The 101,497-nt window shown below is 35.1% G+C and overlaps 1 protein-coding gene across 6 annotated transcripts; it reads left to right on the top strand.

Moving 5' to 3' along the window:
- The first annotated feature begins 7,006 nt into the window (after window positions 1-7,006).
- Window positions 7,007-94,010, top strand: LOC128982909 (pleckstrin homology domain-containing family A member 3-like). Of its 6 annotated transcripts, none has more exons than XM_054401970.1 (7): window positions 7,007-7,242; window positions 16,145-16,261; window positions 21,395-21,547; window positions 46,312-46,439; window positions 56,095-56,235; window positions 87,103-87,196; window positions 92,346-94,010. In XM_054401970.1, exons 1-6 carry the CDS (start codon window positions 7,203-7,205, stop codon window positions 87,175-87,177), a joined length of 654 nt encoding a protein of 217 aa, XP_054257945.1. In that variant the 5' UTR covers window positions 7,007-7,202; the 3' UTR covers window positions 87,178-87,196; window positions 92,346-94,010. The 6 variants fall into 6 exon arrangements, with proteins under 6 accessions (XP_054257945.1, XP_054257949.1, XP_054257948.1 ...); XM_054401974.1 differs by lacking the exon at window positions 87,103-87,196 and adding an exon at window positions 73,211-73,260; XM_054401973.1 differs by lacking the exon at window positions 92,346-94,010 and adding an exon at window positions 73,211-73,260 and having other exon boundaries at window positions 87,103-88,302.
- Window positions 94,011-101,497: the final 7,487 nt, after the last annotated feature.

Below are 101,497 nucleotides of genomic sequence, written 5' to 3'. Positions count from 1 at the left end.
ATAAAATACAAAATTTATAAATTTTTCTCTAGACCTTTTTCCAAAGTGTTTTTGTATGGTTATTGGTCAAGGAGAAAATTAAAAAATAGTTCATTTAAAGTCCCCATGTTATTCTTATGGAGAATATTGTAAAATGTTGTAGTTGGCTTGTTTTTGGATATATTTTGATCAAGCTTGGCAAATTTGTTTATTAAATACTAAGCTATAAATATTTTAATAAAACACACTTGATTAGTTTCACTGTAGCAACAAACCTAGGTACTCGTTAAACATAAAATGTCAATTTAATATATTAATTGAAAATCTATCCAGGCAAATGGAAAATGTAGTCGGCAGGTTTACTGCAGCGGGTGTATTAACTCATTATTCTACATTGTCGTAGTCATCACTGTCGTCTTGAGTTTGTCTTTTTACATTAAAACAGGTCTTATATCCACAATGGCAAAATACTGTGCAAGGTAAGCCTGAGCTCACGCAACTACATCTTTTCAATTCTGTTCACTGGTGTATATCAAACGCTACAATGAAAAAACTTGATAGGAATAAACTAGATTAGGTTCATATCTGAGTTTACCAATAGTTTACTGAGGTTTTCTTCACCAAAATGAATATCACAGCTCATTTAGAGCTTGAGTTATGGATCTTTAATCAAAGACAGTCCTTAAAAATTGAAAACCTAATGCTAGTTAGAGGTCTACAACTCACCTTAGACTCAATATATTTAAATGAAAATTGTCTCAAATGAAAGTTCTAAGTTGACTTAATGTTTTTAGACCAGAACGAAAAACATAGTACACATAGCAGCTGAGAAATATGTCTTTAAATACAGAAGAAAGTTAAGAAAAAACCACTTTTATTCTACGTTTAAGCTCCAAAAACGTCAGATTTCAATAAATAATGGCTCAAAAGTACCGCATTCATTTACTGATCATTCTCATACCAAAACATACAATATCACGTAAAAATAGCTCAAGACACAATCCTTAACTAAAGATAAATTGTAAAAATAATCTAATATTTCGTTGTTTGGGGGTCCACAACTCACATTCAACTCAACCGATTTTAATAGTCAATAATGATCAATAGAGATAATGTCTTTAATTAAAGGCAAATCTTGGAAAAACTCAAAAGTTAGTTGGTTAAAGTTCTATAAATTCCCTCAAACCCGATATATTTGAATGACTAATGCCTCAAAGGAAAGCCAGTAGTTTGCTGAGTATATTATTATCAAAAAAGATAACATCCCACAATCAGTACTTGAAGTAACAATCTTTTATTCAAAGACAATTATACAAACATTGAAATCTTTGTTGGTTGAAGTCTTGTAATTCACCTCCAACTCGTTCAGTTTTAGTGATCTTCATGTCAAATGGAAGCCAGTTGTTTAATGGGTGTTTTTATTGCAATACATACAACATCTAATAATAATAACTCAATGTGTTGATCAAAATTTGTACTTTCCTTTTTTTTAATATTGTTTCTTTGCAGTGAAGATGAATAGATCGGCCTTATAAAGTCCTTAAAAATAAATAGGTAATAGTTCAAAAGAAATTTGGTAATTTTACAAACATTTTAATACCAAAAACGGCCAGTGAGAAGTACCGGGATGGTCTCAGGAAAGATGTTACAATTTTATTGAACATATAAAATATCCTTATTTTCATTGAAAATCAATAAATAATTCATTTTTTAACGCTTTGTTCTGACGTTACCCTTGATCCAACAAAGCATCCAATAAATGTATTCGATGCCAAATTAAAAGGTCTACAATCTTTATAATGTATATTATAGTCATATTTTGAGTAATTAAGGCGCAAAATTGAAATAAAAAGAAATAAGTCATTATGTTTTTATAAATTATAAACTTTGAAAAGTAATACTGACCTTGAAACAAATTATATATATTTAATATATGGTATTTCTGAGTACCGAATTTAACCATAAAGATTTTAAAATAGCTTGCATTGCTCTAGCTTAAATAGTTTTTTAATTACATTGGTTTAAGTAAAAGCTTACACTGTAATTTACGTTTCTCGCCATTTTCCAAGATGGCGGCTATTGCCCAAGGGTACCAAAAAAGTACCCGGTGGTTTTAGGGTCTACTAACCCTAGATATCACATATCAACAATAAAAAAAAAACTTAATAGGACAAAACCAGGTTCAGGTCAATTCTGCCGGACTACGATGCTTGTTCTAGCTTACGAATGAGACAACTGTTGGTAACCTGGTATTCTATAACCTTTTGCTTACAAGAACTTATTTCACTATCACATGGGGGTTCATTTAAATTGACTACCAAGTTATTCCTGAAAGAAATGTTTTCTTTGTTCAGTTTAGCAAGTTGAGATTCTAGGTTGACAATTTTGTGTTTTGCTAGTTCTAACTCTTTGTACAAAGTTTCATTTTTTTCTACTATACAATCTTGAACTTTAAAAGATTCATTAAGTTCAACAGTTTTTTCTTTTTTTAAATTCTCAATATAAGTTTCAAGTCCTATATTTGTACAGTACAGTTCATCATTTTTTAAGACAAGACTACTATTTTTGTTAATGACTTCACTCAAGGTTTTTAGAATTTCTGATATTACCTCAATCAAACAAGTGAAATCAAGGTCAGGGTGGTTGACTGTAAGGGAATTGAGTATGGCTGAGAGATCTAGCACATTCTTTTCCGTTTTACAATCAATATTTACACTTTCGAAGAGTTGAAAATCCATCATACTAAAAGAAAAGTAAATTACAAAATATTAATAAATTTTTATTTTTACATATATATACAGATCATATAGTCAAAGGAATAAAACTAAATGTAGTCCAGCACTGTAGGCATTGTCCAAGGGGCAGCAGCGGTGTAAATTTGGCTAGACAGAATCACGACGCCTTCGGACTGTCGATGGCCAGCTAGTAGAGTTGATCGGCTATGCGGGTTGCGGCTACAGCCGGTAAGGCGCGGGTAGAGTTGTTCTCTTCTGGCGAAGAGCCGACGTGGTTCAGTACTTTGCCAGCAGAGGTCAGGGGCAGTACAGTAGATCGTCGGCGATGACCAGCCGTGATGAGATCTGTCCGTAGGGAAATCGGGGTTTGTCAGGTTGGTACAGTTCTGACTCCGTCAAACGTGCGCTGGATGCGCAAAACACCTGATTATTCTATACATTGTATATTACCAATACCAGTATGATAGCTCAAAGTTGATGTGATGAGCTCAGGAAAAAGTTTTTGTACTTTTTCCTGACGCAAGTACCGATCAGCCGGCTATATTTAGCCATATTTTTTTTAATTTGCAGAACCACTCCAATCATACTCATCAATACAGTATTATTTTTTAAATTGTATATTATCATTAGAATAGGTAGCTCAAAGGTTTTGTGATAGGCATAGGAAAAAGATAGTGCACTTTATCATGTTATGAGTTTTAATTGAGCGTGTATATTTAGCCATAGCCATGCATAATTTCCAAGACTGCCTTAAATATATACCTACCATAATACATCAATTAATTAGTTCAGCTCGTGTATTAACGTTTTATCAAAGTACTAGCAACAGTGCCCGTTGTGGTTAAATACAACGGTCTGTAGTAAAATAATGGTTACGAAATCCATACCGTACACCACTTTCCTCATTAATATTAATGGCACAGTTTAAGCACACAACATTAAAATCACACACTTAACATAAGGAACACACTTTAAACACAAATGCAAATCGTTAACAACAACATTTAATCAAAGACAATTAATTAGATAACAATATAACAATAAGCCGTTGAATTATTAACACGTGTTTCGTATGATTAGATTATGCATACTGGTAAAACAATATTATTGCCATCTATAAAAAAAATTGCTTTTTCTTTTCCGAGTCGGGTTAGCTCTTCTACCCGACCGATTTTCATAATTTTGGCCTTAAACTAAAGGTATGGACGTACCGCAGTTATGCCATCAAGTATCGGCATTCATTTTGACGTATATTTCGAGTTATGCACAAACTGGCTCCCTGTACATTACTTATGGGAGTTGAATTTGGTTTTTTTCGAGTTCAATGTTTCGCAGGCGGGCGATGGTTTACAGGAGGGCTCTTCTACCCGCCCGATGTTCATAAGTTTAGTTTGGTCTTAAAATAAAGCTATGCAAGCACATGTTCTTCAGCTCGGACTTAAACGCTGTACCGTCAAGGTTCCTTAGGTGGTTTGGAAGGGAGTTGTAGATTTTGATAGCCGATCGGGGGTATCTCCTTAAGGTATGGCTCAAGCGGCAGCGAGGCATATCCAGGTCATGGGCCCTCTTCTTATTCCATACTCATGCCTATCACCTCGGGTCACAAAATCACTTAGGTTTTCCTTTAGCAAGACCAGACTGTTAAGTACGTACTGGCTCACCACTACGAGGATTCCCAATTCTCTGAAGATGGGTCGGCAATGTTCTCTTGGGCCTTTAGATGTTATCACCCTCACAGCTTTTTTTTTGTAGCAGAAGTATTTCATGGCGTGCAGGGGAGTGTCCCCAGAGCACTATTCCGTACATCAAATGGCTATGAAATAAGGCATGGTATATGGTTACCAGATAGGTCTTAGTGATTTCATCTCGGAGTTTCCTTAGCAGATAGAGAACTCTGGATAACCTAACGCATACCTTATCAATGTGGTTAGACCAGTTTAGCCTAGAGTCCAGCCAAAACCCAAGCAACTTCACAGCTTCCTCATGATCAGTCCTCGACTTGAGGGTGCACATCAATGATTGAGTCTTTTCTTCATTTATTTTGAAGCGATTAGCAACAAACCATGACTTAGCCTCAACAAACAACTCGTCCGCTGTATCCCTCAACAGGTTAATATCTTTCCCTTTAGTCACCAGGGTGGTGTCGTCTGCAAAGAGGAGGGTGCAGCCGTTTAACCAAAGGTCGTTTATCATGATGCTAAACAGTAGAGGGCCTAACACCGAACCTTGAGGAACGCCATGGGGAACAACCTGGACATTTGAGGACACTCCGTTCACTGATACACATTGCCTAATTAATTCTAAATAATTCTGCAGAGAGCACAACACTGTACCACCAATACCATATTTTTTCAGTTTCCCTAGAAGGATGTTGTGGGAAACAACATCAAACGCCTTACTCAGATCGCATAACCTCAGCATGACTGAGTCATTGCACTCGAAGGCATCTGAGATGAGGTCAGTCAGATTCATTAGGGCTGAAGTAGTTGAGCGCCCACTTCGGAAGCCGTGCTGGGCATCCGAAAGCAAGTTCACCTTCAAAATATTTAATTAGCTGCCTCTTCATCACAGTCTCAAGTACCTTAGAGAACACCGGCAAGAGCATAGTCTTGACGAGTTGTCAAATGATCCTTTGATGCCAGGTTGAGAAACAGACACGCTTACCACAGCCTAAGTTTCAAGATTTAAGTTTTTAAGTTTTATGATACTTTGTAAGACAAGTTTTGTATATAATAATTTTGTAAATATTAGTATAACGACGCAATCTATCCGATATACTTCGGTCAAAGATTAAGACAACAAGTATCAAGTATCAAACATATTTGTCATCAAGCGTCATCATTAAAATTTATCTGTATTACACTTGACAAAACAATTTTTTTGTCACTTCAATTAAACATGTATTGAAGCAGTTCTATTTGAAGGAGTTTTACATACATTATACATTTTGGTCTTAAAACCTTAAAAGTGAAATACCAGCTTTCATTTGAGCTATTGATTATTAAGATCGGACTACCTAAAGCACACTGCTGAATCACGAATCAACAATAGTTACAATCGTTTTAGTACCTATCTGCAATCAATGATACGTAACTCTATTTTTATTTAAGTTATTTTATTTGTCTTGGTCTTAAAATGCTTCAAAGGCTTTCACTTGAGATATTGATAGTTTTAATCAGTTAAGTTCAAGATACTGTATCGCTCAATCAGAAAACATAAATTTGATTATATCTTGGATATGGAATTTAGTTTTAAATATATTTACTCAATTCTAATTACGTTATTCTATTTGTTTTGACCTGAGAACCTTCATTGAAATGCCAGCTTCCATTTCATTAAAGCACACAGCTAAATCACGACCAACACAAATTGTTCAAAAAATGGAGTTATTTATCATCGATTTATAGCCAAACGATTTGCTTGCAACCTCAACAGTACTTTCATAATTATTTGTAAATCTTCACAAATTAGACTATCCAATGACCTATTAATTAATAGAATCGGTTCAGTAGAACTATAGACTTAATTGTACAAAGTTAAACAACAAAAACATCTTTAATTCAGTATTTTCTCACTACTATAAATTTGGAGGTCGATTAACGTTTTTGCAAATAACTTTGAAATGGCGAGGAAATCGACTGAAGTGGAAGGTGATATTCTGAAAGAGAATAAAATTTCCTACAAATTACTATGTATTTCTTGAAAATACTCAATAAAGGCTGTCTAAATTTGGCTACAAATATAAAATTGGAAATATAAACTGAGAAAAAAGGAGTTTTAAATGTATTATTTTTATTTTTAGTTTTTTCACCTCAAATATCTAATAAAATCAAACTTTCATAATTATTTGCAAATCTACACCAATTAGGCTTTCCAACGACCCATTAAGTAACAAAATCGGTTCAGTAGAAGTCTAGATTTAGTTGTACAAAGTTTAACAAAAATATCCCAAACTCAATTTTTTCTCACTACTATAAATTCGGAGGTTGCTTAGCTTTTTTGCAAATAACTTTTAAACGGTGAGGAAATCGACCAAAGTGGAAGGAGATGTTCTGAAAGAGAATAAAATTTCCTACAAATTGATACCATGCACTTCTTGTAAATATTAAAAAATGGCAGTAAAAAGTCAATATAAAGTCAACGGTATTACAATCCGAGAAAGCGCCGAAGAAAATGAGCCGCTAACTTGAACTTGACGACCAACGGTTGAATAATCGATTGACAACAACAACAACCGCCTTGCCTTGTCACTTGTCAGAAGCAGAAGCAGAAGAAGTCAGAGTAGAGTCAGCTGTGAGGTGGTATGCATGCGTGTAATTTGAGCTTGAGTTATGAGTTGAGTTGTCAATGTTGACTCCACTCGTCCTCATATGTAAACTGTAAAGGCCTACCTAAGCTTAGATGATTCCACTTTATGAAATGTATGATTAAAAATGGAATTAAGTTCAAATAGTTGAAGTGGTATAATCTTACTTGTGTGCAATAGAAATGGAAGGAGTGCTTTGGAAATGGACTAATTACTGGAACGGTAAGCAACCCATATACCGTACCTTAGTAAACATTAGGCCTACCATAATTTAGGCTATTGTAATTCGTTAATAAAACATAGGCCTAACTTATACTAAGCAACACTAAGGGGCGGTTTGGGAGCTCGGTATTAGCGCTAGTCCGCGACTAAATCCGGATATTTCCGGTATTTTAGGCTGCCGCCTCGAAAACGGGTTTGTGAGCTCGGGATCAGTAAGGCGCGCGCCTAACTTGTGCAGGGATAATCTCGCGCCTAAATATTGTTGGTTTGGGAGTCAAGTAGACTTAGGCGCCAGCCTAAGAGATAGTTTCGGTGGGTTTGGGAGACCAATTTCGGGACTAAGAGATATGTTTTCGTCATAAAAATCAGTGAGTTTAGTCCCCAACTTTAGTCCTGCCAGGGGGCAGGTCTAAGTCGACATCATGCCGGTATTAGCTCATTAGCAAGTTAATTGTTTACATATTAAACAAAAGAATGTTATATTGGAATTCGTTATTAAATTCCGAACATTTTCATTACTCTCAAAGTATATTTGATAAAACTTTTTTTTAGTTCTCTTTTGTTCAAAATAAAACGAAAATCTTGCAGAAAGCTAAATTTAACGATAGATTATTTGGTTTTTCGTTTTTACTGTTAACTGCAATACAAATATGGACCCTAAATAGAATTTCTTTCAACTGAGAGTTTGGCTATAAGCACCCATACCTTAATTATAAATATTTTATTAGTAAGGAAATAATTAGCAACCACATGCATACCCCCCACTCACCCCCCTACGAAAGAGTGAAGAGATAGTAAACAAAACATAAAAAACTGCAAATAGCTCACAGTCATAGTCGTTATCTTTTAATTGTGTTGTGATAGAGCTCAGTTCAGTGTCATTGACCAAGTGCTAGTTACATCAAAATGGAGTACCTAGATTATTTGGAGTATAAGAAAATATATACAGTATATCAATAAGCAATATTTTGCAATAAGCAAAATAATTATAACAAGCACCTGAAACTACCTACGGTGTAGGTATGCTGCTACTGGGAGGGTGATAAAGTGTGTTTTTTAACAAAATATTAACAGCTTTATAAAAAATAAATAAATTTGCCAAGTTTCATAAAAATATATCCATAAACGACCACACTAGAACAGTTAACTTATTCTCCATAAGAATCACATGGGAATTTAAAATTTACAATTTTACCAATAGTCTCTGTAGCCAATAACCGTACAAAACATTTTAAGAAATTAATTTGTTTTTTATGCTCTTTAAAATATTTTAAAGACAAAGATTTATGTTATAGGGGTTAAAATTGAGAAAAAAACTATTTTTATCCAATACAACTCCGGGTTCCCTTGGTCTGATCATGCTGTTTCGCGAACTCATTAAGGAGAATCACGCCTAACACTTTCATGCCAAATTTTATCAAAATCAGACAAAAATTACTCAAGTTATCACGTTTATGGACGTATATATAATACATTATATATAGGCTATACATATATAAAATTTTGAACGAACAGTGTTTTTAGCCTCTAGGGACATCAAAATGGAAAAGTTTATCGGTCCCGGAACTAAGTGCTACCTACGGTAATAGATACTTCCCTAGGAAAATTAGATAAAAGAGTGTCATGTAAAAAAAGATTTTAAATTGACAACAATTTTTTCTAAGTACTGTATTAAAAGATATTTGTTTACATTTACCTTGGCTTCACACAATCATAACCTCCGCAATTACTTTTTATTTTTTTTTGTCAATACCCCTATATTATACTGGGAAATTACTGTTTAATTTTAAAGATTTTTATTGCATGAAACCGAGTTTCCGATGTTAATCCTATGTTGCTCTGTATGTATTTATAAGGTATGGTACTTAAAAGACAACTAGTAGTACTTAAAGACAACTGATTAAATAATTATAAATCGTAAAGTGAAAATAAAGTTAGATCTTAAAAGAATTTAATATAAACAATTACGGTTCTTCAGTCATTGGGATGTAAAACAACGATCTTACAAAACTACATTTTTGCAATGGTACAATGCAGAAACATACACCATAGTCTACTAATTAGCCACCATTGATATACCAAGATAAAATTGTATCCATCTTCAATAAGTGTTCATCTTTTGTTGTTGTCAACGGTAACGGGTTCTGCAATGGCCGTTGCCAACGTCAAAACCTGAATACCCCGCGATTCCCTGTCCATCTAGCGGCGCTGCAACTTAGGCGCGACTATACTTGATCTACGACCATTTCAACTTAGGCGCGAGCTCCCAAGCCTGGTTTCTGGTCCGGGGACTAAAGTTAGGCGCGTCTAACACTAGGCGCGTACTAGCTGGGCTCGAGCTCCCAAACCGCCTCTAAGGGATTATGTTTTATCCATGATAATAACAGCACATATTTGATTTAATTAAATCTAAATTGGGGTACAGTTTCTTAACTGAGCTATGCTAATTTGAAACTATGGATTCCATTAGTAAATCTTCATGAGATTTTTTCACCATCAGCAAGTTTGGTTGGTTAGGTTAGGTTATGATAGTTTAATTGGTAAATCTATCGATCACGGACGTGTCGCTAAAATTTTTTTTCACTATTTTTATGCTAAATTACGTCCTGAATTCAAAAATGATTGTCATTTTCCGCGGAAAATCACCGTTTTCCCGGAAAAACGGAAATTTTTTTGCGGAAATGGATCATGTGTATACTCAAATTAACCGGGAAAGCGAGCTGAACAAGAATATGCAAAAAAATTCAAGATCCGATTAATATTAACGGAGATACGGCCGAAAAAGCGCGGTTTCCCCGGAAAAACGAAAAAATCAATTTTTTGGAAATGAGTCATGTGTATACTCAAATTTACCGGTAGAGTGAACTGAACAAGAATATGCAAGATTTTTCAAGATCCGATTACTATTAACGTCTATAACTATAACTATAAACCTACGGCAGGAAAAGTGTCTGTAAATCGAGTTAGCGTCAAAATGGCAAAAAAAAGGTTAGGTTAGGTTGGGTTAGGTTAGGTTAGGTTAGGTTAAGTTAAGTTAGGTTAGGTTAGGTTAGGTTGGGTTAGGAAAAGTTAGGTTAGGTTAAGTTAGGTTAGACAACCTAATCTAACCTAACTTAACCTAAACTAACCTAACCTAACCTAACCCAACCTAACCTAATATAATCAAGGGTATAAAGAATATATATTCACCAAATAACCTCTAAATCGCTCCCACAGACAGCAGCACCTACGGATCCTCCTGATGCTGTTGTTCCTGTGACTAATGGACTTTTCCGAACGCGCTTTTTCGGCCATATCTCCGTTAATATTCGGATCTTGAATTTTTTTGCATATTCTTGTTCAGCTCGCTTTACCGGTTAATTTGAGTATACACATGACCCATTTCCGCAAAAAAGATTTTTTTCCCGTTTTTCCGCTTTTCCGGGAAAACGGTGCCTTTCCACGGAAAATGACCATCATTTTTGAATTCAGGACGTAATTTAGCATAAAAATAGTAAAAAAAAATTTTTGCGACGTGTCCGTGGTCGATAGATTTACCGTTTAGCCTAATTTTAATTTTATAATAGGGTATTTAAAAATATCGATTATTTTCAATATTTTCAATTTGATAGTTTCAATCGAGGCAAATATTTACTGTATTTACACTGGGATATGATGTAATTTTTATATGTCTACTTACAGTATTTTTAACGCTGAATCCAAAAATGCAATCAGTTTTGGTCGGAGAGATTCCTAAGTGGCCGTAAAACAAAGGTTAGGATTACGAATCTACAGTAATGATAATTGAGCGGTACTGAAGGTCAAGGTAATGGTAATATGGCGTGGTTTGGACGGGTCCGTACTGAGTGAGGAGTGAGGACTGAGTGAGGAGTGAGGACTGAGTGAGGAGTGAGGACTGAGTGAGAAGAGCAAACAACTGTTTATACTTGATCTAATGCGGAATGAAATCAAATCAATTCGTTTTGAAACCAAATAATCAGTTCTTATTTAGGCATGTGAGGAAGGTAGGTCGGGTTTTATGCGGATTCGTGACTGTATTAAGTGTTTTGAAGTGAGGTTAGATTAGGAAGGTAAAGGTTAGGTTATAATGAACCGACTCATTAATTTATGCAACTTCCAGACTGTTTTTGCACAATTAAATAGTGAGTGAAACACAATGAAATAACGATATCAAAAATGCGCAAGCGCGCAAATGTCGCGCGCTGTGCGTAATGTGGTAAATACGGTAAATAATTACCTCAATCGATATTAGCAAAGCCCAGTGTTCTTTTATCTATATTAATTAAATTATTTTAATTAAATAATCATTTCTAAACAAGATACTTTTTATTATCCAAATTCATAACATAACATAAAAATCAACAACTAGAGATCAGCTGGTTATAGCAATACCAACATCTCCCTCTTCAACTTTTAAATGGACGAATGAATCTTCTATTGCCTCTAAATAGTCTTCCTTCAATTGCTACAATGTAAGTTCTCAACCCATCCACAGTTACTATTACGCCAGGCGTCCACGGTTCTGCTTTCATGTCTGGTCTCTTCTGTATTAATACCTTTTGCCCAACTTTAAGTGGGTCCAATGCATGAGTGCCTTTATCATAGTGCTTCTTGTATTTTTCTTGTTTTTCCTTCAACTTGTCTGTGACTCCTATGTGTATCTTTGGATTTAGTTTCATCTCTGTTACTGGCAAACGAGTCTTTGTTGATCTTGACATTAATAACTGCACAGGACTTGCACCCAAGTCAGCCAGTGGTGTATTTCTCCACTCTAATAGAGCTGCTTGAAAGTCTTCTTTACTTTCTTTTACTTTCTTTAACATTCTCTTAGCAATTTTAACCGCTGATTTTGCCTTACCATTGGATTGGTGATTATGCGGTGAAGAAACAACAATTTTGAACATCCAAGTCTGGGCAAAAAGCTTGAAGTCTGGGCCAACAAGTTGGGTACCACTGTCAGAAACAACAACGTCTGGTATTCCGTAGCGAGCAAATTGTTCTTTACAAAACTGAATCAGGCCTTCTGTTTTCAGTGAATTCACTTTCTTTAGTTCAAAAAATGATGAAAAATAATCCGTCATTATAAGAAAGTGGTCACTGCCCAGCTGGAAGAAGTCAATTCCAACTCTTTGCCATGCTCTAGTTGGAGTATTATGAGGCTGTAAGGGTTCGGATTTCTGAGCTGGAGCATACTTTTGGCAAGGCCAACATGTTTCAACAGTTCTTTGAACATCTCCAGCCATTCCCGGCCAAAATAACACCTCTCTTGCTCTTCTTAAACAAGACTCAACTCCTTGGTGAGAAGAATGTAAAATTTTAAGCATGGCAGGTCTCAAAGAACGTGGAACTACTAAACGGTCTCCTTTTATTACGATTCCATCTATCGCTGATAGTTCATCTCTAACACTCCAGTATTCCTGTAGGTCTTGAGGAACATGAGTACGTTTATCAGGCCACCCTTTTTTAATTGTGTCCACAAGATTATTCATAACAGGGCATTTGCTTGACTCTTCTTTTATCTCCTTGATCCTCTCATCGGTAATATTAATGTTGTCTAAATCGTTAATGTTCTCTAACTCTGCTTGGCAGATTAGGTCGTCAACTGTTTCTCTGCCGGTTACTTTAAGAGGCGATCTGGACAGAAAATCTGCGACATGCATTGATGTGCCTTGCTTGTATTGTACACAAAAGCTGTATTTTTGAAGTCGTAAAAGCATCCTTTGCAGTCTCTTAGGAGCTGAAATCAAGGGCTTCTTGAATATTGTCTCCAAGGGCTTGTGATCAGATTCAACTATAACATCTCTATGTCCCATCAAATACTGTTCAAAGCGTTCAAGTCCAAACACAATAGCTAGACACTCTTTTTCAATTTGTGCGTAGGCAACTTCAGTCTTAGTTAATGTTCTTGAAGCATAGGCAACGGGCTTACCTTGCTGCATGAGACAAGCCCCTAGGCCATATTGACTCGCGTCACATTGCACAACACAACTCTGTGTCTGGTAAAAGTACTTTAATGTTGGAGCTTCTTGAACCATCTTGAGCAACTTTTGGAAAGCATCTTTCTGTGGGCTGTCCCATACCCACTCACTATCATCTTTCAGCAAATTTCTAATCGGTGTTGCTACTTCTGATAGTCTTGGTAGAAACTTTGATAGGTACACAACGTATCCTAAGAATCTATTGACTTCTTCTTTTGAAGTAGGAGCTGAAAGTTTGCTTATAGCTTCTACTTTGCTAGGATCAGGACACAACCCATCTGCTGTAATAAGATGTCCCATGTATGGAATTTTTTCTACACCTATTTTACACTTATTCTTGTTGAACTTTAACCCTTTAAGCTGAGCTTGTTGCAGAAGGGCATTCAGCTTCTTGTCATGGTCAATCTTAGCTTCTTGAACGGTGTTTCCTTTTCCAAATACCATAACATCATCAGCTATTGCCACAACCCCTTCAAGACCTTCAAGGTGTTCGTGAACTCTTCGTTGAAACTCTTCAGGAGCATTAGCAACACCAAAAGGTAGTCTAGTCCAACGAAATCTGCCTTTGGGGGTCCAAAACGTGGTTAGCCTGCTAGATTCCTCATTTAGCTTTACATGCCAAAACCCATCCTTAAGGTTCAGAACACTAAAGAACTTTGCTCCATGTAGCTGTGGAGCTATTTCCTCAATAGTTGGTGCTTGATAATGAGACCTTTTAATGGCTTTATTAAGGTGAAAAGGGTCTATACAAAGCCGTATCTTGTTAGGTTTCTTCACTACTACTAAACTACTGACCCAATCAGTAGGCTCTGTTACCTTGACGATGACTCCGAGTTGTTCAAGTCTATCTAATTCAGCACATATTTCTTTTTTAAATGCTAGAGGTTGTCGCCTGGGTGCTGCTATTGAAGGTGGTACCGACGGGTCAGTTCTTATGCTGCAAAGACCTTCAAAACTACCTAATCCTTCAAATACAGTAGGAAATTTATCAAATATCGTATATTGATGTGTGGCCGTTTGGTTAGATGCTGTGAGAGCCTGGAAACCCTCGTCATCTGTTGAAATCAAGCCTAGTCGAAGACAATCTGCTGCTCCTATAAGAGGATTTCTCTCAGAATTCAGAATTTCAAATTTTAAATCAAAAATATTATTTTTGAAATTTGTTTTAAGCACAATGCTGCCTAGTGAGTTTTGCGATGACCCGCCATAGAAACACAAAGTAGTGGAGCTACTGTTAAGTTTAGGATTTTCATTGTCCAGAATAGTTTTTAGATCTCATAGCCCCATAACGTTACCAGTTGCACCTGAGTCAAGCTGGAACTTTCTGAGCTTTTTGTTGACCATCATTTTTACAAAAAGTCGTTTTTTGTACTGGATATCGTTAAGTTCCATTACTTCCTCTTCACTTTGGCTATCTTGATTAGCTTCACTGTTATTATCTTGGACCAAATTAACTTTACCGGAACTTCGGCACACGCTGCTGAAATGGTTCTTCCTTCTACAATTGCTGCAAACTTTACCAAACGCAGGGCAGTTTTTTGCTCCCTTGATATGGTTTTTACCACAAAAACGACAGGTCCATTTGTTATTTAAGTGAGGATTTAAATAACAACTACTCTTTGCTTGAAATGCCGCCTCTTCTGATTTCACTGTCATTTTTGTATCAAACCTGAAAAGTTGTTTCATGATGCATACATATTTCTATAGCTTCATCAAGTTTTAGGTCTTTTCTACGCAAAAGCGTCCTTTTTAATTCAGTATTGGTTATGCCTACAACAAGTTGGTCACAAATTAGAGTATCTTCAAGGCCTATCTTGCCCAGATTTGCTAAAGAATCAATATCACACAATCGTATTTGCTCTTTTAAACGACCTATAAAGTCTTTAATTGTTTCATCAGTCTTTTGAACGATGCCATTAAAAATGAATCTCTCATACAAAGGATTGTTTGTCCCTAAAAAATACTTATCTAAAGCTTCAATTACCTGATCCAGGGTTGATTCATTGGAGCCAAGTATTTTTTCAATCAAACATAGTCCATCGCGGCCAATTACAGTTGAAAACATGGCCATCTTCAGTTTAGGTGTACTTAACCTTGTACCACCTAATGCTCCTGCTTCAACTAAGATCAAATAGTTCTTCCATTGTTTCTTGAACACTTCCCAGTTTTCTCTTACTCGCGTTGGGTCACTGAAGTCCAGTGGATTCGGTACTACTGACACCATGTTCTTTTATCTATATTAATTAAACTATTTTAATTAAATAATCATTTCTAAACAAGATACTGTTTATTATCCAAATTCATAACATAACATAAATATCAACAACTAGAGATCAGCTGGTTATAGCAATACCAACACCCAGTTAAGAAACTGTATCCCTAAATTGATTACCCAGTCGGTTAAAAAGAACTAACTTAGAACAGTGTCAAAATTACTGCATGTTCATAAATAAGTAGGCTATTAGGGCCTATACCTATATCACCCAATCCTCATAGATAATAAATGTTTTTGAATTTTAATTCTTAAAATTACCTACCCTAGTTATGTAGGCTCTACCAATTCGCTTCCTTAAATTATGGTAAAGCACTGTCAACGTGTTGTACAAATTATCTCATTTCTTGAGTGTGCTTAAATTTCAACAAGCAATGCAGCCTACTAAAAGTGTCTTAGCCTGCTTTACAGATAATGGCTTCTCTGGAGTTAACCTCCATTAGGCCTATGGTTAGATTAAGACATAAGACATTTATTCGTCACTTTTACATGTTTAATGCATAGACAAGTCAATTGTTAGTAAATACATCTCGTATTCAGTCTTAGGTATATATATATAACAAGGAATTAAGTTAATAAGGCCTACAGGACAGGCAATATAAAAATTACAATTGAGTGGCGAGCAAATAACTTAAATAGGTACTGTTTGTAGGCTGGCAAACAAGGTGGTTCATACTAGAGGATGGAATTTTGTCATACTACTTGTCCCAAGAAGAGGTCAGCCAAGGTTGCAAAGGGTCTATGAAAGTGTCAGCATTAGAAATAATGGGTACAGTAGGCCTACCTAAGTTAAATTAACAAACAGTTAATTTTAATTATTTGAATCCTTATAAATAAATTAAAAGATAGTAAAAAAACACAGATGTAAAAAAGCACAGAATAAAAAAGTGTGTTTAACTGTTTATTCATGTAGTAAAGTAGGTAACATTGCATCTAATCAAATTTGATTTAAAATTTTTAAGTGCCTAACAGATTTAAAAAAATCAAAAACAAAGCTTACGGTAAGGAAATTGACAGGAAAGTAGGCTTACCTTTAAATAAGTCCATAGAGAAACATAAAATATATAAGGGTGATTCTACAAAAAGTGAATCTTTTTACTTTCCATATTTAAAATGAAAAAAATTATTAAAATAATTTTTTTTTCTTAATTTTATAATTGAATAGGTTATAAATGAGATAATAATCAGTCTAATCATACAGTTTCAAGCATTTTACCAATTTTAACACAATTTTTAAAAATCGTTCCTCCAGGGGACTGACGCATATACCAAGGGACTGACGCGTTTTAAGGCAAACAAAATTTTCTTTAAAGTTTAACATAACATTTCATTTAATATTAAAGTTTACATTATATATTGTATGTTAGTCAATACATAAGAAGTATAATATAGTACAAAGGGAAAAACTGTTCACTGTTTAAATCAAGTCCTTAAAAATAAACTGATTAGCCCTGCTTCCACTGGGCACTGGAGGATCAATTCTTCTCACAAGATCTTGCTTTGGGTAGGTGTGAACATCTGGTTTTGGTGGCCATTTCCAACCACCTGGCCCACTTGGGTGCATGGCATTTATGGTCATGTCTTCTTCTTGCACACTAACTATTTCGCCAGGATAATTTGTCGAGTCATATGTGACGACTACCCAATCGCCAACATCTAAGGCTAGAAAAGAAAAAAAGTTAATTGACAATATGTTAATCGAGTCTTGATTTTAATTGTTGTCATTGAAGAAAGCAAATGTTGTGAAACCAAAATTGTTTTAAATGTAGGCCTATGGTCCTTATTTTCAAAATTTAGTAAAAAAAAACATGAAAAACGTTTTAATTTTAAGTTCATTTATAATATTTAAGAAGTTATTAGACAGAGAGGTAATGATAGTATTTAAATTTAAATAATTTACCTTTTTCTATCGGTTTATTCTGTTGTTCACATTGTTGTTCATTTTTCTTTATGTCCAGACTGTAATGCTCACATCGTACTCCAGGCTCGCACTTCCAACAGGTCATAGTGCGATAGTCCACCTTTTCTTTGCTGCATGATACCTGGTGTATCAAAAATGTACCAGGAACAGTAGAAAGAACTCCTGCTTCTTCAATCATTTGCTCTATAGAAGTGATCTCTTCCTGGTTTATCCTCCAAACAACAACATTACGACACTTTTCTTTGAGCATAGCCAGTAGGGCAGTTATGTTCATAATATCTGACCCCTGTGCTATGCACTTGTCGGCAGTTCGTTTTATGAACCCTCCAACACCGTCCGGAGCACCCTTGCCGTGCCCGGCCTCAGAAAAATTCCATGAAGAGCTTTGTAATCCCACAAATATCTTTGGCAAAAAGGTTTTTGTTAAATAAAACATGGTTTTGTTTCGGTATTGCCCTGATGGGCTGTCGCTCAAAAAATGTATTTTGTTTACATCAGGATACTGGGCTTTAACATAATGGAGCACAGGTTTTAAATGAGCCCATATGGCTGCCGAACCATGTTCCTTGCTTTCTGAAACTGTGCAAAAAGATATTGGTTTATGTTGTTTTAACATAAAGCGCGCCTGTATGTAACGTTATTTGGCTTCTAGACCCTCCAAAGTGAATACTTTGGATCTCCTCTGCAAATTTGCCACTGAAGTTTTCGCTAAAGTCAATGTGAATGATTATTTCATCATTATTTAGATTTTCTTTTTTGTCCGACATTGCCTTGTACTGTCCTTTGATGCGCCCACAGTGTGACATATACGCTTTTATGTTTTTCTCTAACTCTTCAACTAACTCTTCAATTGTGCAATTGAATGTTTTTTTGGTCGCCTTTTTTACCTCTTTCTTGTTTCCTCTAATGACAACTTCCACCTTTTCATCGATCCACTTATTAAAACTTGTTGTATCATTGGCAGAGAAATTATTGTATAGTATAATTTTGTGTTGACACTCCTCACATTCTCGAAACAAACATTCTACCGTCTTTTCAGGACAGCATAAGCTGTTAACAAGCTTTTCAGGGCATTCTTCATCTATCACTTTGATAGCACTAAGCTTTGAAACCAGCATTGACATGTTGCTGCACCTTTTGCAAAGGCAAGTATCTCTATTCTCAACTTTAGGGTCCAAAATCCAAAATGGTCTCAATCGACAAAAAAGAGAGTATGATAATTTGACGTTTGATTGTTTCAAAAATTCTTCATGAATTTCCTTTAAAGATTTGTTTAGAAATCGCTTCTGTCTCTTGTCTTTTTTCCATGTAATAGTATCCTTTTTTCCTGGACATAAACGACTAAACTCATCTCTTTCAAGAAAACTTTTGACATCAGTTGCAATTTGTTGTTGTAGTGTTTTATAGGTTTTGTTGTATTTTGCTTTATTAATACCAACTAATCTTTCAACAGATTTTTTCACTTTATATTTACATAAAGTTTCAGGATTAAATATGTTTCTGATCACATTTTTGTCTCTTATATTAGCGGTGTTCCTATAAGTTTTGGACACTTCTTGTTCAAGTAGTTCCCCAAAGACTAATTTTTTCCTAATAACTTCAGAAACAGTTTGCCCTCTAAGCAATCGTTTAACTTTTGTTCTTGGTGTTGAAACAGTATTTTTTTCCTTGTCTTTAGATTTCAAAAGTCGCAGATAACGCTTTTTGTATCTTTCTGCCTTTTTTGTAGACTTTTTATACTTTAGTTTTAACTCTTGCAGTTCCCTATAGCATTTTGTCTTGTTTCTTTTGATCCTTTTTCTTCCTGAGTTTATTCTTCCGTCAGGTCTAGGTGGTTCAGCAGGCCCAGGTGAACCATGTTCACTTGGTGGTGGAGAATTTTCATTCAAAATCCGCTCTTCTTCTTCAATCTGCTTTTTCTTTTGTCTACTTTTGTTTGTAGCATCCCTCCATTTTTTCTTAGTTTGTCGTTTTTCACGATCACTTTGATCAGCAATTAATTTTCTTTGACCCTTTTGCAACTTTTTAAGGTATTTTTCATGTTCTTTAATTTGTTGTTGTCTTAATCTTTCTGGGTCCTGTTTGATTTTTTCTTGCCTTTTTTTCTCTGCCTCTCTCTTTTTTTTCAACCGTTCACTATCTGGCTGTTTTTTTCTTGGCGCCATGTTTTTGATGGGCCTAAAATTAACAATATCTTATTAGTAGCATACAAACAATACACAAGTAGGCCTACTGGTAATCCTGGGTAGAAAACCTCACACTCACAAGCAAATTTAGACTTACACTAGTGTAAGTAGAACAAACAATTTTTGAATTGTGTAACTAGACCTAGTTTTGAAAACTATGTGAAATTTAGAGTAGACCTTCCAGAAGCACAAGTAGTAAAAAATTAGTGATGGTAAATGGTAAATATCTCAAAATATTAACATAATGTAGGTAATTCGTAATCCTAAAAATTTTACCTTCACACATCTCTATCTGTATGGCGATAACTATGTAGGTCAATCACTCCAAACCAGTTAAACTATGACAGTATCATAGGCTAAATCATAAATTGTTACAATACATAAACATCCTACATTAATACACTTTGCATCACCAGAACCTGGCCTAAAACCAGCTTAAACTATTTTAATTTCCCATTTTTGTCAGTCCCCTGGCATATTGTCAGTCCCCTGGCAAAGTTGGGCCAGGGGACTGACAACCAGGGGACTGACAATTCTGGCTGAATCCCAGTCTAGCATGGATTGTGTAAATTATTTTGAGGTTAGGTTGGACCATGTGACTAACAGGCACTTACTGCTACTTAATGGTATTTACATTTTATTTTTACTGACTACCATACCTAAGTTAAGTTAGCCAGGGGATTGACAATCAAAAAGGGTACTTACCTGTTTTCTAATGTTCTTGTGGTTTTCTCAACACTTGAGAGGAGTTTTGAGACACTACAACACTGAATACAATCCCAGAGTGAAGTAAGGAAGCTGGTTACCACCATAGCAACTGAAAAATCCCACAACTTTTCCCTCTAAGGGAAGAATTCCCTCCTACCAGGGGACTGACACAAAACCCCAGGGACACACAATTAAATAATAGTAAATCCATAAAAGCAAATTTATATTATAATATACATGTATTATATCTCAATATGTGTATTTTTGGCTAATGTTAAAAATTAAAATAGCTTCTTAAATGCACTTGTAAAGCATAGGTCACTTAAATAGTTATCAAAACTCAGCCAGGGACAACCCAGGGGACTGACATTTTACCTATTTATATAATTTTTTAAAAACCTTTGGCATATAAAAAATTAGTTTTTTACTTGGAAAACGTCAACTAAACACTTTACACACTAAATACAATTTTCATAAATACATATATTTATAGGGATGTATACACAAAGCTCGAAAGACAAGAAAGCGTCACTTTCTGTAGAATCACCCATAACAAAAAAGTAGAAATGTTTGTGGTCAACCACTGGAGAAAAAAAGACTTGTTTTTTTCTCAACTACCACTGGTTTTCTCTCTCCAGCGATTGAAAAAGTGGCCAGTGACCACGAAAATTTATACTTTTGTGTTGTATATTTATGTGTCTCTATGGAATTATTTAGAGGTAAGCCTGCCTTCTTGTCATTTTTCTTAATAACCCCTGGCAAATGCCCTATCTCTTAATCAGGAAAGAGTACAGTAAGTTTACTATATAATTATTATTGTATGTAGAGTATACAATGATAATCTATACCAAATTATAGTTAAATCATCAATGATTTACTTAATATTCTTGCTTAAAACTATTTAACCAAACTTATCAAGATGTTTCTGACAACGACCTAGCAATTATTTACAACTAATTCAAACCTGTTCACAGTAGGATACTATCTTTTGTTTCATACAACTTATAACATGGTAACTTGATAATATAACTGTAGACCTAAGTATTTAATACAAGTAATAAGTTTTTAAAATACTTTTTCAATGCAGTGAACAGTGTTGATCAGACTAGAATGGACTTGGTGGTTCCTGGGGAGAAACACATATATCTGCGAGCTGCTTCATCTCAAGAGCGGCAACAGTGGCTGATAGCTCTGGGCAGCTCCAAGGCCTGCCTTACCACCAAGCATCGCAAAGAGTCAGGTAAAGGCCTATGTTGTAACTCAGGCATATATTGATGTCAATACTCTGCTCACCAATACTTGTACCGTACTTAACTCTGACTTACGTCTAGTTAAATTTTGTTGTAGAGGATTATACTTTTGGCTTTACATTTAGTCTGACAATAGTTATCTGGATACTGTAGCCAAGTGGTTATAGTTCCTGCTTTCTAGGTAGGCCTATCTGTTTATTCCAAATGAGATCAGGGCCGAACTTACCTAGGGGCGGACGGGGCGAGCGCCCGGGGAGGGGCCCCTTGCACAGTAGTTTTTATTAATATCTTCGAAAACTAATCAGACACTTACCGAATGATCTTCTTTTTTAACAGCTTTATTGTCGTTATCCTATATTTAAGGTTATTGTTAGATGAACTTTAAGGTATTACTAGGACCAAAATTCTTGACTCTAAGGGACTTTTCCTCAGGGTTGCACTGGGCCCCACGCTTAGACCTAGTTTACACGAGCATAGCTGCTAGGCTGTGACGGACCAGTTTGAGTTTCAATGAAGCCGTTCACACAAACCTACGGCCGCGGTGATCAAGTTGAAGGGGGCCCCTTCGCTTGGGGCAAAAAATACAATAAATAATATGAAAACTCTTGTCCTAACGTAGAACGTAACTTGTACAATTGTGTTGGGGTTAAATGGAGATTCAATTGAGATCTAATATGTTTGAAAAATAAAAACATTGTTTGAAAAATATGTTTTATTAGATGTTATTCTTTTACCTCTAAGTATATGCCATTCACGATTTTAAGGGGCAGAAGTATTATATTACCCATTCAATTAAAAGGTTTTATAAAATAGTAATTAAGTTATACGTCGAAATTCGGATCTTCAATTTAGTCGATAGAGTCAAAATCATACAGCGCCAGTAGGATAAAAAATCTTTATAGACATTTTATGACAACTAGGGTCGTCTGATGTTAACAAAAATTACATTATTTGGGAGCGGGCGAGCGTTGTCGACTGAAATCGTAAAAAAGCGCTCAACAAGCAGCTGCAACAATAAATGATAATGAGCTGATAAGGGATCCTGTCTAGTCTTGTCTGTCTCACGCACGCGCATACACATACATACAATGCCTTATCGCCAATCCAAAACAATTTAAATCACTTTACTCCCAGTGTGTTTTTGGTTGACATTATCGTAGGCCTACTTTTGTGTTGTATTTTATTATTAATTCTGCAAACACTACAAAGAACAAATTAATGTTGTATTGAATGTTATGTTTGTGTTGTATTAATTTATATTGAATACATTTAATTATCTTTCAGTTTACTCATATAAATGGTTAGCTTGTGATTGGTTATTAGACTTGTATTGTAACATTTTACTCGTCAAGAAAAAACTCAAACTCGTTAAAGTTCTTAATGGTACTTTTCATGCTAGGACTTTTAACATATTATACAAACGAGAATTCCATGCCAAAACCACTATGAAAATAAACATAAGTCATAGTTTATGATTTTATAGTTTTAGTGCAGCCAAGAAATGTAGGAAAAGCAGGAGGTTTTAATTGCCATGCCAACGTGACCAACGTATCAGAGTAGGAAGTGACATTTATTTATAGGGAAAATAACTATGTTCTAAACATTATAATGATTAATCTATAAAAAGTAAACTTTAAAATTGTTTTGACTTGTATCTTATAAACTTAGTACAGTAAAAGGTTTGTTAGTAAAATTATAGTAAGTTATAAAATATATTAAAGCTTTAAAAGTTTATGCATTATCTCTGACTTACATCACGTGTTTAAATATAACTTATTCCATTAATTAATGTTAGTTATTTTTCATTTGAGTTTTCATTCAAGCACCAAATAGAATGTGTATTACAGTAAAACAATTAAATTAAACCTTTTACAAGTACGTGTTATTTTATTTTTATTTTATCTATAGTTTTCATTATTTGTTGCAAAGGATATTACATTTTAATGTATTGCAAAAAATGTGTAAGGTACCTGCTAGGTATATTAAAATTTTATAATAGTATATTACGTTACTAGTCCTGAAAATAAGTGTTTACCGGACGAGTGTGGTCGTTCCCGTGCGAGACGAAGTCGAGTACGGGATTACCATACGAGTCCGGTACACACATTTTGGACGAGATACGTACGATAGTTTACGCCATACTACTAAATCCGTACAAATCCTTATAAATTTCCACCAACTAAAGGACTAAAAATCACTAGTCATAACCTCTAAGAGAGGTTATGTTTTTGTTTATAACCACTCACTGCCACCTAAATACAGTATAATCAGCTGATTGGTGTCCGGCAAAACTCATTGCAGCACAGTAGTACGCAATGAAACCCCATTTGAATAAGCTGGCGGCAAACAGCTGTTTTCTGGACTAAATCCTTGCGTGGGAAGTTCGTCAAAATAATTTAGTGTGGCGTAAATACAATTACAACAAGAACAAATCATAAAATAACACCGTACATTGTAGCTATTTTCAGACTTAAAATATTACATACAATTAGTTTATGCAAAATACAGCATTCTAACAGGTTTACATATTAATTCACCTTGAAATTAGCTATTTAAAATTAGTGTGCATGTAAATGCGTTACATTGTGTACCGTATATGTTCTCGTATAATCATACTGGGGGCCCCATCGGGAAATTCGCCCGGTGCCTCTGAAGTCCTAAGTCCGGCCCTGAATGAGATCAGTTCTGAATTCAGATACTTTTTAATACTTATTGATGAAATGGCGACCATACAAAGTAGGTATTTTAAGCCAAGTATGAATGGAGATGAGTGTAGGATGAGTGGTGTGATCTTGTAGTCTTTTTAGTGACTAAGGCCGACATATTCCTTAGACACAGCTGTTAATTAATAGCCCATACAGCTAATGGCCCAAATAAGATGCCATTTGTCCTTGAGTTATCAGTATATCAACACATTTGTCACACAACACATTTGTCACACAAATGACAAATGTGTTGAATTATCTGGCTACCACATTTTTAGAAATGACCGTCTCCATAAGGGTAGTGGAGGAGTTGCTGTTTATGTTAAGTCTCACTTTCCTTTCTTTGTACTTTTAAAGTCTAACTCAGAAGCAGTGGGTAGACCTAAATATTTGTTTTTGGATGTTTGTGTTAACACAACACATTTTTAGCGAATTTCCCCTATAGGGAATAAGCTATTACCGTAGTACTCATGGTAAGACCTGGACCCGGGACCGATTTACTTTTTCGATTTGAGGTCCCTAAAGACCAAAAACACCATCCGTTCAAATCGAATTCATCTATATATATATATATATATATATATATATATATATGTATATATATATATATATAACCTATTTATATATATATAGCCTATTTATATATATATATAGCCTATTTATATCTATTATATTATTAAAGTGATACAATCAAATTTTATGTAAACGGTTAAGGCCATTTATCAAGTGAAAATATAGGCATATGGCATATCAAAATGAAGCTCAGAGTGTGTAGATTTGCCGAAAAGTATTGATATGGACGAACTCCCTAAGGGCTCTGCCCCACAGGCTGATTTCCAAAGGGCTACGCCTTGCATGTTTTGGAAGTTAAAGTTATTCGATTAATTTAGTGAACAACAGCTGGCCAATGCAATTTACAATATAGTTTGTTTGTTTACATTTTTGTTTACTTATTTTATTATTTAGTTTTGTGTTCTTAAAAGAGGTTCGGTAAGTGGACAGTGAAGCTATTTGTAGCTGTTTGATACAAGTGAGTGACTAAAGGTGATCGAAACACGATGAATGAATATGAGAGTAACAAACCATGTGTGTTGTTCGTTCCAAGAGGTTGTCACCGATCTTTAACAGGTTGCCATTTCATTGAAAAGTATTAAAGTATTACAGACGTCGTGGAGGAGAGCGGCGAGTTCAGGTACAACCGTACCTCCCTCGGCCACCTCAGGACGTACGGTATGAAGGTTACACTGCTTTTAACATCCTTTCAGAGGACAATTTCTCGAACTTGGGCCCTTTAAATGAAATATAAAGTCAAAGTTGATTAAATTAATTTAATGGTGGCTTCTGTACACCCGTGAATTCGCGGGTAGAGCCTCTTGTATATATATACTAGCAGAGTACTGTCCTTCGTACGGAGTTGGAATATAAGTATAAAATGCTTATTGCAGTTATACTCAAGCTTTGCGTTTGCAATAAGACCCTGTACACATGGGAGCGTTGCAACGCGCGTTACGTGTCGCACAGCAATCAAATGAGTGCGTACACATGCAGCGCCAGTGCTTCGGCCAACGCGCGTTGCAACGCGCGCCTCAGAGGTTCATCGTGTAACTCACGCTAGCAGCGCGCCTCGAGTTACGAAGGTTCTAATGGGACCGTACACATGTGAGCGTTGTAACGCGCGTTTTGGAGTAGAGGGGAGTAGGTTTTATGTATGTTTACTGAGTACTTCCATATAGTGTGGATTTCAACAGGAGAGAATATCGTAATTACCTCAAGGAATTGTACATATGTTCTCTTCTGTTGAAATCCAATCCCTAACAATGCTCTCACAAGGTGATAGACAGACTTTAACTTTCGTTAAATGAAGCAATTAGCATGCTTTAGTATTTCAAAACTGACATTCATATCCGTGATTAGGTTACAAAGTAAAAAAGAAAAAATCATACGAGTTAAACTTTCTTGTAAAAAGTGTCCTTAGTGAATTTTCCCCGACACAATTACCCGACCCCGCTTTACTTTTTTCATTTTGATGTCCACAAAGGCAAAAAACATCATTAATTTAATATTTTATAATTACAATATTAAATTAAGCTGCAACGAGGGTATTTTGATTTCGTTTTTTTCCTTATATCTATAGTACAACTCCCTTAAGAAAAAGTTAGTAAAAACTACCTTTTCCACTTTTATGGCTATGCCGAGACATACCATGAGACAAAATTGCTCAAACGCGCGTTGCAACGCTGTCATGTGTACGCAAAGGCTTATCTGAAGCGCGTTCCCATGTGTACGTAGCCTAAGGGACGACACAGTTTGATAAAATTTGCTTTTTTAAATTTACAGTATTCTATAGTATTACACATCTACCATAGCCATAATGTTCTACCACTTCACCTAAACAATAGAGAAAAATAAATTATCAACAATTCGCAAAATATCACAAATTATTCATGAAATGAAAAATATAAACATAACTGTAAACAATCCTACTTTGACAGTTCTCATTGCAAATCACAGTTTTTTGTTGCTGCTTAGTTCAAATTAGCTGTTTTCATAAATGCAAAAAAAATATAGTGCTGCACCCTGTTGGTAAATCTTTTAACTTTTTAATGCTTTTGCATATCATAGAACCAACTTTTTTAGTTGAACATCTGACTAAATTCTTTAATATTCCCTTTAAATATGAATACTCATAAGGTTAACATGGGGAATTACAGAGCCACTGGGGCGGAGCCCGAAAGGATTTTTGAGATAAGAATATGCCTATATGTTAATCGGGAATATAAGCTATCATCATGCCAAATTTCAGGACAATCCGTCCAGTGGTTTATGCGTGATTGAACTTCAAACACACAAAATTTTACATTTATAATATTAGTAAGATATATATATATATATATATATATATAATAATTATGGTTGTGATTAGGGCTACTATTATATTAATAATATATATATATATATTTATATATGTGTCCGTTAGCGCGATAACTCGAGCAAAAATCATCCGATTTTGATGAAATTTGGTACAAACGTGTAAAACTACGTTTATTCGAACGAGTTCGCGAACCAGCACGATCGGACTATGGGAACAGAGGTTTATGGGGGGTTTTATGGGGTAAAAATTGGTTTTTCCCATTTTTTATCCTAAAAACTTAAAATTTAGCAATTTCTTTCAAAACCATTTTGTAGAGCTTAAAAAACAAATAATTTAGTATATTGAAGCGTTAATAGCGCCTAATGGTTACGGGAAAAATTCAAAAAATCAGTAAATTTAAAATTCCCGTGTTATTCTTATGGAGAATAAGTAAACTGTTGTAGTTTGCTTGTTTATGAACATATTTTGATCAAATTTGGAAAATGCATTAATTTCATACTAAAATATTACATTTTACAAAAAAACACCATTTTACCCTCCCTGTTGCAGCAAACCTAAGTACTCTTTAAACTAATGTTATTTAAATAGGGAATAAAAGTGATATTTTTAAGGAGACGTTTTAGTGTAAATCCAATCAGCAAATGGCGCAACAAAGTACTTCTGAAGAAGCCTCTGAAAGAGGCGAAATATCAAGTATTATTATGTGTGTGTTTTATGTGTTCTTTGACTCGTCTGCAACCTTTCATCAGGTAAGTTAGCTGTGTCCTCTCCATCCTATATATTTATTTAATCCAAGCTAAATGCATTTTCCTAAAAATATTATACCTTTTTTTGTAGTATTTGGAGCTGGCTAACTGACGGAGTACTTGCTAATAAGTAGATTAAAATAACATTAAAGATAGGTTTTGTGTATCGGTATTACTTTTAAAACTCTTATTTTTTTATAACCTAAATGAAATATTTTTTCTCTGAATATATTTACAAAATCTACAAAAGTTATTTATCTGAATCAACAAATCACTGAAACAGATTTACGTGGACAAAACATAACCTAAAATTTGATGTTTGACTTTCCCGTCTAAGTTTAATTTTTTTCTAAATTCTAGTTTGATGAAGATGAAGGTTATCATTTTTATTGTAGGGCTATGTATAACCAAGTTGAACGTTTTAGCGAATTTCCCATATAGGGAATAAGCTATTACCGTAGTACTCATGGTAAGACCTGGACGCGGGACCGTTTTTTTTTTTCGTTTTGAGGTCCCTAGAGGCCAAAAACACCATCCGTTCAAATTCATATATCTAATATATAAAATTCTCGTGTCACAGTGTTTGTCTGCAAACTCCTCCGGAACGACTTCACCGATTCTGTAGGTATGCGAATCGGACGTAAATTATTTCCCGTTTCGAAATTCTTAAAAGGGCTCCGCCCCAGTGGCTCTGGAGTTTCCCATGTTAACCTTATGAGAAATGGAATTAATGAATCTTAACAGCTGTTTCAATTAAACAAGTTGGTTCTGTTCTATGATGTTCAATAGCATTAAAGTTACAAGGATTACCAACAGGGTGCAGCACTATTATTTCTTTTACATTTATGACCACAGCTAATTTGCAACCAAAAGGTGAGTGAGCGTAGCGAACGAACTTCAACCTGAAGGCAAGTGAGCGCAGCGAACGAGCTCCAACCTAAAGGTGAGTGAGCATAGCGAACGAGCTCCAACTCAAAGGTGAGTGAGCGTAGCGAACGAACTTCAACCAGGACGTGATTGAGCGATGCGAACGAGATCATCTTGAAAATTAAACGTAACGGTACTTTCTTTCCATCGGTCTGTCTTAGGGGAAACCTATAACTTAGGCGATACGAAGTTCGCCGGGTCAGCTAGTATATATATATATTTATATATTTGTGTGTGTCCGTCAGCACGATAACTCAAGCAAAAATGATCCGATTTTGATGAAATTTGGTACAAACGTGTAAACGTACGTTTCGAACAAGTTCGCGATCCAGCATGATCGGACCATGGGAACTGGGGTTTACGGGGGGTTTTATGGGGTAAAAATAGGTTTTTCCCATTTTTGACCCAAAAAACATAAAATTTTGCAATTTCTTTCCAAACCATTTTGTAGAGCTTAAAAAACAAATAATTTGGTATATTGAAGTGTTATTATGCGCCTAATAGTTACGGAGAAAATTCCAAAAAATTGTAAATTTAAAATTCCCATGTTATTCTTATGGAGAAATAGTAAACTGTTGTAGTTTGCTTGTTTGTGAACATATTTTGATCAAATTTGGAAAATGTTTTTATTTCTTACTAACTATTCACATTTTACAAAAAAAAAAAAAAAAACTGTTTTATCCTCGCTGATTCAGCAAACCTAAGTACTTGTTAAACTAATTTTATTTAAATCAAGAATAAATGTTATATTTTTAAGTAGACATTTCAGTGTAAATCCAATCAGTCAAATGGAAATTCGCTTAGTATGCAGGTTTGCTGCGGCGGGGGTATTTATTTTATACGAGTCTTATTTTAGGTTTATTGTTTTTATAGACTAACATAATATTATTCACAACACTGATATTAATATTTCATCATTACAAACTTATTTAGGTCTAGTTGTAAGTTTTATGAAAGTTAAAATGTTGATCTTAATATCAACTTTTAATTTCATTATTTTGTAAAAAAATATTTTTTTCTATACTAATTTATACTAGGCTTATTTTATATCCCTAATATTGTACACTGCTACGTCTGCTACCACAATGGTTTGTAAAGTTTTTTTTTAATTTGAAACAATACTTATTCAAGTTTTTTTAAGTCATAAAATTTCATTATAAATTGGTAGAAGTTTTAGATGTTTTTTTAATTGAGTAATTTTGTATATATGTAAAACTAGCTATGTTTTGTTAATGCAAGTTAATAAATACTGAATTGAGTGTGACTGCAGTGCAGTATAATAATTTGTAGATTTTAAAAATAGTACAGAAATTGATTTATAAAAAAAAATAGTTGGGAAATCTATGTTAAGAAGTTGGGAAATTTGAGGCTTCTCCTCCCCCCCCCCTTCCCCTGGAATTTAACCAAGCAAACTCCCACTTCAATGTAGACAAGATGGATATTGCTGTACGACTCATCAACATTGACATTGAATCGATAACTCACTGGGCCACAAACAACGGACTTAAACTCAACATTGACAAAACACAAGCAATGATTGTTGGCTACCCCAGACTAATGACTAAAATCAACTTACTCATTGCACCACGACTAACTTTGACGGAAAGGATCTCACATACTGCAACAAAGTTAAAAACTTAGGACTCATAATGAACAAACATTTGAATTGGTCTGACCAAGCGAATTCCACTTGCAACAGGGTCTTTGGAGCTATTCACACCATCAAACATTATGCAGAATACCTTCCACTGAACTTGAAAATCATGTTAGTAAAAACTCTCATCTTGACTCATTTCAACTACTGTGATGTGGTGATCAATGTCATGACTAATGAAGTTTCTAGTAGACTTCAGCGAGCGCATAATTCCTGTATCAGATTCAGGTTTGGCCTTAGGCGATATGACCATGTAACTCCCTATTTCAACCTGCTGTCATTGATGAAGTTAAATGAACTTCGGGAATTTCACACCCTCCGTATTCTACAATCCATTATCAATAGTAAAATTCCCAATAATTATTCATCAGACAACTTCCATTTTATTTCTGACATCAGCACCCGTGCAACTCGTAGAGGCTCTCACCTTTTATCTACACCAATTCACCGGTCAACAGTTTTTTAAAAATCCTTCTTGGTATCTGCAATTTGAATGTGGAATTCTCTTCGTTATCATATAATCCAGTAACCTAACGCATTTTACCTTGCATGAAATGGGGTAGTAGGTTTATTTTTTTTATGTTGTTTGTATTAGTACCGAGATGCTAAATCCAAATTTTCGACCTCGGCGACCTTCCGGATCACCTCCAAAAAGCTGAAAAATTGGTGGAATTTTGCACTATTTTTACGTTTGTCCGATTTTGACCCTGAAGCATAAGTTTTTCATAAAGAACAACCATAACCATTTTTAAAGTACAAATTACCTATCATTTAAGACCAAAATGGTTATTACAGGACTAATAGTTTTCAAGATAAGACTCCACAAACAACAACAAAATTACAAAATTTTGAATTTTTTTTCAAGTTTGGCAAACGTTAACCGTTGCGTTAACCCTAAAGCATAACTTTCTAATAATTTTTCATTAAAACAACCATAAATACTTTAAAACTAAATTAAATTACTCACAATGTAAGACCAAAATGGTGATTATAGGCCTAACACATTGAGAGATATGCCTCTTCAAGGTTCATAAAATCTTCCATAAATGCTTGTGTTTTAAGTTTCAACTTTCAAGCTATTCAATTTGGTCAAGTTTTATAAAAGAAACATAATGAGAAATAAACAAATTTATTTCATTTCAAGAACAGATTGTGTTATAACAATTTATTTTTAAATGGAAATAAATCTATTGTATCTATCTACATAAACACACACTTACATTGTTAAAATAAATGGTTCTCGGGGATAGTGATAATGATTGTTGTTTTGTTACAATAGATTTTAGTTTGATGACAAATCACCTGTCAATCATTGATGTAATGTGATGATAATAAATAAATAAAAAATAAATAGAACACAGGCCTGTGACGAACGGTATTTATTTAAATCGTCGTGGGAGCCGGTTGGAGAACACTGAGGGCGACTGTGTCTGTGATTAGATGATCCTTGTACCTTTGGACATGGACTCGTCCTATAGGGGTATCAGTTGAAGATTGACTTGTATGACTAACTTGAGACGTTTGGATGTGTGAACTATAAATTAGTTTTTCATTAAGGGTAATGGTGAAAATCCATGTGTGAAGAAGTGCTTTAATTCTTCATCCGACTGCTTCAGATCGCTGATTTTTTTGTTGCTGATTTTTTTACTGCTTCAGAACGCATAGCCTGTGAAACATTGTGCCAACAGTCACAGTATTAACTTCAGAAGAAAGAGATACTACTTTATTCTTCCTTTTGTATCTGGCTTATTCATATTTTCCTCATAAAACTCTCAACATCGCTTCATTGCCAATATCTCTAGCAATATGACAGTTGACAGTTTCCTTCCAACAATTCCACTGCTTAAGAACAGTACCTGGGGACCGAGCTTTGCTCGGGGAAAATCATTAGTTCAATCTGAAAGCACCTTAGTATTGGAGATACATAAATCCATTCCCAAACTCCACACGGCTCGTCTTTACCACCATTTCCTACGTCATGGACCTGTTTCCCTCCCTTCCCATTGCATTTAAAGATTGCAGATACCTTAATCTAATCGTCATAAACAGTTCCCACACTCCGGAATACTCGCCTTGACTACTTCCTTCACCACTTCCTACGTCGCGGACCTGTTTCCTTCCCTTCCCATAGCATTTTAGGATTGCAAATACCTTAATCTAATCGTCATAAACAGTTCCCACACTCCGGATAGCTCACCTAGACTACTTCCTTCACCACTTCCTAAGTCGCGGACCTGTTTTCCTCCCTTTCCATAGCATTTTAGGATTGCAAATACCTTAATCTAATCGCCATAAACAGTTCCCTCACTCCGGACAGCTCGCCTTGACTACTTCCCTCACCACTTCCTACGTCGCGGACCTGTTTCCCTCCCTTCCCATAGCATTTTAGGATTGCAAATACCTTAATCTAATCGTCATAAACAGTTCCCACACTCCGGATAGCTCACCTAGACTACTTCCTTCACCACTTCCTAAGTCGCGGACCTGTTTTCCTCCCTTTCCATAGCATTTTAGGATTGCAAATACCTTAATCTAATCGCCATAAACAGTTCCCTCACTCCAGTAAATAAAGCAAATCAGACAAAATTTTTAGGACTTTTCATTGATCGACTTCTATCTTGGAATGATCATGTTGATAATGTAGTGAAAAAGATGTCATCAGGAATATATGCACTGTGGCAAATGTCAAAAATATCTGACCTTACAGTGCTGAAAACAATATATTATTCTTTAATACACTCTCATCTGGCATACGGAATTTGTATATATGAAGCTACCTCAATATATAATTTGGACAAAATTCTGATAAAACAAAAAAAAGCAATACGAATCATGTTAGGTTTAAAAAGCACAGAGAGTGTCGAAAACTTATTTAAAGATCTTAAAATTTTGACAGTTTACAGTCTTTATGTCTTAGAAACAATAAAGTATGTCAAAGAACATGAAAGTGATATATTTTTTGAATCCAAGCATCATTATGATACCCGAAATAAAATTATTTTTGATAAACATAATCTGCATTTTTATAAAAACAAAACTAAATATATGGGCACTAAATTTTTTACTCAGTTGCCAAATTTAATTAGAAATGAGCAAAATTACAATAAATTTAAAAAATTGCTGAAAGAATATCTTGTTAATAAAGCTCTCTATTCTTTTTCGGAGTTTCCTTAAGTGAGGGCTCCACTACTGGTTGCCTGGGTTTTATATATAGTTTTAAATATGTTGTATTTTAGCTATATAGCATGAAAGTATGGGATTTTTAGTTATATGTGACTCTATTCTGATGCTGCAATGTATTCATACGAATAAAGTTTATTTTGACTTTGACTTTGACTCCAGACAGCTCGCCTTGACTACTTCCTTCACCACTTCCTACGTCGCGGACCTGTTTCCTTCCCTTTCCATAGCATTTTAGGATTGCAGATACCTTAATCTAATCGTCATAAACAGATCCCAGACTTCGCACTGCTGCCCTTTACTACAATGTATCGAGTAATCTTTAGTATAATCTTTGCTAAATATTAACAAGTGATGTTTTTCCTTTTGTACTGTATTTGTAATTTGCTAGTATACTGTGGGTAGTTGGCTTATTACGAACACATGCTTCAACTTCAAGTCTTTTGTTTACTTTATCCTTGTTATTTAATTCATCCAACATGGTTACCTAGCAACCCATAAGACTAATGTTAAAAAAATGTGTTTTTCAGTTTCATTTTTCTACGTAATTAGATTTTTGTTGGCAGTTCTAACTGCAGTAAACTCGTTTTCATGCCAGAAATAAACTATTTACAACATTTGAAGAAAATCGTCGAAGCCGTTTTCGAGATCTTTTTTGCAAGCAAGAAAGCATACAAGCAAACATTGCTCGTATTAGAGTATAGGATTATAACATCAGTATTAGGAAATGGAGGGTGACGAAGTAACCAGTCACACAGCTTCTCTGCATTCGCTTCAACTCGAGTGACTCGTGAGGGTCTCATTTCTACATGCTACTCAGTTGTATGTGCCTTAACATTGCAGTAGGCCTACTCCTCAACCTCAGCACTTATATTCTACAGATAAATCATATCATTCCAAATGTCCATTGGGTGAGCACGGTGTCAGTTATATACCTCGGTCCCGAGTCAAACATACATAGCTTTTCATTAAGCAAATAAGCACCTGCTCTATAGTCATGTCCATCCAAACACCCGTCTAGAACTTTTCAGAACCCACAATGGTGAAGAACCCGCTGGTGGTAAATAACTAGTGTTTATTGAAATCCATCTTGTTTCCTAATTTCAACATATCCTGCAGTTACGTACAGTATTAGTGCGGAGTCCCGTACAGATGCGAACACTTGGCATAAAAGAAGTAATATATTGCATGGCAGAACGACAGCAAAGTTGAAACCTGTTTTCACTGTTGCCTCTTCATTCTTTATATCAAGTACCTGGGGACCAAGCTTTGCTCGGGGAAAATCATTAGTTTACTCTGAAAGCAGTTTAGTATGCCGATATATATTAATCTATCCCCAAACTCCACACTACTCGCCTTTACTACTTCCTTCACCGCTTCCTATGTCGCGGACACGTTTCCCACCCTTCCCATCCCACGGCAATTTACGATTATAGATACCCTAATCTAATCGTCATTAACAGTTCCCACACTCCGGACTGCTCGCCTTTACTACTTTCTGTACCACTTCCTATGTCGCGGACCTGTTTCCCTCCCTTCCCATGGCATTTTAGCATTGCAGATACCTTAATCTAATCGTCATTAACAGTTCCCACACTCTGGACTACTCGCCTTGACTACTTCCTTCACCACTTTCTACGTCGCGGACCTATTTCCCTCCCTTCCTATATCATTTTAGGATTGCAGATACCCTAATCTTATCGTCATAAACAGTTCCCACACTCCGGACGGCTTGCCTTTACTACTTCCTTCATCACTTCCTACGTCACGGACCTGTTTCCCTCACTTCCCATTGCATTTAAAGATTGCAGATACCTTAATCTAATCGTCATAAACAGTTCCCATACTCCGGACTACTCGCCTTTACTACTTCCTTCACCACTTCCTACGTCGCAGACCTGTTTCCTTCCCTTCCCATAGCATTTTAGGATTCCAGATACCTTAAGCTAATCGTCAAAAACTGTTCTTACACTCCGAACAGCTCGCATTGACTACTTCCTTCACCACTTCCTACGTCGCGGACCTGTTTCGCTCCCTTCCCATTCCATTTTAGGATTGCAGATACCTTATGTTGAAATTACTTATAGTACTTTGTGTAATGGCAAAATGTTCTGCCTCCTAGACACTGTCAAATAGTTAATAGCTTAATATCATATGTTTTTGGTTTTGTGTTATGTAAATAAGATCAATAATGAAGAATGGTTTGAATAAAAATAAAGTTTGTTACAAGTCCATCTATGTCCTTATTTAAATGTTAAAAGCTATAATTAAAAGTAATAAAAGTAAAAGTAAAACTGCAAAAATAACAGAAGGTTATGGGCCCAGTCCCAGTAAAAGCTTGTAACAATAACTAAAAATATTTATGTGAAAATAAAACAGTAATAAGGGTAAGATGACGTCAGTAAATAGTGATGAAATAGTGTGCATGCAAAAACTGAAAGACTCTAGCACATTTCCTATGTGGCATTTTGAGGTAAAAATATTATTCACTGCGAAGAAATTAACCCTCCGAGTGTTATTTGTCGATGCTTCGACACATAACACACTTTGTGTAGTGTTTTGTGTCGATGCATCGACTCACAAACACTGTTTACGGCAAAGGCTCTATGACTGACAAAATCGGATTGAACTGGATCGAGTTAGGTATCGTTTTATTTGACAGATTCAGAGCTTTCTCCGGAGGTCTGTCTCTAAGCGCTTTTAATTTTAGTTCCGAAAATATTGTAGCAGACAGCTGACGTGCGTATTTGGAAACAGCTTGGTTAACCTCGCACCGATGACTGATGTGTTTTATTACGTTTATCATTGTTTTAGTGTTAAAAATCAAAAGTAGTGATATACGTGGTGCATTATAAGAAGATTTAAGTGATTTTGAAGGGCTGGTTGATGATCCTGAAGAAGTAGGTAGTGATATTGATGTAAATTATCAGCCAGATTCCTAGCTATGGTTAGGCTACGCATTCTTAGCTAAACGCTATGTACTGAAATCTGTTTTTTGCCCATAACTTATTTATTTGCAAATCTACTTCCTTATATTATTATACTAGCTGTACCCGCGGGCTTTGCCCCGTTTAACTTCATATGTGAGCTCGTTCGCATGGCTCAATCACGTCCTGGTTGAAGTTCGTTCGCTACGCTCACTCACCTTTACGGTTGGAGCTCGTTCGCTGCGCTCACTTGCCTTCAGGTTAGCTCGTTCGCTACGCTACCTCGCCTCCGGGTTGAAGTTCGTTCGCTACGCTCACTCACCTTCTGGTTTCAAATTAGCTGTTGTCAAATATAAAAAAAAAAAATAATAGTGCTGCACTCTGTTTGTAATCCTTGTAACTTTAATGCTATTGAACATCATAGAACAGAACCAACTTGTTTAATTGAAACAGCTGTTATGATTCATTAATTCCATTTAAATATGGGTATTCATTAGGTTTACATGGGAAACTCCAGAGCCACTGGGGCGGAGCCCGAGAGTCCGATTAGAATAAAAACCACTTAGTTTTCCTATTTAATGCCTAAAGAATCAGTGTACCAAATTTCAGCCTCCTAGGTAAGTGGGAAGTGGGAGAATTACTGATGAGTGAGTGAGTCAGTCAGTCAGTCAGTCAGTGAGGGCTTTGCCTTTTATATATATAGATATTTGTAATCCTCATAAAATTTAGAACAAAGTGGCTATTTTCAAATATTTATAGGCCTAGAATTTATACAATTTCATTAAGGACGAACTTATTTTTTTTTTTGAAAATTTTCCAAAATATTCTTTTTTTACCTAAAAGTTTTTTTTAAAACAAATTTTTCTTATGTTTTATGTATAATATTGAAGCCCATGATTTTCCAAACAAAATGGTATATAGAATAGTATAATTAACATTGTTTTCAAGCTTCTCAGATCCGTTTTAATAAAACCTTGCAAATGAGCAAAAAATAGGCAGACATTAAGGCCAAAACAAGGGACACTCGGAGGGTTAATGGACATAGTGGATGGAACAGAACTTTTGGCTGAATGTGGACGTGATACAGACAAAATTGAGAAATGGAAGACAAAAGATGCAACTGCTAAACATGTAATATTGAGAACAGTTGATAACAAAGTGAAAGTCCATCTCATGCCATGTGAAACAGCAAAAGAAATATATGATACACTATTGAGAATATACAGAAAAGACACTGGTCAACAAAAATGTTTACTACTTCAAGATTTTTACAATTTCAAGTTTGATCAATCCAAAGATGTAAATACTAATATTAGTGAAGTTCAAAACATTGTTTGTAAATTAAAATGTCAAAATGAGGAAATCACAGAACAAATGATGATTTCAAAGATAATGACTATGACTATGAATATAATGACTAGGCCTACATATTGATGGTGCTCAATATGTAAGAAAAACAATCATGATGAAAACAACTGTATATTTAAAGTCTGTCGAATTTGTAAAAAGACAAATCATAGAGAGGAGGACTGTTTTTTTTTTAATAAAGGTAAGCCTGAACAAAATAAATTTAATAGAAGTCACAAAAACGCCAAAATAGCTTTTTTTGAGTAAAAGTGAAAAATGTCTAGTTAATAATAACGAATTGTACCAATTCATTGTAGACAGTGGAGCAAGTTCTCATATGATAAGTCAAAGTGAGTATTTTAAAGAAATTGGACAATGTTCTGAGAAAATAAATACAGCTAAAAATGGTCAAAGTATGTCTGTAACAGGGGTTGGTTCAATTGAATATGATGAATGCTTAGTAAAAGATGTGTATTGTGTTCCTGAATTATCTAAGAATCTTATGTCTGTAAACAAAATCACAGAAAACAACGGTTCAGTATATTTTGACGATAAAAAGGTATACATTTTAAATGAAAAGATTGAGTTTCCAGAAAACTGTGTTGTGATTGAGGGTGATAAAGCTAAAAACGGAATGTATATAGTAAATCTAGTACAAAATGAGTCTGTTATGATGTCAGAACAAGATGGTAATAATTTAGAAACTTGGCATAAAAAATTGGGCCATCTAAATCATAAGCAACTGCAAGAACTTCCTAAAATGTGTGAAGGTATAGATTTTGGAAAACCGGAGAATAAAACTATTTTGGACTGTTCAGTGTGTGCTAAGGCTAAACAGGTAAGATTACCTTTCAAAACTGTGGGACAAAGAGCTGAAAGACCACTACAAATAATACATAGTGATCTTTGTGGTCCCATTGATCCTCCTACATACGATATTAAGAATTATTTTTTGACAATGCTTGATGATTATACACATTTTTTGTAACGTGTATCTGTTGAGTACAAAATCAGCAGGTGAAGTGTCAATGTATATTAAACAGTATATCACTGAAGCTGAGGCTCATTTCAATCTGAAAGTCACTAAACTAAGATGTGACCATGGCAGGGAATACAATACCCCTGCCGCAGCAAACCTGCCGACTAAGCGAATTTCCATTTGTCTTGATTGATTTTCAATCAAATATATTTTAATAACATTAGGTTTAACGAGTACCTAGGTTTGCTGCTACAAGGAAACTAATAAAGTGTGTTTTTTTGTAAAATATTGATAGCTTAGTACAAAATAAATAAATTTGATCAAAATACAAAATATATCCATAAACAGGCAAACTACAACATTTTACAATATTCTCCATAAGAATAACATGGGAATTTTAAATTTACAATTTTTTAATTTTCTCCGTTACTATTAACCGAACAAAAATACTTTTATATACTAAATTAATTGTTTTTTTTAAGCTCTTTAAAAAGGTCTAAAGAGAAATTGGGAAATTTTGTGTTTTGAGGGTCAAAAGTGAGAAAAACCAATTTTTACCCCATAAAACCCCCCGTAAAGCCCCGTTCCCATGGTCCGATCATGCTGGTTCGCGAACTCATTCAAGTTTATCCCGCTTTACACCTTTAAACCAAATTTCATCAAAATCGGACAAAAATTACTCAAGTTATCGCGTTCACGGACGTATATATATATATAAGTCTATATATATATATATATAAGTCTATATATATATATATATATATACATATATAAAAATTTGAACGAATGGTGTTTTTGGCCTCTGGGGACATCAAAATGAAAAAGTAAATCGGTCCCGGGTCTAGGTCTTACCGTGCCACCTACGGTAATAGCTACTTCCCTATAGGGAAATTCGCTAAATAGCTACTTCCCTATAGGGAAATTCGCTAATAATGTAGAATTCATTGATTGGTGTAAAAAGAAAGGTATCCAAATTGATTTTACAATTCCATATACACCACAACTGAATGGGAAATCTGAAAGACTAAATCTTACTTTAATGAACAAAGCCAGATCTATATTATTTGAAGCCCACTGTGACAAAGAGATGTGGGGAGAAGCTGTGTTAACAGCCGCTTATCTTGCTAATAGAAGTCCTACAACTGGATCAAGTAATACTCCCGCTGAAAAGTTGTATGGAAAGAAGCCAAATTTAAGTAATCTTCAGATTTTTGGCAAGAAAGTATATGCCAAAGTTATAAAGCCTTTAAAAAAACTTGACTCAAGGAGTAAAGAAGCCATGTTTGTTGGATACGCCACGAATGGATACAGGCTATGGGATCCAGAAAGAAGAGAGACATTTTTTTTTTTTTTTCTCATATGTACGCCAGTGGCATTTTTGTAATGAAGTCAAACACTTTTAAGGGAAAGCGGTCCAAACCCATTAAAGAGTAGTGGATGTGCCGGGGATTGAACCCGTCCCTCCCGCACCGAAGTCCGAGACGCTAACCACTAGGCTAGCAACACAACCAAGTATTTGTAAGTAGAGATGTGATCTTCACATCTAAATTTTTCTGTGAAAACAAAGAAAATAAATCTCAAAATGAACAAATATTTGAACAATTTGAAGAAGCAAATGAAGAACACAATAATTGGGAAGGTGAAGTAGAAGAACCTCAAGAAATAAATGAAAGGGAAAATTAAATAATAGAACACCAAGAAGTACATGAAGAAAGAGTAATAAATGAAGATATACCAAGAGAACACCAAAGAGTAATACATGAAGATAGACCCAGAGAAAACCAAGAAGTACATGATGAAAGTCAAAGCGGAGTTATAAATGAAGATAGAAACCTGGATCAAAATATGGAAGAAGAAGGATACAACCTTCGGCCAAGAGGAGTGATAAAAAAGCCCAAAATATATGAAGACTACTGTTTTGAGGAAGACCAAGTGCTAATGACATATAGTGAAACGATGAAAAGTTCAGATCGAGATAAGTGGATGCAAGCAATAGAAGAGAAAAAACAATCTCTTAAAATAAACAACACTTGGGAATTGGTTGATGAAAAAGAAGCTGAGAGAGAAAAATTACTTACAGCTAAATGGATTTTTAAAATTAAGGAAGATGGTCGGTATAAAGCACGTCTTGTGGTCAGAGAATGCCACCAAAACCGAGATGATAACGTCTTAACATATGGCGTAACATCAAGTGCATTTTTAGCTCAAAGAGTTTTGCTACAGCTAGTACAAGACGAAGGCCAGAAGTATCCCCTAGCATCTAAAGCCATTACAAACCAAACTTTTGTAGATGACATCTGCGTCAGTGTTGACACTATTGACGAAGCTCTAACCTTGCGACAAGAACTTATAGACCTACTGAACCTAGGAGGATTTTCGTTGCGCAAATGGGCTAGCAACTGTAAGGACGTACTAGCCACCGTACCTTTAGATCATCGAGAACAGCCTCTAAGCATCAGTTCAGAAAATGAAAATTATATGAAAGTTTTAGGTTTGCAGTATAACCCGGATGACGATACATTCTCGTACATAATTCATCTCAACCCCCTAGTGTACACAAAACGCTCAATGCTAAGTGAGATGTCCAAAATCTACGACATTTTAGGTTGGATTACTCCTTGCACATTCTATGTGAAAAATCTTATGCAAAGCATTTGGTTGCTAGGATTAGGATGGGATGACGAACTTCCTACTGAGATCTGTAATAAATGGGAAACATTCATCTCTACTCTTCCAGAACTGGCTCACCTAAAGATTCCGAGACACATACCCATTGTTAATGCCCACTAACATTCAGATCATAGGATTCTGCGATGCATCAGCGAAGGGATATGCCGCCAATTTGTATTTACGTACAGAACATACAGATGGAGTTAATATACATCTCCTAAAAGCAAAGAGCAAAGTCGCCCCTTTAAAGATCATTAGCATTCCACGCCTCGAACTCTGTGCAGCACAACTTCTCGCTCACTTGTTAATATCAGTCAAGTCGTTGGTGGAAACCATTCATCCTCAAGATACGCTGCTGTTTACCGACTCCTCTGTAGTACTTTCTTGGTTAAAAATACCACCTTATAAGCTCAAAACCTTTGTTGCAAACAGAGTAGTAGAAATACTTGACGAAACGAATCCAAGTCAATGGTATCATGTTATCTCCAAAGAAAACCCCTGTGACATTGCAAGCAGAGGCTCTCTGCCTAAAGATTTAGTAAACTACGATCTATGGTGGAAAGGCCCTCAGTTTCTATATGGACCTATATCCAATCTCAAAGCAAATACTAATCCAGATATCAGCAATGATTTGCCCGAAATAAAACTCGAGAGCCTTATGATAACTCAACAATCTCCTAACATAGTATTGGACATATTAGAGAAATCGTCTAGTTTGTCTAAAGCTAAATTGGTTTTAAGTATTTTACTCCGCTTCATTCAAAACTTGAAGAACAGGATAACACAGCAACCACCATTAAAAGGTCCTATAACACCAGAAGAACAAAATAATGCTCTCATACGATTTGTAAGATCTACCCAAGAATGTCACTTGTCAAAGGAAATAATAAATCTCCAAACTGGAAAACACGTGTCTCCCAAGTATCGAACTCTAGCCTTGTTTCTAGACGATGACGGGCTTGTTAGGGTGGGGGGACGCTTAAAAGATTCGCTTCTCCCTTATTCTGCAAAACATCCAGTTATTATTCCCCAGTCTTCACGTCTCACAACTCTTATATGTGATCACTATCACATCCTCTCTTTACATGGAGGTCCACGGCTCACTCAGTCTTTGATTCAAAGGCAATTTTGGATAATAGGTATTCGTCAACTCCTGAGAGAGAGAATATTTAGATGCAACAAGTGCTACTTATTTCAGGCGAAACCATTCACGCCAAAAATGGCAAACCTTCCTCCAATAAGGTTCGAAAATGTGCGTGCATTCTTGAATGTTGGTGTTGATTATGCCGGACCCTTTGATTTTAAAGAAGGTTCAAGAAGAAAGGCTCCCATATCAAAAGGATACATTGTCATAATCGTTTGCTTAGCCACAAAAGCAGTTCATTTAGAGTTCGCTACTAGCCTATCAACTGCCTCATTTGTCGCTGCATTTGACCGATTTGTAGCGCGCAGAGGACTGTGCAAAACAATATACAGCGACTGTGGAACCAACTTCCAAGGTGCTTCGAACCACTACTTACGTGTTCAACAATTCCTCAAAGAAAATAATGAACATTTCACTCATCAGCTCAGCAAAAAGGAAATTAAGTGGATTTTCATCCCCCCTGCTGCACCCCACTTTGGAGGAATTTGGGAGGCTGCAGTTAAGTCAACCAAACGTCATCTCTCCAGAATCTTAGTAAATCTGAGTCTAACGTACGAAGAAATGTCTACACTTCTCTACCGCATCGAAGCCGTTCTCAACAGCCGTCCTCTTGGATCAATGACGACCGACCCCAACGATGGAGATTACCTCAGCCCAGGACACTTCTTAGTAGGTGCCCCACTCATCTCACCTCCAGAACATGACTACACCGATACGCCAATGAATAGGCTTACAAGATATGAGCTTCTTCAACAGGCCACACAAGCTTTCTGGAAGGCCTGGTCCAGAGATTACCTCCATACCCTGATCCAGCTGAACAAATGGACAACCACTCAACCCAATATCAACATTGGTGATATAGTTTATCTTCAGTTGAAGAACACTAGTCCATTAGAATGGCCCATCGGTAGAGTTGAAGTTACTTACCCAGGAAAAGATGGAGTAGTGAGAGCAGCTAAATTAAAAACTGCTCAAGGCACATTCACAAGGCCAGTACACAAGCTGATATCCCTCCTGCCTCCTGACCATAACCTTTAAATTGATTAAAAAAAAACAACGGTGTATTTCGTTTTGCGTGTGTTGAAATAGAAAATTTTTGTGTTTGTGTGTATCTTTTTTTCGTTTCAAAACTATTGTTTTGGGTGAGGGGAATGTTAGGGCCTAAACCTAAAAATATATTATTTCAGCTATTGAATTTCCTTTTCATCCGTCCCAAAAATTGTGGTGCTACTAACTTGAATTTGCCGCCAAGAAACAGCTGATACTCGACGCTGCCCCCTCCCTCAAGGACAGGACGACGCCACTTGCACTCCTGACTCCTGCAGTGACTGGCCACCCCCGCCAACACGCTAGTGCCTTCCGGCGCTATGATTTATTTGTCATTACCTATGTACTAAATATATGTTTTAATATAAAAGTTTACGTAACAGTCTAGCCAGTATTTTATTTCCTCGGCATCTTCGCCCTCACGCTGACCCAGAACGAGACGCCAGATCCACGCTCCACGCTGCTACCAAGGAACCCCGCTCGTCTTGAAGACATCTGTAGAAGGTAGCACCACACCACACCTATTTTACTAAATAAGTTTTAATTCCACCCCCAACACTAATTCTTTTAAAAGCAGCCTCGCCAACTTTTTACTAGGTAAAACTTATTACAGCATTAATGAATTTTTAATGGACAGCTCGATTCTGTAGTTATTTTAATCTTTAACTTTCCACTTAATCTCCTTAATTGTAATTTATTTCTATTCTAAGACATTGTGGATGGTTTATAATTATTAGATTGATCTTTAATTCTAGCTATTCATATTTATATTTACTTGTTAATGTTATTATTACATAATTTGACAATGGCACCTGTTTTTTAGCTAAGCTACAATCAAAAAATGCTATGTGACAATAAAGAAATATTTATTTATTTATATTTATTTATTTATTTATATAAATATTGTTATGATAGGGGAGCCCGTCGCATAGGGGGGGAAGTCGACGTCCCCAAAAACTCATTAAAATGGACCGTTTACGGTGATATTCGCCTTAAATTTAGGAGAGCATTGTATTTAGACATGTGATCACTGGTCTCAAATCTTTCCCACGAGAACAGTCGTTACAGTACCGCCCACTTCCTGCCGATCTAGTCCGGTTAAACCAATGTGCTGATAAAAATTGTCCGGTTAAAGAGATGTCATTTCCGTCGAGTGTAGTCCGGTTAAACCGATGTCTGGTTAAAAGGTGTCCGGATAAGAGGGAGTCTACTGTATATATACGTCCGTGAACGCGATAACTTGAGTAATATTTGTCCGATTTTGATGACATTTGGCTTGAAGATGTGTAAACTTGGATGAGTTTGCGAACCAGCATGATCGGATCAAGAGGAACAGGGTTTTGTGGGGGGTAAAAATTGGGTTTTCTCATTTCTGATCACAAAAACATAAAATAAATAAAATAGCAAAACAATATAATTCAGTATATTGAAGTGTTTTTAGCGAATTTCCCATATAGGGAATAAGCTATTACCGTAGTACTCATGGTAAGACCTGGACGCGGGACCGATTTTTTTTTTCATTTTGAGGTCCCTAGAGGCCAAAAACACCATCCGTTCAAATTCATATATATATATATATATATTTATATATATTTATATATATATTTATATATATATATGTGTCCGTTAGCGCGATAACTCGAGCAAAAATGATCCGATTTTGATTAAATTTGGTACAAACGTGCAAACCTACGTTTATTCGAACGAGTTCGCGATCCAGCATAATCGGACCATGGGAACAGGGGTTTATGGGGGGTTTTATGGGGTAAAAATGTGTTTTTCCCATTTTTTACCCTAAAAACAAAAAATTTTGCAATTTTTTTTTAAACCGTTTTGTAGAGCTTAAAAAAATAAATAATTTAGTATATTGAAGCGCTGTTGTATGCCTAACGGTCACGGAGAAAATTCAAAAATAGTTTAATTTAAAATTCCCATGTTATTCTTATGGAGAAAATTAAAATTGTTGTAGTTTACTTGTTTATGGATATATATTGATAAAATTTGGCAAATTTATTTATTTCATCCCATACTATTCACGTGTGGTCAAAAAAACACTTTTTACCTTCGCCGTAGCAGCAAACCTAAGCACTTGTTAAATCTAATGTTATTTAAATAGGGGAAAAATATGTCTTATTTATGGAAATATTTGAGTAAAAATGTAATCAGACAAGTTGAAATTCGCTTAGTCTGCAGGTTTGCTGCGGCGGGGGTATTTTACGGTTATTGGCTACGTATAAAATTATAAAAATTGTAAATTTAAAATTCCTATGTTATTCTTATGGAGTAAACTGTTGTAGTTTGCTTGTTTATGGATATATTTTGATCAAACTTGGCAAATTTATTTATTTTATAATAAGCTATTAATATTTTACAAAAAAACATTTTATTACCCTCCCTGTAGCAGCAAACCTAGGTACTTGTTAAAACTAATGTAATTTAAATAGATTTAATTGAAAATCCAATCAGGTAAATGGAAATTCGCTTAGTCTGCAGGTTTGCTGCGGCGGTTATATTTTTGTTGTTGATTGTAACTTTTGACCAAATTGTTTATTTCAGTGGTGGACTCAACACCTGATTCCCTAAAAACAAAGAAGTCTGAGCTAAGGTTGTACTGTGACTTGCTGATGCAACAGGTGCATATGATCAAGACTGCGGCTGCCAATGATCAAGAGCCAGATATACAGGTTTGTCAACAACTAGAATTATGGGTGCTTAGGTTTGCGTACCAGCGAGCATATAAACTCGGTAAATCCTATTTTTGTATTTATTAGAGATATCAAAAATCAAGTCAGATGACATAGAATTCTTGTCTGTTTGTGGAGTATGCCACTGCACCTTGACGGCAGTATTAATCGAGACTTTGTTTAAGTTTTAGCGAATTTCCCATATAGGGAATAAACTATTACCGTAGTACTCATGGTAAGACCTGGACCTGGGACTGATTAACTTTTTTGTTTTGAGGTCCCTAGAGGCCAAAAACACCATCCGTTCGAATTCATATATATAGTACCCGTGCTTTGCAACAGAGAGGATACTGAAGTAAAAAATTTGATCTTGAATTCCGTTCTATAAAATAGTTAGACATTCCCCTTTGGTTTCAGGAACATAACTCAACTGAAACTCTTAGTTTGAAAAATATCTTTCTTTAAGGCTAACTTATAAGGCTACCTAGTACAAATTATATGAGGCGCTGATGCATTTATGGAAATAATGTACCCATACGATTCAATTTTGAAATGATAAGCTTATTTAGACATTTATTTAATTGAAAAACGCACATATAAAGTAAATAAGGAAAATAATCGCAAAACATAAAGCTCACTGTAGTAAAGCAAGAAAACAGTTGATATTGATTTCACTATTCATTTTGATATAATTGATATGTTTTACCGTAGCCACTGAGCTTTTTTCAAAGTTTAACCTTTACCTGCAGATCAGTGTGTATACATCACAATAATAAGCAAAAATAAACTAATGGAAAACTTGTCTTACCTTGTGTTAGAAAGCCAACCACTAATATTGTTAATCAGTAATTTATAAATCAACAACATAATAAATAACAGTTATTATTTTAAATCGTTCCATAGTTCAAAATGTGTATGTATTTGCATTAATTTACATCATTATTTATAACATCGAGTAAAGAAACATAGTTACGTTACAGATATTTAATTGATTTTAGAAACAAAATTGAATTGTGTGTAGTTTAGTTGTGTGATATTCTCCATAGTCAGCGAGCTGGTCTAGTGGTTAGAGCTCGGGACTCCGGTTCCTGGGGTTCCGGGTTCAAATCCCGACAAATCACTGAAGTGAAAGGTAAAACTCACACCACAGTTAAACATAGATACTTTATTAGCCAAGATCCCAAAAGTAAGTCTTCAAGCTCAAAACAACAATACAATAAAAACAAACATCAAATATGCAACATATGGTAGCAATTATAAAAATACCAAACAGCACATCTTCTCTTTTCTCTTTTTTTTAGTTTATTTGTAAAAATCTGAATCACTGTATCTGAGAGGTGGTTTTACACTTCTTTTAGGTCTGTCATTTTCATTGCTATTGTAATTATGTCCAGCATCAGTTTCAGTTCCTTGGTCTTCTTGGTATTGGTGTTCAAATCTATTTCCACCATTTTCAATAGGCCTATGCACAGCTATTATATGTCTCCTGTTCCTTCTGATCTTCCCTGCCTGTGTATTTATCAGGTAGGACCGAGGATGATTTGATTTATTCTCAACATGTCCATAACGTTTTAAATCTGGAATCCAAACTTTGTCATTTTGATCAAGCTGTGAGAGATCTCTTACACCTTTCCTTACATCGTAGTTTCTCTTATTTCTTTCATTGATTGAAAAATCCTTCTCTTTAAACTTTTGCAATCTTTCCCTTGTTACCTGTCTGAAGTTATTTATTGACGGTAATGTTGATCGGAGCTTCCGTGAATAAAGTAACTCTGCAGGTGAAAGACCAGACTCTAAGGGTGTATTTCTATATTCTAACAATCCAAGATTTGGATCACTACATTTCGTTAGAATCCGCTTCGCTATGTCAACTGCTTTTTCTGCTTCTCCGTTTGATTGTGGATACCTTGGGCTTGATGTCACTATACGGAAACCATATTCTTCAGCAAAATTTTTAAAATCCTGAGAAGTAAATTGCGGACCTCCATCAGCTCTTACCACATATGGTACTCCATGTCGAGCAAATATATTTTTCAATCTAGCAACCACAGCTCCAGTAGTCAATGCATCCACATAAACCAGTTCAAGAAATCTAGAATAGTAATCTTGCACAACTAAATACCATTTTGCATTACATTTCAAAAGGTCAATACCTAAAGACTCCCAGGGATTTTTTGGTAGTTCAGTCAACAGTAATGGTTCTGATTTGTTACTTCTTTGCTCCAAGCAAACTGGACAATTTGTTACAAGTGTAGCAATATCTGTTGAGCAGCCAGGCCACCACACCGATTCATACACTCGCCTTCGACATTTGACAATTCCCATGTGACCTTCATGTATTTTACTCAGTATTTCCTTTCTCAACGATTTTGGAATAAACAGTCTTGTGCCTAAAAGGAGGAATCCTTTACTGATGTTTAGATCAGTCCTGTACTTCCAATACACCAAATTTTTATTCCAATTGTTATTCACAATCCAGGATTTAATTCTTCCGCATTCCTCATCAGTATCCTGAGCTTCTTTGATTTCCTGGAGCCTTTTGTCAGAACAAGGAATAGCATCTAAAATACTCTGAACAAACAAATCTTGTTCCAATATGTCTTCATGTTCTTCATTTGACTTAATGGGGTTCCTAGACAAAACATCTGGTACATAAAATTCCTTTCCTTTCACATATGTTACTTTATATCTAAAACAAGCCATTCTCATTCTTAACCGCTGAAGTCTTGCCGATAAACTAGCGATTTGTTTACTTCCAAGCACCTGAACTAAAGGTTTATGGTCAGTCATAAGTTCAAACTCGGTTCCTAAAACATACTGTGAAAATCTCTCACATGCCCAAGTCAGTGCCAGTGCCTCCTTTTCTATCTGAGCATAACGCATCTCTGTCGGTGATAAAGATCTCGATGCATAGGTGATTGGTTTCCACTTTCCATCCACAAATTGTTCAATCACCCCTCCTAGGCCAAATGACGAGGCATCAGCTGCAACTCTGGTTTTACGATTTTTGTTGTAAGACACCAGAACTGGATTTGAAGAAATTAGGGATTTAATTTTATCCCAAGCACTCTTTTGAACGTCAGACCAAACCCACTGATAACCTTTCTTAAGTAAAATTCGCAATGGAGCTGTAACTTCAGCCAAGTTAGGAATAAACTTCATCAAATAATTAACCATGCCAAGAAATTGCCGAAGCTCGTTAACATTATTTGGGGTTTGCATTTTCATAATGGCCTCCACTTTCTCAGGATCAGGCTTTATCAATCCATTTTCAATCAAATGTCCTAGAAATTTAACTCTGTTCACATTAATGTTACATTTATCTTTATTAAGTGTAACATTGTGTTCTCTCAATCTTTGTAATACATTTGCTAGTCGATGGTCATGTTCTTCCTGTGTTCTACCGACCACAAGTATATCATCTGCTTGGTTTACTACCCCATCCAGTCCATCCAAAACTTGGTATATCCTCTTCTGGTAAACCTCTGGGCCAGAATTAATACCGAATGGTAACCTCTTGAAAAAGAATCGCCCAAAAGGAGTTATAAAAGTCGTAAGCTTGTAACTTTCATGATGTAAGGGAACTTGAAGAAATCCATTTGTAGCGTCTAGTAATGAAAATATTTGTCCGCCTTCTAATTTACTTAGACTTTCTTCTACAGTTGGTAGTTGCCACCTTTCTCTCTGAATGCTTTTGTTGAGTTCGGTATAATCAACACATAGCCTCACTCTATCACCTGTCTTACGCGGTACAACAACAATTGGTGCACACCAGTCTGTTGGTTCTACCACTGGCTCAATTATTCCCTCAGAATGCAGTCGATCCAATTCTTCTTTGACTTTGCTCAATAATGGAGCGGACACTCTACGAGGGGCTGCCACAGCAAAGGGACGAGCATTTTGTGTTAGTGCAATTCTGTAGTTTTCCCCTTTCATTCCACCAATAGAACCAAAAACATCAGAAAACTGAGAAAATATTTGGTTAGAGAAAATCGAATCTATGTTGAACTGAATTAGGTTTAATTTCAACATTGCATTTCTACTTAAAAGTGGAGTAGGTTGTTGCTCAATGACGTAAATATCTTCTACAATAGATTTATTTCTAAAAACCAAAGTAGCAACGATCTTACCAACCACTTTCAACCTAGTTTTCCCCGGACCAAATAATATTTTACTTGTTTCACTCGTTTCCAGTTTTAATTCCTTGCAAAGATCATATCCAATTATAGAAACATCTGCTCCAGTGTCTAACTTAAAATAAATATCATGCCCCTTGACATTAAGTTTTACTTTACAAGGATTTTGTCCTCCAACCTCTTCTATGGTCAATTCCCCTAAATAGGTTTTAGGTTTTTCTAATGGTTCATTACTTTTATTAATTTCTCTCACTTCAAATCCTTTGGTACAACATCTCACATAGTGTCCCTTTATTCCACATCTGAAACATGTAGACTGATTGGCAGGACAATCATTGCTATTGTGATGACCAACAAATCCACATTTGTTACATTTACCTTTCTTTGAAAAGCTTTGATCTTGACTTTTATTGCAAGAACTGTCCCTAAACCGATGTTTAGTGGATTGATTAATCCCCTTATTGACAAACTCAATTTCTGGTGATTCCCTCACTACTTTTTGTTGTTGTTTTAAGCTCTCTGCTTGTCTTGCTTTCAAAATTGCTGTACTTAAAGTTAATTTTTCATCCAACTGTAAATTTTGAGAAAGTTTATCATCATTTACCACAATTACTATCAAATCTCTAATTAGTTCATCTTTTAATTCCCCAAGTTTACATCGCTCTGCCAGTTTGTGTAAACTATTTATAAAAGAATCAACAGGTTCCCCCTCAGACTGACGTCTTTTTAGAAATTTAGCTCTCTCATATACAATATTGATTTTGAAACCCAAGTAAGACTCAAATCTACCCTTGACAGTGTCATAACTCTGTAATTCTTCATCTTTTAATCCGAAAGATGTTAGAAGGTCTTCTCCTTCATCTCCTAGACAGTATAAAAGCATATTAACCTGATTTTCCCCACTCTTACTGTCTAATCCTGAAGCTAATCTAAACCTTTCAAATTTTCTTATCCATCTAGGCCATTCAGAAGGTTCCCTGAAATTGAAAGGTTCAGGTGTGACAAGTTGGTATTGAACTGTACTAATTGTACTACTCACTGCTTCAGCCATGCTTAGTTCTTTCTTCTCCACAAAAGTTTATTTAACCTGACACCATGAAGTGAAAGGTAAAACTCACACCACAGTTAAACATAGATACTTTATTAGCCAAGATCCCAAAAGTAAGTCTTCAAGCTCAAAACAACAATACAATAAAAACAAACATCAAATATGCAACATATGATAGCAATTATAAAAATACCAAACAGCACAATCATCAATGGATTTTATCTGTAATAATGCCGTAACCTCTAGGTCTAGCCTGAAGTAAGGTAAAAAACAATTCCGGGCTCGTTCCTAGCGTCCTAGGACAAAAAAAAAAAAAAATATTCAAATTAAAGCAGTGTTGTAAAAACACAACTACTAAGGGGATTTCTGTAAATTTAAAAAAAGCGAACGTGAAGTATATAATAGAAGAAAATATAAGAGGTAGCTAACTCTGGACGGAATAAAAGAAAGTATATTTTAAATTTAATTTGTAGATTGAATTAAACACAAATAAAAGTGTAAACATTGAGTCAGTTAAATTTTTAAAACTGTACCTGTATATCACATAGTTTTAATTTAAAACCTATTAATCCTGATCCAAACATTTTATCAGTTAAAATTTGTAAACAAAAAGCTACCAGCATATCAAAATTATTCCAAAAAATTTATACATTGTAATTGTGTTTCCATGAAAATATGTATATTTACATACAGTAGACTCCCTCTAGTTCGGCCACCTCCAGGACCAGACCATTGGCCGGACTACAAAACGGCCGGACTAACCGGCTGTAGTGCATTTTAAATAATCAAAATACAAAAGTATAATAAAATTTTAAATAGTAAAATAGTATTGCGCAATTTAGATATGTTAAGTCATTAACCTTGGTTCAGTGATAAAAACTGTAATGTTTAAAATCATGCTTACTCAAGCAAAACAAAAATTACACAACACTGTACGTACAGCAATAAATCACGTAAAGAACAGACATCAATATAAAGTCTAGTACTGCAAGCTACTGCTACCGTAGTCAGCATAGGCTACTACTACATATTGTTTCAGAACTTAAGAATGTCGATAAAAACATTAGATAACTCATAAAAGTCTTAAAGATAATAACGACGATAAAGATAACAATGGATGACGAAAAACACCGCTTATTCTTTCTTCTTTGTTCTTCTATTCTTTCTTTGATTTCTCTTTATCCACACATTAAACAAGTTGCCATGGTTACTACCCACCCAATCACAAACTGTTGTGAAATATCAAGTGCACAGCAGACATCAGTTGTGTAAAGAGCAAGAGCAGATGATTGTCAGTGCAAGCGGATAGCTTGACCTTGAAGCTAACGATGGCTATTTCTTTGTTTTGCTTAATTTATTTTTGTCAAATAAACCGTGGTGTTTCAAAAACAATAATGGGGAACCTACCGCATAAAAAATGGTCCGAAATATTTAATTATACACTGCATTTCAACATATTAGACTGAAGAAAAACTATTTATAAAATGTTGTTGGTATTTTTGAGGTTATATAGATTTACTTTACTTTACTTTACTGCCCTAGCCATTTGTACCCCAGTCGGTATTTGGCCTCAGCAACACAGCGCCTCCATCCGTCTCTTTCTTCAGCATCCTCCTCTCCAATTCCCAGCCGCCTCATGTCTTGTTGCACCTGGTTCCACCATTTAGTCTTTGGTCGTCCCCTGGGTCTTCGTCCCTCTAGTGTTCCCCTCAGAATGTTCTTCAGGTTTGACTCTTCTTCTCTTCTTAGTATGTGTCCTGCCCATTTTAGTCTCCTACTTCTTATTTCTCCGATGATGTCTGCATTTTTGTACATTTCTCTTACTTCCTGGTTGTGCCTCTTCCTCCACTCTCCATTTTCTAGCGTTGGGCCAAAAATTTTCCTCAATACTTTATTTTCAAAAACTATTATTTGTCTTTCTTCTTTTTTGTTCAGGATCCAAGTCTCTGAACCATATAAAATTACTGGTCGGATTATTGTTTTATACAGACGTAATTTTGTTGTGTGGGATAATAATTTTGAGCTCATTAATTTATTACAGACATAGAGACTTTTGTTTGCGGCATTTAGTCTATTCTCTACTGCTACATCTTCTCTGCTTTGTTCTGATATTATGGTACCCAGGTATGTAAATGTATCTACTCTTCTAAATCTGTGGCTTCCAACTTCCAGAAAATCATCTTCCCTAAAGTCTTCTTGGGTCCTCCCTACTATCATATAGTTAGTCTTTGAGTCATTTATTTTTAATCCTGTTTTTCCTGTGTTTAAAACTAGTAATTTTGTGAGGTCTATTAAGTCTTGTTTGGTTTTTACCATCAAAACTATATCATCTGCAAAGGCTAAAATGTTTAAGGATTTGCCAATTTTGATTCCAATATTAGAGTTTTTTACTTTTTGCAGGGAGTCTTCCAGGGCTATATTAAATAGAGTGGGGGAAAGTCCATCACCTTGTCAAACTCCTGTTTACAACGTAAACATGTAAAACATAGATTTACATAGGTAATATGCAACAATTCACCCATAGAAGCACCCGTCAACTAAACTGACATGAATTGTTTACTTCTATGGCCGGAAACTAAACATTCAAGTTGAATCCTGTCAAAGGTCATTCGCCCGTGACGATATGACTTGTCCCCCTGAGACCGGGCCGGACCATCCGGCGGCCGATCCAACCGAAGCCGAACTAGAGGGAGTCTACTATAAATATTTTAATCAAACTATTCTCATAATCATAAAACTTTAGAATATTGGGAGCAGAACCTGTACCTCTTAACCTCTGCTGTTTGAACTGTCAAATTATAGTATTTACAGCTGACTTCAATTAATATTTTTTACTATTTACATTCTTCCAAAATGTAAACATTGAAACTTTGGAAGCCCATGGGGCGTAGCCCAAGGGAAATATAATAACAGGAATAGGCCTATATGTTAACCAGGTATATAAGCGAATTTTATTTCAATCGGTTCAGTGGTTCTTGTGTTATAAAGTAACAGACAGACACATACACAAACACATACCATCTCATTTTTATATATAGATATATATATATATATATATGTGTGTGTCCGTTAGAACGATAACTCGAGCAAAAATGATTCGATTTTGATTCAATTTGGGATAAACGTGTAAACCTACATTTATTTGAACGAGTTCACAAACCAGCTTGATCGGACTATGGAAACGGAGGTTTGGGGGGGGCTTAGGGGGGGTTTTCTGGGGTAAAAATGTGTTTTTTCCCATTTTTGACCCTAAAAACATAAAGTGGTACTTACGTATTAAACGGAGGCCACATTTTGTCAGCGCGCTGCGGCGGTTATGTTAGGTTGGGTTATCGTAAATATTATGTGTGTAGGACTTTCCTCGCTTCGTTATGAATCGATACCAGACGAGTTATACTTTCTGTTATGATAACCCAACCTAACATAACCGCCGCAGTGCGCTGACAAAATGTGGCCTCCGTTTAATACGTAAGTACCCATAAAGTTTTGCAATTTCTTAAACATAGTTTGTAGAGCTGTAAAAAACAAATAATTTAGTAAATTGAAGCGTTACTTCTAATTGTTACGGAGAAAATTCAAAAAAATTTTAAATTCCCATGTTATTCTTTAGAAGGATAAGTAAACTGTTGTAGTTTGCTTGTTTATGAACATATTTTGATCAAATTTGGAAGATGCATTTATTTCTTACTAAACTATTAACATAAAAAAATATAAAAAAAACACTTTTTTGCCATCCCTGTTGCACCAAACCTGTTGATAAAGTAATTCTATATAGGGAAGAAATGTGATATTTTCAAGGAGACATTTTAGTGTAAATCCAATCAGGCAAATGGAAATTCGCTTAGTCTGCAGGTTTGCAGCGGCGAGAGTATTTATTTTTAAAGGACCAAGTCAATCAGTAAAAAAATCCTTAGAAGGATTAAAATTAAGATCTTTTGCATGTCTATTAATTTATACCAATAGGATTTACATAGATTATTTATACCTATTGTATGGCAATCTGCATCACATTTTGCACTGCCCTCTATTTGACATTACCTATGCACTGTATTTGTGTTTATTTGATAATAAAGACTGATTCTGATACTGTTAGCATTCCTAAAATATGTCATCTAAGAGTGATACACTTCCTTTAAATTTGTTTGGGTCATAGGATCCACAATCCAAATATTATTGCCCATAATCAACAAGAAAGATATCACAGGATCCTAAAATCTTCATGTACAGATAGATGGTAGTGTACATTGAAAGTCCATATATTATCTTTGAGAGAGAAATGTACAACAAATATTGCAAAATTATATCTTTTGAATTACAAAATAAACACCTAATGTAATTTTCTTGTTTTCCAATTTCATCTGATTGATAGTTGTTGGAATAATGTTTTCATGAAGGGGTTCATATTCTAAATCACAATAGTTTAGCCACCATGTTTGATGTTGATTTTAATATGTCATCAATGTTTTTATAGAAGCTCTCAGAAGGCAGCTGTTTACTTACAGCTACATGTGATACATTCATTAAAACACTAGAGGACTGCATGCGACTGGTCCAATCAGCCTCTAGTCCGCTTGATTCCTCTGACAACATCTCTTACTTCAGTAAACCTAAGGTGGGAGAGTATAATGATTTATTCAATTGTTCAATACCATCTTTTAATAAAACTCTAACCATATTAGTAGATAAAATACTTTTAACAGGCTTTTTAATTGAAATGGCGACCATTCTAATGTAGGTATTAAAGCCAAGTATGAATGGACATGAGTGTTGGTAGAGCGGCACGATATTGTAGTCTTGTTCAATTCAATTTGTTTATTAACGGCAAAAAACATTGTACAATAAATACCATTCATACAAAAATGCAAAGCTATACAATTAGTTAAAGTATGCTCACACAAGAGTCTATAAGCGCTTGAAGCATAATAAATAAGAAGTAATAATAAATAGCACATGCATGGCAAATAACAATTAAAAATATTGTTATGTATATATATATGAAACTAATACCGCCAATCATTTTCTAAATGTTTATTTTTCATACTATTTGTGCCTGTCATTTGTCTTAAGGTTAGTATGTTTATTGCCTTGATTCAACAACATAGGTACCTAATTTCAACATTTAATACTAATATGTTACATAGAATCATAATGTATTATTATAACACTATTTACAATGCCAACCAGCGAACACAAAATAACAATAGAAGGGGCACAGTGAGTGTAAGGTACCACCAATAGTTTCAACCAAGATGTACCTAGTATTAGTGAGCGTTGGCTGTTAGCTCTGCTGACTGTAGATTAGAACTGAATTGTAGTACTGTTGTACTGTAGTGTTATATTCTATACTAGCTGTAACCCGCGGGCTTTGCCCCGTTTAACTTCTTAATTTTCAAGATGATCTCGTTCGCATGGCTCAATCACGTCCTGGTTGAAGTTCGTTCGCTACGCTCACTCACCTTTAGGTTGGAGCTTGTTCACTACTCTCACTCACCTTTAGGTTGGAGCTTGTTCGCTACGCTCACTCGCCTTTAGGTTGGAGCTCGTTCGCTGCGCTCACTTGCCTTCAGGTTAGCTCGTTCGCTACGCTCACTTGCCTTCAGGTTAGTTCGTTCACTACGCTAACTCGCCTCCAGGTTGAAGTTCGTTCGCTATGCTCACTCACCTTTTGGTTGCAAATTAGCTGTTGTCATAAATGTAAAAGAAATAATAGTGCTGCACCCTGTTGGTAATCCTTGTAACTTTAATGCTATTGAACATCATAGAACAGAACCAACTTGTTTAATTGAAACAGCTGTTAAGATTCATTAATTCCATTTCTCATAAGGTTAACATGGGAAACTCCAGAGCCACTGGGGCGGAGCCGATTGGACGGATCACGAAATTGATGGTGTATAAACCTATTCCATGAAATTCTACACGTATGTACCAAGTTTCGTGGCAATCGGTTCAGCGGTGTCTGAGTTTATCACTGCCAAATATATATATACAAACATCCTCTTTTATACTTATAGATTACTAGCAGAGCACCCGTCCTTCGTACGGGGTTGGCATCTATAAGTATAAAAGAGGATGTTTGTATATATATTTGTTTGTTTGGCAGTGATAAACTCAGACACCGCTGAACCGATTGCCACGAAACTTGGTACATACGTGTAGAATGTCATGGAATAGGTTTATACACCATCAATTTCGTGATCTGTCCAATCGGCTCCGCCCCAGTGGCTCTGGAGTTTCCCATGTTAACCTTATGAGAAATGGAATTAATGAATCTTAACAGCTGTTTCAATTAAACAAGTTGGTTCTGTTCTATGATGTTCAATAGCATTAAAGTTACAAGGATTACCAACAGGGTGCAGCACTATTATTTCTTTTACATTTATGACAACAGCTAATTTGCAACCAAAAGGTGAGTGAGCGTAGCGAACGAACTTCAACCTGGAGGCGAGTTAGCGTAGCGAACGAGCTAACCTGAAGGCAAGTGAGCGTAGCGAACGAGCTAACCTGAAGGCAAGTGAGCGCAGCGAACGAGCTCCAACCTAAAGGTGAGTGAGCGTAGCGAACAAGCTCCAACCTAAAGGTGAGTGAGCGTAGCGAACGAACTTCAACCAGGACGTGATTGAGCCATGCGAACGAGATCATCTTGAAAATTAAGAAGTTAAACGGGGCAAAGCCCGCGGGATTATAAATAGTCAAAGGCAAGACAACGTCTGCCGGGTTCAGCTAGTATAAGTATAAAATGCTAATTGCAGTTATACTCAAGCTTTGCGTTTGCAATGGGGAGAGGACACAGTTTGATAAAATTTGGTTCATAAATTTACGGTATGATATAGTATAACACATCTACCATTCCCATAATGTTCTACCATTGCACCTAAACAATAGAAAAAATAAATCATCAAACATTTGCACAATATCACAAATTATTCATTAAATTAAAAACTCAAACTTAGGCTAACTGTAAACAATCCTACTTTGACGGTTCTCATTGTGTATCACAGCTTTTTGTTGCTGCTTACTTAAAATTAGCTGTTGTCATATATGCACAAACAAAATAATAATAGTGCTGCACCCTGTTGGGAAACCTTATAACTTTTTAATGCTATTGCATATTATAGAACCAACTTGTAAAGTTGAAACAGCTGACTAAATTCTTTAATTCCCTTTAAATATGAATACTCATAAGGTTAACATGGGGAACTACAGAGCCACTGGGGCGGAGCCCGAAAGGATTTTTGAGATAAGAATATGCCTAAATGTTAATAGGGAATGTGAGCTTTCATCATGCCAAATTTCAGCCCAATCCGTCCAGTAGTTTATGCGTGATTGAGCAACACACAAACATACACACAAACTCACAAACTTTCAGATTTATAATATTAGTAAGATAAGATATTTATTATTTGTCTTAGCTAGGCTATGTGATTTGTTGCGTTGGTAACACTGTTTGGATATTATAGAGGTGCATCAACCACTTCTGTTTATGCTATTTATGCTATACATGCCCCATTGAATTGTATGAGAAGTTAAAACAAAATGATGGTTCAATAAAGCTAGAGCGAACCAAAGTAGCTCTTGAAGCCTAGTGTTTCTAAAATAGAATCAATCGGGGTAATAAAATTGAATTGTAGGCCTATGTCTAGAAGTAGTTCAGAAGTTGTTGAGTTTGTAGTTACCAAAACTAAAAATGGTGTAGGCATATTAGGCCTTGAGAGTTACACAAGGTTCGACCTCATTCAAAGAATTGACAAAGTGTCAACCAGTAATATTAATAATGTAATAAGCATTGAAAAACAAAAGTTCATTGAGTCAAACATTGATGTGTTTGAAGGAATAGGTAAATTTAAAGACAAATGTCATTTTGACGTTGACCCTAATTGTAAGGTTATGGTGAAGCCGCCTCGTAGAATACCTTTATCAGTACAACCTAAAGTTAAAGACGCTCTTGTTAAGCTTGAAGATCAAGGTATAATCTGTAAAGTAGATAGTCCGTCAAGTAACCTTTTAGTCATTGAAAAACCAAACGGCAGCGTTAGGTTATGTATAGATTAGGGGTCTGCGGTACAGAAAATTTAAGGTCAGTACGGTACAATATTTTGTACCTCGGTTCTCGGTACAAAATCGGTACGGTACGCGGATACCCGTATTTTTGCGGTTTTCTTCTCAGAACTGTATTTAAACCATTATTTTTAACTTTAATACATTGACATTACTATGAAAATGGAAAATCCTACATTCATGGTTTTCTAACAACAATTACTGTACCACACATTAATAAAACAAAACCTTTTACTACTACGAGGATTGTGTCAAGAAAAATCACAGTTAAGATAAAGGCTTTACCTATTTTACTCTGAGATACTTTGAATAGCCATGATAAAGTGGTTTAAAATAGGATAAGAGTTTTTATGAATAAACATGTTTGAAACATTTATTGACAAGATAATTTCACAAAACTGGTAAATTATTTCCAACCAACACAATGTCTAGTTGTTTTTTTAAATTTTTAAAAGCATATAAAATCATTCAGTACGAAGACAGTGTAGTTTTGCCAGCTGTTCACAGCAGACGACAATGAAAAACTGGAGGTTATGATGAAGTTATGGCAAAGAACATCTTTTTTTATCAGCTTTAAAACTAGTTATAAGATGGATACAACTATTGCAAAGTTTTTTTCTGAAACTAAAATTTGGATTATCACAGAGTAAGATTATTGTCTTTTCATTTACAAAGTTAACATCCACAATATCAATCATTAGTTTATCTCAGACTCAATCCAATTTTCTTAGTATATTTTAAAGCAGTGGCGTAACAGAAGGGCCCGCAGGGCCCGCAATGCGGGGAGGCCCGGGAGCTGAGGGGGCCCGCGAACCGGTGAGCGGGAAACGGCGAGCAGAGAGGCCCGTGAGACGAGTGGGTCCGAAAAATTTGGGTTCATTCTTATTCAAATGTATTACCATATTTACCATCCTTATGGAACAGCTGAAGCCAATTTTATTGTTAGTTCTGTCCGGTTTTCTTTAGATGTCGTCTTTTGTTTACAATTTGTTTATATTATTTTAGGGTTAGTTTCTCATTATTTGTCTCTCACTGTTTGGTTATATAGCTAGTGGACGAGTTATTGTTTATTATGATTAGATAGTTTTATTTGGTTAAACGAGGTTTTAAATTAATGAAATAACAAGAAACAAATTGTAAACAAAACACGACACTACAGAAAACCGGACAGAACTAACGATAAAATTGGCTTCAACTATTCCATAAGGATGGGAAATTTACTAAGGGAGTATGTTTTATATATGTTATTACCCATCAATCATTCAATAATTGTATTGAACAAGTAATAACATTAAAGTTATTAATAATATGATGTTATCTTTTAATTTCGTTAGGCCTCTTTAGTGATAACGAACTAAGGTAAAAAATTTAACGTTTTATAACGTGGCTATAAGATTATTATGCAATCTTACTTTTGTCACCGGGAAATATTTTACTTCTCGGTGATTTCGTACACTGCTTATGTCGTCTGCAAACATTTTGAAACATTAATTTCTGGAGCTGGCTGGAGTCATGAACGTTGGATGGGGCTTTTAATATTGTATTATTTTACATTTTAGTTTTGCCCTGATATTGATTGTATTTCGTTGAATACAATATATTGCTACTCTGCTGACTTTGTTAGCTTACATCTTATTTTACATCACAATTAACGAATTAACTAATACCTACTAAAGACATATATGTTTAAACACTTGAAATCCATACAAAGATAAAATTAAAAATGCAATAGGCTAATTTAGCCTGTGATAAAAGAGTACGTCAATCTTTTAAATTAACCAACTTTTAGTGTATGAGTTAATTATAACCAAAGATTAAACTAACCTATTAAATAAATACTTTAATACTTTACTTTGAAATGGCGACCATACCAACTGATTTTAGGTATTTTAAGCCAAGTAAGAATGGAGATTGGAGATGAGTGTTAGGATGAGTGGCGCAACCTTGTAGTCTTGATAGTGACAAAGGCAGACATATTCTTTAGACACAGCTGTTCAAGGGGCCTACAGTTTATAGAGGAATCCGAATCACATTTTTGCCTTATTTTTTGTACATTATAATTACCAAATTAGTCTAATTATCAGGATAGCAAAAATGGATAACATGTGTGATAAATTAAATATTTATCAAAACCAAAAAAGGTTTTATAATTAAAACCTCCTTGATAAAATCATTCTGATACGGATGATAAAATAAGGAATTTTTATTTTATTTCAAAACTATTTACAAACGCTATAATGATGTAGGGGTGTAATTTTTTGATAAAACCATGACTGAAATACTTAACACTCCCTTTTATGGAACATAATCCATAATTTATTTACTACTCTATTTATGACTAATCTGGTTGATAATTGTAAAGGTGCTCTAAAAATAACTCATGAGAGGGGGGCCCAAAAAATAAGTTTGCAGGGGGGCCCGTAAAAATCTGTTACGCCACTGTTTTAAAGCTCTTCCAAAGAATCAAAAGACCCAGGCCTAGACCTAATTATTTAGGAGGGTCTATATATAAATTGATTAGGTTACAATGAGGGTAGCAAAATCACTATCTAGTTCATAAGATTTAGATTGCATAAAAGTACCTTCAACACAATAAAAAATACAGGAAACTAAAAAACATTTAAGCCTTAAACAGCCACATCTAACAATATAAGACAAGATACAGAACATGCAATGACATAATTTGAGACCGAGTAGGCTTGCATAATGAAAAAATATGCAAACAACAACTATGCTTGTGGTTTCATCAATAGAAAGATAAAATATCTATAACAAATATTTTAACTTATAAAATAAGATTGTAGATTAGTTACAAGTTTAATATGTAGCCATAAACAGTTTTATGGCAGTAGGCAATGGCCAGCGAAATACTGACTGAGTTAGAGATAACATTTAACAGTCATCATAAAACTATTATTTTTATGATAAAACAGAATTGGGGAAAGTCGTAAAGAAATAAAAGTGATAAAACTCAACAGTTCTTGGAAGTACTTGAATACAACAATTATTGTCATGATAAAATGTTAATGGTTTGGGACTGCTAATGGGTTTTTTATTGCATCATCACCCTAGTAATAAAATATGAAGATCGTAAACAAACATCTGATAAGACTTTTATGTGCTTGGAGGAACCAACTGCGATAGTACACCCGTACGTACTGTTTGTACCGATTTTGTACCGAGAACCGAGGTATAATATACCTTGATCTTCCTACACCATTTTTAGTTTTGGTAACTACAAACTCAACAACTTCTGAACTACTTCTAGACATAGGCCTACAATTCAATTTTATTACCCCGATTGATTCTATTTTAGAAACACTAGGCTTCAAGAGCTACTTTGGTTCGCTCTAGCTTTATTGAACCATCATTTTGTTTTAACTTCTCATACAATTCAATGGGGCATGTATAGCATAAATAGCATAAACAGAAGTGGTTGATGCACCTCTATAATATCCAAACAGTGTTACCAACGCAACAAATCACATAGCCTAGCTAAGACAAATAATAAATATCTTATCTTACTAATATTATAAATCTGAAAGTTTGTGAGTTTGTGTGTATGTTTGTGTGTTGCTCAATCACGCATAAACTACTGGACGGATTGGGCTGAAATTTGGCATGATGAAAGCTCACATTCCCTATTAACATTTAGGCATATTCTTATCTCAAAAATCCTTTTGGGCTCCGCCCCAATGGCTCTGTAGTTCCCCATGTTAACCTTATGAGTATTCATATTTAAAGGAAATTAATGAATTTAGTCAGCTGTTTCAACTTTACAAGTTGGTTCTATAATATGCAATAGCATTAAAAAGTTATAAGGCTTCCCAACAGGGTGCAGCACTATTATTATTTTGTTTGTGCATATATGACAACAGCTAAATTTAAGTAAACAGCAACAAAAAGCTGTGATACACAATGAGAACCGTCAAAGTAGGATTGTTTACAGTTAAGTTTGAGTTTTTAATTTAATGAATAATTTGTGATATTGTGCGAATGTTTGATGATTTATTTTTTCTATTGTTTAAGTGCAATGGTAGAACATTATGGGAATGGTAGATGTGTTATTCTATATCATACCGTAAATTTATGAACCAAATTTTATCAAACTGTGTCCTCTCCCCATTGCAAACACAAAGCTTGAGTATAACTGCAATTAGCATTTTATACTTATATGCCAACCCCGTACGAAGGACGGGTGCTCTGCTAGTAATCTATAAGTATAAAAGAGGATGTTTGTATATATATATATATTTGGCAGTGATAAACTCAGACACTGCTGAACCGATTGCCACGAAACTTGGTACATACGTGTAGAATTTCATGGAATAGGTTTATACACCATCAATTTCGTGATCCGTCCAATCGGCTCCGCCCCAGTGGCTCTGGAGTTTCCCATGTTAACCTTATGAGAAATGGAATTAACGAATCTTAACAGCTGTTTCAATTAAACAAGTTGGTTCTGTTCTATGATGTTCAATAGCATTAAAGTTACAAGGATTACCAACAGGGTGCAGCACTATTATTTCTTTTACATTTATGACAACAGCTAATTTGCAACCAAAAGGTGAGTGAGCATAGCGAACAAACTTCAACCTGGAGGCGAGTTAGCTTAGTGAACGAACTAACCTGAAGGCAAGTGAGCGTAGCGAACGAGCTAATCTGAAGGCAAGTGAGCGCAGCGAACGAGCTCCTACCTAAAGGTGAGTGAGCGTAGCGAACAAGCTCCAACCTAAAGGTGAGTGAGCGTAGCGAACGAACTTCAACCAGGATGTGATTGAGCCATGCGAACGAGATCTTCTTGAAAATTAAGAAGTTAAACGGGGCAAAGCCCGCGGGTTACAGCTAGTATAGAATATAACACTACAGTACAACAGTACTACAATTCAGTTCTAATCTACAGTCAGCAGAGCTAACAGCCAACGCTCACTAATACTAAACCCTAGTCCGATTCCAAACCGTTTGGTCGTAATTGAGAATTTTGTGTTTTCAAAAAATATTGAACTTTCTGTCACTATTTACTTTATAAAAATAAAACCAATTACTCTAGCGATTTATATCAAAAAGAATTCAAAAGGGCATTAAATTTGCTACAAAACCAAGGATACATTAAAAAATATTTCATTACTTACATCGGTTCCTAGCCGAATTAAAGTAAAAAATATCGTATAATAGTTATTTTGTTTAAGTTTTAAGACCCCTTTTTCTTACTTTATTCTGGTGCCACGCAATGTTCAACTAGATAAAAAACTTCCTCATTTAATAAGCTTTAAATTGACATGCAGTTTTAAATTGTTGTTGGTAGAAATTACAAAAAAACAACTATGAAACTAAATAAAAACCAGGTTTACGAGTAAGGGTATTCTTATTTTAATAATACGAGGCAAATGAACACACCATTTTCATACAGTAACTCAATGGTTACTTTGCATTAACAAATTAATTACAAGCGTTCAGAATAGACAATCAATGTTGATTGCTACTTAAGCAAGTTTTCGAAATGACCACCATTTTGTCTGATGCAGATGCGGACACGTTTTCTCAACTCTCTAACAGTAGCATTCAAGTTTACCGTATTGCGTTGTCGTGCAGTAGCTCTGACAATTCGGTTTCTCACTTCTTCAGCTGATTCCTCTGTCGTTCGATAAACTTCTTGTTTAAGATACCCCCAAAAGTAATAATCCAATGGATTGAGGTCTGGTGACCGAGGAGGCCAGGCAACGGTTCCACCTCTTCCTATCCACAAGCGGAAGTTGTTGCTTAAATAGTCACGTACATTTAGATTGAAGTGTGGGGGTGCGCCATCAGCTTGGTACACAATGCGATCTCGCAAATTCAATGGAATGTCCTCCAGGAGTTCTGGTAGGATTTCAGTTAGGAACTGTAAGTAGTCAACTCCATTCAGTGTTGGAGGAAGGTCAAGATATGGTCCAATCACTCGATTTCCTATCAGTCCAGCCCACACATTTACCTTGAATCGTGACTGACTCCTAGATTCACGAACGAGGTGCGGATTATCGTCAGCATAGTGATGCTCATTATGGAAATTAAAGACTCCATCTCTCGTAAACGTACATTCATCAGTCCATAAAATTGTTTTCAGGAAATCCCTGTGGCCATGTTGCCGTATCCACTGACAAAACTGGAGCCTCTGAGGTGGATCTCTTGGCTCGAGTTTCTGGACGCGCGTGAAATAAAATGGGTGCAACCCCTCTTTTCGTAATAGTTTTGACACAAATGTTTGAGATACCCCAAACTCACGGGCTAATGTCCTCGTACTTATCCTTGGATCTTCACTTACCCGTTCTAAGACAGCCTCTTCCAATCCGACATCTTGCATAAAGTTTCCAACTAAGCGGCCGTTGGTGGGAAACATTCCATTTTCACGCAAACACTGGTGGACGCGAATAAATGTTTTTCGATCAGGAATCCTCCTGTCTGGAAAGCGTCGAATGTACTCGCGAACACTTTCAGACGCATTTCCGGGACAAAAACCATAAACATAATGCATATCAGCATATTCTGAACTTGTGAAAGGATCCATAACGTGAAAAATAATAAACAAGTGTTTTAATCTTGACTAGGAAACCAAATAACGTGATTTACTATAGCTGATTTAGACTTGTTTACAAATCATAACAATTGAATCAGCTGATTTGAACTAGTACGATTTGAACCAAGACATGTGTAAATCAGTGAGTTTAATATTAGTAGTTTTGTTACCTTGCTAAAACCAAATCGGTAAACCGTGTTTTACTTTAGTTTGATGGTAGTTTTTCTGTCAATTCTACCAATAGCAATTTAAAATTGCATATCAATTTAAAGCTTATTAAATGAGGAAGTTTTTTTATCTAGTTGGACATTGCGTGGCACCAGAATAAAGTAAGAATACCCCCGCCGCAGCAAACCTGCAGACTTAGCGAATTTCCATTTGCCTGATTGGATTTAAACTAAAATGTCTCCTTAAAAATATTACATTTATTCCCTATTTAAACAGAATTAGTTTAATGAGTACTTAGGTTTGCTGCAACAGGGAGGGTAAAAAAGGTTTTTTTTATAAAAAAATTTAAAAAGTGTTGTGGTAAAAAAATTAATTTAGTAAGAAATTCATGTATTTTCCAAATTTGATCAAAATATGTCCATAAACAAGCAAACTACAACAGTTGACTTATTCTCCATAAGAATAACATAGGAATTTAAAAATTAAAATTATTTTGAATTTTCTCCGTAACAATTAGGCGCATAGTAACGCTTCAATATACTAAATTATTTGTTTTTTTAAGCTCTACAAAATGGTTTTAAAAGAAATTGTAAAATTTTGTGTTTTTAGGGTCAAAAATGGGAAAAACCTATTTTTACCCCATAAAACCCCCCATAAACCCCCGTTCCCATAGTCCGATCATGCTGGTTCGCGAACTCATTCAAGTTTATCCCGCCTTACACCTTCAAACCAAATTTTATCAAAATCGGACAAAAATTACTCAAGTTATCGTGCGGATGGACACATATATATATATATCCCGGGCTTAGGTCTTACCATGAGACCTATGGTAATAGCTACTTCCCTATAGGGAAATTCGCTAAAAAGGGGTCTTAAAACTTAAACAAAATAACTATTATACGATATTTTTTACTTTAATTCAACTAGAAACCGATGTATGTAATGAAATATTTTTTCATGTAACCTTGGTTTTGTAGCAAATTTAATGCCCTTTCGAATTATTTTTGATATAAATCGCTAGAGTAATTGGTTTTATTTTTGTAAAGTAAATAGTGACAGAAAGTCCAATATTTTTAGAAAACACAAAATTCTCAATTACGACCAAACGGTTCGGAATCGGACTAGGGTTTATTGCAACTTTTTTGTTCCTTTTGATCATTAGAATCCACTGGCAAAGTTATGGGCGTCAGTAGAAACTCACCCTATACAGTCCAACCTCAGTATAACGAATCTGAAGGGACCAAACTGAATATTCGTTATATCAAGGATTTCGTTAAAACGAGGTTCGTTATATAGAGGTTAGGTTTGCAGGAATTTCACTAAGTCGAGGTTCAGAACCAGCGTCGGTCAATATAGGTCGGGATTTGACCTCATTAAAATACAATTAATGTAGCATATGCTACAATACTTTACAGTACAGTGTTTACATTGTACACTTGTACAGTAGAACCTAAATTATCCGGCATAATAAAGGGGAGGGATCTTGAATATTGCGCAATCATGACAATGACCTTGACCTTGGTACAGGTTAAAAGCTGTAAGTTTAAAATCACAGCTTGTTCTAACCCTCCTAAAACCTAGCCAAACACTGTATTGCGTAGTCATAAACCATGTAAAGATCAAAACAAAACAAACAGAAGAAAGTTTTGTAAGCTACTGCTCGCGATAGGCCGGTAGCACAGACTAACCAACACGTATGTTTTATCTACGGCGGTAGGCTACTTACAGTACAGTACTGATTTATCACAACAGAGGAATGTCAATAATAATCATTAACTATAGCATTGGTGTTGCTATTTGAAACAAATTGTATTGAAAACAATAAATTATTAGATAAGTCATTATAAAAGTGTATAATCATAGTTAACTTAAGGATAATAAAAACACCCGTAAAAGGAATGTTAAAATAACGATGTTGCTATTCTTTCTCTTTGGTTTTGTTTTTATATTCTTTCTTAGGTTTCTCTTTATCCAAAAATTGTACAATTCACCATAGTTATCCCATATCGCCCAATCACAGCTTACTAAACATTACGTCGTCATCAGTCCTCAGAGAATGAAATCAGTTCTCTGTTGTAACATAGCGCCCGCAGCGACAGCAGACAAAGATGTAAAACGGAGCAGACGAATGTTAGCGCAAGCGATGACGTGACCTTTCCATTTCATTTGATAAAGAAACAGATTTTCCAAAAACAATACTGGGGAGGGGGATTTGTTATATCGAGGGAAAGACGTAGACAATTCGTTATGCAGAGGTTAAATTCGCAATGTAGAGGTTCTGACAATGATAAATTCGTTATATTGAGGTGTCTTATTTTAGCCGAAATCACAAAAATTTGTTAAATCAAGGTTGTTGTTATGGTTTGTTCGTTATGTAGAGGTAAAATATACATTGTGTCTTATGGAGAGTTCTAGGGGATTAAAAAAAAATTGTTATATCAAGGAATTCGTTATATCGAGGTTTGTCATATCAAGGTTAGACTGTATATGCCGATGCTTGATGTGAAATCTGTGCGTGCATATCTTTAATTTGAGACCTCATTCATGAAAATCGGTCGGGTAGAAGAGCTAAACAAACTCGGAAAAGAAAACCCAATTTTTTAAAACCATACACTAATTCACAAACCTATTCATCGCTAATATAGGGGTTACTAAAAACATTACATAAGGTTTCCCCAAGTAAGCCTAGAACCAGCCTCTAAACACAACTTCAACTGTTAATTTTGTTGGGTGGACTCATAGCAAATATGTTTGTCTTATTATTGTAAATGGAACTGTCAATAAACGTCCAAACAAGATGTTAGTATACGATTCAGGATAGTGTCGTCATTTGATTATATTATTTATGATCCATACCGTTTCTGTTCTAATATCCGTGGAATAATGCTATCAGCTATTTCTTGATCTACTTCATTCAAAAGTCACCAGCTGATCTTATGCCTTTATATATGTGTCAAAAACTGCTTCCATAAGGATTTAATTGAAACTTTGAGGGGCCGTGGGGCGGATTCCTAAGAGATTTGTTTGACACCATTTAGATGTTGACACTCACCGATATGGTATTTATCACCATGCAAAATTTGAAAACAATTGCTTCAGCCGTCTAGGAGGAGTTTGTGTATTACAAAATGCTTAAGAGTCGACGTATAAGAGCTTCGCTCGCTCCGCTCAATAATAAATTGGCACTTAACAGTTCAAAAACCAGTCTAATTAAATTTTACTATAGGAAAGAAGTAAGAACCGGACTATTCACCACTTTTAAAAATGGGAGATACCCACCTAATAAAAGAAAAGTCAGCTAAATATCTTGGAATAACAATATCTGAAAATTTATCCTGGGAAAACCATATTGCCAATAACCATACCCGGGTCGGTGGCATGATCTTTTTTTTGCAATTAAAAAGATTAATAGTTGTGTGCCATCTTATTCGTAGACTCCATAATATAATCGTCAGAAACATCCTGATACAAATTTATTATGGTTGCTTCCATAGTGTAATGGCCTATGGCGTAATACTATGGGGAAACAGCACTGCTTTAGACGAGACTCCTACCGAGGTATCTTCAAGGAACTTGGCATTTTAACTCTACTAGCAGTTTATATTCTGGACTTCTGTCACTGCTAAAGCCAAACCAGAATATTTCACCAACAACAATAGTGTTGACAACTACAACACCAGACGAGCCCAAGATCACATGTACAGCAAGTAAGAACAGCATTGGTTAAAAAAAGTCCCTATCAAATGTACAATAGTTTACCTCAACATTAAAAAATAAAGATCAAAATGGCCTCAAGAAAAAAATTAAAAGTGTACCTGGTAGAGAAGAAAATATATAATGTAAAAGAATTCCTTGAAGAATAACAATAAATATAATCCATTGACCACCACGGCATAGATACGCTTTCAGTGGAATAATTCCAAGTATCAAGTAATAACTGGACTTCTGTGTAGGCCTAGCCGCCTAGGCTATTACTTACATATCATAGTTGTAACTGTACTTCTGTACTGGCCTAGAATGACTTAACCTGCTTGGAATAATACAGTAGCCTAATTAGGTTATGTGACGCTACACCACAGGAGCCGGTCGGCCAACTTCCACGCCATTAAAATGAGGTTTTGCCGCTTTGTTCAATCCAAAATTTGAACAAAACTAAGAACAAGAACGATAGAAAAAAAGGTAAATACAAACAGTAAAGTATACTTAATTATCTACAAATCTCCCACAGATGAAACTTGTCTGGCCAAAAAAACAAAAATTATAGTAATCGACTAACTATAACAAGTCACTAATCCAGTTTTTCTCCAATGTGATAATTTGAAAAATATTTGTTAACATTACTCATATATATTCATATCTTTTAAAACTGTACCATTGGAATTGTGTATTCTATCCCAAGCACTGTAGTGAATTTCAAAATTTCATCCATGAATTGTAAGGGTGTCAAAATGCACTCCATTTATTACATCTACACTACTAATTTCTGCCTATTACGGGACGTCGCATCCAAAATTTACCAATCCAAGATGGAGATTTTTGCGACACCATCTTTATTGAGGGTTCTAATGGCATGCTCTTTCTGTTGTTATTCTGTGTTCGCTGATGCCAACACTCTATGATGCGGTATTTTACTCTAAGTATGCTGTTTATAAATGTATAGTGTTTAAAAGTTGTTTAATTTACAAATTATAATTTCATATTATTATTTTGCATGCTATGTGATTAATATTTAGTTCATAGTGCACTCATTTTATGAGATCTGTTCAGTGGCGGATTTACCTACGGCGCCGCCCGTAGGCCCGTTCGGCCGGCCGCCCCTTTGTGTTCTGCAATTGAGGAAAGGTTTCAGTGTAAAAGCAATATTAAACTTCCCGTTGTTGGCATGCTTATTAATGCATTTTCCAGGAAAAACATAGTCACTATATGAGTACTTTATATTAAAGTTGTATTAATAGGTTTTGAGAAAAACATATATTTTTTTGTTGAGGCAAGAATAAATATGAATATGAATAGCCTAAATAATCGCCGAACGCATTGCCGTTCTTGACGAAATTCAATTCAAATGTATTCAGCTTAAATTGGTTTTGTTTTGGTTTTTCTTATAATTTTTATGAAATTATTAATACATATATATATATTTGAAGGTGTTCACTTAATAGGGCTGCTGATAATATATTAAATTACGGTAGTAAAAGTACAACAGAAAACCCTAAAAATTATATTTCTAGTAGATATATATATATTGTAGTTAGTTATATATATATATACAGGGTCTTTTTAAAAGAATGCCGGGATTTTAAATGATAATTGCTTGGGTAATATTCAAGGCAACTAAACGTTTTATAGGTAATATTGAAACTAAAATAACTAAGTTTTGTTTCTCCTGTAGCAAGGGAGGAAATTTTGACCTTGACATGCGCAAAACAGGTGCGCGGTGGTAGGCCAATATTGTGATCCATACGCCAGTCGCTAGTATGACGTTTACGGCACAACAGAAGACACAAATTGTAATCTGAGGTTCGCATGGTTTATATTCATTGCTAAATTAAACTAAATTTAAATCTACTTGATGATAAAAATATTAAAGCTGGTATAAAAAATGAGAAAGTAGTTCCGTATATTTTCGCAATTTGCAGTGAATTCCACGCCTTAAAAAATGTTTTAACGGTATTTTCTTGTTTATTAAGATCATAGGAATGGTTTAAAAACGTTTAAAAGAAAAGTCTAGAAAGTTCAGAAATACCTTATGATTCTCTTGTTTACATTTTTCTTGTAAACAAAAAAACTGTCATGGCTACTTTAGTCCCATAAGCCTAATGTTAAAAATTGGAATTTTTAAGTTCGTTTTAAATTGCATTAGCATTATCTAATTGAAATTTGTTTGTTTAAAAACCATCTCACTATTAGTCTTAAGTAATTTTGTTAAGTTTGGCTGAAATGCGTTCAGCCGTTATTGAGTGATGTTTCTTTATTTGTTGCATTGAAGTTGATCCCAAAGATTTTATATGATAAAAAAAAGTCGCGCCGCCCACGACGTTAAGGTCCATTTCCTATCCTGCGACTGTTACGACTCTAGCCGTGCGGCTCTGGCCGCGCGTCTAGAGCCGTACGGCTGGAGACGCTTGTCTCAATTCCTATGCCGCGACTCCTACGACTCCCACAACTAGTGACTTGTGAAATTGCACTACTGACCGTCATGGAATAAGCACAGTTGGCAGCGAATATATTACTTGGAGAAAGGAGGAAAAGGAATGATTAATGTGCATGGTAAAAAACCATGAACAACCTAATCCACTGTTCATGGTACGGTGAAAATAGCGGTTTCAGAGTATTCTTATTCAGAGACATCTTCTTCAAGTATTGGGGGTGAACGTATGGGGTGTGACGAACCAGTTCCATTAACTTTGAATCATCTATGAAGGTACTCACCTCAAACTTCGTATGTATAAACTATAAATTTGTTACAGCCGCGTGACTCGAGTCGCTTCAGTCGCGCGGCTGTAGACGCTCGATAGGAAACGGTTGCATTTACTTTGCATTAAAGCAGTCATTTATTTCAGCCGCGTGGCTAGAGTCGTAACAGTCGCAGGATAGGAAATGGACCTTTACCCGCTGCTTGCCGCGGCCAGGCGCCCTTCAACGGCGGGTGCCCTGGTGGGCGCCCCTAAACGGCTGGCGCCCCTAGGCACGTGCCTAGTGTGCCTTATGGTAAATCTGCCACTGGTTCTGTTCAAACTGAAAAATATTAAGATACCTATACTGTATGTATATTATCAACAAACAAGTCTTTACTTTCTAGTATTTCTTTCAGCTTACAAACAAGCCAACAGTACCTTTAATGAGAATCAACTCTAATGAAAGGTAAGGAAAATTTACTTAACAAGCATAACCGTTCGTTATACAGAGTGTCCAAAAAGTCCCGGGTCGGTTAAATATTTATTGAAATATTTAAAATAGATGAAATTTTGCACAAAGTTACTCAACATAAAAGTCTATTTTATCACATATTCAGTGATCAATACTTCCAACTAGGAGTCAGAAGAAAATCTAAAATGTAAGCGTAGGTTGTTATGCATTAAAAAAAAAAAATAACCTCCCGGATTCATTCAAATTCACACACAACTATAGTACAAGAAACGAAACAATTTTCAGATTACCAAATCACCGTTTGACCTTATTTGAAAAAAGTCCTTTGTATGCAGGTTTAAAAATGTATAATAAACTACCGGTATATTATAAAATAATGAGTTCAAAGAAGTTTAAAGAAACATTGAAAAATGGACTCCTTGAACGTGCGTTTTATAAAATAGAAGAATTTTATAACCATCCCTTGAGTTAATTTTTTGTTTTAGCGAATTTCCCATATAGGGAATAAGCTATTACCGTAGTACTCATGGTAAGACCTGGACGCGGGACCGTTTTTTTTTTCGTTTTGAGGTCCCTAGAGGCCAAAAACACCATCCGTTCAAATTCATATATATATATATATTTATATATTTATATATATATATATTTATATATTAGATATATATATATGTGTCCGTCAGCACGATAACTCAAGCAAAAATGAATATATTCATATATATATGGTGCTAGATAAAGATAAGTATACACTACCAGTCATTGTCGAGCTATTTTCACTTGGTTATGACAGATGTATTTTTTCGGCTGCCATCTTGGATCCACCATTTTGAAATGTAATAAATTATTTAAAATAAGAAGGTGGTGCTGTGACCCATCATTTAAAACTACTTTTTAAGCTAAACTCAATGCCACAATCAATTTTTGTTATCAAGTTTTATTTATGAAATATTGAAATTTTTTTGTTAAAATGTCAATATTATTTCAAAATCAAAATATGAAAATGAAAAACAGATCATGGATCTCAGATATTTCAAAATCTTGTACATGTAAAAGAAAACCAGAGTGACTTTATATGTTTTGACAAGGTCCATGATTATAACACCAGAAGAGCATAAGATATTGTCCCTCCCTCTTCTAGATTGCGGAAAACAATAGTCATAAGTCGTTTATTCAGCAAAATTAACATAAAATGCATTAGCTACGTCAACAAAACAAAATAAAATACAATATTTACATAACAAAAAAACTCTTGTATAAATTAAAACTGTCAACTATGCTACTATATTTACCCCACCAGTTCTAGGGCAAAGAAATTCACGAACGCTGAGAAGGCATTATCCAGCAAAAAATTCTTTAGTTTTTTCTTAAATCTATTTAAATCCTGTTCGGTCTTTAAGGAAGGAGGAAGGTTATTGAAAAGCTTGACGGCATTGTATTGAAAGTTTTTTTGGAAGAAGGAAGTTGAGTGCTTAGGAATTGCAAGGTCGGAAGAATTACGAAGTGGATATCTATTGTTGATCTGTGAACAAAAAGAAGATATATTTTTTCTGGTGAAGGATAGTGTTTCAAAAATATATATGGATGGGAAGGTTAGAATTCGGAATTTTTGGAAAATGTCTTTGCAGGATTGTCGTTTAGGTAGGGAAAATATGATGCGGATGGCTTTCAATTGTTGTCGGAAAAAGAAACTTCGTCTTTTCACTTTCACTACCCCAGACAGGGACAGCATAGGATAAATATGGATATACAAGACCATAATAAGCAGACAGGAGGACTTCTGAATTTACTGTTTGGCTAAGCATACGTAGCATGGAAATACCAACTGATATTTTTGTTGTGACATGTTTGATATGTTTGTGGTAGTTAAGATTTTCATCAAGGACCACACCAAGGAACTTAACCTCTTGACAGGGATGGATCTCATTTTCACCCAACAGTAAGCTAAATGTTCCTTGTTTTTTGTTTGTTTGATGATTTGAAATGCTAAATTGGAGAAGTTGGGTTTTTTTTGCATTTAGGACAAGATGATTATCCTCACACCATTGGAGCAGGCTATTAGATTCAAGAAAAATCGATTGCTCAAGTGTTTCTGTAGAATGACTGGATACAGTAAGAGATGTATCATCGGCAAACAGACAAATGTTTGCCTTGTTTGCGCAAGTGGGCAAGTTGTTTATAAATAGAAGGAATAAGGTCGGTCCGAGGACGGAACCCTGGGGCACACCTCTCGTGACTGAGGCGTCAGCAGAACGATGATACTTTAGAAGACCTGTTTCATCGATGGCAGGGATTGCTACATACTGCTTTCTTCCTTTAAGGTATGATGTAAACCAATCAAGAGCAATGCCTCTAATGCCAGCATCATGCATTTTTCCCAGAAGTAGACCATGGTCAACTAAGTCAAAAGCACGACTCAAGTCCACCAATGAACATGCCAGCCACAGACTGTCCCGAATCAATGTCTTTGACTACTTTATTTATGAGGCTGAGTATGGCCTTTGTTGTGGAACTGTTCTTTACAAAGCCATACTGTTTTCCAACTAATATATTGTGTTTCTCTAGGAAATCGCACAGCCTACTAATTACTGCTTTCTCAAAAACCTTCGAGAACGTCGAAACTAGACTTACAGGCCTGTAGTTATGGCAAGAACTTCTATCTCCGCTCTTAAAGATTGGCCTTACCAAAGACAATTTTAGCTGGCTAGGAAACTTTCCCTCGGCAAACGAGCTATTTATTATGTGACTTAACGGTGTTGAAATTAAGTCTGAGATTGACTTGATTAGTTTTGGTGATATCCCATCTACTCCAGCAGACCTTTTACTCTTAAGGCTTTGTATAATTTTTATTATTTCATCTGGATTAATTGGTCTTAGGAAAAAAGAGCTTGTATTTCTATCTATACTATTGTTTTGGACGTTGTTTGTGACACATAACGGACTTCCAACCGTTTTAATAAAGAATTGATTGAGCTTCTCACAAACATCCTTGGGTTCAGAAACAATGCCACCAAAACTAGTTTTTTAAATTAATGCTTTCTATACCCCTTTCACCTTTTTTCCGTCTGTTATTATTTATAACTTTCCAGATTCCTTTGGTTCTATTGTCGGATTCCTCGATGATATTTAATACGGCCTTTGATTTCTCTTCTCTTATTATTCTCCTGAATCTATATTTTATTCTAAAGTAGTATTGTCTTAAAAAGTGATTCGAATGTAAATGTTTTGTTTTTTCGTGGTATATGAAACATTGCTCCTTTAAGTTTTTAAGTTCGTCAGACATTTTAATGTGTGAATTGGATTTTTTTATATGTCTTTTTAATTTTTCTGGAAAACATATCTCAAAATAGTACTTAAACTGGCTTATGAAAGCATTGTACTTATTCTCTGTTTTTGTCACTTGGAACACCTCATCCCATTTTTCATTTTTTAGATAATATTTGAACGTTTCAATATTAGAGGTATTAAAACTCCGTCCATACTTAAACTTGACTTGCCTGTCATTGTTCGATAAATTTATGTTCGTTGTTATAGTCTGTGCACTGTGGTCAGACAGTATAGTCTTAATAACTTCACTCTTTGTGCCATCATGATCGTTTGTAAATATATGATCAATTAAGGTGCATGATCCTGAGGCTTCTCTTGTATACGAGTGGATAGTGTTGTACAGACCAAATGACGCCATGATGGCAGTAAATTTACTACCAGAAAAGCTGTCAATAGATAGATCAATATTAAAGTCTCCAAGAACAAAAACCTTGTTGTGCTTAGCTGCATATTCATTTAAACAGTCGTTCATAAATTCAAAGAAGTGATCATGGTGACCTGACGGTGGTCTGTAGCCTGCTACAACAAGTATTTTACTTTTTTTACTAACTTCTACTGACATTGCAGAAAGTTCACACTCGCCTTCTACACTAAACGCTTTACAGTCAAGTGGTCGGTGTTTTATACCAGGAGAGCACCATATTGCCACACCGCCCCCATTCATTTTGGTTCTACAAAAAGCAGAGACATAAGTCAAGTTGCCTAAGACTAAATTTTCTATCTCATGCTCTTTCAAGAAATGTTCGGACAAACACAGAATATCAGGAATTTCGTCTTTAATAAATATTTCTAGCAGATCTACTTTGTGCATTAGACTCCTAATATTCTGATGTGCTATTTTGAGACAGTTAATCACCTTATCCTTTCTCTGGTTTCCCTGAGGAAGTGTGCCCAAGGAACCCCCACAGGTTTCCGAGCCTCCCCTAAAAAATGTTTGGAGACAAATGTTCGAGTATTGTGGTTGTTACTTTGCTCAGCTATATAAGAACGTACAGGATATGGTTTTATTTGTTTGGAGACTGCCACTGATTCGTGGTTCAGCCGAGGCTTAGGATAGAGTTGACTATTAGAAGGTGTCTGGATGGGGAAAGAGCATTTAGAAAGGTTCATTGAATCTGCCAAGAGGTTTGCCAACATATGCTTGCCCTTAAAATTCAGATGTAGCCCATGTCTGGTGAATGCAAAACGAGGGATGGAACTTAAGGACAGAAAAGTGACGTTATTGTATTTAGATGAAAGACTAAGAAGATCAGAGTTTACTTTATTCACAGATGTATTGAGGGAGGGGTTGTCGTGTCTAGCAGGAAGACCGACGAGGATAACTTTCTGACTAGACATTTTGCCAAGAGTAGTTTCCAAATCTAAGACAAAATCTAAGCTGCAGCGTTCGTTCACAATATTATTTGTCCCCCCCATAATGACGACATAATCACATACATTTGAAGAATATGCTCTTACAGTTTCTAAAATGTTTTCCATCTTACCATTAGGTTTTACCCACTCAGTAATTACACTTTCTGATTTTACATTTTCTCTTAGCAGCCTCGATATGTGGCGCCCGTGACTAAATTGTCAGCCACAAATATCTACAAATTAAGTGTTTTAATAAATTGCCATAAGGGATCAGAAACCTCAAAATTCAACAATTTAAATCAAAACTGTCAAGCTGGTTTATAAGTAAAGCTTTTTATTCTCTTGATGAATTTGTTGCATATAAATTTTAATTTAATCTGTTATGAGCTTTAATTCAGTGATGCTTTGGTGAGTAGTTGTAGTTGATTTATTATTAATTTTCATAGTTTATATTAATTTGTTGCTGAATTTTTATTATTTCTTTGTTATGTTTTAATCTGTTAGTCTGACAAGTACATTGTACTATTTCTTTTTATACTGCATATTACTGTATTTCTTATGTTCTTTGACGTTGTATATAGCAATATAATGTTGACAAATGACATAAAAGGATTCTGATTCTGATTGTTTAGCATACTGAGAAACATTATTAAAAAAAGTATTGAATTTATTTGCTACCGATACTGGAAAATTTTGTTTATCCCTTTCATGTTTGAATTTAATCTTAACTGGAGTATCAGGTATTTGTTTATTTAAGTCCCGTTTCATTTTTCACTACTACCCAAGATGCTTTACTTTTATTCTTAGATTTTTTAATAACATTTTCAAATAAAAGGAAAATTCTAAATAAAAGCTCTTTGTCATATGCTTAAATAATCAGATGATTATTATTGATTTTATTGTTATTGTTTTACATTTTATCTTTTGTGTTGAATTAGTTCTAGAATAAAGTTTACTAATTAATTTACGTGTATTTTGTATATTTTATGAAGATATATCAATGGCGACGAGTGATAAAAGTGAAAATGAAACTAGAAAATTAAAACAACAAAGAGGAATCATAAAATCACAAATTACAAGGACTTTACATGTGCTGAAAACTAAAGGTTCGTCTATATACGATGCTCTGGGGAGAAAAACTCTACTAGATGAAACGTGGAAAAGATTCACCGTTTTACATGAAGAGATTATAACAACTACAGACAATGAAGATGAAATTGAGAGAGAAGAAGATTATCGTACAGATGTAGAGGAAACATACCTCGAGGCAAGAGCTTTCTTACAACCATTCTTTGTCACTATTAAGTAAACAGAAGTAGAAAGGAATGTTTCTAGCGAATTAAATGATCCTTGTAAGTTGAACATACCGAATGTGAGTTTCACACCCTACACAGAAAATGAAACCTTTCAGAATTTCCTAATGCGGTTTAAAAATTTCTTGGATCTAAAAAGAATTACAGAGCCCAAAACCAAAACACAACTGTTTGTTAGTACTCTTACACCTGAAATGCATCAGGCATTATGTGACACAATTGCTCCTGAGACACCAGGTGACAAATCGTATGAAGAACTATCAGATATACTGCAAAACTGTTTGGAACCTACTCCAAGTGTACTTGCTAATCAAAATAGGTTCATCAGTAAAGTTCAAGATACTGAAGAGGGAATTTCTACGTACGCTCGAGAACTAAAACGTTTGGGCAATTGACTGTGACTTTAAGTGTTACAACTGTGAACATTCAGTCTGTGATGTGTTGTTGAAGATGCAATTCATTCGAGGATTAAGAGATAATGAAGTGACAGTTAGGCTTCTTCAGGAAAAAGGAAATAAACAATCATTTAAGGAAGTGGTAGAAATGGCTATTTCTATTGAACAATCCAAACTGGAAAGTTATGCAATAACACCTAAGTACTCTCATTACGTTACAGAACAAACTAAAGATGTTAACTATGTGAGTAAACAATCAGGGTTAACAAGAAAAAGTAGAAATGAAATCGAACCACATATTACCTTTCAAGATTTAAGAGGTAAATGTTACAGATCTAGCAGTTCTCAACATAAAGCTGATACTTGCAAGTTTAAAAATTAATTTTGTAGGAAGTGCAATAAGATTGGACACATTGCGAATGTTTGTCTTACACGCAACAGGGTTAGCAATGCAAGCGAGAACGCTTACAAGTTAAAATCAAATAAAATTGATGTTGAAGATGATAATGACAACGTTCATGAGGTTTACATGGTGGGGACACCAAATTTGAATGACAAGTTTATAATTAACGTCTCTATTGAAGGCAAGTCATTGAATATGGAACTTGATACTGGAGCGGCTTTGAGCTCATTATCATACAGTGATTTTCTTAAATTTGAACTTTATAAACGTCTATTCAAGACGGAAGTGGAAATGAAAACATACACTGGAGAAATTTTAAGGCCTGTAGGAGTCTGTTTTGTTGAATGCTAGTACAGACATTTCAGTTTTAATGGGAAACTCTATGTTTTAAAACAAAATGTAGACCCAATATTTGGACGTGAATGGCTCCGAGAAGTCAAGATGGATTGGGCTGATATAAATCTTGCGGGGACTAACACATCAGAGGAACTTGATAAACTCCTAACAACTTTTCAGGACATTTTCAAGGCAGAAATCGGTGAAATAAATTCAGAACAAGGACATATACAGCTAAAGGAAGGAGCTAAACCAATTTATGTTAAACCACGACAAGTACCTTATGCTCTTAGGAAAGCTGTTGAAGATGAGCTACATAGACTAGAGAAGAGTGGTATAATCTCCAAAGTTGAAAACTCGCAATGGGGAACACCAATTGTTCCCGTAAAAAAACCTAATGGAAGTGTAAGGCTCTGTGCTGACTACAAGGTAACAGCCAACAAACTAATATTAGATGAGAAGTACCCTATCCCTTGCATTCAAGACATTTTTACACACATGAATAAAGGGAAATTTTTCTGCACCTTAGACATCAGTAATGCCTATTTGCACCTTCCTATGGATGATGAATTAAGAGAAATACAAACCATTAGTACTCATTTAGGTTTGTTCAAAGTAAATCGCCTAATGTTCGGCATAAAAGTTGCTCCAAGTATATGGCAACGATTTATGGACAAGGTTCTCCATGGACTAGAAGGCACTGTATGTTTCTTTGACGACATACTCATTCAAGGGAGCACATTCCAAGAAACTATGAGTCGACTAAGAGAGGTTTTTCAAAGAATTAGACAATACAACTTACGATTGAATCGGGACAAATGCAAATTCTTCAAGAAGAAGTGTGAAATATTTAGGCCATGTTATAGACGAGAATGGTCTTCATAAATCACCTGACAATGTTGAAGCTATAAGTAAAGCAAAGAGACCCGAAGATGTTACTCAACTAAGAAGTTTCCTAGGACTCACAAATTACTACACTCGATTTGTGCCTAACATGTCAAACCTATCTGGAACCATTAAATAATCTACTAAGACATGGAAAGAAGTTTACATGGAATAAGGAGTGCGAGGATGCCTTTGTGAGATCAAAGCTGAAATCACCAGTGAACAAATATTAGCTCATTATGATCCGAGTGATACATTGGTACTTGCTACAGATGCAAGTCCAACTGGCTTAGGTGCTTGTTTATCTCACAGATACAAAGATGGGTCAGAGAAACCAATAGCATTCGCCTCAAGAACTCTTACAAAATCAGAAAGGAAGTACAGCCAAATCGACAAAGAAGCGGTAGGAATTTACTGGGGGTTGAAGAAATTTTTTGCCTATTGTTATGGAAGAAAATTTGTTCTAATAACAGATCACAAGCCCCTCGTTTCCATTTTTGATCCTGCAAAAACCTTACCTTCAATGACAGCTTCGAGAATGTTTAACTATGCTCACTTTTTATCAGGATTTGATTACACGATTGAATACCGCAATACAACAGAACACGCTAATGCAGACTTTTTATCTCGATTTCCAGTCACTGAGGTTCCAGAAAATATATTTGATGATCACGAGCAATACCTGATAAACCAAGTGGAAGCAATGCCAGTGACAAGAAAAAAGATTGAAGAGGAAACAAGGAAAGATGAAAATCTCAAAGTGATATCACACTATTTAAACACAGGAAAAAGTTTAAAAGAACTTGGATTAAATGACAATGAGTTTTGCTTAATGGATGGCTGTGTGTTCAGAGGGAATAGAATATGTGTACCTTTAACTTAAAGAAAACAAGTTCTAAACGAGTTTGCATGCCGGTCATATGGGCATGACGAAGATGAAAAAAAGGCTAGAATTTACAGCTATTGGCAAAATATTGATCAGGAAATAGAAAATTTAGTCAAACATTGCAATTCATGTCAACAAAAACTCAAAAGTCCACCTAAGGAAACGATCCACCCATGGGAACCTCTAAGCGGGCCATGGGAACGTATTCACGTAGACTTTGCAGGACCAATAAAAGGCTGGAGTTACTTCATTGTTGTGGATGCTTACAGTAAATGGGTAGAGGTGATCCCGACTAAATCGACAACAACTGACTGGTGCTTAAAACAACTAGACAAACTATTTACAACATTCGGTTTTCCTCATGTCCTTGTTTCAGACAACGGGACTCAGTTAACATCAACTTTGTTTGAAAACTACCTGAAGAAATATCAAATAATACATAAAAATATCGCTCCTTTTTGTCCAAAATATAATGGTCAAGCAGAAAGGGTAGTTCAAACTGTGAAAACCTTTTACATGCTTGTGGGGGAGGACACAATGAGGATAAGATAAACATGATACTGAAACAGCTAAGGAAGACACGCCATTCAGCAACAGGACAATCTCCATACTTGCTTATGTTTGGGAGAAACATAAGAACCTAAATGGATTTAATGGTTGAGAGGGACACCCACACGGCAAATCAAACGTCAAGTTATAACTAGAAGAAGTTTCTTAAAAGGACAAATTGTGTTGATGAGAAATTACTCAAACATGTCAGAAGAAAAGTGGTCAATAGGAATAGTAGAAAGGCCGCTTGGGAACGTGATGTATCTTGTTAAATCAGAAGACGGGCGGTTATTTAAGAGACACTGCGACCAACTAAGAGCAGCTTAATAGGGGGGAGGATTGTCATATGCTTAAACAATCAGATGATTATTATTGATTTTATTGTTTTTGTTTACATTTTATCTTTTGTGTTGAATTAGTTTTAGAATAAAGTTTACTAATTAATTTACGTGTATTTTGTATATTTTATGAAGATATATCACTCCTTATTAGTGGAATACAATGCCGCAAACCTGAACTCAAACGGACAACCGAGTCCGAAATGACAGCTATTCAAAGATGCATTGAATTTGCAATGATGTTTTACGCTCTACCTCCTCAGGGGGGCACCCGCTAGAAGTCGGAAGAAAATCAAAACCATATGCATGGTTGGTATGCACATCAAATTAAAGGGCTTTATTAGTAGAATACAATACCGCAAATTTTAGCTCAAAATGACAATTGAGTCGTTCAAAGATTCAAAATGGCAGATTCAAGAAATCTTTGAATGGCTGCCATTTTTGACTCGGTAGTCCGTTTGTGTTCAAATTTGTGGCATTGTATTCTACTAATATGGACCTTTTATTTGATTTGCATATCAACCTATGCTTACATTTATGATTTTCTTCTGACTCCTAGTGGGCTGTCCCTCTGAGGAAATAACGGATCACTGTGTTTTTGATAAAATATATTTTTATGTCCAGTAACTTTGTGCAAAGTTTTTAGCTCTATTTTAAATTTTAAAAAAAATAATTAACTGACCCTATACTTTTTGGACACCCTGTATACTACACTAAAAGTGATATATGGGTGTGGTGGTATTGTACCCCCCTGGAATTGTAGACCCCCCCCCCCCCAATTAGAACTCACGCTTATTTGGTCAGTGTACAGGGTGAAATTGTACCCCCTCGTATACGCAGAAGAAGATGTATGTCCCGGAATTGTTGTACCCCCACATTTGAATCAGACCATTTCATAGACTGAAATTAAAATAGACATGATAGCAATACCTTCATAATAAGTGATGTTGAATTGAAACTGAACACAAACCCAATTCAAAACCAAATTAATTAAATCCAATTATGTTAAATCTGGATGTTGTCTGTCAAATTTTGAACGAAAAGGTTTAGTGCTTTAATCAAAAAAGAGTTATATCAACATCCGTGCCCTAGCTTTGAATATGTTTAGGAGCTTTAATCCTTATCTCTATTGTGATAAAATCAAAATTATATTTTGATCAGAAATTAGAGGTGAATCTCACGAAAGTGAACTGACCCGAGTGACCCGCCATCCAAATAATACGAATGACGTGTTTTGAAAGGATAATCTAAGAAGCTGCAAATGAAGGCCATTCCGAGTAATGTGCGAGAGGGTTAACAGACTTCTCTGAAGCTATTCATTCATATTTCCTTCACCTTTCCAAGTACATACTAAATGTTTATGGGTTAGCTTAAATTCAACAATAGGTGAAATACTTAGTATCAGATGCCTACAACTACATTTTACAACAGGTATTTCGTCCACCTTTCCCAGTAATAGCTATTTATAATTTGTTACCAAATGAATATTATGTTATTCAACTTATGTTGTGCTCAACTTATTATGTTGTGCTATCATAATATGCTAGGCATATTATGTTGGACTAACACAAACGAAAGAAATTAACTTCTTTCCACGGTCATTTAATAAATTACGTTGAAAAGATTAAGGTGAACAAATTACCATTCTTACAGTAGAGTTATTATGTACAAACTTAACTAGTTTAGCTTAGTTATTAGGCCTATTCAATTACTTTGTTGATTTATATACACACTAGGGGGGGGGGGGACCTGTGCGATTTCGCACCAGCTAAGATTGAGCTGACTTCTTGTATGAATGAATTCATTTAGTAGTAGTAAAGTAATCAATATAAGGTAAGTATTAAAAATATATAACTAAGCTGAAATTTGCTGCTTGCGACTTCTCTTAAAACAGCGTTGGTTATGATTGACACTGTTTGTCATTATCGGTTTATAAAAAGCCCTTGTGTTATCAAATTATTTACAAGCTTTGTCCATGAGGGAAGCAGGTTATGGATGCTCTAGCGTTAATTTAGTAAATGTTTATTCCATGTTTGTTTTGTCTATTAGGGCACAAAGGTAGGCAACAGGTATATCCTGCTATCACAAGAACATCATAGTTATCTCAAACGATCATAGCAAAGCTGTGGTCATCTCTCACGATTACGGTAACGCTGTTATCATCCCTCGCGATCACGGATACATCGTGGTAATTTACCGGGAACACGATTTAAGTGACACGACGACGTTCACTGATCACTTGCTTACATTAGATTAGATGCCACTAAAATAAATGTAAGGGGTGGAATTGTATCCTCTCTAGGTGTGATGTCAAAATGACATTGATGATAGGTGGGGGGTACAATTCCGGTGACCTGATATATGTAGGTGCTTTAAGTGACATGATGTATTTGTGTAGCAACAAGCTAAACCAGCTAAGCAATGATTCAAGCAGCAATGGACAAGCACTAATGAGTACCAACTGGTGCCACCCCATGCAGATACATTTATGTCGCAAACTGCTTATAACTATGTCTCCCCCATAAGTGGTGAACCGATTTCAAAGTTGGGGGGTGGGGGGGGCACTAATGTTCTTATTTTTAGTTTTTAGATTTTACATAATAATTAAAATTTAGAAATTTTCTAATATTTATACCTTGAAAAGTGTGAGCTGCTTAACCCTTTGAGTGCTATGCAACGATATATCATTGTTTACTAAAATCTCTAAGTTATATAGAGAGGAAGTAGCTAAAAACTACTTATTTGAAAAAAAAAGTAGCAAAATGACCATTGGTGACCTGCATGTTTGCAGGATACACTAACAACCCCTTAGCTAAATGATTCGTCCAATCCGATGATTCGAGGTGTAGGTCTAAACCAAGGATTATGAACACCTCACTATGCCCCAGTGGTTGTAGTATATCGCTACACACACAGGTCACCAATTATTTGCCACACAGGACGGGATTCGATCCAGACTAGACGAATGCCACTCGCCAAGTGACACACGCCCTAGCCACCTCGGCTATCTCTGCTTGGAAACTGATGAATAAAAACCTGTATTTAAGCTGACATCAACAATTGCTAACAGATGGCACAACACCGAGTTGTTCAATGCGTTACTAGATAGCAGCACTAAATCACGGACTCTTTTGATATTTTTCAGTTGAACCACAATAGTGATCATAAATGGTGTTATTAAGGAGTTTTTAACAAGGTTTTTTCTAAAAATGTTATATTATAACAATCTTATATAACTACATCAAGATTTAATTCAATATTACGTTGTAAACAACATGTTTTCGATTTTATGAGACTTTGGTTTCAAATAATGCTATCAAAACATAAAAATTTATAAGAAAACTTGGAAACTTAACGAAAAACAGTTTTGTATAATTTTTACTGCAAATACTAAGACTTTTATTTGTTAAATATTTTTTTATTGACTTATTATTCCGAATTAGCCAGTTGTACGGGCTTGTAGCCGGTTAATAAAATAGTTGGAGCAAAAAGTTACAATTCAACAACAGGTAATAGAATTAAAAGGTAAAAAAGTCTTACAAAATACAAAAATACGATACAAAATACATTATTGGCCTAGCACTGAAAGGGTTAACAGTTAAGAGCAGGTTGGCTCTGCAAACTAGCTAGACATGATGCTGAATAAGGTTTTCGCCACTATGCATTGTTATTTGATGGCCTAATAAATTTCCACCATTTACCTTAGTTAAAAAAATATACTTTTGTAGACAAGATCGGGGCAGTTCGATTTTGTTTCTAAATTGAATGATACAGGTTTTCTTACGGTAGGTTTAAAGAGGTGCCAAATTTTCTCTTTCTTGTCCCCTCCCACTGCAAAGCACAGGTATAGCGGCTAATTCTAAAATAATATTAATTATGTGAAATGTTACAAGCAAGTAAACAAGGACTGTCTTGTCATCAGATCTTTACTGTCTTAAAAATATATTTACTGTAGTCAGTTGAGAAAACAATGTTCGGAAAAGAAACATGTCAAACTGTAAAATTTGTTAGATAATTATAAGACTGCAGAGATATCATCCAAACAAAACTGTTGCAGAAAAACTTGAGGCATTCAGTGCATCATGTCAATGATGACTTCAAAGCTGGCCGGCACAAACTCAATAAAGGCTGATCTTCTCCAACGAGATTCTGTAATTGCCTGCATGAAAATAGTCTGATGGATTTTAGGCATTGTTGCCAAACTGTCAAACAATATGTATAAGTGTTACAGATGGTTAGGTGTTTGTTTGTTTTTTCTGCAATTTACTTGTGTGTTTACATTACACTAGCAATTGAGTAATGTGTGAATCTAATCAATGTGTAGCTAATAACTGGACCAACTTTGTGTGATTTATACTAGTACATGTTGACTTTACATCTTGGGTGTTAATAAGGGCTGAGCCATCTTACCTTTGCTTGTGTTGCCAGTTATAATGCTGTCCCTTGACAAAACTCAATACATTTAATTTCACCAACGTCATATTGAAAGGAAAGTGTTCTTTAAATGTGAGGATTTTTTTGCCTAGTAAACGTTTAACTGGACTAAGTGGTACATTTACAATGTTTGAACATTTTCATTAAATAAGATCAATTAACAGCTGATTTTATACCCTATGGCTGCCAAACAATACTTTCATCCTTCATATTACGAAACAGTAACAGTTGATAATATAGGGTGATTAAAAATATAATTTTTTACCAAGAGCCATTCATGAGATTTTGCTGGCTCGAAATTGTGTTTATTGTTTGAAATGTTGTTGAAAGCCTTGAGAGCTTACAATAGTTGTTTGTGTAACTAGTGTGCGAAGTGGCACTTTGCGCTCGCGTTACCGATACACATTATATTTTTCCTACAGTTACTATAAAGCATACAAATAATAAGTCTTTCAAACACTATACAACACATTTTTAGGTTAGGTTAAATCCAAGCGTTGAACAGAATGGGAAACGCAGCACCAGCTGATCGTAGTCGTAGTGTTGCCAACTTATTTTCAAGCGTATACGTATTTCCTGCCTGATAAAAGCACACTGTTTGTGTTCTTTGGTTAGAATATTGGAGTGCGGAAAAAAATAAGTACGACAAAATAAATTAGTGCGGCCTGGCAAAAGTAAGTAAATGCGGCAATTAGCTACTTTGTGTGCTATAATCAGTGCAAGGAAGCCCACTTTGTCAGGTAACTGTAGGAAAAAATAATTTGTTCAAGGTGCTAATATACAATGATGGACAAAAAATTAATCAATAAACAACTAAAAAATATAGTGTGATGTTTTGAATCCATTTCTTTAGTTCCTAAGTAAAAGTGGCAATACTCACTTCAGTAAAGAATTATACATTGTGTAAATTAAGTATCGAAACAAATCTGTATTTCTTAAACCAAAATAGATAGAAATATTCTGTTTGTGGCATTGATTTCAACAAAGGTTCCTCAATTTATATAGGCTATACAAATATTGTTTAACCCCCCTAACAGAGTAGGGGGTTGGGGTGAATTATTTTTTTCAAATAGCAAAAAAATAATTGTGTGACGCCTATTGAGTAACCCCTCATTTTGAAGGGTTTGTCAAAAGAAATGCAATGACGTACACCCGAGGTGGATATCTTACCCCTAGCCGAAATGGCGGGTATTCAAAAATTTAATTTATGCTTGGATGTGAAAATACCAATTTCACAAATATGGAAACAAATATGTATTTTTTAAACCGAAATCTATAAAAATATTCTGTTTGTGGAATTGATTGTTCACAAAAGTTCCGCACTTTTTTACACCAAAAATATTTTCAAACCCCCGTAACAGGGTAGGGGGTGGTGATGACTTATTTTTTTTAAATAACAACCCCTATTGAGTGACCCCTCATTTTGTAGGGTTTGTCAAAAGAAATACTATGACATAAACCTGAGGTAGATATTTCACCCCTAGTCTAAATGGCAGGTATTCCAAAATTTGATTTTTGTGAAAAAGCACCCATTTTGGAATACTCGCCATTTTGGCTAGGGGTGAGATATTCACCTCGGGTTTGCGTCATTGTGTTTCTTTTGACAAACCCTTCTAAATGAGGGACCACTTAATAGGGGATGCTATTTGAAAAAAATAAGTCACCCCCTACCTCCGCCCGTTAGGGAAGTTAACGAAATTTTTTATGTGAAAAATTGCAGAACCTTTGTTAAAAATCAATGCGACAAACAGTATATTTCTATCTATTTTGGTTTAAGAAATACAGATTTGTTTCGATACTTAATTTACACAATGTATTTAATTCTTTGCATTAGCTAAGGACACCACCAGAATAACACCAAATTTACCAAGCGATACTTTTTTAGCGAATTTCCCATATAGGAAATAAGCTATTACCGTAGTACTCATGGTACGACCTGGACCCGGGACCGATTTAATATTTTGTTTTGAGGTCCCTAGAGGCCAAAAACACCATCCGTTCAAATTCATATGTATATGTATATATATATATATTTATTTATTTATTTATATACAGTAGAACCTCTTTAATCCGAACTAATTGGGACCGGGGGTAGTTCGGACAATTGAATAGTTCGGATTACAGAACATATTGTTGTTTTTACATAACAATAGCTAGGGAAAAGTGAAAAATGCTTTATAAAGTAAAATACAGTGTTTATTTAATACAATAGTAAACATAGGGAATAAACAGTACTGTACATAACAATTGAAATAATTACGGTGTGTATATCAATAAATACAGTATCTAATAAAAAACTACTGTTCTGTGTATAGACTACAGCAATGAGGCGTTCGGATTAGTGGACGTTCGGATTAGAGGGGTTCGGATTAAAGAGGTTCTACTGTATATATATATTATCCTGATAATTAGACCAATTCGTGTATATACCAAGGCAAAAACGTGGTTCGGATTCCACTATAAACTGTAGGTCCCTTAGTTGCCATTAGCTGTATGGGCTATTAATTAACAGCTGCGTCTAAGGAATGTCGGCCTTAGTCACTAACAAGACTACAAGATCGCGCCACTCGTCCTACACTCATCTCCATTCATACTTGGCTTAAAATACCTACTTTGTATGGTCGCCATTTCATAAGAAAGTATTAAAGTATTAATTTATATATATATATATATATATAAATACTTTGTGACACACATATATATATATATATATATATGTGTGTGTGTGTGTGTGTGTGTCCGTTAGCGCGATAACTCGAGCAAAAATGATCCGATTTTGATGAAATTTGGTACAAAAGTGTAAACCTACGTTTATTTGAACGTACGTTTATTTGAAATGGGTTATTCCCATTTTTACCAAACAAAAAAAACAAACACAAAAACAACAAACAAAAAATTTTGCAATTTCTTTTTAAACCATTTTGTAGAGCTTAAAAAAAGAAATAATTTTGTATATTGAAGTGCTTTTGTATGCCTAACGGTCACGGAAAAAATTCTAAAATAGTGTAATTTAAAATTCCCATGTTAATCTTATGGAGAAAATGAAAACTGTTGTAGTTTACTTGTTTATGGATATATATGGATAAAATTTGGCAAATTTATTTATTTCATCATATACTATTGACGTATGGTCAAAAACACTTTTTTTTACCTTCCCCGTAGCAGCAAACCTAAGCACTCGTTAAATCTAATGTTATTTAAATTGGGAATAAATATGTCTAATTTATGGAAATATTTTAGTAGAAATGTAATCAGACAAGTTGAAATTCGCTTAGTCTGCTGGTTTGCTGCAGAGGGGATATTTGTATATAGCCTAAATAAATAAATATATAATATACAGGGTGTCACACTAGAGGTGTCTCAAATTGATTACGGAAAAACGGCTTAACGTACAAGGATGAAATGAAATTATTTCCCGCTAAATCGACCCCAAGGAATAACGTAAAAATATTTTTAACTTTTTCCCAATACAGGGTGTGCCAAAAACTAAGGGTCACTAGTTCGAATCTCGGAATTTTCAAATGTAAACATATGTCATGTTATACATAATTTTAAAGGTATTTTATAGACAAACATTTTGGCGAAAAAAGAAATAAGTTATCTTTTTCTGTTTCAAAATGGCGGCAGTTTTTTGGGAAAAATCTATATTTTTTTAATACTCTGTGTTTCCTATACCAATGCATTTATCCCTTCTCCGGTTGAAGTTTCTTACTCGTTATGAAATTAGCTTTACTTTGATATGCTACAGGTTTTTTGAAATTATAAAAATTCCAAAAAAATTTATTTTTGAAAATTTGCTAATGCTTATTTAAAAAAAAATTCAAATAGTAACATATTTCAAGTGGCACATCATTTTATAGGTTTTTTAATTCCTAACAACTTTGTAATTTACACTTACTTTGTATCTCTTTTAGTTTTTGCGTAAATAACAAAAAACCTAATTTTCCTATATCAAACGCATGTAATTTCGGTTTGACGTGGTTTAACACTTCATCAAATTGGGCTTTAGTGTTAAACATAAATAACATGCATTTGATATAGGAAAATTAGGGTTTTTGTTATTTACGCAAAAACTAAAAGAGATACGAAGTAAGTGTAAATTACAACGTTGTTAGGAATTAAAAAACCTATAAAATGATGTGCCACTTGACGTATGTTGCTATTTGAAATTTTTGAAAAATAAGCATTTGTAAATTTTCAAAAATAAATTTTTTTGGAATTTTTATAATTTCAAAAAACCGTTACTTGTAGCATATCAAAGTAAAGCTAATTTCATAAGGAGTAAGAAAATTCAACCGGAGAAGGGATAAATGCATTGGTATAGGAAACACAGAGTATAAAAAAAATATAGATTTTTTCCCAAAAAACTGCCGCCATTTTGAAACGGAAAAAGATAACTTATTTCTGTTCTCACCAAAATGTTTTTCTATCAAATACCTTTAAAATGATGTATAACATGACATATGTTTACATTTGAAAATTCCGAGATTCGAACTAGTGACCCTCAGTTTTTGGCACACCCTGTATTGGGAAAAAGTTAAAAATATTTTTACGTTATTTCTTGGGGTTGATTTAGAGGGAAATAATTTAATTTCATCCTTGTACGTTAAGCCGTTTTTCCGTAATCAATTTGAGACACCCTGTATATATAATTATTTATATATTTAAATGCCAATTTCAAGTACAGTACAGATCAACTTTGTTGATGTTGCCTGTGTTCTTGAGTAAGTAATATGTTTGTGTCACCCTTGGCATCAAGAGGTCTTCATAAAACGATAAATGAAGAAGATCACTGAACTAACATCCCCTACTCCAGAACTCAGTTAACAACAACAAATGTAATCTAACCTTTTTGTATTTTCATAGGTCTGGCTGAGCCCTTCCTCTACGTTATTTCCCTGGGCTCTTTCTCAACATAAGTATTATTAGTTTTATTTAATATAACGATATGCAGGATATTATAATATACTTAAATAAGAAGTAATATTATTTGTAATTGTTATTATTATTTTTTAATAGTTTGATGCTTTAAATGTATCAAGTTTTTAAGCAAGGATATAAATCAAACCGAAAGAATACCAGTACTTAAAATAATTTATATTGTTTTTAAGCTTATGATGCCTACTTTGTGGTATTTTGTTCAATAATTTAATTTTTATTTGAATTTTTACTTAATTTATAAAAGTTATGTTTATGTCTTATTATTACTCTGGATACAAATTTTATATCAGTAATTTAACAGTAGTTGACCTCCAGTTAATTGCAATGCAAAAGGTTAGTATAAGCAGATTATATCAAATATTGTTGTCTTGAAATGCCCATGTTTTAAGGTAACTACCATTTAATCATGTTGCACTTCGAACCATTTTTTAAAGCAGGAGGTTTGTACTTACAGTAAGTTGCAAAACTGTATTGAGGTATATTGATGAATAATGGTGTTTGAGGACAATCTGATTTTGTTTCTTCTATCTTAAGTAGATATAATAATAACCCTAATACTTTTCTAAACAACCTTTATTTTTTCAATATTTTTAGAAATGTTGACCCCCCAAAGGAATCTTAGGGGCATAATCTGATTTTGAACATCTGTAAGTAAATATCTGATTTTGGAGTAAAGTAAATAATTTTGTAGTCAAAAACCATCTGAATCATTACATTTTAATGTTTATGGATTCTTATTTATTTAGTGAAATAGATTTTGACATTTAACGTTATGGTACAGAAAACCCTGACTAACCAAAATAAAGTGGGAAAAGCCAGTTTGGATAGCCTATTTTTTTGTGTGAATCATTGTTAGGAATTTTAAGACTGAGTCTATTCAAAGAGATCTGCAACAGTGATTTTTACGTGTAATTTTAACTAGCTGTTACCCACGGGCTCCACCCCGTTTTACTACATTAGTATTAATAAAACTATTGATTGGTTAAGTTAAGATGAAATAAACAAAACAGAATACAGTAATGGTAATACAAACAAATAATAACAGCTGAGGTATTTTTAATAGGTAAATGGAAAGTTCCCTTTGGAAAGCAATTACGACCGTATAGGGCAATTTATGAAATAATGGATAATTTTGCGCAAGGTTTCTCATCATGACGAACATTTTAAGTATATGGTTTATGGGAGTGTGACCTTGCAGTTTTCTCAAAAGTTCATGGGTACTTTTGGCTTTATATATAGATTGTTGTCATTTTAAATTCTTTAACTGTATGGAAAAAAAAAATTATTTATTAAAATAATTGACATTTGTTTTCTGAACTTAAGCTAAGTTTAACTGAACTTAACCGGTTTTCAGTTTAACAGGTTGCGGTTAAAACAGGGTTTTACTGTACTTGTTACCAAAAAAACTAGAACGAATTATATTAATTGTAAATGTGAATTTGATGTTTTTCATTTATTTCATGGGTTAGAATATAGCATTAATGTTATTTATTGTTTTATACAGTACTATCCTTTTTACTTTTGAAATAATTGATGTTTTGTATTTCTTTTTAATAATCTAACTAATAAACATATGACTCCTGGTTTCAATTCAAGACTCTTCTTTACTCTGGAACACAAATTTCCAATAGTGATTTTTGTTATTATAATGTAGATATGTGTAGTGTTAAAATAACTCCAAAAAGTTTGTCTGTAACATATTAACCCTTTCAAACCCAGCACACTCATTTGTGTAGGTAAATTTTTAAGTCCTGACAATGTAAAGAAAAAAAAGAAAAAAGGAAAAGTGTTTCCCCTTTCTACTACTTTTATATATTTAAATATTGTATTTAAATATATTTACTCCTTGCAATGCTCTTTAATGAATTCTTTACAAATGTTGGTTGCCCCTAGGTTGGAAGAACTCAAGAAAATAAAAATATCAGACAGAGCTTTTGGCAGTGGAAGCTTGATGTTATAAAAAATATGTGTGGGCCCTGCAAAATATAAATATTCCCCAAAGGTCCTTAGGGGACGCCCTTGGTACTGTTATGGTTCTTCCAAAAATGTAATACCTTTAATGAGAGCAATTTACCAGTCTTAATTCTACACTGAATTTACTTGCTCGCTACTACACTAGTGTTTAGTGTTGCACTTAAAAGGTGAATCTTTTGTAGTGGCTTATGATTTACTGAATTACCTTTTGTTTACCAATTAGATACTATTGCATATACTGAATTACCAAGGTTATTGAGAACTAAAAAGGAGTAACAATTTGATTTATTAAGCAGTATTTAAGATTTACAATGATTTCGGTTTGACAATTTCTGATTGTGTGATGTAATATAAAATATGACCGTGAGTGATACAATCAGACTGAATTGTTTTGTTTGAGAACGTTGAATGGATTTATCAAAGGGGAATATTTGGCGCGGTTTCACACCGATCTCGAAGGTGTCAACGGAGGAGTGGTTTTTAATTTAATTTGAGATGACCAGTGCCAAGCAAGTCCTGTTCGTTGGCCAACGATGTAAATATGAAGGTCGATTCTCGAAGGTCAACTGATTAAACAGTATTGCGTTTAATCGTAATAATATTTACTGGAACGTCGCTTATTGTTTTATGGCTAATTTGGCACTTTGGCGGTTCATCTATATGCAAACTGGCACAGCCTCCGATAACACTTCCGGATTCAGCCGAACCAGCTACCTAATTCCTCCTTTGATATTAATTGATTCCCCCAAATTTAAATACTGATTGTGACACTCTTTGACGAATTGTACCTTTAATAATGACTCTGTGCAAAATTCAAATACTATATAAAAATATTACAAAGCAACTCTGAATTACCCTATAAAAACATTTTCATCTATTTATTCTTAATGCTATTGTATTACCACAGTCTAATAAATAAAGAGGATTGTTACGGTACAATATGAATGGATATGAAAATCAGCGAATTGGGATCGAACCGGGGAACATGTGCTTATTCTACATGAATTAACAAAACAAGACAGGAAAATTTACAAAGTATGCGACTCACTGAAATTTAAATATATGACAAATAAATAACACAAATTACTTACAGTTTGGACGTCCACAAATATAACACAAACAAAGGGATCAGGATGAGGAAATGTAACTAGTCGGTATTCTACAAGACGCGATCAATTCGTGTGAACGTTTGAGAAATTTTCAAATGGCGGACCGCGTTTGGCCGGTAACGAACTTTTGCACTTTTTGACAACAACACAAATTCTAATTTCCGATCGCGAGGCAATTATATCCCTTAGGGATATAGGCTGAACGACTTTAAGGAAATTTGAGATTGCCCGACCAAATGCCGCGAGATGAATTTAATTTGCACAAACGAAAGTTTTACCGAACTAGTTACGTTGAGATTTGGAGAGGAACTGATACTGCTGGAAGCAATTAACCATCCGACTAGACCTTATCCCCTCTACTCCTTTAGTGCGTGGTGCATTCTGGTCTATACTGATCTATTGTTCAAAACAGCTGACTGTTCTTCGCGTTAACTTGTATTGATTTGTTGCCTTTTGCAACAAAATCGGTACAAAATGCCCCCTAGCAGAAAAAAATGATCCGTGATCGGCCTAGGACAGTCCAACCTATCGTACTACCTCGGAGCATTTTTGGTCTAGCCGGTGGACCACGACGATACACATAAACACAATTACAATTTACAATCAACAATAAGGCAACAACAATTTAAACAATGGTAACAACAATTTTTGAAATGGACTCTTGTGACAAAGGGCCAGTATTCACCACACCTTAACACCACGCAACGGCGTTTCGCGCACAAAACAGACACTATGATGTACCACCATGTGATAATCAGCAGAGCGTGATGTCAGAAGCGGAGAACAGCTGGGCTCGTAGTAGTCCATTGTTGTGGTGAGTGCATTGGCTCTAGTAGGTCAGCGGCCCAACAGCTGATGGTAGGTGAGGCGGGGAAGGGTGGTGGCCAGCGCTCAACAATGCTATCAGTAGCACAGCGATAACAGTGTTGTCCAACCTCGGCCTCCTCGATTGCATCACCAGATACAGCACTCGTCGATTCACCCCACTGTTTGTTCACTCACAACTTATTTCTAATTGCTGCCCTTAATTAAAACTTGTTTTGCGTTCTCATTTGTAATTAAAATATTTTCTAATCTTAGTCTAAATGGTAACTTCATTCAATTGAGAAAAGTCATGTTGTTACTTCTAAAACATTAAAAACATGGTCGACACAAAACATTTAAGTACACACATTTACATTTTGACACTTCAAACATTGATTCCGACGGTTTTGCACATGAACGAACATTAAAAACATTATTTCGCAGCTTCTTGTCTGACCGATTGGAATTTTCACAACACGGTTTTTTCCGAATGCGGAGCATATCAATTCTTTATTATCAAGCTGGCATATTGATTCAATTGACGAAAACCATCACAACAGTTTACGAATCGATTTGGAACTCGACAATTACTATCATTTCGATGCAGGCCGAATCCCATTACGAACGCAACAACTGATTTCGGCAATCACAACTGAATCGACTTAAACCTAAATAAAACACTCCTCAACTGCATTTCGGCGAATTTGTTGACATTTGCGATCATTTCGATGCACGTACAAACTTTCACCTAATGCTAAGTACCAAGCTATGACAAAGACAAAGATATTATTCGCCCTACACCGGTGACATGCGACCTCTAATATTCGCAGAGCTACTCTAATAAATGCTTAAAATGGGCGTCGATGTTATTGTGTGACGTCATTTGACCTTGACAACGTCGGAACCTAGTTTAAAGAAACCCTACAATTCCTAGCGATATGACCTTCACCTTGACAACGATAACATTTTACGATCCTTTCCCTGGGTCTATTTCGTAGATCGTTTGACGACGTAGTCGAATTCTGACGAGTTTGATTCACAACCCTAGGCGATGAATTAACCAGTGGGCGTCGATTTGCATTACCAAAATATCTCTCTTCGGCACGCATTGAACTAGTGATTCGATTTGCGAATGATTTTAGCTCAAATAAGCTTTGCGGCATTTGACCGAACGAAAAATGACTTCGAACAATTGGATTACATTTTGTCAAAGCGATCTCAATCACCTCGCCTTCTGACATTGACGATTTTAAAGCGAATGCGATAGATATGATATGATCAACGTATTCCGAAAAGGTTTCATTCGGTTGTTGTGGTCGATCCAATTCAAACGATGCAATCTCTCGTCGCCTAATTGACGGAATAAATCTGTGTAATATTTCGTCATGTAAGATATTCCAACGTACGTTACTTTGATACTGCTTCTAAAAATAATTGGAACATTTGACCTTTGACCTTAGGGATAATGAGTTTAATGATATCAGTGTGACAATTCGGAGAAATATCAAATATTGGCTTACTATTTTTGAGGAATGAAATTAATTCAAGTTCATCTGTGCCGTCGACTGTATTCAATTTATTAATTAATTCAATTACCACAATTTGATCGGTTTTAGTAAGTGATTGATTGACATGGTATGCGTGAGCGTGTATGTGTGTGTCATGGTGAGTGTATGTTCGAGTGTCAGGTTGTGTGGAGGTGCGAGCGCGTGGTATAGGTGAATGGTCAGTGAGGGTGTGTTGGTGTACAGTACCACTGGCACGGTTATCAGTAGACAACAAACCAGTCGCTACCGGAAATGCCGCTCGTTGTTGTGCAGTCGCTGTCTCCATCTCTCTCACACGCTCGTTCGAAGGTTGAATTTCCACATACGATGAGCTATTTGCATGACTGTTGTTTTGATTCGTAGTCGACGTGTTTGATAATATTTCAGTCAATTCGTGGTTGTTTAGATCCATTAAACAACTATTAGAATTTTGTCTAATTGGCGATGGTTCGTCATCGTTTACGATCGGTAAACGACAATCGGAATTTTGTCTACTTGGCGACGGTTCGTCATCGTTTACGATCGGTAAACGACAATCGGAATTTTGTCTACCTAAATTAGCTCCATTGTCATTTGGTGGAACTATTTCATTGTTATGGTTGATCGTTGCATTTAAATCGATTAATTCCCCTAAATTTCTCCTTGACATACGGTCACGTCGGTCATTCGTATTATACCCAGGCCCAAATTGTTGGTGCATTTTTTTCGCTAGGAAAATAATTCGATTTACGGTGATCTATCTCACTTTAACGAAACGAATATTTCACGACGACGAAAAAACGATTGACAATTAATTACAGCACAACACACAACGACAATAACAATAATAATAGAATTTCTTACAATCTAAACAATTTCAGTGAATCGCACAGACACAAACAGTACCAAGAGATCACGCGATGATATCATTTATTTGTAAAGAAAAAAAGAAAAAAGGAAAAGTGTTTCCCCTTTCTACTACTTTTATATATTTAAATATTGTATTTAAATATATTTACTCCTTGCAATGCTCTTTAATGAATTCTTTACAAATGTTGGTTGCCCCTAGGTTGGAAGAACTCTAGAAAATAAAAATATCAGACAGAGCTTTTGGCAGTGGAAGCTTGATGTTATAAAAAATATGTGTGGGCCCTGCAAAATATAAATATTCCCCAAAGGTCCTTAGGGGACGCCCTTGGTACTGTTATGGTTCTTCCAAAAATGTAATACCTTTAATGAGAGCAATTTACCAGTCTTAATTCTACACTGAATTTACTTGCTCGCTACTACACTAGTGTTTAGTGTTGCACTTAAAAGGTGAATCTTTTGTAGTGGCTTATGATTTACTGAATTACCTTTTGTTTACCAATTAGATACTATTGCATATACTGAATTACCAAGGTTATTGAGAACTAAAAAGGAGTAACAATTTGATTTATTAAGCAGTATTTAAGATTTACAATGATTTCGGTTTGACAATTTCTGATTGTGTGATGTAATATAAAATATGACCGTGAGTGATACAATCAGACTGAATTGTTTTGTTTGAGAACGTTGAATGGATTTATCAAAGGGGAATATTTGGCGCGGTTTCACACCGATCTCGAAGGTGTCAACGGAGGAGTGGTTTTTAATTTAATTTGAGATGACCAGTGCCAAGCAAGTCCTGTTCGTTGGCCAACGATGTAAATATGAAGGTCGATTCTCGAAGGTCAACTGATTAAACAGTATTGCGTTTAATCGTAATAATATTTACTGGAACGTCGCTTATTGTTTTATGGCTAATTTGGCACTTTGGCGGTTCATCTATATGCAAACTGGCACAGCCTCCGATAACACTTCCGGATTCAGCCGAACCAGCTACCTAATTCCTCCTTTGATATTAATTGATTCCCCCAAATTTAAATACTGATTGTGACACTCTTTGACGAATTGTACCTTTAATAATGACTCTGTGCAAAATTCAAATACTATATAAAAATATTACAAAGCAACTCTGAATTACCCTATAAAAACATTTTCATCTATTTATTCTTAATGCTATTGTATTACCACAGTCTAATAAATAAAGAGGATTGTTACAATATGAATGGATATGAAAATCAGCGAATTGGGATCGAACCGGGGAACATGTGCTTATTCTACATGAATTAACAAAACAAGACAGGAAAATTTACAAAGTATGCGACTCACTGAAATTTAAATATATGACAAATAAATAACACAAATTACTTACAGTTTGGACGTCCACAAATATAACACAAACAAAGGGATCAGGATGAGGAAATGTAACTAGTCGGTATTCTACAAGACGCGATCAATTGAAACTCGTGTGAACGTTTGAGAAATTTTCAAATGGCGGACCGCGTTTGGCCGGTAACGAACTTTTGCACTTTTTGACAACAACACAAATTCTAATTTCCGATCGCGAGGCAATTATATCCCTTAGGGATATAGGCTGAACGACTTTAAGGAAATTTGAGATTGCCCGACCAAACGCCGCGAGATGAATTTAATTTGCACAAACGAAAGTTTTACCGAACTAGTTACGTTGAGATTTGGAGAGGAACTGATACTGCTGGAAGCAATTGACCATCCGACTAGACCTTATCCCCTCTACTCCTTTAGTGCGTGGTGCATTCTGGTCTATACTGATCTATTGTTCAAAACAGCTGACTGTTCTTCGCGTTAACTTGTATTGATTTGTTGCCTTTTGCAACAAAATCGGTACAACAACCTAACCAACACGATTGTGTAGGTTAGATGTTTATAAAAGGTATAATGTTACCTGGATCTGCCAAAGTAATCCAAATGCTGTCTAACGACTACGCGTTTCGAAGCAGTATAAGCTTCATCTTCAGGTCGTCAAGAACACATTTCACTCATGAGAGGTCGTCAAATAAATATAATTTTTACACATACATGGACGGAGAATAGTTACTGTAGGCCTACGAACCGCGTGCGCGCACTTAGACAGGTTAGTCATGACTGCGGCGGTGAGCGTTGGTCCCGTGAACTTTGTCCCTTGCCGGTCAGCTGTTCCTGGTTAGCTATTACAGTATCATACAATGCGTTTGACTGGAAATTTAGTTTGTCGTTTAATAGATCATAACTATGGCTTTTTGTTGCTTTGTATATTTCGTACTCTTCTATGGCGTTCATGAAGCTTCCTTTTGTGCAAAAATGTAGGGGTGTCATATTTGTTTCAAAATTTGTATAGTTATGATTTTCGTTAATGAGATGGGCTGCATAATTGGATTTTAAATGATTTTTTGCTTTTGGAAGGTGTTCTTTGAATCTGGTTTTGAAAGCACGGCCGGTTTGTCCTATATAAAAACTATTGCAATCATCACAGGATAATCTGTAAACTCCAGTTTTTTCACCTGTTTCTAGACTATTACTGGACGAAGGATTAAGTAATCGTTGTAGTTTGTTCGAAGTTCTAAACGCTACCCCGATGTTCTTCTTTTTTAGTTCGTGTTTCAGTATATTCGGCAGCCTTGTACCATACTCTGATGTTACAAAGATTTTGTCAATTTGGCCACCTACTCTGTTAATATCGGCTTTTTTCTTTAATTGGTTTTTGACAAGTTTATCGATCATGGCGGTTTTAAACCCATTTCTTTGGGCAATGTATTTTATCGTGTTTAATTCTTTGTTAAAA

This window comes from Macrosteles quadrilineatus, unplaced genomic scaffold (genome assembly GCF_028750875.1).
Source record: "Macrosteles quadrilineatus isolate MER2022 unplaced genomic scaffold, UCM_ALF_1.0 Scaffold_1__1_contigs__length_201487025, whole genome shotgun sequence".
In the NCBI taxonomy this organism is placed as follows: domain Eukaryota; kingdom Metazoa; phylum Arthropoda; class Insecta; order Hemiptera; family Cicadellidae; genus Macrosteles; species Macrosteles quadrilineatus.
This window is presented reverse-complemented; position numbering and strand designations above follow the sequence as displayed.

Bases quoted from the DNA above. Each gene is read 5' to 3' on its own strand.
- LOC128982909 (XM_054401970.1), top strand. From the start codon at position 7,203: ATGGAAGGAGTGCTTTGGAAATGGACTAATTACTGGAACG. The intron at 21,548-46,311 runs GTAAAGGCCTAT...TGTTTATTTCAG, and splicing joins CAAGCATCGCAAAGAGTCAG to TGGTGGACTCAACACCTGAT. The intron at 56,236-87,102 runs GTGGGAGAGTAT...AAACTGTTGCAG, and splicing joins CTTACTTCAGTAAACCTAAG to AAAAACTTGAGGCATTCAGT.